Raw genomic sequence first — 144,179 nt, 5'->3', positions numbered from 1 at the left:
TTTAGACTGATTTTATAATTTCAACCCTACATTTGCCCCAGGGTCTTTTTAGTTGACATGATCTTTGTTTTAAAAGCAACAATTCATTAGACAACCAATAGCTTTGATAGCTTTTGTATTGTAGAGTTTTTAGCCTTTCAGTTTACATTGTAATGACATTTATTTAGCATACATGAAAGAATGAATCGTACATCTAAAGAAAATCTTAGACATGCAGTGGATATGTTCTAGATTATTCTTAGGAATAGCCTAGTACTAGTGTTGGCATTTTTTTCCAGCTTTCTATTGATTGGGCTTATATAAGCTATAATGATCAGTACTGGGAATATTAATTAAGCATTATATTATTGCCTGGTCCGTGCAAGTAAGAGCAGCAACCAATTGATTGAAATGACTGCAATTAAAACCTCACGTGACATCAGAAAAGAATGGCTAGTCACAAGTGAGGGGCAATTACTGTGAAGCACAAAACCCAATGAATCCACTAATTCTAAAATGTTTGTCAAGTCTCATATTAGCATCTCTCCTTATGCCTACAGTGTGGTAGAAAACCCCTGCAATTCAACAAAAAAATGTGCATTATATTGCAATGGCAGAGGTACCACTGCTGTTCAAAAGAAAAGTAGGTTCTATCACTTAATTTGCCTACGGTGGAAGCAATCTGGGTAAAACTAGCCACACATGTAAAGGTTTTCCACTGAACTTGTGACTATCATATTTTGTCTGGAATACTCATAACTATCTTATAGAATCCAAATATTCATAAATCTAGACACAGGTGTAAGGGTAAACCTATGAGTGCGGGTTATGAAGATTTCTTTGTCAATATGGCCTGTGCGTGTATTTCAAAATGGCAAATATTTCAGCAAACCTGCTTTTCCCATGAACTAAATCTGATTTTACTGGACGTTCTTAAAAGGAAACATACTTTAAACAAGGTGGTTAATGAGTTTAAATATGTATGGGTAATGTAGCTATTACGTTGAAGTCTAGAAGCTGTTAATGAAGTTCCAAAGAGCTATTGGGTTTGACAGCATTAGATACAGGAAGCTGGGTCTAAATAAACATTTAGGCTTGCATTTTCTGCCAAAACGTTTGCATGGTACAATACTTTTGAGAAAAGTGGATATAATTTGGAGGCCTGGGGGGGTTAACAACATTTTTCTAACTCCAGTGCAACTAACAATGGCTAAAGTGTATATAATGAGGGGTCACTATTAGATCATCAGTACAACCAAAATTGTCGAAAGTGCATGCAATTGTGGTGTTAAACTTAATTTTCAAACTCCTGTCCCACTAACATGGGAAACATGTATATATTTTGAGTGTCAGATTAACAATTCTAGCTCCACTCCTACAAACAGTGGAAAAAGTGATTTTTTTATTGGGAAGAGGTTTAAAATTACTACTTTTACTACAATACAACTAGCAATGTAGAAAGTGAATATATTTGGACGGAAGGGTCCATTCTACCTGCCATCCGACAACCTTGGTGAAAGGGCATATGTATGAGAAGGCCAAATGTACTATTCCATCTTCAGACGTACAAAATTTTGGCAAAGTGCATATGTTTTGAGGAATGCAGATTTACTATTTTAACTCCAGTCCCAGAATCACTGGGAGAACTGCATATTATTGGGGCGAGGAGGCTGGAGTGGGGCCAGTCAAGCTTTACTAATCTAACTCCATTATTAATAGCATAGGGGGAAAGTGGATGTATTTTAGGAGAGGAGTGTCAGAATAACTCTTCAAACTCTTTTCCTCCAAAATTGAGGAACATACATATATTTAGGAGTGATGAGGTCAGATTTACTCTTCTATCTGCAGCCCTGCAAACAATGTAGAAAGTTCATATGTTTAGGGGCGTGAGATTTCTTATTTTAACTCTATTCTCAAAAATATTGGTGATGATGCATAATATTAAACTTGGAGGGAGTCAGATTTGCTACTATTTTAAATGCAGCCTACTAACATTGGGGAAAGTGTTTACATTTGGGGTGGAGGTGCAAGATTACTATTCTAATTTCATTATATCTAATATTGAAGAAAGTGAATAAGGGGTTAGATTTAATATTCTTACCCCAGTCCCATTACCATTAGGGAAAGTGCATATATTTTGCGAGTTAGACTTGGGGCCTCATTACAAATCTGGCGGCTTGCAGCAGTACGGCGATGGCTGTCTTCTGACTGCCCTATTATGACCAGGGCGGTCGGGCCTCCCTGGGATCACCACACTGGTGCAATAGTCTTGAGGCCGCAATAGCTGCTATTAGAAGAGTGGCGCTGGGAAAACAAATGGGCCCCTACAGGGCCCCCCTGTGCCTCTGTGCCATTAGATGCATGCAGTGGGCAGATGTTTTGCCCCCCTCTCTGAATGCACTCCCAGTTCCTGCGGGGCATGGATTTGACAGTCCATGCCCTGCAGGAACTGCCTTTGATGCTCCCATTGCAGTGTCTTTTTCAAAGGCACCACCTTGGGACCACCAAAGAACTGCCCGCCAGAGACTTTAAAAGTCATACACTGGTGGACGGTTCTTTATTGTCTATGGTGGATTCGGGGTGGCAACATGGCGGCCCAGCTCGGAGACCTCCAAAGTCATAATTAGACCCTTAGTGCTCTAACTTGAGATCCCTAACATTGGGCAAAGTGTCTACAACTGAGGTAGTAGAGGTTCAGCTATTCTAACTCCCTCCAGTCCTACTTACACTAGGAAAATTGCATATATATTGGTTAGGTCGCAATGACTATTTTAACTGATGTACAACAAACATTTGGAAAGCACAGTGGGAAGATGAAAATTAATATTCTAACTCTGACACAATATTTTTACATTACATTTACATTTGTTACAAGCATTACAAATTTGAGAAACAATCCTTTACATTAAACTTTTAGGTATTATTGAGTATAAAAATTACAATAAATATATTTAGAAATATACATGACATTAATATATGTAAAATTGCTTTTAAAACCATTTAAAAAAAACTATTATAAGGATACATATATATATATATATTTTTACACTTAAAATAGATAAAAGAATTGTGAAGCACCATAATTTAAATGCATATATATATATATATATATTTTCTTTTTTTATTGATTTTTCGCAACAGTGACATACAATCAAAATCCCAGCGTATACAGCAGATGCTCAATCATATCATAGACAACAAGGCAGGATCGTGAATCAAAAAAGACACCTGGAAAGAGAGGAGAAAAAAGGGACGAGCAACAGCACCCAGTATAGACTAATACACATTGCCATAGGTCGGTACAGAGGCATATGGAAGAGGAGGGGGGAGGGCAGATCGTGGAGTCACCAGGACAGGTGCTAGTATACACTATAGGAGTAGGTATAGGTCACCCGGGGGATAGGGGTGGGCAGAGAAGGCACAACCCATATAAATTGCGTAAGCAAGGGCGTCGGCACACGAACATGGGAACAGGCCCAGGGGTCAGTACGAGTATTTCTCAGGAGTCCTGTACAGTAGTGAGCGGATGTTCTAGTAGGTATGTCTGCAGCGGGCCACAGATATCGCAGGGACGTGAAGAGTGAGGGAGAAATTCAGCATATGTACAGAGTTGGTCCTGCCAAAGGATCAGATCCCCCAGTCAGTCCTTAAACTTAGGTGCCCGGCCCCGGCCCCATCTGCAGGCCACTCGGCGCTTGGCCAGCACCAAGCAAAAGGACACGAATTTCCGATGTGGAGCAGGAATATGTGCAGTGTATCCAAGAAGAGTTATGAGTGGTGATCGGGAGATAGGTGCAGATGTCATAGTATCAAGGGCCGTAAGCACCTGTCTCCAATAGGTGAGTACTTCAGGGCATCCCCAAGTGAGGTGCAAAAAATCAGCGAGTTCCGCCTTGCATCTGTCACATCTGTGCGTATCCCGTAAGCCTAATTTGTGGAGCCTAACTGCGGTGTAATAACTACGATGTAAGAAGCAATAATGGATAATTCGAAGTCTGCTATTGGAGGAGACCTTCTCCATCTGCACGCAACAAAATGCCCACTGTTCGTCAGTGAGGTCTTGACCAAGTTCCGATGCCCACTTGGCACGGGCTGCGCACGGGGGTAGATTGCATCCATGTACAGGGTGTGATAATGTGTGAACACTAAGTGCGAGGCGGAGGAGCCCGCGCGCAATGTCTGGTGTAGTGGGGTCAGTGTTGCTGGCTCATAGGGGTAGACAGGGTAGCTCGCTTGGATGCCATGGCGGAGGCGGGCGTATAAAAAGATTTCCATAGTTGAGGGTGGAGGGTCATGACATAATTATTGCAGGGTACGAAACTTACCACGTACGTATAGATCTCCCCAGGAGTGGAGATTACGGGCACGCGCAGCGATATTTCTGGGTGATAAGTGAGTGGTAAAAGGGGGGAGTAGAGGCAAAAGGCAGGCGTGCGGGCCAAAATGTGAGACCAAGCCCTAACCGTGCAGTCTACCGAAGTGGGGGACCGTCCACGGGGCTCGACTTTGGAAAGAAGGACACCAACCAGTGGGATGGGATCTGCTAGCCAGTGTTCAGTGGCGACATTTGGGGTGTATCGGGGTGGTTTAAATCAAAAATGGGCAAAGTGCGCTTGGGCACTTAAGTAGTATAATTCGAAGTTGGGCACGTCAAAACCTCCGTGCGCGTAGGGCCTTACGAGTATGTCCCATTGGATGCGAGGTTGTGTACCGCCCCATACTAGTCTAATCAATTCGGACCGATGGGTGGTGAAAAAATGCCGCCCGGGGTCGTACGGAATATTAAGGAATAGGTATAAGAATTTGGGGAGTATGACCATCTTAATGAGGGAGATCTGACCGGCCATGGTGAGTGGTAGCGTTATCCAGCGATTAATGCATCCGGTAACATTTTCCATAGCGCATCCATAATTTAGGCGCATCAGCTCCTCTCTGTCAGCCGCAACTCGGATCCCCAAGTATCAAACCTCATCATCGCACCACACGATGGGATAGTCCGGCTCGAAGGGAGTGGCGGAGCTAGTCAGTGGGAATATTTGGGATTTGGACCAATTGATATGGATGCCTGATTGGCCACCAAATTTAACAAATTCGCGCAGCAATGGATTCAGATTTTGACGGGGTTTTTTATGTAGAGGGTGACGTCATCCGCATATAAGGAAATTAAGACCGGACGCAACAGACAACGCAGACCAACATGGCTATAGTGTTGTCGAACCTTGGCTGCCAATGGTTCCATAACCAAGGCGAAGAGGATGGGGGAGGATGGACAGCCCTGGCGGGTGCCGCGAGAAAAAGGGATGGAAGTTGACATATGACCGTTAATCAAAACATTTGCCACAGGCGAAGTGTAAAGAAGTTGAATCCATTGCAAGAAGCTCACAGGGAGGCCCATATTTTGTAAGACGGTGAACAGGTAGTCCCACTCAACCGAGTCGAAAGCCTTAGAGGCATCGAGGTATACGGCTACCAGCGCAAGCTCGGGGTCTACCGCCTGTAAGATAGAGAATAACGTCTGGAGGTTATGCAAAGTTGCTCTGCCGGGAATGAACCCTGCTTGCTCTGGAAGGACCAGCTTGTCCATTAGGAGGCTGAGGCGATTCACGATCAATTTGGTAAGGATTTTGGCGTCCGTGTTTATAAGAGAGAGGGGCCTATAGGATTCACAGCGGTCTGCGGGTTTACCCGGTTTTAATAGGGCCGTAATTAGCGCCTCTCTCATTGAGGATTTGGGCCTCTCAGGCTTTGAGAAATACCTCCTGCAGGACGGGGAGTAGCTGATCTATGTAAGTCTTATAGAACTCTATGGGAAGGCCGTCAGGGCCCGGCACCTTCACCGACCTCATCTGCATGATTGCCTCTCTCAACTTGTCATTTTCAAATGGCCGCACTCAGGAATTCGCGTTGCAAGTCACCCAGCCACCCTAAAGCTATGTCACCGAAGTATGAGGAGAAATCTTGGGGAGACGTGCGCTGTGTACCGTAGAGGTCCATGTAGTATGATGTAAAGGTGTTCAGAATATCTCTGTGGCGGGCCCCCGCGGCGTCAAGCACCTCCAGCACGTAGTTAGAGAAACGCAGTTGTGCAATAGTACTGGCCAGCGCACGACCCGGTCTCTCGCCCTTTCCATAGCGCCGAGTGACATAATATTTGCCCCTGAATTTCACCTCGCGTTCCGCTGTGGTTGTATAGTCCGTGAGCTTTTCACAGAGGGTGACTCGTTGAGTCCCCGAGTCTGCAGACCACATATCCGACTCCAATTGTTTAATTTCCACCTCTAGACGGCACAGTGTTCGCCTAATGTCATGGAGTACACCATATCTTTTGGATATACCCACGCCTCGGACAGTAACCTTGAAGGCCTCCCACAGCATGCCCACATGGTCCACAGAGCCTTTAATACGAGCGAAGAAGTCGGCAATCTCCTCCCCCAACTCAGCTTGGAAAACTGCATCTAATAGCGTCTCAGGAACTAGTCGCCAGCAGCGTCGGGTGTCAATGGAGTTAGGGGGAAGTAGTTCCAGGTAGACCGGGGCATGATCCGAATATGTGCGGGCTAAGTGCTTGACGGGGTGAATCCAGGGGGCCACCCCATACGAGCAGAGCCAATAATCTAATCTAGACCACGTGGCGTGGCCTGCAGTGTCAAACGTACCTTCCCTACCAGCGGGATAGGCGTATCGCCAGGCATCCACCAGTCCCTGCTCTGTGATCAGGCCGAACAAGGCCATTCGAGTGTTAGTGTAATGATGGGGCAGGGGATTGGAGCAGTCAGTGGCAGGGCACAGAGTTGTGTTGAAATCACCCCCCCATATGACATGTATAGAGCCAATTTTTAGTATTTGTCCCCAGAGTGAGGTGAAGTAGTCGGGATTATCTGTGTTGGGACCATAGCTGCAGACAAGCGAAACAGAGTGAGTGCCCAGCATACCCCAGAGTATGCAGCTGCGGCTGGCCGTGTCACTGTATGTGTCACCCATCCCAAAAGGTGTGTTCTTTTTGATTAATATGATTGTGCCTCGTGAGTAGGACGAGTAGGAGGAGAAGGCGCGTGTAGATGTCCATTTACTACAATAGCAGGAGGGGCGGCGAGGGTCAATATGAATTTCCTGTAGCATGGCAATATGGATATGGTGCCTATCTAAATATGCTAGGATTTGCCTCTGTTTTTGCGGGTCCCGGAGACCCCTGACGTTCCATGTCAGCAAGTTGATGCTTGGACGATCAGGTTGTGTGGTCACATCAGTGGGTAACATCGTAGCTAGCAAAGGTGTCTATTTGAGCAAAGGTTGTGTCTTTTCCCTGACAGTGGAACACGGTGAGCAATAGCTGAATTGATACGTCTGGCTGAAATGAACAAATGTGTAACAGAACATTGTAGAACATTCCCCCCCATCTCCTCCCCTCCCAACAAACAAAAAGTAAATGCAACAGTGGTTTAGCATCACAGCATTCATCAAAGACGGACACTACCCCATTCTCCAGTGGCGCCACAAACAGCTGAACAAGCTTGATTATGGAGAAAAGCGACCTGTTCTGCATAAAAGATGATATAGCAATGCTAAGCAATCTTCTAAAAACATTTTTTGCTGTCCTTGCCATCCGAGCACTCCTAATAGTGCAGGCAAAACATCCCCAACCCACCCCCTCCCACAACAGCACCCCAAATGTGCCGGTATTACAAAGCCCACCCAGACCCATCAAACAATATCGACAGTCTAACAGAGCCAGTACGGCCAGGTACAGCAGGGCCAATACATGGCCATAGGAAATGAGGAAAAACAAACTATTCGGGGGATCTCCTATGTGAGGGGGGGCGTCAGTGGGCAGTTAAACTTCCCGCTCCCAGTGCACCCACCAGCCGTATTACCCCAATCGCCACGAAATGACAAGTGGGAGGAGGCGGTAGGGGGGAAGGGTGCTTGGCGATATACAGGTCAAGTCTACCAAAATACTAAAAATATAATAAAGAAAGAAGAGGAAAGAATAAAAAGAGAATGCAGTGGAGGTCAGCAGAAGCGTTCAAAGCCCAGCAGGGCACTTAGCTGTCTAGGAGCGTGTTGCGGAGGAAGAGTCTCAACAGGGGAGCCAGTCCATGGCCACAGCATTATAAACGTCCGGGCGATGCCCCGCACCCCTGCCAGCACCTCCCACAGCAAAGCCCGCGGGGGAGAGAAGGGCCCCCAAGGGCAGCGCTGGCCAGGTCCACGGGCCGTCATTTAGTCAGTGGACGGAGAGGGGGGCCGGGAAGCATCTTCACACCTCGGGGATCGTCTCTGGGGGGTCTTCAGAAAATCCTCCGCCTGGTGCGGGTTCGTGCAGAAGACATGTTTCCCATTGCTCGAGATCCGTAGACGTGCAGGGTACATAAGAGTATATTCTATGTTGGCTTTGCGTATTTTTTGTTTGACTGGAAGGAATTTACGGCATGCCTCTTGCACCTCCACAGTAAAGTCCGGGTAGATACTGAACGTGATGCCGTCAAATTGCAGTGGTTTCTGCTCACAGGCCTTTCGTAACGCTGCATCGCGATCTCGATAGTTCAGTAGTCGGGCCACAATTGGCCTGGGGGTCTCACCTGGCAGCGGTCGAGGGCCAAGGGAGCGACGGGCGCGCTCCACCACTAATTGAGGATTCAGAACCAAAGGCAGTGGTTAGGAGGCGATCAACATAATCTTCCATACGCCCGTGTTGGTGCTCTCCAGGATGCCCGTGATGCGGATGTTGTTCCGGCGGCTGCGCGCTTCTATATCTTCATTCTTAGCCGTGATTACTTTTAGGAGTTTGTCCATTTGCAACATCTGCTGTTGCATCTGTGAGGAGGTGTCTTCAGCCTCAGAAACACGCCGCTCCGCTTCTTTCAGTTGACCTTCGTGTTTATCAACCTTTTGGACAAGGAAGTCTAATCGAGTGTTCATTGTGTCCATCTTTCCGGAGAGATCAGAGAGGCTGTGCTGAACAGCCATGAGCAGTGCCTTGACTCGATCTCCAGAGGATGGCGAGGGGGCCGAAGCCTGATCCATACTGCCCGAGCCAGAGTCCACAGAGGTGGATCTGGTGGAGGCTTTTTTATTTTCAAAGGTGAGTCTGGGTTGCCACCCGTCAGGTTTCCCCATCTTGCAGGAGGATGAATGGCTGGCACGACAGTGGAGATGTACAGGTGACTTGAAAACACTGGCTGATCGGGCAGGGGAAGCGGGGCGCAGACCGAGAACAATCAGGGAGTTCTTGTCGGGAGCGTCGTCAGGTGTTGCCAGGTGAGGATGGCAGCGCACCCGGGATCAACACCGTAGGGGCACAGTCGGCTGTGCAGAAAGAATGAGTGGAGTCGTGCAGTCTGCAGGTGCGCGGGGAGAGGCGTGGGGCCGGCAGGAGCACAAAGCGACCCGGGGCAGCACAGGAAGATCACCCGATGGGCGTATTAGGACCCTAGCCGAAGTAGACAGACAACTCCCTTTGGGCGGCGCCACTAGCAGTATGGTGCATCAGGCGGGGGTGTCAGCAGAGATCCATCCAGGTGAATTGGGGGGTAGTGGTAGTGCACAGGCAACGCTCCGCAGGCCCGGCAGCACCGGTGTCAACAGTACGGCGGTGTATTGCCCCAAGATGTGAGTGGGTGGGCAAGGCGTCCAACCGGCGAAGGAGGGTTGCACTGGTGTTCTGAATGGAGCAACGATCGGCCCTCAGAGTAGTGTCTTCCCAACTGATGTGTGCACTCCTTCCACGCAGTAGGGGCTTTAGTGTCCACGGTGCATGCCAAATCCACCAGCAGGCTTTTCGAGGGTAGGTAGCAGAAAGTCACCCATCAGAGGTTAAGCTTAGCGGAGGGGAGGGGGAGGAAAAATCTGGACGCAGCCCTTCCAGTCTTAACGGCCCCACCGGCCTGTTGCTTAATCCAAACTCGGGCCCCTGGCCCAAACACAACCAGGGATGCATGCAGACTGTGTCCGCATGGAGCCGGCAGAGGCAATACAGGCAGGCCCACAGATTGCAGACGCCCGACGATGGCAGTGGCAGCATCCGTGCAGAGCTGGCGGCGCACACCTCACACAACCAGCCTGCAGCCCGGGTGGGTATCACGGGTGTCTTCAAGTGTGGCGGGGCTCACTCGCATATCACGTCCGCAGGAGGATCTGTGGGCAGTGGTCCCGCGGCGTTGGCGTCCAGCCCAGCCCCAGGAAGGGCATATAGGGCCTCAGGGGCAGCAATGAAAAAGGCGCACTCTCACCGGTAATTAGGTATTGCAGGCTCCAGGTAGGCACCGCATCAGCTGCAAAGGAAGGCTCAGGGCAGAGCAGCAGTGTCAAGACCGGCAGCAGGCAGTGGCTGGCAGAGGAGTAGGCATAGCGCAGATCGGGCCCTTGCCCACGTGGAATACCCGACACTCGGGTGGCAGCAGCGGCCGCTCAGGTCCTCCGGCGCGGTGCCCTCACAGGGCGGCAAAGGGCAGCAATGCGCTCCAGGTGCCCCAAGATGTGAGGAGAGTCACACATTTCACCCCATCTGCTCCGCAGGGGATTGAGGAGCAATCGGCCATCAGCAGAATTCGTGGATATCAGTAAAGGTAAGGATAATTAATTGATAGAGTCGCCAAGCGTCCCGAGCCTCACATATGTGCGGCCATCTTAGACGTGCGCCACCTAGCGCTCCCAATTTGAATGCATATATACTTAAATAATTCATTATTTAATTTAGTATATTTAAAAGAATGATGAATGAACTAAAAAGATATCACTAGAATACAACATTCTATATCCTAATTAATCATGCTATTAGTATCCATGCAGTATCCACCAATAAAACCTCCAATTTTATATTTAAAACAATGAACATTATTCTACTATATTACATTAAATAATACAAATTCAAATCAATGCCATAGTTAAAAATACTGCTTTGTAAAAACTGAATATTGCTTTAAAAGCGCCTACCCAACAAAACCCCCAATAAAGCCCAAAACAAGAAAAACATATATAAACAAAAATTATATATTAAAAAATTATTTAAAATATATTTCTATATTAATTTATAGACAAGCTAAACACAATATAAAACATTAAATACAATGTTATTTTAAGAAACAATATTTTAAACATCAAAATTATTGGAAAAACGAATCCACTTACTCTCAATATTTAAAATCTCAATATTTTTGTACTCCAAATTTAGACCTCAATATTATGGTCAACCAATATTCGAGAGTTGATTGATATTCTGGCTCCATACCATTATTGGAGACTTCTTGGGCGATGATTTTGTTCGGTCCTGTGATCGATGTGAAATGAGTCACACTCGCTCCTGTGCTCAGTCATGACAACTGTTCAATCTACAGACATATGAGCAAAGGTAGGCCTGACAGCAGCAGTGATGTGACTGGCTGCTTCATTCCATGGACTAAAGTCACTAGCACAGAGATCTTGAGCCTGCTGAGGCTCACAGCGTTATTAAGAACACCTGGAAATCTCCAATTCTGCCATCAGAGCACTTCAGGGATAATAGTGTACACAATAGACTTATGGTTTTACATCACAGTCAAGGTTCAAGAAAGTAGTCAAATCACTTGATCACTGTGTGCATTGCCTGTCTCTTCACATGTAGTTGATGTAGGTGTTACTGTACTTCTGTCGTACAGTGTGGTGTATAAATTACCTTTTCTTATGTAAGGTGAAGCACTAGCTAGACAATCAACTTATTAAGAACTATATTGTATTTTACTGAGCTCTTAATCCACACCACTTGCCTAAGTAAGTCCTGGACTGGCTGACCGTCTACTCTGAGAGCCAAGGGGTGTACTTGGTGGTCTATCAGGCCCCATACTAGGACAAACCAAAGATACCGGATATTAACAACTTAATTACCATATTTGAGGCACCAATAACCCCAGTGTAACTGCAGCCCCCCCCACACTGGTTCTGACATTCACATTTCTTCATTCTCTGAAAAGATCATTACCTGTAATGGCAGCAGCACCACAAGAACTGCACATTTTGAGCACATCAATAATATTCCATCTATCCAGCAAAGGTAAACACGTGCAGTTTTGGAATACGAGTGGGTTGAGTAACATGAGAAAGGAGATATATCTCCAGAAAGGAAGAAGAAGCAGGCTACTGGAATGTATGCAGGTAATTTAAAATAGCTTTTTTAATGTTTACTAGTTGAATAAATGTTTAGTTTTATATAAGAATGGTCATATGTACATTGAACATTGGCTAGAACCTAGGGCACCTACATCACAAGCAAAGCTGTTAAAATCCTAGCAAATAAGACAAAAATCCAGGAAATAAATAACAATTTACTGACTTTTCCATCAAATAGTTTTTCTCAATTAAATGCTTATTTTATGAACCACCTTCTTTTTTTAAACATCTTTTTATTGGTATTTGTATGCCTCATTCCTCAAAAGAAAACATTGATATCTTATAATTTCTCTAACATGTACATGTTATATACAGCATTATCTTCTTTACAGCATGTAATTATATCACATTTGGTTATCTCTCAAGTTCTATGTGGTATTTTTCCATGTCATGCTGTCTGTTTATGCCCTAATAGGTTACTTTTTAGGGGACTGTCATATTACAATCACAGAATGTCCATCAAGTCATTCCCTGCATTATCCACATCCTCTCCCTCACAAAGGGTCCAGAGGACACCAGGCTCAATTTCCAGGAAGGAATGAGGTACATCGCGGCATGGATGAAGGACAGCTGCCTGAAGCTCAACACTGAGAGAACCGAGGTCCTCATTCTGGGACCCTCGAACTCCGCCTGGGAACACACGTGGTGGCCCTCCGCCCTCGGGAGTCCTCCCACCCCGACAGACCACACTCTGAACTTCAGCATCATCCTCAACTCCTCTCTCACCATGACACGCCAAATCAACGCCGTCACCTCCACCAGCTTCAACTGCCTCCGCATCCTCCGAAAGATCCCCCCGAACACAGGAAATCCATCACCCATGCACTTATAACCAGCAGACTGGACTACGGAAACGCCCTCTATGCCGGCATCAACAGAACCCTTCTACACAAGCTCCAAACCATCCAGAATGCCGCGGCCAGAATCGTCCTCGGGACCCCTCGGCACAAACGCATGACGCACCACCTTTGAGACCTACACTGACTCCCGGTCGAGAAGAGAATAACCTACAAGCTTCTCACTCACGCCTAAAAATCCCTCCACAACATCGGACACAAATAACTCAATGATAGAGTCTGCTTCCACGCACCCAAAAGACACCCCGCATACACAGAAGCAGAACAGGAGGAAGTGCCTTCTCCAACATCGCAGCCAAAACCTGGAATGAGTTCCCGGTCAGCATCAGACCCTCCCCTAACCTGCACATCTTCAGGAAGGACCTCAAGAACTTGCTCTTCGACTGAGCCTGAGCTGCCCCCCCCCAGCAACTAAAGACCCTCACGAGTGAGTAGCGCGCTTTTTAACCCCTGATTGATTGATTGATTGATTGATTGATTGATATATACGTCTAATAATGCAATAGCTTGCAGCTTTCGCTTATCATTAAAGTGCTACCTCATTTATTCAAACTTTACTTACCTATAGGGGGGGTGGAGGGAGAGAAGGAGGGATGGTGAGAGGGTATGGAGGAGGGGGAGCTGCAATCAAATATTGCGCTCCTAATCGTATATTAAAGGGCAAAGGGGATGTTAAAGGCTTCCAGTATTTTCCAGCATTCAGCTAGTTGTGTAAGCTATGTCTAAAGCAGTCTCTTTAAGGGGGTTAACTTTATCATGTTTGGAGGGTGTTATCTCATGTCTAATTGCTGTGATGGTTGAACAGCATCTACGCTGTTTTGTTCCTCCTCTACTCTTGTAAGAGAGGATCCTTCCTCCTCATCTTCAGTGGTCCTTTCGCTCATATGCAAGTTATCATCGCTACTCTGTTCTGGGTGAATATATACATTTACAACACGGTTTTTACACCGCTATACAATCACAACGCGGTTGTTACAACGACCGCGTTGTGACCACGCAGTGCCATTACAACGCAAGTCGTTACAACAACTTGCACTAGATGGCGCGCTGGACTTAGGAATAGTATGATTTACTATTCCAACTCCAGTGTGTCCAACACTAGGAAAGGTGCTAGAATAATAAATCATACTATTCCTTAGTCTGGAGTTTATTATGTAGTTAGTATAATTCAGTTGTCAGTATCAACAGGCCTCATCGTAATGATGTAATGTAAACAGCATAGACGTTAGTGAGTTTATATCTAACATGCTTAGTTATGACATACAATGGTAGGTAAGCAGTGGTCACAAGTTTGCTGCACATCCAACATCATTGTTTGCTAGTCTTTACATTGCACACTTCTCATAGATGTTATTGGTACCATGATAATTTACACACTGCTACCCAAGGATGTTGCCTGAGCTTTAGGTCAGTATGGTGTCGGCTCTTAATAATAGGACAAATATGTATCAGAGTGCAGTTATTAGCATAACCCTAAACAATTGATAAGTCCAGATTTTGGTAGACTTATAATAACAGTTGATTTGTCCTTTGATAGTAAAGGTTAAACATCCCTACATCCAACACATGGTTTACCCAATGACTTTCTCAAGGCTCAAAGAAGGAAGTAAAGCATCAAAGAGTACAACAACTGTAGTAGATTTTCAAAATTGAATGTAACAGAATTCAGTGAGGAATTTAGTTGTTCATTATTTCCCCAGTTGATTAAGACCAGTAAGATAGACACATGGAGTTGTGCCCAAGAATGTAAGAATGTTTTTTTCTTTCCTCTAACTTCGTGAGTTTCCAGATTAGGTGAACAATAAGGCTATGATAAGCACATGTTGTCTAACAGTTCTAGAACCTTCTGCATGTATGTCATTTTGTGACTGCTAAACTCAAACCTCATTGTTGGACCTGGCCCTCTCAGTAGGGTCTCTCCCAAACCCTTTTCACTTTTTTCCCACACCTTTTGCTGAAGTAGTTTTTGTTGGCCTTAGGACTGCACTTTACCACTGCTGACCATTCCTAAAGTGCACGTGTTCACTCCCATAAACATGGTTTGATTGGCTAACACTTGATGGGGGTATTTAGTTTACTTCTAAATCCTTCCTAGAGTGTGATATCATATACTGAGGGTCTGTAAATTGCATGCTACCAGTGGGCCTGCAGCACGTATTGTGCCACCCACTTAAATAGCATCAGAAAACATGTCCTTGGCCAGCCAATGCAGCCCGAATGCAGTTTTATATTGCCAGTTTGACTTGGCAGTAGAACCTCCTTGCCAAGTCTTAAACTACTCCTTAATTGCATATAAATCGGCCCCAAGATAGTTCTTAGGTAGCTCATAGGGCATAGTGCTTTGTAATTAGAAAGTTGGACATATACTTTTAAGTTTTGCATGTGGAGCCAAAGCTGAGCACAGCCCCACACAAAGGACCTAACACCTCCACATTTTCACTACAGCCAGCTTGGAGCCAGGGCAGGGAAATCAGGATATTCCATGCACTTCAAAGAGCCTTTCTCGAAGTTTCTCCCCCTTCCAGAGGAAAGGCACCAGGCTATAAAAATAGGACCCTCAAACCTACTCTTCAGTTCACTCCTGGACCTGTGGAAGATCTCTCAGAGGACTGCCTTCTGTTGTGGCCTGCTGTGCACTCTGCAAGATTGCTTTTCTGTACCTGGAAGGACTGTTTTGCTGCCTTGAGCCTGCCTTGAACCCTCAGAGGCCAGCCCTGCTGTTGAGCCCTGCCTCTTCACCTAAACCCGGGACTACCAGAGTGACTCCCTCAGCAATTTTTCTGGCCTCCTGTCCAGAGCTACTGGAGCACTAGGCTCCAACCATCTTTAACCCGTGTCTGAACCCAGCCTTCGTGAGTCCATTTTGTTTTTGGAGCTTCGTATTGCGTAAATGCGACCCGAAGGTATCAGAGTGCTAGATATATTTCTTTATTCGATTTTGTTACAAAATTATAAAAGCACAACATTCACAATACATATATAATACATACATTTTCAAACAGTAATGAGGAAGAGAAATGACAGATTACACATCCAATGCTCTTGGGAGGTACACTATTAAGTACATTTTGTCCAGCAGCTTCCCTTGTCTGCTGAACAAAATACATTCATCAATGACTATTTCCTTTTATGAATGCTATAAACCTCACTATGATGTTCAATTTACTAACATAAAGGCACTATTAATTTATAAAGTGACAAGTGCCTACATTTTAAACAGCTATACACCAGACGTAATAAGTTTAAAATACACAATAATAACTATTTATTCCTATCGTCACAAGTACACAAAATATCAATTTACCCTAAAAGTAAAACATGATTGGTTACAAAGAACTTGCTAAAATCATTTCATAAACCTTTACAGTTGATTAATTAAAAGAACATTAAAAATACTCCTAAAATAATAAAATACCCTGGTGTGATCCTTTTGGTATTTCACAGCTCTATCCCATTAAGATCCCCGATGATGGGTCTATTTGTGCTTGTTTGATATTTTTTTAAAGCTCTACAAAGTGTTACCCACGGATGGAGCAAGTACCTGGACAAGCTAAAAACAAGGCATTCTGTACTATCACTTTTCATAATTATGACAATTTCATTTAAACGATTGGCTGCCAGAATTCGGCAAATTGGGATTAACCAGGACTTCCATATTGATTTATACATAGGGCAAAAAAACAAGAAGTGGACTTCCGATTCAAGGGCATCAACACATCCTGGATAACTGGGTGTGATATCAACACCCTTCCAACTCCTAACAAAACTGTTTACAGGGAGGATAACACGCCTAAATTTCAAGTAAAGTGATCTTACTAATGGTGGCTCTATTCGGTTCAAGAAATCTTCTTGCCGAATCTCATCCTGGAAATTTAGGAATAGAGATGTTAACGCCCTGCGTTGCTCCTATTTAACCAGGTGCCCTATACCTGCCGCCAATAATTCTTTTTCAGAAGCTTGACTGAGCTTATTTGGCTTTTTTCTGGGGATAGCCATGAGTCACTCATGCCAACTTTAAAAGGCCATTGCTTAATGTGGTTGAGCCAATGAACACTGCCTTTCATATCCGAAGCTAATATTTCTTGTAATGATTCTTTCATTGGCAGTGGTGACTTATTTACCCATATACATAGCCAGAAAACTAGAGGTCATAGGGAAATTGCATGGGCATCAATCGTCATGCCCAAATCTAGACGCATTTGCAGTAATGGGGCATTTCAGGGAAGTTCCATCACAGATCTAATAAAATAATTTTCAGTTTTTTCGATAGAGGACACATTAATGTGTCATCAAAGTTCTGCTCCATAGAGTGCAGCTCCTGTGCCCTTTGGTTGGTATACTAATATTACAGGGGTAAGTGGTCCATAAACTGACTTCCTTAATTTTTTGATTAAGGCCATCCCCACATGTTGCAATGACAACTGACTTTGCAGCAGTTGTGTGGACCATGAAAATCTGTTCGAAAGTCGCAATCCTAAGTAATCAAATTGTTTCACTTCGGCAAGTATTATTTGACCCAGTTTTATATTACAATTAAAAGACTTGTGACAATTAAAAACCATGACTTTCATTTTTTGGGTGCCGCGAGAAAGAGGGATGGAAGTTGACATATGACCGTTAATCAAAACATTTGCCACAGGCGAAGTGTAAAGACGTTGAATCCATTGCAAGAAGCTCACAGGGAGGCCCATATTTTGTAAGACGGTGAACAGGTAGTCCCACTCAACCGAGTCGAAAGCCTTAGAGGCATCGAGGTATACGGCTATCAGCGCAAGCTCGGGGTCTACCGCCTGTAAGATAGAGAATAACGTCTGGAGGTTATGCAAAGTTGCTCTGCCGGGAATGAACCCTGCTTGCTCTGGAAGGACCAGCTTGTCCATTAGGAGGCTGAGGCGATTCACGATCAATTTGGTAAGGATTTTGGCGTCCGTGTTTATAAGAGAGAGGGGCCTATAGGATTCACAGCGGTCTGTGGGTTTACCCGGTTTTAATAGGGCCGTAATTAGCGCCTCTCTCATTGAGGATTTGGGCCTCTCAGGCTTTGAGAAACACCTCCTGCAGGACGGGGAGTAGCTGATCTATGTAAGTTTTATAGAACTCTATGGGAAGGCCGTCAGGGCCCGGCACCTTCACCGACCTCATCTGCATGATTGCCTCTCTCAACTTGTCATTTTCAAATGGCCGCACTCAGGAATTCGCGTTGCAAGTCACCCAGCCACCCTAAAGCTATGTCACCGAAGTATGAGGAGAAATCTTGGGGAGACGTGCGCTGTGTACCGTAGAGGTCCATGTAGTATGATGTAAAGGTGTTCAGAATATCTCTGTGGCGGGCCCCCGCGGCGTCAAGCACCTCCAGCACGTAGTTAGAGAAACGCGGTTGTGCAATAGTACTGGCCAGCGCACGACCCGGTCTCTCGCCCTTTCCATAGCGCCGAGTGACATAATATTTGCCCCTGAATTTCACCTCGCGTTCCGCTGTGGTTGTATAGTCCGTGAGCTTTTCACTGAGGGTGACTCGTTGAGTCCCCGAGTCTGCAGACCACATATCCGACTCCAATTGTTTAATTTCCACCTCTAGACGGCACAGTGTTCGCCTAATGTCATGGAGTACACCATATCTTTTGGATATACCCACGCCTCGGACAGTAACCTTGAAGGCCTCCCACAGCATGCCCACATGGTCCACAGAGCCTTTAATACGAGCGAAGAAGTCGGCAATCTCCTCCCCCAACTCAGCTTGGAAAACTGCATCTAATAGCGTCTCAGGAACTAGTCGCCAGCAGCGTCGGGTGTCAATGGAGTTAGGGGGAAGTAGTTCCAGGTAGACCGGGGCATGATCCGAGTATGTGCGGGCTAAGTGCTTGACGGGGTGAATCCAGGGGGCCACCCCATACGAGCAGAGCCAATAATCTAATCTAGACCACGTGGCGTGGCCTGCAGTGTCAAACGTACCTTCCCTACCAGCGGGATAGGCGTATCGCCAGGCATCCACCAGTCCCTGCTCTGTGATCAGGCCGAACAAGGCCTCTCGAGTGTTAGTGTAATGATGGGGCAGGGGATTGGAGCAGTCAGTGGCAGGGCACAGAGTTGTGTTGAAATCACCCCCCCATATGACATGTATAGAGCCAATTTTTAGTATTTGTCCCCAGAGTGAGGTGAAGTAGTCGGGATTATCTGTGTTGGGACCATAGCTGCAGACAAGCGAAACAGAGTGAGTGCCCAGCATACCCCAGAGTATGCAGCTGCGGCTGGCCGTGTCACTGTATGTGTCACCCATCCCAAAAGGTGTGTTCTTTTTGATTAATATGATTGTGCCTCGTGAGTAGGACGAGTAGGAGGAGAAGGCGCGTGTAGATGTCCATTTACTACAATAGCAGGAGGGGCGGCGAGGGTCAATATGAATTTCCTGTAGCATGGCAATATGGATATGGTGCCTATCTAAATATGCTAGGATTTGCCTCTGTTTTTGCGGGTCCCGGAGACCCCTGACGTTCCATGTCAGCAAGTTGATGCTTGGACGATCAGGTTGTGTGGTCACATCAGTGGGTAACATCGTAGCTAGCAAAGGTGTCTATTTGAGCAAAGGTTGTGTCTTTTCCCTGACAGTGGGACACGGTGAGCAATAGCTGAATTGATACGTCTGGCTGAAATGAACAAATGTGTAACAGAACATTGTAGAACATTCCCCCCATCTCCTCCCCTCCCAACAAACAAAAAGTAAATGCAACAGTGGTTTAGCATCACAGCATTCATCAAAGACGGACACTACCCCATTCTCCAGTGGCGCCACAAACAGCTGAACAAGCTTGATTATGGAGAAAAGCGACCTGTTCTGCATAAAAGATGATATAGCAATGCTAAGCAATCTTCTAAAAACATTTTTTGCTGTCCTTGCCATCCGAGCACTCCTAATAGTGCAGGCAAAACATCCCCAACCCACCCCCTCCCACAACAGCACCCCAAATGTGCCGGTATTACAAAGCCCACCCAGACCCATCAAACAATATCGACAGTCTAACAGAGCCAGTATGGCCAGGTACAGCAGGGCCAATACATGGCCATAGGAAATGAGGAAAAACAAACTATTCGGGGGATCTCCTATGTGAGGGGGGGCGTCAGTGGGCAGTTAAACTTCCCGCTCCCAGTGCACCCACCAGCCGTATTACCCCAATCGCCACGAAATGACAAGTGGGAGGAGGCGGTAGGGGGGAAGGGTGCTTGGCGATATACAGGTCAAGTCTACCAAAATACTAAAAATATAATAAAGAAAGAAGAGGAAAGAATAAAAAGAGAATGCAGTGGAGGTCAGCAGAAGCGTTCAAAGCCCAGCAGGGCACTTAGCTGTCTAGGAGCGTGTTGCGGAGGAAGAGTCTCAACAGGGGAGCCAGTCCATGGCCACAGCATTATAAACGTCCGGGCGATGCCCCGCACCCCTGCCAGCACCTCCCACAGCAAAGCCCGCGGGGGAGAGAAGGGCCCCCAAGGGCAGCGCTGGCCAGGTCCACGGGCCGTCATTTAGTCAGTGGACGGAGAGGGGGGCCGGGAAGCATCTTCACACCTCGGGGATCGTCTCTGGGGGGTCTTCAGAAAATCCTCCGCCTGGTGCGGGTTCGTGCAGAAGACATGTTTCCCATTGCTCGAGATCCGTAGACGTGCAGGGTACATAAGAGTATATTCTATGTTGGCTTTGCGTATTTTTTGTTTGACTGGAAGGAATTTACGGCATGCCTCTTGCACCTCCACAGTAAAGTCCGGGTAGATACTGAACGTGATGCCGTCAAATTGCAGTGGTTTCTGCTCACGGGCCTTTCGTAACGCTGCATCGCGATCACGATAGTTCAGTAGTCGGGCCACAATTGGCCTGGGGGTCTCACCTGGCAGCGGTCGAGGGCCAAGGGAGCGACGGGCGCGCTCCACCACTAATTGAGGATTCAGAACCAAAGGCAGTGGTTAGGAGGCGATCAACATAATCTTCCATACGCCCGTGTTGGTGCTCTCCAGGATGCCCGTGATGCGGATGTTGTTCCGGCGGCTGCGCGCTTCTATATCTTCATTCTTAGCCGTGATTACTTTTAGGAGTTTGTCCATTTGCAACATCTGCTGTTGCATCTGTGAGGAGGTGTCTTCAGCCTCAGAAATACGCCGCTCCGCTTCTTTCAGTTGACCTTCGTGTTTATCAACCTTTTGGACAAGGAAGTCTAATCGAGTGTTCATTGTGTCCATCTTTCCGGAGAGATCAGAGAGGCTGTGCTGAACAGCCATGAGCAGTGCCTTGACTCGATCTCCAGAGGATGGCGAGGGGGCCGAAGCCTGATCCATACTGCCCGAGCCAGAGTCCACAGAGGTGGATCTGGTGGAGGCTTTTTTATTTTCAAAGGTGAGTCTGGGTTGCCACCCGTCAGGTTTCCCCATCTTGCAGGAGGATGAATGGCTGGCACGACAGTGGAGATGTACAGGTGACTTGAAAACACTGGCTGATCGGGCAGGGGAAGCGGGGCGCAGACCGAGAACAATCAGGGAGTTCTCGTCGGGAGCGTCGTCAGGTGTTGCCAGGTGAGGATGGCAGCGCACCCGGGATCAACACCGTAGGGGCACAGTCGGCTGTGCAGAAAGAGTGAGTGGAGTCGTGCAGTCTGCAGGTGCGCGGGGAGAGGCGTGGGGCCGGCAGGAGCACAAAGCGACCCGGGGCAGCACAGGAAGATCACCCGATGGGCGTATTAGGACCCTAGCCGAAGTAGACAGAAAACTCCCTTTGGGCGGCGCCACTAGCAGTATGGTGCATCAGGCGGGGGTGTCAGCAGAGATCCATCCAGGTGAACTGGGGGGTAGTGGTAGTGCACAGGCAACGCTCCGCAGGCCCGGCAGCACCGGTGTCAACAGTACGGCGGTGTATTGCCCCAAGATGTGAGTGGGTGGGCAAGGCGTCCAACCGGCGAAGGAGGGTTGCACTGGTGTTCTGAATGGAGCAACGATCGGCCCTCAGAGTAGTGTCTTCCCAACTGATGTGTGCACTCCTTCCACGCAGTAGGGGCTTTAGTGTCCACGGTGCATGCCAAATCCACCAGCAGGCTTTTCGAGGGTAGGGAGCAGAAAGTCACCCATCAGAGGTTAAGCTTAGCGGAGGGGAGGGGGAGGAAAAATCTGGACGCAGCCCTTCCAGTCTTAACGGCCCCACCGGCCTGTTGCTTAATCCAAACTCGGGCCCCTGGCCCAAACACAACCAGGGATGCATGCAGACTGTGTCCGCATGGAGCCGGCAGAGGCAATACAGGCAGGCCCACAGATTGCAGACGCCCGACGATGGCAGTGGCAGCATCCGTGCAGAGCTGGCGGCGCACACCTCACACAACCAGCCTGCAGCCCGGGTGGGTATCACGGGTGTCTTCAAGTGTGGCGGGGCTCACTCGCATATCACGTCCGCAGGAGGATCTGTGGGCAGTGGTCCCGCGGCGTTGGCGTCCAGCCCAGCCCCAGGAAGGGCATATAGGGCCTCAGGGGCAGCAATGAAAAAGGCGCACTCTCACCGGTAATTAGGTATTGCAGGCTCCAGGTAGGCACCGCATCAGCTGCAAAGGAAGGCTCAGGGCAGAGCAGCAGTGTCAAGACCGGCAGCAGGCAGTGGCTGGCAGAGGAGTAGGCATAGCGCAGATCGGGCCCTTGCCCACGTGGAATACCCGACACTCGGGTGGCAGCAGCGGCCGCTCAGGTCCTCCGGCGCGGTGCCCTCACAGGGCGGCAAAGGGCAGCAATGCGCTCCAGGTGCCCCAAGATGTGAGGAGAGTCACACATTTCACCCCATCTGCTCCGCAGGGGATTGAGGAGCAATCGGCCATCAGCAGAATTCGTGGATATCAGTAAAGGTAAGGATAATTAATTGATAGAGTCACCAAGCGTCCCGAGCCTCACATATGTGCGGCCATCTTAGACGTGCGCCACCTAGCGCTCCCAATTTGAATGCATATATACTTAAATAATTCATTATTTAATTTAGTATATTTAAAAGAATGATGAATGAACTAAAAAGATATCACTAGAATACAACATTCTATATCCTAATTAATCATGCTATTAGTATCCATGCAGTATCCACCAATAAAACCTCCAATTTTATATTTAAAACAATGAACATTATTCTACTATATTACATTAAATAATACAAATTCAAATCAATGCCATAGTTAAAAATACTGCTTTGTAAAAACTGAATATTGCTTTAAAAGCGCCTACCCAACAAAACCCCCAATAAAGCCCAAAACAAGAAAAACATATATAAACAAAAATTATATATTAAAAAATTATTTAAAATATATTTCTATATTAATTTATAGACAAGCTAAACACAATATAAAACATTAAATACAATGTTATTTTAAGAAACAATATTTTAAACATCAAAATTATTGGAAAAACGAATCCACTTACTCTCAATATTTAAAATCTCAATATTTTTGTACTCCAAATTTAGACCTCAATATTATGGTCAACCAATATTCGAGAGTTGATTGATATTCTGGCTCCATACCATTATTGGAGACTTCTTGGGCGATGATTTTGTTCGGTCCTGTGATCGATGTGAAATGAGTCACACTCGCTCCTGTGCTCAGTCATGACAACTGTTCAATCTACAGACATATGAGCAAAGGTAGGCCTGACAGCAGCAGTGATGTGACTGGCTGCTTCATTCCATGGACTAAAGTCACTAGCACAGAGATCTTGAGCCTGCTGAGGCTCACAGCGTTATTAAGAACACCTGGAAATCTCCAATTCTGCCATCAGAGCACTTCAGGGATAATAGTGTACACAATAGACTTATGGTTTTACATCACAGTCAAGGTTCAAGAAAGTAGTCAAATCACTTGATCACTGTGTGCATTGCCTGTCTCTTCACATGTAGTTGATGTAGGTGTTACTGTACTTCTGTCGTACAGTGTGGTGTATAAATTACCTTTTCTTATGTAAGGTGAAGCACTAGCTAGACAATCAACTTATTAAGAACTATATTGTATTTTACTGAGCTCTGAATCCACACCACTTGCCTAAGTAAGTCCTGGACTGGCTGACCGTCTACTCTGAGAGCCAAGGGGTGTACTTGGTGGTCTATCAGGCCCCATACTAGGACAAACCAAAGATACCGGATATTAACAACTTAATTACCATATTTGAGGCACCAATAACCCCAGTGTAACTGCAGCCCCCCCCACACTGGTTCTGACATTCACATTTCTTCATTCTCTGAAAAGATCATTACCTGTAATGGCAGCAGCACCACAAGAACTGCACATTTTGAGCACATCAATAATATTCCATCTATCCAGCAAAGGTAAACACGTGCAGTTTTGGAATACGAGTGGGTTGAGTAACATGAGAAAGGAGATATATCTCCAGAAAGGAAGAAGAAGCAGGCTACTGGAATGTATGCAGGTAATTTAAAATAGCTTTTTTAATGTTTACTAGTTGAATAAATGTTTAGTTTTATATAAGAATGGTCATATGTACATTGAACATTGGCTAGAACCTAGGGCACCTACATCACAAGCAAAGCTGTTAAAATCCTAGCAAATAAGACAAAAATCCAGGAAATAAATAACAATTTACTGACTTTTCCATCAAATAGTTTTTCTCAATTAAATGCTTATTTTATGAACCACCTTCTTTTTTTAAACATCTTTTTATTGGTATTTGTATGCCTCATTCCTCAAAAGAAAACATTGATATCTTATAATTTCTCTAACATGTACATGTTATATACAGCATTATCTTCTTTACAGCATGTAATTATATCACATTTGGTTATCTCTCAAGTTCTATGTGGTATTTTTCCATGTCATGCTGTCTGTTTATGCCCTAATAGGTTACTTTTTAGGGGACTGTCATATTACAATCACAGAATGTCCATCAAGTCATTCCCTGCATTATCCACATCCTCTCCCTCACAAAGGGTCCAGAGGACACCAGGCTCAATTTCCAGGAAGGAATGAGGTACATCGCGGCATGGATGAAGGACAGCTGCCTGAAGCTCAACACTGAGAGAACCGAGGTCCTCATTCTGGGACCCTCGAACTCCGCCTGGGAACACACGTGGTGGCCCTCCGCCCTCGGGAGTCCTCCCACCCCGACAGACCACACTCTGAACTTCAGCATCATCCTCAACTCCTCTCTCACCATGACACGCCAAATCAACGCCGTCACCTCCACCAGCTTCAACTGCCTCCGCATCCTCCGAAAGATCCCCCCGAACACAGGAAATCCATCACCCATGCACTTATAACCAGCAGACTGGACTACGGAAACGCCCTCTACGCCGGCATCAACAGAACCCTTCTACACAAGCTCCAAACCATCCAGAATGCCGCGGCCAGAATCGTCCTCGGGACCCCTCGGCACAAACGCATGACGCACCACCTTTGAGACCTACACTGACTCCCGGTCGAGAAGAGAATAACCTACAAGCTTCTCACTCACGCCTAAAAATCCCTCCACAACATCGGACACAAATAACTCAATGATAGAGTCTGCTTCCACGCACCCAAAAGACACCCCGCATACACAGAAGCAGAACAGGAGGAAGTGCCTTCTCCAACATCGCAGCCAAAACCTGGAATGAGTTCCCGGTCAGCATCAGACCCTCCCCTAACCTGCACATCTTCAGGAAGGACCTCAAGAACTTGCTCTTCGACTGAGCCTGAGCTGCCCCCCCCCAGCACCTAAAGACCCTCACGAGTGAGTAGCGCGCTTTTTAACCCCTGATTGATTGATTGATTGATTGATTGATTGATTGATATATACGTCTAATAATGCAATAGCTTGCAGCTTTCGCTTATCATTAAAGTGCTACCTCATTTATTCAAACTTTACTTACCTATAGGGGGGGTGGAGGGAGAGAAGGAGGGATGGTGAGAGGGTATGGAGGAGGGGGAGCTGCAATCAAATATTGCGCTCCTAATCGTATATTAAAGGGCAAAGGGGATGTTAAAGGCTTCCAGTATTTTCCAGCATTCAGCTAGTTGTGTAAGCTATGTCTAAAGCAGTCTCTTTAAGGGGGTTAACTTTATCATGTTTGGAGGGTGTTATCTCATGTCTAATTGCTGTGATGGTTGAACAGCATCTACGCTGTTTTGTTCCTCCTCTACTCTTGTAAGAGAGGATCCTTCCTCCTCATCTTCAGTGGTCCTTTCGCTCATATGCAAGTTATCATCGCTACTCTGTTCTGGGTGAATATATACATTTACAACACGGTTTTTACACCGCTATACAATCACAACGCGGTTGTTACAACGACCGCGTTGTGACCACGCAGTGCCATTACAACGCAAGTCGTTACAACAACTTGCACTAGATGGCGCGCTGGACTTAGGAATAGTATGATTTACTATTCCAACTCCAGTGTGTCCAACACTAGGAAAGGTGCTAGAATAATAAATCATACTATTCCTTAGTCTGGAGTTTATTATGTAGTTAGTATAATTCAGTTGTCAGTATCAACAGGCCTCATCGTAATGATGTAATGTAAACAGCATAGACGTTAGTGAGTTTATATCTAACATGCTTAGTTATGACATACAATGGTAGGTAAGCAGTGGTCACAAGTTTGCTGCACATCCAACATCATTGTTTGCTAGTCTTTACATTGCACACTTCTCATAGATGTTATTGGTACCATGATAATTTACACACTGCTACCCAAGGATGTTGCCTGAGCTTTAGGTCAGTATGGTGTCGGCTCTTAATAATAGGACAAATATGTATCAGAGTGCAGTTATTAGCATAACCCTAAACAATTGATAAGTCCAGATTTTGGTAGACTTATAATAACAGTTGATTTGTCCTTTGATAGTAAAGGTTAAACATCCCTACATCCAACACATGGTTTACCCAATGACTTTCTCAAGGCTCAAAGAAGGAAGTAAAGCATCAAAGAGTACAACAACTGTAGTAGATTCTCAAAATTGAATGTAACAGAATTCAGTGAGGAATTTAGTTGTTCATTATTTCCCCAGTTGATTAAGACCAGTAAGATAGACACATGGAGTTGTGCCCAAGAATGTAAGAATGTTTTTTTCTTTCCTCTAACTTCGTGAGTTTCCAGATTAGGTGAACAATAAGGCTATGATAAGCACATGTTGTCTAACAGTTCTAGAACCTTCTGCATGTATGTCATTTTGTGACTGCTAAACTCAAACCTCATTGTTGGACCTGGCCCTCTCAGTAGGGTCTCTCCCAAACCCTTTTCACTTTTTTCCCACACCTTTTGCTGAAGTAGTTTTTGTTGGCCTTAGGACTGCACTTTACCACTGCTGACCATTCCTAAAGTGCACGTGTTCACTCCCATAAACATGGTTTGATTGGCTAACACTTGATGGGGGTATTTAGTTTACTTCTAAATCCTTCCTAGAGTGTGATATCATATACTGAGGGTCTGTAAATTGCATGCTACCAGTGGGCCTGCAGCACGTATCGTGCCACCCACTTAAATAGCATCAGAAAACATGTCCTTGGCCAGCCAATGCAGCCCGAATGCAGTTTTATATTGCCAGTTTGACTTGGCAGTAGAACCTCCTTGCCAAGTCTTAAACTACTCCTTAATTGCATATAAATCGGCCCCAAGATAGTTCTTAGGTAGCTCATAGGGCATAGTGCTTTGTAATTAGAAAGTTGGACATATACTTTTAAGTTTTGCATGTGGAGCCAAAGCTGAGCACAGCCCCACACAAAGGACCTAACACCTCCACATTTTCACTACAGCCAGCTTGGAGCCAGGGCAGGGAAATCAGGATATTCCATGCACTTCAAAGAGCCTTTCTCGAAGTTTCTCCCCCTTCCAGAGGAAAGGCACCAGGCTATAAAAATAGGACCCTCAAACCTACTCTTCAGTTCACTCCTGGACCTGTGGAAGATCTCTCAGAGGACTGCCTTCTGTTGTGGCCTGCTGTGCACTCTGCAAGATTGCTTTTCTGTACCTGGAAGGACTGTTTTGCTGCCTTGAGCCTGCCTTGAACCCTCAGAGGCCAGCCCTGCTGTTGAGCCCTGCCTCTTCACCTAAACCCGGGACTACCAGAGTGACTCCCTCAGCAATTTTTCTGGCCTCCTGTCCAGAGCTACTGGAGCACTAGGCTCCAACCATCTTTAACCCGTGTCTGAACCCAGCCTTCGTGAGTCCATTTTGTTTTTGGAGCTTCGTATTGCGTAAATGCGACCCGAAGGTATCAGAGTGCTAGATATATTTCTTTATTCGATTTTGTTACAAAATTATAAAAGCACAACATTCACAATACATATATAATACATACATTTTCAAACAGTAATGAGGAAGAGAAATGACAGATTCCACATCCAATGCTCTTGGGAGGTACACTATTAAGTACATTTTGTCCAGCAGCTTCCCTTGTCTGCTGAACAAAATACATTCATCAATGACTATTTCCTTTTATGAATGCTATAAACCTCACTATGATGTTCAATTTACTAACATAAAGGCACTATTAATTTATAAAGTGACAAGTGCCTAAATTTTAAACAGCTATACACCAGACGTAATAAGTTTAAAATACACAATAATAACTATATATTCCTATCGTCACAAGTACACAAAATATCAATTTACCCTAAAAGTAAAACATGATTGGTTACAAAGAACTTGCTAAAATCATTTCATAAACCTTTACAGTTGATTAATTAAAAGAACATTAAAAATACTCCTAAAATAATAAAATACCCTGGTGTGATCCTTTTGGTATTTCACAGCTCTATCCCATTAAGATCCCCGATGATGGGTCTATTTGTGCTTGTTTGATATTTTTTTAAAGCTCTACAAAGTGTTACCCACGGATGGAGCAAGTACCTGGACAAGCTAAAAACAAGGCATTCTGTACTATCACTTTTCATAATTATGACAATTTCATTTAAACGATTGGCTGCCAGAATTCGGCAAATTGGGATTAACCAGGACTTCCATATTGATTTATACATAGGGCAAAAAAACAAGAAGTGGACTTCCGATTCAAGGGCATCAACACATCCTGGATAACTGGGTGTGATATCAACACCCTTCCAACTCCTAACAAAACTGTTTACAGGGAGGATAACACGCCTAAATTTCAAGTAAAGTGATCTTACTAATGGTGGCTCTATTCGGTTCAAGAAATCTTCTTGCCGAATCTCATCCTGGAAATTTAGGAATAGAGATGTTAACGCCCTGCGTTGCTCCTATTTAACCAGGTGCCCTATACCTGCCGCCAATAATTCTTTTTCAGAAGCTTGACTGAGCTTATTTGGCTTTTTTCTGGGGATAGCCATGAGTCACTCATGCCAACTTTAAAAGGCCATTGCTTAATGTGGTTGAGCCAATGAACACTGCCTTTCATATCCGAAGCTAATATTTCTTGTAATGATTCTTTCATTGGCAGTGGTGACTTATTTACCCATATACATAGCCAGAAAACTAGAGGTCATAGGGAAATTGCATGGGCATCAATCGTCATGCCCAAATCTAGACGCATTTGCAGTAATGGGGCATTTCAGGGAAGTTCCATCACAGATCTAATAAAATAATTTTCAGTTTTTTCGATAGAGGACACATTAATGTGTCATCAAAGTTCTGCCCCATAGAGTGCAGCTCCTGTGCCCTTTGGTTGGTATACTAATATTACAGGGGTAAGTGGTCCATAAACTGACTTCCTTAATTTTTTGATTAAGGCCATCCCCACATGTTGCAATGACAACTGACTTTGCAGCAGTTGTGTGGACCATGAAAATCTGTTCGAAAGTCGCAATCCTAAGTAATCAAATTGTTTCACTTCGGCAAGTATTATTTGACCCAGTTTTATATTACAATTAAAAGACTTGTGACAATTAAAAACCATGACTTTCATTTTTTGGGTGTTAATTTCTAATCCATGGTCTCTACAGGCATTCTCAAACTTGGAGTCCCATCGGTGAGCGGGAAATGAGCATGGTATCATCTGCAAAGAGTAATGCAGGCACCTCTTGGCCTGCAAGCTTGGGAAGATCACCCCTGCAGCATGATAATGTGGAAATCAATCCATTTATATAAAGACTGAATAGTGTTGGCGTTAAAACGCACCCTTGCCTCACACCCCGATTCCCCCAATCCATTTTGTTAAGCCACCTTCCTTCCCCATCTGATTTGGGCATATTTGTTTGTGTGTAGTCTAATGAGAATTTGTAGGAGATTCATAGGAATCCCTAGTTCATTCAATACTGACCAAAGTTTTTCCCGGGGTACTAAATCGAAGGCAGCACGGAGATCAACAAATACCACATAAAAGGTGCCTTTGCATTGTATGTATAGTTAAGAATGTCACTCCATATTTGGGGTTCTGATAAGTAGAGATCACCCAGTACTATATCTAAACCTGGAGCTTTCTCCCTCTGTATAGTCGTAATTGCTTCCAATGTTTTGTCTGTAGTGAAGGATAAGCAACCATTATCTTTTCCTAATTTTAGGGGTTCTATAGTTACTATGCCATTATCAGCTAACCCTACAAATTATTGAGAGAAGTGATCTTTCCGAGTCTGCGGGAGGATGTGGAAGTCTTCTTCCAGCACCGGGTGTTTTGTCCCTTTCGCTATTAAATGCCAAAATTCCTTACTAGTTTTTAGTATGTGCTGCAGCTAATAAATCTTGCCAATGCTCTAAGTGCCAGGTCCTATGTGCTTCATTTTGTACATTTTTGTAGGCCTTCCTTTCCATAGCTATAATGACTGCATGTCCGGTCTTAATAGCTCTCATCAACAATTGCCGCTCTAATTTACAATTACCGTTGACCCACTCTTTTGTGTTTTTTCCTGGACTCTACCTTCCCAGTATGTGCTTTGTGGAAGAACTTATTTATATTGCTGACTAAGGCTTTGAATATGTTTACCCTTGCTTGCTCCTCCATTTAAGCAGTGTCTAGGGTCTTCAAGGTGTCGCTGACTATAGTATATATTTGTGCCAGGGTTTCTTCGCTATCCACAATTTGTGGCCATTTGATCCTCTTCCTATTATTACTAGTGGTGATACAATTAAGGGATTTACGTCCCATTAGTTGTTGAGATAAACAAGGTACATCTTTTAGTTCCAAAGAGAGGGCATTATGGTCACTATCTTGTCTTTCTATCACCTGCATGTCCACTAAACTTGGTCATAGATGGACATCAATTAAGATATAATCTATTCTGGTTTTACTATCTGCCCTCTTGTATGTGTGATGTAAATTAAGATCAGAGGCAGAACGGCCATTCACGGCCTTCAGCCCATATTTGTAAGTAAAGGATGCTACTTGGAGAGCTACCTTCACGTGCTTTGCTGATTTTCCATGACTGAGCGATGGAATGCCCAGTTCAGAGTATTCTTCATCCGTGATATTTTTAGCAACCTCAAGGGGCTCGAAATGTACATTCAAATCCCCAGCTACAACTAGGTAATGATAAACCTTCTCTACATCAAGGTTTTGATCCAAATGACCGATGTTTGATAAATCCTGGTGTTGAGAGGAAAACCTGTTGTAAACATTTACCAGCAAAAGTGACTGATTGGACCTTGTGTCTTTAATAATCACATCCAATGGATTGGGGCTATCAATATATAACAATTTAATGTGAACCCCCCATTCAATTTTGGCCCAGATTATTAGTCCACGTGCAGGGTGACCTATTCTAGATAGGGTAGCTTCTATACTCTAATTAGTGAACCCTGCTCTGTGTATTTTATTTACTGCCCAAGTCTCTTGAAAGAAGCAGATATCATAGATGTCTATTAATCTCCCCTAGTCCTCACAGGCAATCTTAGGCCTAATTCCTGCTATATTCCAAGAGAGCAGTCTCAATTTCCTGGTGGGTTCATAGAATGATTGATGTTCTCCCTCATTGTAAAATGTCAGTGAGGTTGGTAATTGCATTTGTGTTGGAGTTGAAGCTAGGGACTGTCCCTTCTCAGGGTTAGGTGTGTAAACCCTCTGCAAGTAATTTAATAAGCATTGGTGGTTTCCTTCCTGTTGTGTCTCCAACAGGTCGCTGCTAGAGAACAATCCCGGTGCCTGTCACATAGATCTATTTGCTGGTGCTACCTGTTGAATGGTGTTAATAGTACTATCTGGCGGGCTCAGTTGATTCATATTACAAGGAGAGGGTACATTTGGGGGTGTGAACTTCATCTGGATCTGCGATTTAGTCGAGGGCAGTGTGCGTTGTTCCAAATTAACTAACCCATGTACCAAATCATTTGAGGCCAGTTCTAATATAATATAATCTGAATCTTTGTTTATTGGGCAACGCTTTGCGCTTAATATGTCTGATCTTATGATTGAGCGACACTGTCTCCTCTGCCTTATTCAGTGAATAGCTTTGTTTACCAGGGGGTCCCTGGATTCCCCTTGATCACTTGTTATTTTGGGTACATTTGTCATGAACACCCTCTTACACCCCTCATTGAGGCACCTAATGTTCACACCCAAGCTTGTGCTCCCATCAGACATCTCTTTGCTGTCATTGTACCCCACCCTCCCATGATGGGATGTTATGCCCCCTCGCATGAATATTTGTACGGCGGTTAGTGATATTATGATTAATCATGGCACCATTATTGCCTTCCAGTCTTCCTTTGATTGTTCTTGCCGTAGAGCCCTCATCGCCCATCACCACTCTTTGGTTGTTTACTCTACCCTGGCAAGGACCCTGATTAAATGAATTGTAGTGCATTAACAGTTAGGCAAATCAAACAACCTGCATAGTGCAAGCAGATAGGTGGCGAGAGTAATGCTGTGTAAAATTGCTTAACATAGGGTGCTGGTGATTTACATCGTTCAAACCCCTTTTTGCCCTCTCTCCCCCACCTGTTAACTCTTTATTACTTTGGTGGGTCATATGCATATTGCCAGGTCCCGACCCCGGCCTATAACCTACACCCTGTTCTCTATGTGGACCGGCATTATTCAGCTGGTCTAACAAAGTGCTGAATATTCTCCTGAGAGCCAAGACTTCTGCAATTAGATCTTTCAAATTGGACTTAAGCTCGTTATTTCCCACAATGGTCCTTCTACATTGGATGACGACAGCAGTTTGCTCTGTCGTTGGGCCTGTTGGACCTGTTGTAGTTTGATTGCAACCCTCAGCAGCAGGACCTTCTGCTAAGGCAAGAAGATCGAACCAGTTAGTGCAAATTATGTCCGTGACTACTGCTCTCTCCACCATCGCATTAAAGCAGCCTTGGACAGGCAGTGGAGCCATTGGATTGGGTATTAGCTGATTTGAGTTTGTTGTAATCCTGGGATGTATATTACAGACTACTGGACTTTTGGGGAGTAGATCAGGCTCTATGGCTTTCCTCTTTGATTTACTATTTTTACTTGGTGCAAAAATAGCTGCCATTTTTGGGCCCTCTTTAAGAGGCTTTTTCTGCCCATTTAATAAGCTCTCCACTTCCTTAATCAAAGAGTCTATATCATCTGCCACACAGTTGGCAGCAGCACTCCCAGCTGATCGTTTGGCTTGTTTAAGCACATCGTTAGGGCTTCCTTTGGCCTTCCGTTTCCCCATCTTGTCACACTCATCTTATTATTATTGTAAACCCACTTCAAGTAATAAGCAAGAGTACCTTAGTAGTGCTTGTGATTTGAGTCCCTTGTTTAAATCTGCAGCCAAGCTGGGTAGCCCAGCCCAACCTCATCTGGGTTACGACAGGCGTGGACGGGCCCTCCCTTGGCCTGGGCTTTGCCTGGGCACCTCCCAGGCACGCCGGTGCGCGTCCTGCGCTGATGGAGACCTCCTCGGCTTATCAAGTGCCTCCTGGCGCAGTGAAACTACGGCAGCGGTGGTGCCAGGAAGCCACATGGGTGAACCGGGACTACTGGTCCCCAGCAGCAGCAGCAATCAGCAATGGCAAATTACGGGTGTCCCGGTGGATGAGTGATTTCTCCTCTCATCCACATTCCACTCTGTGTTTACCAGAGTTAACTCTTTGATCAAACAATTCAGCCTCCAGTTGGTTGTAACTTTGACAAGAACTGTTGCCGGAGAGTCTGGAACTCAGGGAAAACTTGAGTGCTTGGAACAGCAGCTGCTGCCTTTTCCTCAGGGGTCCAGTGACGTGCATGTGCTCATACGAGGTGGCGGAGGTGCGCTGATCCAGGTGCGGTAGAGGGTCCGTGGATTCAAGATAGGGATGTGTGACAGCCAAACAGGCTGGAGGCGTGGGATCTGCTGAAGTTCACTCCGTCACACGCTGCTCGAAACCCCCCCCTATCTCGGTCAGTGAGCCAGAGGCTGGCGTCCACGCCGAGCCCAGCCTAAGGCACACTGTGTGCTTCTCTGCCCCGTGGGAGTATCAGAGTGCCATACATGAGCACCAGTTGCGTTACAGGTGGACACATTAATTTTTTGTTTGGCACAGGGGGATTAAGTGATTTGCCCACAATAACAGGATGTTGAGCGTCCCTGCTGAGACTCAAACTTAGTTCCCCAGCTTTGAGTTCGACTGCTCTAACTGTTAGTGCACATCGTCTCACAGTCCTAAACCTCCAAGAGGTGTCCCTCCAATCCTGGACCCTTGGTTGTTGTGCTAAGGGTGCCCAGATTTCTAAAACTGAGGACTTAGAAGAATTTTGGCCATAAACTGCTCTGAGAACCAGCAAGAGAACGGGACCAGCCTGCTCACATGTCTGTCTGAGGTGCATCACTGGTCAAATTGATTTTATGACTTCTCCCGCTAAGTTCTCCGCACGGGCAAATCCCGTTCAGCTGTCCATCACAAAAGGGTTATCCAGCATCATGATTTTGCCCCACTGGAGATTTTCAAATTCCATTTCAGAGAGAGACTAAGGCCAGATTACAACTATGACAGTTGAGGAACCACTGTTGCTTTTCGGCAATCCAACCGCACACCTCCCTGGTGGACTGACCCCAGGATTACAAAGACAGTGGGAAGACTGCTGCAAGACCTCTGCCAACACCGACCTTTGCTGCTACAGTAGCAGGAGAGGCAAAGGCAGTGAATGGAGGCGGTGCAAGCATGTGGACCGCAATCCAAAATACGAATTTCCTTCCCCCAACCTTTTCCTGGCATGGACAACGGCATGTTCTAGTCGGCAGAGGGGCATGTAAATTGCCAAAAATTAGGCCACGATGTGGCCAGTAAAGGCTCTGACCTGCAATCGTAGACTTCAGGGCCGCAAAGTAATGGGCCGGGCGGAATCCTTTCCGACCAGTTCATTATGATGGAGGGGGTCAGAAAGGAAACCGTCCGGTCATTCAGGCTGGCTTCCGACAGGCTCACGGCGCCTGTCCGCCAGTCAGAAGCAGTCCGGTAATCTCAAGGGCGGACTTTTCCGCTCTTGAGATTATGATGCATGGTTTCTAACATGGTTTCCATGCCGACCTGTATGACATGGAAACCATGCCGGAGAAGCGTGTTTGGGGGCCTCCAACAGGGCCCCCTTTGGTGCTCGACCTCCAGTTGGAGGCCGTGTGTCAATCCCTGCACCTTGTGGCGCCTACCACGGGGTGCAGGGATGAACTGCAACTCCTTTTCCTCAATGGGAGCTTGTCTCATGGATGGTTTATGGCCGTAACACGAGCTGCCATTGAGGAAAGGAAGTATGCGACCGAACACTGTTCAGTCGCATTGAAATGAGTAGGTCGGGACCACTGACTGGGTGTCGGTCGGTCCCAGGACCGAGTTGGTGTCAGGCAGAAGCAATTCCAACCAACATCAAACTAAGCCACTTATTGTATGTCACTGGAGTACATACAAAGCGATCCAATACCTTCTGCTTGAATGACGTTCTGGTTGTGTCCAGCAGTCTGCAGTGTAATCCTGCTTGACTCCACCTTCGTGCAACCACAAGCCTTGTGGGAAACTTCTAATACGGCAGGCAGAATGTTGCCTGCTCTGTGGCGTTTTCAGAACCGCCGTCGCACCGGCCTGGTGGTTCAACCACCAAAATCTTAATTGGGTCCTAAGTCCGAAAGTAGAAATCTTCACCACAGCTTCGACCCAAGGCTATGCGATGACAATGCTCCCTCCTCGGACACCTCCTGCAGCCATGCCGTACTGAACCGTACCTTCTCAGACACTTTTTTTCTCCTCAGAATTCCTCCTAAGTAGCAAGGAAAGCTCTCACGCCCAATCCACTTCTTATATCCGAACGGCACTCCTTCTCAGTCAGCCTTATTTTATTTCGACCCGGTCTCGCGCAACTAAATGCCTTCAGTTGGCGCTTTGATCTTTTAGGTTCCAGTTCTCACTAAAAACCTCAGCGATTCATTATTCCGGTTCTACCGATTAGATTTTTGTCATTTTGGTGTCAAATAATGTATTAAAATATACTCTATGGGGTATATTCACAAGAACGTGTGATAACTACCACAAGAGTAGCATAATGTAACTTTCAATATCGCAGCCCATCGCGGGAAAATAACCCTGTGTCAACGTGCAATTCACAACAAGGCGGTACCATGCGATAGACATCAGATAGCGCATCAAATGACAGCGTCAAAATCAACACCATGCCGCAAAAATGCGAAATGCGAACGCGGAAATTCATGCGATGAGGCCAATCGCAGCACAAAAAGTAGTGAAAACCAGCCCTGCAAATCCCACACGTCCTGCGGGAAAATGCACCATAAAAAACACAGAAACAACACACCAGAAACAAGCCTAAGCACGGATCAACATGGATGCACCTTGACCCAGCGCAGAGGATAGCGTGAACCCCACAACCCCCACAGACCACCAGCAAGGAACAACGGGCATGGGGAAGGCCACGGAGAAAAGGGAGAGGAAGACGGGTTGCAGACAGCAGGAAAACAAAACCAGCGTCACGGAGGTGACAAAACACTACAAGCAACTGACCCACAAGCAGACTACCATGTATGCAGCCGGAGGGTCAAGGAGGCCAACGGAGGAGGCCATGAGGCGCCAGCAGGTCGTGACAACCTAAACCAGGTACAAACCCCCTGCCAACAGTAAGGTAGCAACGGTGACAGGTGGTGCCAGTCCAGCGCCACAGGAGGAGCTGGAGAAAACCCAGGCCACAGTCATCAGTGTGGAGACGGTGCAAGGAGTAGAGAATACGGACACAGCTTGAGAGGACCTGACAACATGAACAGGGAAAGTAACGGACAGGGACTGGCTTGCAGGGGGTAGATGGGCACAATGACACACATGCACAAGAGGCGTAGCACACTGCATACCCACAATTACCCAGGATCATGTCCCACATCCCCTTGGCACACTGCAGCACACACACATAGCAAGAACAGCACACCCACATTGACGACAATGTGGTTAAATGCATATAGCCAACACTGCAGGACAGAGGACACAACTGGCTATGCACATTCACAGAAACATGCCTACTACATCTGGCAGAGCAGGAGACTGTCAAATGGAAATGTACGCGCACGACCTCACATCCGTCATGTAGTCCAAATCCACACTCTCCTGCAGAAGAATCCAGCACCTCACAAAAAGTCACAAAGTACATTGCCAAACTGTCTGCATGTAAACCAGAACAATACACCAACATACATGTCAACACAATGTCAACATGCATCTCCCCTTCACATTGCAGAGGGGCACACAACTCCTCCAGTAGAGCACAGAAGACAACACATCTGTGATGCCGTAGAGGACCACCACACCGTCGACTCCAACAGCCCATGGATATCCCACGCAAACCACCACCAGGACCAGGGCAGACAAGCTACTCAGAGGAGAACATAGCCCCTGAAACAGACCACACAGTAGGAAGCACACGCAAGCACAGCTGGCCCACGACACTTCACCCACCCACACATGGCACCCCAATGCCATGTGTCAGCACGCCAAAAGCAGGTGGCCGAACAGGTGTGGGTGGGGTCCCAACCCATGGAAGGCAAACTAGATCACATACGTTGGTGCCTATTACCCTTCAGGGACCACCTACACCCCACAAAGGAGACCCACACTGCCATAGAGACACATGCAGATGCACATTCACAGTACACAACCATGCAATCATTAAAGTCAAATCCATCAACTGGACTACAAAACATCCTCTCAACCTATTGTTCAACAATCTGAAGGCCTTTCGCAGGTAAAATAGTTCAGAAACTTAATGTTGCAACCAACACTAACACAAACATTTGTTTAATCATTAAAAACCTACTTTTCATTTTAGACTTATCAACATCACCCAGAAGGGAAAGATCAAAATCACCCAAAACAGCTGAAGAAACCAAACTACATCAGCAACAGGACAAACAAGCCAACAAAGGAACCTTACTAATTTGAGGCATCCCACTTCAACTATATAAAATGCCTCTTTATCTTTCAAGAGGAATCAACAACAAACCATATTAGAAAATCACAGCTGGGAAAATCTAAATAAAACACAGTAATAAAAAACCCGTTCTTAGAAAACTTAATACACAACTAATTAACTTTTAACCATTTTGTTTGCAGATTGTAATGATCAGACATTTCTAATTAGAAAAGCACATAATAACAGCAAAACATTGTAAAACGTGTACTCTAAAATATACATTGTCAAATATGTAAAATAGTGTCTACTAACAATCCCTTGAATACATGTACATTACACAATCTTTAGTGACCCAATATTATAACATTCACACATTCAAATTAAAAAGCAATTGACATTTATTTTGTATGAAACAAGTGTTACATCATATTTAAAAACAGAATTTGTGATAGTCCCTGTTGCGCGCTAATCTACACAATGGATTTTGTCAAAAAGAATATAACAAATTGACAGTATGCAGAAGAAATCATGAGAGAGGACTTCAATTCTTACACAATCGTAAAAACAGTCAAAAATCAAAATAAAACTGCCCCGTTATGAACCCGCATAACAGAGAAAACACAACATAAAAAGACACTACACTTTGTCATATGTTACACATCCAATTGAACAACTTTGAGAATTGACCACTTATGAAACATTAAACTATTTATCTCACAAGTGGATATCCGTCTTTGGATTGTGTTTGTCCTATGCGTCGACGCGTTTCGATGGGTTTTCTTTTTTTTTCTTTTTTTTTTTTTTTTTTTGTCCTCATTATGCAATACTGGGTTTTGAGATTTCTCAGGGATCTCTTGACGTTTGAGTTACTCTCTTTCGTGGCACCCATTGTAGAGAGTTGTCAAGGGTACTGTATCTCTTTAACCCTTTTTTTTGGAAACTGGGAAGAGATAGCCCCTCAGGCTACTCCAGTCTTCTAGACTTCAGATGTATTGCTAATGCTTAATCATTGGACTCAATTGCAACAGCCTATAGTTTAGCTAGTCAAACCATTTTGTTCTTCCCAAATTTCCCAAAATTTAAATCCTTTATTTACACTCCCACTCCTGTCCAAACGTGAAATTCTATGTACATTGTTTATCCACCCCATATGTGTAGGAGTAACAGATCTTATCCAATTCGCACATATTTCTCTTCTAGCGAGAAGAATTAAGGTGAAGAGCAGGTTTTCTTGCTCTTTCGTTAATTTAGGAAGATTTGCCTCTTCTTCTCTAATCCCAAAAATAACCAAGTGGGTACTTACTTCGATTGGGAGTTTAAATACCTCCTCCAGGGTTTTGGACACTTCTTTCCAGAAGACATCGATCTGAGGGCACTGCCGAAACATATGCAGGTCGTCTACTTCGTCTTCATCGCATTTCGGGCATTTTTTCGGAGTTGAATTTTTAAATTTTGAAAGTTTTTTCGGCGTCCAATACGCTCTATGTAGAGTAAACAAGTGGTTTCTTCTTAGGGCAGCAGATTTTATAACACCCCAGCATTTCCCCATAGATACTTGCCATAGGTTTTCGATGTCATTTGTCGGCAGTGCGTTTCTCCAGATCTTTTCTAGTGTCTTGAGGTTGTCTTCTCCTGATTCTGTAAGTGCCCAGTACCATAGGGAGACTTCTTTCTTTTGGGCTCCGATATTGAGCATTTTGATTTCTATTTCTCTATCTCCTTCATAGGGTTCCTTCAAAGTTTTGATCCAACTGGATAACTGGTAAAACTTGAATTTGGATAAAGTCCCTCCCGTGTTGTCATTCAGGAGTGACCAGCTAATGATGTTACCCTGTTTTATCAGTTGTCCCCATCTAGTAATCCCATTTGTTAAAAGAGGAGTTGAGAGACTATCTCGGAGGCATTCTGGCGTGCCCGGGGACTCCCAGATCGGAGCATAATCACTGTAGTATGGAATTCTAATTGTTTTTCTTACTTGTGTCCACAGTTTGACAGCAGATAGGAGGATCTTTAGTTTTATTTTCTTGTAAAATTTTGGGTGACCAAATGTATATAAATATTTTCCCACAGGACTCGTTAAAGCTTGCAGGTGTGGTGGGTAAAATTTATAATCGTTTAATAAGATTCTTGCGTATTTAAACTGAAAGGCCCAACAGTAGTGCAATAGGTCTGGGCTAGCAATACCCCCTTGATCTTTCTTCTTTCTAAGTTTATTCCATGCAATGCGAGGGGTTTTATTAGCCCAAGTAAACGAATTTAACTCTCCCTGCAGTATCTTTATTGATGTTCTGTTAAATTCCAGCGGGATCGTGCTAAAAATATAAGTGAATTTCGGTAGTATCATCATTTTAATGATATTTGACCTGCCCATAAAAGTTAACTGTAAGCCACTCCAAGTTCTTAGGAGCTTTTTGGTTTCGCTGAGTACCCTCTTAAAGTTTACTTCCGCAATTTTATTTATGTCAGTAATTATGTCTAGCCCTAGGTATCTTATTTTTGTTTTTATCAGGGGATGATTATTAGTGTTAGTACAATTCCATACCATGATTTCAGATTTGGCCTGGTTGACCATATATCCAGAGAGTGCACCAAATTGGTTAATAGAGATCTCAATATCATGAAGGGAAGTTAAAAAGTTGTCAGTGAAAATCATCAAATCGTCTGCAAAAAGGGCAACTTTTTTTGTCCATCCATTATATGAAAATGGGGATATGTTAGAGTTATTCATTAATTTTATTGCTAAAGGCTCTATGTACAGGTTAAAAAGAAGTGGCGACAGAGGACAGCCTTGTCTAGTGCCTCTCATGATTTGTATTTTATTTGAGAGAATGTTGTTAACTAGGACTCTGGCTGAGGGATTTTTATATATTGATTTAATTGAATCTTGAAAATTGTCTCCAAGTTCGTATCTACTCAGAGCCCTGTTCAAATATGCCCAGTTAACCCTATCGAACGCCTTGGCTGCGTCCAAGGTGATGATAGCTAATGGAAGTTTTTCCTCGGTTGCTATGTCAATAGCTGTAATAAGTTCTTGGGTTAATTCTTGAATTTGTCTGCCCTTCATAAAACCCTTCTGGTTGTTTCCAATTAAGGGGTTGACTACTTTGGTTAGTCTTGTTGTCAGAATTTGCGTATAAATGTTATAGTCACAGTTTAAAAGAGAAATGGGCCTATATGATTCGCACTGTTCTGGATTTTTCCGGGTTTCAAGATGATACTGATAGTCGCTTCATTCCATGAAGTAGGAAGATTCTTTTTATTGATAAAAATGTCGTTCATTAATTCAGTTAAGTGAGGAATTAGTGTTTTACTTAGTGACTGGTAAAATTCGTTTGGTAGAGCGTCCGGCCCGGGTGCTTTTCCTCTCTTTAGATTCCTAATAGCTTCTGAGACCTCTTCTTCACCTATTTCTTTGTTTATTTCTTTCCTTTCTTGCTCACTAATAGATGGAAGATCTATAGACTCCAGATAGTTTTGAAGTTGGGTCTCGGTCGGATAGCAGTCTTCTTTATAAAGTTCATTGAAGACATTTTGAAATTCTTCTCTGATTTCTGTGTCTTCTATTGTTAATGTTCCCGATTGGCCCTTTCGTATCTTAGGAATCTTATTTCTAGTTTGTTCAGATTTTAGCTTCCATGCTAGTAGTTTCCCACAGCCTTCGCCATATTCATGGTGTGACAATTTGCTAGTTTCCCATTTCTCCTTTAATTTAATCTCTAAGTGGTCAGCTAGATTTGACTTTTTTTGAGCCCTTTCTGCCATCAATTGCGCTCTGTTTAAGGGTGATGCTTCTTCTGCCAGTTTGGTATCAAGAATGTTTAGTTCATCCTCCATAGATTTAATCATGGATTTACTCTTTTTATTTTTCCAGGCAGCAATGTTTAGGATTTTACCCCTCATAACTGCTTTGTAAGTATCCCAAACAATTTGTGGTGTCATCTCCTTCTTATTTATCTTAAAGAATTCTATTGTTTCAGACGTGAGAAGGTCTATATTCTGATTATCCAGAAAGATCGTACGATCTACTGTCCAGCGCCCTGTAACGTTGTTTTTTTTCACCTGTATGTCCAGGGCTATTGCTGAGTGGTCAGATAAATGTGCAGGGATGTGGTCTGCTCGAGAGGCACATGGCCCAAGACTGGAGTCCAGGAGGAAGAAATCAATTAGAGAAAAATGGCCCAGTCTTTTATTGTGAAAGGTAGATCCCTTTTTTCCGGGGTTTTTTCCTCTCCAAATATCGACCAATCCCAGATCTTTTATGCACAGCGATAACCATTGCCTCATATTTGGTAGATTTAATTCTTTCCTTGAAGGATGCCTGTCGAGTATTGGATCTAAAATGATGTTAAAATCCCCTCCCCAGATTATGGGGGCTGTAGATGATAACAACTGGGTATATAAGTTTTGCAGGGGTTCAGAGTCGTCACAATTGGGTCCATAATAGCCTACTATTGTAAACGCGTTGCTTTGTAGTTTTATATTAGCTATAGCCCATCTCCCTTGTTTATCAACTAGGCTCGTTGTGACAGATACTTTGGCGGGTGATTTAAATATAATAATGACTCCCTTTGTATTGTATTTCTGGTCCGTACAAACATATGAATCTATCCATCTGTGGTTTTTTATAATGTCTGCCCATTCTTCCTTGAGAAGATGAGTCTCTTGGAGAATCAAGATGTTACACTCGGACAGTTTCAAATACTCTAAAATCACCCTCCTACGACTTCTATTTCTAAGGCCGTTGACATTCCAGGATAAAATTTTAACAGTCAAAAAATCATCCATGAGATATTATCTTTTCTTTCGTGTTGAGAAGAATTTTTGTTGCCTTTAGATCCCCTTCCACCTTCCTGTTCGCATTATGAGGACATTTTTTTTTTTCTCCCTAGTTTGCTCCCCACCTTTTTTGTGCATTATTTTATTTGTTAGAATTACAGTGACTCTAGAAACCCACCCCGAGGAAGCCTCCCTTAATTCCATTTGGCAAATTGGATTTGCCCGTTTTGAGCTCTTTGCCCACCAGCCCATTACTTACTTTTTTTTTCTTTTTTATTGTTGTTCCTTCATTTGTGTCAGTAGTCGTTCGACCTCTCTTGGATCTCTAATGTTGTGCATTTTATTTCTCCACATGATCTTTAAGGAAGCCGGGAATTTCATCTGCACCGTCGCTCCAAGAGATTTTAGTTCGGACATAAATTGTCCGAGTTGCCATTGTCTGTCTTGAGTGACCTTAGCAACATCAGATCTGATTCTAAAGGACCAATCATCCTTATTGTAGACCCCCTGTTTTAAAGCTTCGCCCAGTATTCTTTCTTTGAGAGAGTAAGTTTTAAAATTAACAAGGATTTTTCTCGGGGTTTTTTTGAGTTTATCTTTCCCAAAGGGGTCTCGATGTGCTCTTTGTATATCTTCAGCTAGCACTATAGGGTCTGACCAAGGGAAATATTCTTTAAGTAGCCCTGTAACGAAGCCTTTCATATCTCCACCCTCACGACCCTCTGGAATGTTGAGAATTTTTATGTTGTTTCTTCTAGCTTGGTTCTCAAGCGACTCCAACTTATCGCGAAGGGCGGCTTCATTAGATTTCAAAGTGCTGATCTCGCTTTGCGAAGATGCTACCTCCTTGCTCAGAACTTCTACCGTAGTTTCCACTATTTTAACTCTCTCTCCCAGAGCGTTCAGCTTGGTGTCGAAGGCATCGCACGTCTCTTGGATTTTTAGTTGATTCTTCTCTGAGATTGCAAAATTGTTTCTCATTTCTGCCAAGACGGTCTCGAGGAGGCTACTCGAGGGAGCCATTAATGACTGATGGTCAACCATATTTGGGGCAAAAGACCTCCCTTCGGATGAATCGACCTGTGAGGGCTCGTTAGCTGTGGCACCAGAAGGCATGCAAACTGGACTCTTCTCCGCCCTGGTCTTTGGTAGAGAGCTTAGGTCTGAACTAGATTCATTCATGGTCGCTGTTTCTGTCTCACTTGAGCTACTCTCGACATTGGCTCGGTTCCCTGCCGAATTCATATCGGCCATATCTTGGGTTTCTGCTAAGATGTTATCTTGAACGGGTGTAACGTGATCTACACTAGCTTGCAAGGTAACTACAGCGTTTTGGTTACCCAGTTGTTTTTCCTCTTGGGTCTGGATTTTAAAAAAAGATCGAAGAGAGGGTGTAACTTTGGGTTTAAGGTTTGTCTCTAAGAGGGAATTATTTCCTCTGTGCTGTTTACTTTTTGGTTTTGAACAAGAGGTTGATGATAGTGGCTTTGTCACGATACCTCTCTTTCTACCTTTAACTTTCTTGGTACTGATAGGGGTAATCTGCGGGGTATCTGGGTTAGGGCTGGTCGGAGGACAATCTGCTAGGAATTGCTTATTCCTTAGACAATAGTTAATTCCCCTATTTAACTCCCCAAAATCACTATCGACCTCTTCCGTATTCCCCGAAGTTGCACCACTGCCTACTAGTATTGGTACTGTTAGTGTTATTTGCGGGGGCGAATTTAGGACAGGAGTTAGAGCTGGAACTGAACTAACATTTGGGGTTCTAACCTCCGTTTGCTTATTAACTACGGGAGAGGGTTTAGTAATTGCAGCCTTCACAGGGGGAACTCCCTCGAATCTCTTTACCCTCCTCATACAGCCCTCTGCTCTTACCTTGTTCGTTGAATCCCCTCTTATTAGAACAGGGACAGTTTTCTTTCTAATATCGCCGATGATCGGGGTTATTTGGTTCTGAGATCCTGATGAGTCTTCCAAGACCCGTCTCTGCGTCAATTTCAAAGAAGGGGCTGGTTCAGGCTCCGCTGCTCTGCCTTGGCCGACCCGGAAGGAAAACCCCGCTACTGCCCGCCAGAAGCCGGACCTTGCCTCACGAGCCTCCGCCAAGACGCCGAGCGAGGTGTCACAGCTCGAGTGCGGCGCCAGCGGGATCTCCGTAGCTCTCACTGCTGCGTTCACGGATTCCACGCGTGAGTCATATTTCATTTTTTAATCCGAAACGACAGCGTAGTTTAAGCTATTTACAACAGCTTGAGATCGCTATAGAGGGCTATAGTGATGGAACTAACATTCCTTACGGACTGGTGGCTGGTGGCTAAGAGCTCCCGACCGGCAGTGTTAACCGGCCGCCATCTTCCTCCCCGGACGGAGAGAGTATCCGGGGTTGCCTTGGGGCTGTTTTTAATTGGTTCCAGCTTAACAGCCTCAAGTGCAACTCGGATAAATCGGAGGTACTCTTCTTCGGCTGCAGATCGGACCCAGATTGGCAGGAATGGTGGCCTGCTAATATGTTTCCCCCTGCAGGCTCTTCCCAGCTAGCCAAGAACCTGTGGATTAAGATCGATAATGGTCTGACGCTGAGATCCCAGATTCGTGGTCTTACTGGTACCTGTTCCGGCCTCCTCCGGATGCTCCGCAAGTTTCTTCCTATGCTCCCGAAGGATCACAGGAAGATAACGGTTCAGGCTATAATCAGCTCGAGAATGGATTACTCGAATATCCTTTATCTCGGCCTGCCGGAGTATCTGTTGCAACGACTGCAGGTGGTCCAGAATTCGGCAGCAGGGCCATCTTTGGATTACCCGGCCGAGCTAGAACCTCGGGCCTCCTGCAGTCACTCCATTGGATGCCCATCCGGAAGCGGATAGTCTTTAAGGCCTTGACCTTGGCCCATAAAGCTCTACATGCTTCAGGAGCAAAATATCTCCAAAAAAGGCTAGCTTTTTACCATCCTGCAAGGTCCCTGAGGTCGGAGTCTTTGTTTCTCGCCGTGGTCCCTCGCATAAAAAGGGCACGTATAGGAGGTCGATCTTTCAGACTGCTGGCCCCGCAGCTTTGGAATACTTTACCAGTGACACTGCGCAGTACCTCCAATCTGTTGGCGTTTAGGAAGGGCCTAAAAACCTGGCTTTTTATTCTTTAGATATCAGCCTCGATTGTTAGTTTAGGGACTTCTCATTTTTTCTGCTTTCTCTTTTTCGTTATGTTGTGGTACAGGTTTGCAATAAAGCGCCGGGACACTCTTTGAGTAGCCGTGCGCTATACAAGACAAATATAACATAACATAACATAACATAACATAACCCTTCCCTCCCTGTACACAAAAACCGGGCTTCCTAACTTAGAAAAGGACCTCCCAGTGGTAAACAGCGCATAGGCCAGATGTATTGAGGGCCACTTCTAATCTATTGCCCATAAATACAACATTTTCCAGTCCCATCATGTTGAATTATGTGGGGGATTGTCTCTAGACAATCTGCCATGTAAATACATCACAGACTAGGATGTGCAGGTCCGTTGGTGTCAAATACCCCAAAGTTTGAGAGGTTCAAGAGAGATTTCTGAAGCACAACACTTGACATACCCATTACTATTATACTTTCTGTGCCTGGATTAAGTCCGTGGCCATACCTCATATCCATTATCTTGTGATGATACTCATCCAATCTTCCTTGGAATTTAAACCTCTGTCAACTGTGTTCAAATGGCACATGAACCACTGTTCACGTTGTTTTCTTCTGGTGTTCAGGTCACCTCCTCTCCTATTGATTGTAATTTTCTCCAGTATGAACCATTGAAATTGATTGCAATCATGTTTCAGTTGTCCATAGTGGTCTGTAAGTGTAAATAAAAGCCGGCAGAAGGCCATGTGTATAACAGAACCAATAGGATTGAGCTCAGTGAGGCCATCAAATAGGATTGGGAAACAGCAGTATAATTTAAATGAAATACTTCTGTACCAGCGTATCAGCCGGTACATAATACGTAAAGAAAATGAGCCTTATGAGAAACGCAGCAGCATTGGCTCAAAAGGGATCACATGTAAACGTGGACAAATAGGGCAACAATCCACCTAGAACAAATAAGAGATAGGATTAGTGAATAGTGGAAGCAGAACGAAAGAATTATCCCCGCATTGACGATATAGCCTGCACGCCACAGGTAAGAGCAATAAGAGGTTGACAACGGGTTGCGAAAATATTTGTTTCCGCTTAGATTTATTAGGGGAACTGTTGGCTTTAGTAAGACTTAGCCAGTGGTCTATATAACCCAAAAAACTCTTTTAATCCTTCCATTGTAGGACAAGGGGTCCAATAAACCGTGAGGACGTTTTATCCACTTCGGCCCTCGCTAAGCTTTTCCCTTGAGTCCGGCGCCACAGATTTAAACCAAAAGGATAGTATGCGGGCAAAATAACAGTACCAAGCGAAAGGTAGGAAATATTTCAATGTATTCAGGGGGGCAACGAGTGTAGTTGAGAAGGTTTGACATAGAGTGGATATGACCTAATATACATGCCTTACAGATTATGAAATAGCGATAAAAGTAGTTGGGAAGACTGAACCCCACGAAAAGAAGCAGTGCCTACCATTCGACAACAGGCCATATTAAAGAAAAAACCAAGTAAGAGCAAATGAAGGTGAGAACATTTAGAATTTCCATTGAAAGGCAGTAAAGGATTGAAGGTACCCAGGGGGGTAAGGAGTGCAGTCGAGAAAGAGTAACATAGACTGGATATGATCAAACCTACATGCCTTACAGATTATGAAACGGCGATAAACGAGTTGGGACGATTTAACCCAATGAACAAAAAGTAGTGCCTACTCATCTATAGCAGGTTGTATTAGAAAAAATAAGTAAGAACATATAAAAGGGGAGAACATTTAGAATACACAGATCAAAAATTAGAACATTGAGGATAAATAGGAGTGACTTGTAAACATAAATTTTGGCTCCTAGAACAATTGGGGTGTAGTTTCAGATAAAACTTATGGGCACCGAGAAATTTAAGGTAGCAACAAAGATATGAGGATAGTAACCGGGCCATATTGGATAACCTAGAGACTTAAGATAAAATAATAGTAATAAGGTTCATACTGGATAACTGATCCACATATTTTTTCATTGAGTGAGTGAAAGCCCCCATCAATGGTCTTGACAAAGATAGCGGCATATAAGAAAGCCCATCGAAACGCGTCGACGCATAGGACAAACACAATCCAAAGAAACGGATATCCACTTGTTGAGATAAATAGTTTAATGTTTCATAAGTGGTCAATTCTCAAAGTTGTTCAATTGGATGTGTAACATATGACAAAGTGTAGTGTCTTTTTATGTTGTGTTTTGTCTGTTATGCGGGTTCATAACGGGGCAGTTTTATTTAGATTTTTGACTGTTTTTACGATTGTGTAAGAATTGAAGTCCTGTCTCATGATTTCTTCTGCATACTGTCAATTTGTTATATTCTTTTTGACAAAATCCATTGTGTAGATTAGCGCGCAATAGGGACTATCACAAATTCTGTTTTTAAATATGATGTAATACTTGTTTCATACAAAATATATGTCAATTGCTTTTTAATTTGAATGTGTGAATGTTATAATATTGGGTCACTAAAGATTGTGTAATGTATATGTATTCAAGGGATTGTTAGTAGACACTTGGAAAAGTACCCTATTCCCTTGAGTATTACAAGGGGTCCCTCTCTATTTCCCCATACCTACTAAGCACAACCTGTTGGTTGGAGAGGGCCTAGGTTTTACCTAGGCATTTAAATCAATTAAAATTATTTCGATTTCAAAAGGAAAACTTCAACCTAACATGGATAAATTAAAAACTTTTGGATTTTCAGAGGATCAATTCAATAGGCTTATTAGCCTAAATCCTCGTACTGGTAGTACCAATGCCTTGAAAAAACGAGTCATGAACAACTGATAAAAAGTTTGAATTTAAAAAAGAAATTGATCCGCACGGAATTACATGCAGAATTTTTAATTGAATATTTGAAGGCAGGGGTAATTCCTATTGGACTACAAGTGAGGAATGAGCCTGGACTCTTCACGGAGAATCCCAAATTTATAGAAACGTGGACACAGATAGCAAACCGCTGTAGCCGTGACTGGCTCATTCTCATTATTGAGACAGCCCAAGAACTAATAGAAATAGAAAAGAAACAAATAGAAGATTTGGAGATTCAACTTAGACAAAGTTCAGCTTTGGAGGAGGCAAAGAAAAAGATGGAAGGACTAGAGAGTGAAACAAACAGTTATAGAGACTATTTAACAAATAAAAAAATGAAAAAATTAAGAAAGGATATAGAAAGATATAATGAAGAAACAGTATATCCCTATTTGGGGAAAGAATACTATAAAAACAGGCAAGATCAAAGGTGGGAAAACCCCAATACACTAGACCCCTATACTCAAGAGGGGGCAACAAACGGGTAACCTTTTCTGAAACATCAGGCTGCAGCAGCGAGGAGGAACAAGAGGGTGAACATAATAGCAGACCCACACCAGCATTTGGCAGGGAGCCTTTTTTTGGCAGGCGCCAGAATCGGGGACAGAGGGGTTACAGAAATTACAATCGGCAAGAACCCTTGAGGAACCTTCAACCTCAAAATGCGGGGCAGGAATACTTGACGACCAGGAGCAGACAATACTGGAGATAGAGGAATTACACATTATAAATCTGTCAAAAAAAGTATTAACCAAAGATGAAAAAGAGATCTTAAAAAAGGGTTTCAGTTCCGCGCCTACAACCCCCCATAATACATATGAGCTTGAAAGTGATCTAAAGATGATTTTTAGGAAAATAAGGCTTAATAGGTTCTTTGAAGATAAACAATATGCACAACCACTAAATGTTTCAGGTTTCAAACCTAAATCCACGTTTACCCCGAATCTGGGACAGGTAGACAAAAATGTGGAAATTTTTGAAAGGGTTGTGGAAATGGAGATCAAAAATATAAGTAACATAATGCCAAAACATAATAAACATAATTTATCGCTTGCCCAGAAAAAAGCGCTAAAATCATTACAGGAGTGTGATGATATTATCATCAAACCCGCCGATAAAGGCAGGGGAGTCGTTATTTTTGACTCCAGGGATTATGAAATAAGAATGAAGAATCTCCTTGATGTAAGGGAACATTATCAACCCATCCGCCTAACCGCCATAGAAGAACATAAAAAAGAAGTGGCCTCCCTTCTCAAACAGGGACGTGAAGAGGGGTGGATTTGTGAAAACGAATATAAATGTTTGTTAAATGCGCACCCAATAACACCGGCAATTTATGGCCTACCGAAAATTCATAAGAACATAAATAATCCCCCAATGAGGCCTATTGTCAGCAGCATAGGATCAATATTAGAACCCCTGAGCAGATATGCTGATTTTTTTCTAAAACCTATAGTACAGAAACAAAGATCCTATATTAAAGATACAGCCCACGCCATTTCTATATTTGAAGGGCAGAGCTTCAATGGGGTGACCCAATTTTTGGTCACCCTTGATATTGAAGCACTATATACAAATATTCCCCAAAATGACACCATTAGGGTAGTCTCAGACATTCTTGAGAACGAAAACCTGGAGGGGGCAAATAAAAACTTCATAGTGTCATGTATTGAAATGGTTCTTAAAAACAACATCTTATTTAGGGAGGATGCGTATATCCAGGTCAAAGGGACCAGCAGGGGGCTACCTGTGCTCCCAGCCTGGCATGCCTCTATGTTGGGAACTTCGAGCAGAAACACATATTCAACGAAATGGCTCCATATTTTGAGAATATACAGGGGTGGCACCGTTTTATAGATGATATCATCTTCATCTGGAACGGTGCTAGCCAAGAGCTAGAATCCTTTCTGGAATGGATTAACTTGGGTGATCCAAATCTCAAATTTACAGCGCATTACAGTAATTCCTATGTGGAATTTCTGGACATTAAAATATGGCAAATACATTACAGATGGAGCTCTTTACAAAACCAACTGATAAAAACACCTTACTTACGTATGACAGTAATCATCCTCGATCTCAGAAAGACAATATTCCCTTCGGGGAGTTCCTAAGACTGAGACGTAATTGTACCACACTGGATGACTTTCATCGACATGCGGTAGTTCTTACCAATAAATTAAAAGCTAGAGGATATCCTAGAAAATTGATAAAACACTCATTAAAAAGGGCCAGGTTCTACAATCGAGAGTGTCTATTAGAGACCAACAAAAACAAAAAAGACACATTGAGGGGCAGAATTGTTTTTGTCTCACAATTCTCAAATATGAGCAACAAAATAAGGAATATAGTGAATAGAAAATGGAAAAACCTAAATTATGAAGTTGATAACAAATTAGAAAAACCTCTATTCTCTTTTAGGTGAAACAAAACCATTCGTAATTCTTTAGTGAGGACATACAAACAGACATACGATACCCAAGCCACACTGACAGGTGAGAGAGCTAAGGGTAACTACAAATGTGGCACTTGTTCGATTTGCGCACAGTGTATGTAAACAAAAAGTATTACATACAACAATAAGACGATGTGGGCCAAATCTCTAAACAATTGCTGCAGTAAAAATGTTGTCTATCTCCTAATCTGTCCCTGTGGATTGGGATAGGTAGGGGAGACAGGCAGAGAACTTCGTATTCGCCTGTTAGAACACAAGTCTGCAATCAGGAATAAGAAAGAAAAGGCTCCACTTACAGACCACTATGGACAACTGAAACATGATTGCAATCAATTTCAATGGTCCATACTGGAGAAAATTACAATCAATAGGAGAGGAGGTGACCTGAACACCAGAAGAAAACAACGTGAACAGTGGTTCATGTGCCATTTGAACACAGTTGACAGGGGTTTAAATTCCAAGGAAGATTGGATGAGTATCATTACAAGATAATGGATATGAGGTATGGCCACAGACTTAATCCAGGCACAGAAAGTATAATAGTAATGGGTATGTCAAGTGTTGTGCTTCTGAAATCTCCCTTGAACCTCTCAAACTTTGGGGTATTTGACACCAACGGACCCGCACATCCTAGTCTGTGATGTATTTACATGGCAGATTGTCTAGAGACAATCCCCCACATAATTCAACATGATGGGACTGGAAAATGTTGTACTTATGGGCAATAGATTAGAAGTGGCCCTCAATACATCTGGCCTAAGCGCTGTTTACCACTGGGAGGTCCTTTTCTAAGTTAGGAAGCCCGGTTTTTGTGTACAGGGAGGGAAGGGTTTTCCTTCTCTCTTCCCTCTTTCAGATAAATAGAATTATGAAACAGTTTTGTAAATTCTAAAGTGATGAGAGATGTAGTAGTTCTATAGGGGACATGACCAGGGTAACGATCTTAAAGAATAAAACTCCAATCTGTTTAAAAGAATGAGATAGACGGCGAACACATTCTTGAAAAAGTCAGTAGGGTAACAACAAAGATCTACATGTTCCGACCAAGATAATACAACAGTAAGTAGAGGCTATGATGAGAATCAATAAAAAGGGATTAAAAGGCATGCATTTTATGTACTATACATCAAATAAGATGCGTTTGCGTATCCAAGTGACAAAACAATATAAAAATAAATCTTTAGAAGTGGAATACTGCATTAAAAAATAAATCCCGGAATTAATGCGTAAAGATACACATTGAAATACAATATAAAAAAACGTGTAAACAAAAGCCGGCAGAAGGCCATGTGTATAACAGAACCAATAGGATTGAGCTCAGTGAGGCCATCAAATAGGATTGGGAAACAGCAGTATAATTTAAATGCAATACTTCTGTACCAGCGTATCAGCCGGTACATAATACGTAAAGAAAATGAGCCTTATGAGAAACACAGCAGCATTGGCTCAAAAGGGATCACATGTAAACGTGGACCAATAGGGCAACAATCCACCTAGAACAAATAGGAGATAGGATTAGTGAATAGTGGAAGCAGAACAAAAGAATTATCCCTGCATTGACGATATAGCCTGCACGCCGCAGGTAAGAGCAATAAGAGGTTGACAACGGGTTGCGAAAATATTTGTTTCCGCTTAGATTTATTAGGGGAACTGTTGGCTTTAGTAAGACTTAGCCAGTGGTCTATATAACCCAAAAAACTCTTTTAATCCTTCCATTGTAGGACAAGGGGTCCAATAAACAGAGAGGACGTTTTATCCACTTCGGTCTTCGCTAAGCTTTTCCCTCGAGTCCGGCGCCACAGATTTAAACCAAAAGGATAGTAAGCGGGCAAAATAACAGTACCAAGCAAAAGGTAGGAAATATTTCAATGTATTCAGGGGGGCAACGAGTGTAGTTGAGAAGGTTTGACATAGAGTGGATATGACCTAATATACATGCCTTACAGATTATGAAATAGCGATAAAAGTGGTTGGGAAGACTGAACCCCACGAAAAGAAGCAATTCCTACCATTCGACAACAGGCCGTATTAAAGAAAAAAACAAGTAAGAGCAAATGAAGGTGAGAACATTTAGAATATACAATCGAAAGGCAGTAAAGGATTGAAGGTACCCAGGGGGGTAAGGAGTGCAGTCAAGAAAGTGTAACATAGACTGGATATGATCAAACCTACATGCCTTACAGATTATGAAACGGCGATAAACGAGTTGGGACGATTTAACCCCATGAACAAGAAGTAGTGCCTACTCATCTATAGCGGGTTGTATTAGAAAAAATAAGTAGAAACATATAAAAGGGGAGAACATTTAGAATACACAGATCAAAAATTAGAACATTGAGGATAAATAGGAGTGACTTGTAAACATTAATTTTGGCTCCTAGAACAATTGGGGTGTAGTTTCAGATAAAACTTATGGGCACCGAGAAATTTAAGGTAGCAACAAAGATATGAGGATAGTAACCGGGCCATATTGGATAACCTAGAGACTTAAGATAAAATAATAGTAATAAGGTTCATACTGGATAACTGATCCACATATTTTTTCTTGAGACAGGAGTTAATCATTGAACATTGAGTGAGAGAAAACCCCCATCAATGGTCTTGACAAAGATAGCGGCATATAAGAAAGCCCATCGAAACGCGTTGACGCATAGGACAAACACAAGCCAAAGAAACGGATATCCACTTGTTGAGATAAATAGTTTAATGTTTCATAAGTGGTCAATTCTCAAAGTTGTTCAATTGGATGTGTAACATATGACAAAGTGTAGTGTCTTTTTATGTTGTGTTTTCTCTGTTATGCGGGTTCATAACGGGGCAGTTTTATTTAGATTTTTGACTGTTTTTACGATTGTGTAAGAATTGAAGTCCTGTCTCATGATTTCTTCTGCATACTGTCAATTTGTTATATTCTTTTTGACAAAATCCATAGTGTAGATTAGCGCGCAATAGGGACTATCACAAATTCTGTTTTTAAATATGATGTAACACTTGTTTCATACAAAATAAATGTAAATTGCTTTTTAATTTGAATGTGTGAATGTTATAATATTGGGTCACTAAAGATTGTGTAATGTATATGTATTCAAGGGATTGTTAGTAGGCACTTGGAAAAGTACCCTATTCCCTTGAGTATTACAAGGGGTCCCTCTCTATTTCCCCATACCAAATATGTAAAATATACATTTTCTTTGAATATTAAATGCTCATTTAAAACAATAAAAATAATATAAACAAAAACTCTTTTTGTCCCTTCTTCTACAAACATACAAAATGGAATAAGGAAGAAAAGCCATCTACGTGAAATCCCAAAGAGGAAATCGACTCCTAAAGCATGTGGCTACCTTTAATGTAAGGAGAGTATAACTAGCCCAGGAGTCATTGGAGGTGTGTGCAGTATTACTCATCCCATTGCATAGGCAGAGAGGTTACTCTTGGTGACTCTGTTGAAAGGTCCAGAGAGCATACCCATTCTGCCGCTGCAATGGAGATCACTAAATAAATGAAAGAACTCGCATTCACCGCCAATGAACCCGGTGGCACAGCTTTGAGGGAGGTATTCCAACAAATTCCTATACATGAAGTGAGTTGTATGCCCACAATCCCAAACGTATGCATAATTATGCAGAGAAAATAACAGGCAAGTAACCCCCAACATGTAACACCTCAAACATACTCTGATATTAACATTCCTCCTGACTAACTGTTACTGTTACTAATAAAACCTTTGTTTTGTGACAACAAAAACCCTCAGATAAGAATTCTAATCTTTAGCACACCCCGAAACCTTGTAAAATTGGAGGCTAGTGATGTTTAGATGATTGAGGTGATGTTTAAATCCACACCCCATCCATTCATTCAAATATACACTGTTCACGCCTACATTAATAACACTGTAGTTCCCTTAGTGTACAGTTTACGCCCTGATAAGCAAACCTCAACTCACACTGAATTTGCAACAGTGCTAAAATCTAAAACACAAAATAAAAGTCCTAGAATAGTGATCATTGATTTAGAATTATCAATGATTAAAACCATAACTAAAATGTATCCTGATACTTAAATTCAAGGATAATTTTTTCACTTTTCACGGACGTATTGAAGATTTTTTTTTTAAACATTCTTAGTTGAGGATTACATATCAGACAGTAAACTGCAATTTGACTTAAAAAAATCAAGGGCCTGATTATGATGGTTGTCTATCCTATAGAGATGGAACTACCCAACAGGCTGTCGGCGGTCCTGCCATAGACATTAGGATGCAACAGACACCACGGCGGTCTCAATGCCTATATTTTGTATTGTGGCAGGTGCTACAGGTTGTAGCACATGCTGCAGTACAAAAAGGGGACACTACGCACATCCCTGCACTACAAAGCAGGCACCATGCGGTGCCTGCCACATGGTGCAGGGATATGTAGGGGGGCACCATAGGTGCCACCCAAAACCCACAGCAGAGGGCCAGGGAGGAGGGGGCCCCCAATGTCCCTTACTGCCAGCCTTTCCATGGCGGGTAAACCGCCATGAAATGGCCAGCGGAGAGGGACATCATAATTGCTATGGTGGTGCCTGGCAGGCACCGCCTCTATTTTAGGGAATGGAGTTCCCTCTTATGTTCCAATCAGCTTCTTGAGGCCATCGGATCCATGACGGTCAGGTTTCCCCACCGCCATACATCCGCCTGCCATCCTAATGTGGTGAGCGGGAATCCTCATTCCGATGGCATTGGGACCACCACCGACGGGCTGTTGGTGGTGCTTCCATCGTCATCATATTCAGGCCCTAACTTCCTTGTTCTTTGTTCCTCCTGACTGTGGGGATGAATACCACTGAATCTGACTATTTTACTACAAATGAAGACAAATTGGGAACCTTACTAAATCACTTTTAGGATGCATGGACTGGCCATCTAAGCAGGTCAGATTGCAGGAGGAATCCAAGGTTTTCTGTGAAGTGGTGGAACTGTTAAACCACCTGCTAAAAGGGAGGAGCAAAGACCAATAATGCTATAGAGGAATGACACAACTTTTTCAATAAATCAACCGGGAAACCTCACCCAAGCTTTTATCATCTCTGGGAAAATTTGAAGAAGGTGCAAAGTTTCCAAGAGATGAGAATAGCACAATCATTGACTGGTAGTCTGAATCCATGAATTTTCAAAAGAGAAAAAGAAATGTCTGAGAGACTATTGGGACAAATTCAACAGTTTTTGTTGATTGTGCCTTCAGACTACTTAGACAATATTGCACACATACTACATTTCTAACTATAACTAACATCTATTCTATCTAACTTGCCTGTTTTACATTTTCCAAACATTTTTCCAAATCCCCCAGAAAGTTGTGTTTTCTACCTTCAGTTACCTTCCTTCTTTAAATCTTGTTCTTTTGTAAAATTCCAAAGTTCGCCAACAGTCCGCAGCTCGCCAAATATCCAAAGTATCAAATTCATCTTCTACTATCAAATCCAAATCCCGTGCAAAACTATCAAAAGAGACACAGATTGGCATGGCCATATTTTACAGCAAACCCACTGCTGCAAAATATACTGTGTAAACAAAAAAACGCAGCCGCAAAAAAATCCAAAAAAATGAAATATGTTTGGTAAAAAATGCAACAAGAAATCCATCATTGCAATCCACTCTCCATCCATTTTCTTTCAAGAGTTTGACAAAAACCAAAAATGCAAACTTTAACATGCAGAAAAAATCCTTCATTAAGTTAATAAATTGTCCAATTCATCGATTCGGCCAGCCGTGCCATATGTGTTCTCCAAACGTCCACGTGCTTGAACATCCATAAAATACGCTATTCTTTTTTTAAAAAAGTTTCACAACAAAGAGTAACAAAATATTGCTTCCTTCACACATTGGTTTAAAAAAAAATGAATAATTCTTTCCACATTCTTAGTTTTCTTAAACCAAAAGTGTAAAAAATGTAATCGACCCGAAGAGGACCTTCAACCGCTACCTGTATAGAAATGAAAATGTAGTTTAAAAAATCACAAAATTCATCGAAATGCTAGCATCTATCTAACTACCTCCCTCCCCTCACCTTACAATAAACTCTGCCACCCCACAATCTTTATTTGGCAACAAAAATCTGTCTTACCTAACCGCAGCTCTTCCTTGCTTCTGATTTTGACCGAGACACTCCACCAACTGTAGAAACAAACGCACAACCACGTACATCATCTATAAAAGTAAAAAGGAAAAAAGGACAATATCACTCATTCACTTGAATGGAAAACATGGGAAAGATCCAAAAAATATGTATAGAAAAAGTATCAATGTACTCCTTTGGAAAAGTTATTCTTTTAAAAAAAATGCTTATATTAATTAAATGAGAATATCAAATTCACTGTTTTATATTTTTCTAAATAAATAAATCTTTTTAATAAATACATTTATATGTCCTATTTATTTATTTCATTTAAAAATTATTAATAATGTATTTTTATTATTATCTTAGTTACTGTTTTTATAATATTATCTGAGTGTTCCTATAACCATTTTTACCTTAGTTTACATGTTTTACTAATTTATTATATATCAAGTAATATTTATAAATAATGTTTTAAAAATACTACACACCCCTACAAAAAACTATTATTTCTGTATCATCTCATGCCAGATTATAAATGTTAAACTCTCAAAATTTTGTATTTGTATTATTGGAAATAATTTACATGTATTAATATTATCAAATTAAATTAATAAACAAGTATTAAAATAAATACTGCGGTTTGAATACACTCCCTCACCCAAAACCCCTATTTCCCATGTAACCCATTCCAGAGTATTATATTTAATTATTACTATTATTACTATTTTACTGAAAATTCTTATTAAATGTAATATTCATTAAAATGTATACCCGAGTAATAATACACTCCCCACCCAGAAACCCTAATTCCCTTCCATCACATGACAGTCAAAGAGTGGCACACCCTCATAAATATTATTTGAAATCTGTATTAAATTGCTCAAAATTATGGTTACATTTAATAATCATTAATACCCAGGTATTTCAATTAACACTCAAGTATTAATACACTCCACCACCCAAAACTCCTCTTTCCCTTGCATCCCGTTCCAGAGAAAGGGTGTCACGCCCTCATAAGTATTATTTGTAATCATTATTAAATTACGAAAAATTTATAATACAATAGTAATTAATATCCAGGTATTACCATTAATTTCCAGAGTATTAATACACTCCTCCATGTAATCTCCTTAATTCCCTTGCATCTCATGTCAGATAAACTGTGTCACGCCACCCAAAGTATTAATTTTACTTATTATTGAATTGCTAAAAAATAAATGATTAATTTAATATTCATTCATACCTATGTATTAAAATGTATACCTGAGTATGAATACACTCACAAACCCAAAACCCCTAATTCTTTTTGCATCCCGTGCCAGAGAAAGGGTGTTACACCCTCATAACCATTAAATGCAATTATTATTAAATTGCTAAAAAAATATTAAATGTAATATTCATTAATACCCAGGTATTCAAATAATAACAATGTATGAACACACTCCCACCTAAAACCCCTAATTCTGCTGCATCCTTAGTCAGAGAATAATAATTACACCCTCTAAAAATATTAAATGAATCATTTTGGAAACAATCCTAATATTACTATAAAATGCAATACTACTAAAATAAAAGAAAATATTTCATAGTACTTAACTAGGCACTTACCTCAATTCTCAATGTAATAGCATGCGTTGTAATGGTATATGCATTGCAATCGGATTACTTTGTAATAGCATGCGTTGTAATGGCACATTCGTTGTATTGGCTGCGTTGTAAAGGCATTACGATGTAATGCCTGCATTGTAATAGATGTTTCCTATTTTAGTGATGCTATCTTGAATTGTCTTGACATACTGTCCTAATGAAGACCTCACGAGCAACCTGTTTAGTGGTTGAAATGCTGACTGTTTATATATATATATATATTCACTGAAAAAACCATAGGTTTCAGGGGTGTTATAGTTAGCTGGACTTTTCACTTGTACAAAACCATTGAAATTCCCCCGTTATAGTTAGTTCAGCTAACTATAACTCGCGCGCCCGCAATGCACTGCTGATGACGTCACATATTACATCACTCATGACATGGTCAGTGACATCACTCATGACATCACTGATGACATCTCAAATGACATCACTGATGACATCACTGATGACATCATCCAGTGAATGTGTGTGTTTCTGAAAATTAAATATGTTTTATATATGTATATCTCAAGGTCGATGGAAGAATAAATGGGTATATAAGTGTCTAAATGGATGATTTGTTTTTGAAAAATTGATTGTGTAACTGACTGATTAAGTGTTTCATAGTGAATACATGGCTTAGTGAGTAATGTTTAAATATGTAAATATCTGTATCAGTCTCTCACTTTGTGTATAAGTGGCTGCATGGGTTGGTGAGTAGCTACATGGGTGTTTATATAGGTTATTAGTTGGTTTTATGAGTATCAGTCTGAGTGTCTGCATGGTTCAGTGGGGGTATTACGTAGTGCATAGGTGCATGAATGAATGACTCACTCTTTGTATGTGTTGAAGACAGCATGTGTGCAGGACTCTATGGGTGGATGAGTGAGTGTATGGGTGTGTTAGTGAGTGAATGACTGTCTCAATAGTGTCTTTATGAGTAACTACATATGTTTTAAACTAGTATATGTGACTATTGGTGTATATAAGCGAGTATATGTGACAGTGAGAGATTGAAAGAGTTCCTATATGAATAAGTATGTGTTTCTATAAGTGATTGTTTAAAAGACTAAGTATGTGTAAGTTTCCGTAGAAGTAAGTGTGGTGGTGTGTGTATAACTGTATATGCAAGTAAATGTATGTTTGATTCTTTATTAGCATGAGTGACTATGTGTGTGAGTACCTCTATGGATGAGTGGCATTGTGTAACAGGATGTATAGGTGTATGAGTACATATGATGAGTGAGTACATGTATGAGTGACTGTATAGGACTGTTGGTGAATGAGTGGATGTGTATGTGGATCTTAGAATTACTGTATAGGTTGTTGTAACTGGTATTGGTATGTCCATTGTTTTTAAAATTTTAATTTCTATTTTTGAATGTGTGTATCAAAGATTATATTAGGGGAAGAGGAGGTCTGCCACTCTATCACAAGGATGATGTCATCAGTGATGTCATCAGTGATGTCATTTGAGATGTCATCAGTGATGTCATGAGTGATGTCACTGACCATGTCATGAGTGATGTAATATGTGACGTCATCAGCAGTGCATTGCGGGCGCGCGAGTTATAGTTAGCTGAACTAACTATAACGGGGGAATTTCAATGGTTTTGTACAAGTGAAAAGTCCAGCTAACTATAACACCCCTGAAACCTATGGTTTTTTCAGTGAATTTCTGAGGTTTTTTAAATGCTAATTCCTAACTATAACGTGCCTGAAACCTATGGTTTTTTCTGTGAATTTCAAAGGTTTTTTAAATGCTAATTTCTAACTATGCCTACAGAGATAGGACATGTGAAGAAAGAAGAAAAAATGCACAGAAAGAAACAAAAGAAGTGCAGAAAGAAGCAACAGAAGTCCTTAAATACGAAGATAAGTGCAGGAAGAAGGATAACGTGCAGAAAGAACAAAAAGAAGAGCAGAAAGAAGCCTTTTTGCAAAATCATCCTGTACCCTCAACTTTTTCAGACGGATACTGGTGGTAACTGAGTCTGACTAACCAGTCCTAGAGCCAGTGCTATGTTAAAAGACACTTAGAATACAGTGAAAACACCTACATACACTAGGGAACATTATGCGTTGGGGTCCCCCTGTGATTAGCATGACCTCCTCTGTAAGCTCCTAGTGTATAATAGGGCATGGGGATTAAAACTACCTCTTAAAACAGGCCACAGGGCGTTTTTGCACACGTTAACTCAGGCCTCGTCCCCTCCCTTCACCACTGTGTAAACACGCCCTGTGTCCATTTTTAGTTGGGAGATTAAGTTCATTTGAATCCTGAGGGTCCCTAGGGTCCAACTAGCCCACTAGGTACCTCCAGTAAGTGCCACAGAGCTGCGTTGCAGAGAGGTGTAAAAAGTGGCACGGCCTGGACCACCTCTCTGCAATGCAGCTCAGTGGCGCTTACTGGAAGCACTTGGTGGGCTAGTTAGCCCCCAGGGGCCCTCAGTATTGAAGGGAAATTATATCCCCAATTTAAAACGTGCCATAGTGCGTGTTTGCACACGTCACCTCAGGCCCCGTCCCCTCCCTTCACCACTGTGTAAACGCGCCCTGTGGCTGTTCTAAGTGGAGAGATTAAGTCCCCCTGAATCCTAAGGGTCCCTAGGGTCAAACTAGACCACTAGGTACCTCCAGTAAGCGCCACAGAGCTGCGTTGCAGAGAGGTGTAAAAAGGGGCTTGGCCTCAGAACACCTGGCTGCAGCGCAGCTCCCTGGCGCATACTGGAGATGCCTGTTGGGGGCGCGTTTGCAGAGTGCTGCACGGAGGGGGCATGGCCTCCGGCACGATGCCAGTCTTTTATTTATTTTAGTTTTTTAAGAAGGGGGGCTGTTTGGTTCCCCTTCTTATTCTAATTTATTGGCCCTGATGACCCCATCCCCCAGGGCCAGTCTCCTAATTATATTTTTTTGACCCCAATCCCCAGGGCCGGCCACTGTTTTTTATTATTTTTAAAAAATATATATTTATAGACACACCTAGGACATGCTGGACAAACCGTACATACCTATCACCATGACGATTTGCGTGATATTCATTAAAAGGCGACTATGCATGCAATGAATCCACGTGGAATGTATTTACACCACTAGTGAAGCTCTGACATGTCTGATGCCCTACCGTGCCTAATCCTGGTAGACACCCTTGTCGTTTATTTATACAAACATGGGTAGCTATTGACGGGCACATTTAATACACATGCACACCAAGCCATTCAAAGGGGATTCGACAAAAATTCGACCAAAACTATGCAAGAAACCCCCCTCACGGTTAATAAAACACACATCCACTGCCGGATGTGTAATACTTTTTATTTTACTCTCTGGAAAGGGGACGAACATCACTTGAGAGTCACAGCGTGCTCCTGACAGAGCCCAATGCTGTGTTACACCCACCATTGCCTGCCGAGTGCCACACACCTCTGTGTTGTATTCCACTAGCTAGTGCATATGCTATGACACTCTCTAGCCCATGTGCACTGTAACACCACCCCGTGAATATGTCATGCCACACTTGTCTTCGCACGGGTTATATTGCCCCATCTAACGTGCCTTTCTCGATGCCTATGTTATAACGCACAGTGCTATGCCATACATATTACAATCTGGGATCCATATCTTTGTCACAGTGCATATGCAACGTTACACTCCCCAGCACATATTTTATATTACAACTTTAGAGACTAGTTAGGTTACACAACACTGCCCTGTGCATATTACACTCCAAGGCGCATATCGCATAGCACGCGCTAGTGCCTGTGCTATCTCGCGCTCTCCCATGAATCTGTCATTGCGCACAATGTATTGCATATTATATTTCACGCCCGGTTCATCTTATATCACACTTTTTGGTGCATAGTTTATACCATACACTATATCTGCTCTCAGGACTATGTTCTATATAACACTGTGTTCACCTACCCTTTTCACGCGCATTACATTTTGCGATAGGGGGTGGAGGGTCAGGGGGTGTTTCTGCCAAGTGAGCCCGGAGTCACAGTCACAAACGTCCTCTTCTTCCTGAATAAAAGTGAGATTATGCTGCATACTTGTTCATATTTTAAGTAGTTCGCACAGACACAATGTTTTAAAAACAATAAAGTTCCTAATACCCGCCTTCTCTGAACAGTTAGCTTGCTGCCCCATCCCCTTCCTCCCTATCCTCTGTTGTGTGAATCCATGGACTAGCCTCCTGCCATGCATGGTCTGATGTGCTGCCACTGCCCTCAATTTAGTATGATGTACCAGTCCACTCCGCCTGCCCTCCATTGCCCAATTCTATGCCCCATCATTGACCTCCTGCTTAAACTCTGTGCTTAGCTTGCTGCCCCTATTCTCCTTCCCCCTGCCCGCCGATGTCTTTGTGCATGCCCCTGCTCCATCCTTTTTGCCCACCATGTCCCATGGACCTGCCACTCCTATCTACTCTGAGTGTTCTGTTGAGATGCCACTCCCCTCCCACCTGCCTAGCATTGTCAGATGACTGTAACCTGTCCCTGCCACCTCCACCCTGCCTGTCCACATGCCATGCCCCTATCCTCTTCCTCCTGTCCTACATGGTCCATTGTACTGCCACACCCTTCTGCCCTCCCTGGTCTGTTGTGCTGCAACTGCTCCTCCTGCCTGCCCCGTGTGGTCTGTTGTGAGGTCCCTTCCCCTGAACTTTCTTGTCTGTGCACAGGTCCTGACCCTTCCTTCTATCCTCCATCGTCCTTTGTGCATGCCCCTCCACCCTCCTTCTTGCCCATCATAGCCATTGTGCTGCCACTAACCCTCCCACTTGCCATGCATGGTCTTCTGTGCTGCCATGGCCCCTCCCACCTTCCCTGTGTGGTCAGTTAGCTGCCCCTGACCCCCTCCCACCTTCCCTCCATGGTCTGTGTGTATGCCATCACAGTCTCACTGTTGCTCTTCATGGTGTGTCTTGCTTCTAGTGCCCATCCTGCCTGACCTCCATGGCTATCTTGCTGCTCCTGCCCTGCCCCCTTGCCCCCAGCCCTACTCCCTCCCTCCTGGCTTGTCTGTTCCATTGTAATGCCCCTGATCCGTCCCTCCTGCCCTTTATGGTCTGTTATACTGCAGCTTTCTCTCCTGTCTGTCCATTATGGTCAGCTAGCTACCATTGCCTCTTGCCCCTCTGTTCTCTGTTGTCCATGTGCATGGTCCTGTCCCCTCCCTCTTGCTTTCTATGGATTGTTGTGCTGCACTTCCGTCCTGCATGCCCTGTGTGGTGTATTGTGCTGCTGCAAACCCTGATGCCTGCCCTGCAGGGTCAGTTTGGTGCACCTCTCCATGTCCCTCCTGTCCTCTGTTATCCAAGTCCATGTCCCTATCCCATTTCCTTCCATGATCCAATGTACCATACTTGCGAACATTTTGAACTTGGTAAGAGGGAGATTTTGAAAAAAAACTGGGGTATTGATTTTCCCCTTTGAGTTACATTGAAAAAGAGGATATTGTAGACAGGAGACAGATCAAATAAAGCCCATTTGAGCTTAAAAACATTGGACGTTTCCTGGCTGAATCGGGTCTGTTGGCATGTATGGTTGTACTACCATTGCCTCTTCCTTCTGCCCACAATGGTCTATTACATTGCCACAGCCTTGAAGGAGGGTAGATTTTGTATCACAGGGGGCCCCTGGCCCGTTCTGTCCACACCTGAAGTATGAGACCCTTGTCCTTGCCCTGCCAGCTGCATTTGTAGGCCGTATTAAATTGACCAGCGGGTCCTGTGTTGCTATATAATTATCCTGAGACATCCTTACCACTCAGCCAGCATAAAACCCCTGTGTAGGCCCTTCTGTTCAATATGTAGGCCTCTTTGTTAAATTGACCATAGCTCTGCAATTTTAGTGTATAGCAGTCTGAAGGCAGGACTGCGAGGCCTTCTGATCCAAACTAGTAGCCCCCACCCTACCCGAGTGCTCCGTGCTCGGTATCAAAGTTCAACATCCCCCTGAAGCTGTCGACATACAGTAGGCTGCATCCTGGACTGGTACTTGCTTCCTGGGCAGGTTTCCCGCTTTTAAGGAAGTGGCAACCGCAGAGCGTCAAGTTAGGAGAACTGAGGAGATTTTATACATGAATATATTGAATTCCCGTACAATACCCATTATTTTCTGCTTGCTCTATGGAACTTACGATAAGCGATTGGCCTGAGAGACTGACCTTTTCACCCAGTCCATTGTCAGCATTAAGTGGGTAAATGACGAAATGTCTGGTAAAATCTGCAGACGAAGCTTTTGGGTAGCATACGTAGGTAGATGTAGCGTGCAAAGGAGCCCACAAAATGATATAAAAAGGGAGCACCCACAGATATCGACGGACTACCTCGCCGTCTGTATGTAGGTTAACAGGCAGTGCAGGTTTTCCCCAAGAGCTGGGAGCTCTTGTCTTCCTTTGCTTAAAATGTCTTGCTCTGCTTTGCTTGAAGTATCTTATTCTATTTTACCTATATGAAATGTCATGTTATGTTTAACCATTGTTCTCTTTACTTTTGCATTTAAAAGATTTTGTATTGTAATTGCAGGAATGCTTGCTCTAAGAGTAAACGTGAGTGTTCCTAGGTAACATTTTCCTTGGTGTAACTTGTTTCTCATGATGCATTTATAGATGTGTTTTCTCTCTCTCTCTGTCAGTACATTAATTGAGATACAGAGGATATTATGACAGCTGTATGATTATCTGGATTCTGTATTTTGTACTTTATGTCTCTATTCTGCGGTTTCTTTGAAGTTGCATCTTCTCATTAAACTGCCATTGTATTCTGCCTCCAATTCCATGTCTCATATGTCTGTTTTCTTCATTTTTGGAGCAAGCGTTCCTAGGCACCCCGGCTCAAATTAAGGTGCCCCTTTTGTCCCTGACTCACTCTCCTGCTCAGTTCTGTGGTGGCTCCCGGGGATCTGGGGACCGCCCCTAGCTTCCTTGACCCGTAATAGATCTTCCCTCCAACAGCCTCTCTTGCAAGTCCTGTATTGTTGGTTTGTTGCCCTTGCCCCCCTTTCCACTGCCCTCCATAGTCTGTTGTGCTTCCACGGCCCTTCCTGCCTGCTCAGTGTGGTTAAATTGTTGCCTTTGCACCCTCCAACCTGCCTTCAATTTTCAGAGTCCGTGCCCCTGGCCTCTGCCTCTCAACAGTATCCTAATGAACAACTAGATTGCTAACATTCTATATTTATTACAAAAGTGTGGAACGCCTGACATCATCTTGATGTAATCAAAACTGTAATACCTAGAGCATTTCCTTTAGAAATTACATATATGAGAGGGTCTTATTGGCATCAAAATTATGGTTAGTGCTCTAAAAGACTAAAATAAGGACATATTTTCTGAGTTTTCAAATAGCGACAAAGCACTTTTAAATTATTTGTTATCTTTATGTTTTTTTATCCAGTTGACCACTTGATTAAATGTTGCACTTAGGGGAGAGGATGTGGTGTTACTTCCAGAACTGCAGACTTTGCAACTGGGGAACCAGGTTGAAGTTTCTGCTTCAGCTCGACCTTCTGTGATTCTGGTCAAATCACTTAGTCTCCCCATGTCTACAACCAAAATGAATTTGTTCTTGTGTGATGTAACCAATGCTCGTGTAAAGCACTCCAATACCTGACAAGTCTGCACTATATAACACTGCAAAAACACAAAATAATAAGTGTTTTGCACACTTCTGTCATTGGGCTATATTTGGGCTACATCTGGGTGATTTTGGGCTACATTTGGGCTCTTTTGTCTCCGGTGGCCATCTTGGGAGATTTATTTGTTATGAAGTTTCCTAATTTCCTCATGTACTGCAGTCTCCTCAGTAGGAAATGCTTTCAGTTTTTTACTTTGATTCCATCATGAAGGTATTCAGATATGTCACACATTTGCCATAAATTCTGAATGTTAGCACTCTAGTTGCTCATTAGATCACTGTAGTAAAACTACTGCACCATGGAAGTCTGCTCCTGGTATTAAAAGTGCATGTTTCAGTCTGCATGTCAGAATTTTTTAATGAAATAGAAGAGGATTTGAGAAGTCACTCAAAATGTGCCCTCATTTTCTTTCTTCAGCATTAATCATAATTTCTATGGCAAAATGAACCTCCTCATTGTGTTCCTTTTTAAATTAAATGTTTTAAGTGTTACCAGTTTATTCCAATCAAGATGGCTTCAGGTGTGCCTTACTTTTGTCATAATGAAGACAGTAAGCGCTCTAGTTGTTTTTAAGAACATTCTGGGACATTCTGTCATTGGGCTATACTTGGGCTACATCTGGGTGATATTTGGGCTACATTTGGGCTCTTTTGTCTCTGGTGGCCATCTTGGGAGACTTATTTGTTATGAAGTTTCCTAATTTCCTCATTTACTGCAGTCTCCTCAGTAGGAAATACTTTCAGTTTTTTACTTTGATTCCATCAAGAAGGCATTCAGATGTGTCACACATTTGCCATAAATTCAGAATGTTAGCACTCTTTTTGCTCATTAGATCACTGTAGTAAAGCTACTGCTCACCAGGGAAAACTGCTGCTGGTATTGAAAGTGCATGTTTCAGTCTGCATGTCAGAATTTTTTAATGAAATAGAAGAGGATTTGAGAAGTCACTCAAAATGTGCCCTAATTTTTCTTTCTGCAGCACTAATCATACTTTTTATGGAAAAATGACCCCCCTCATTTTGTTCCTTTTTAAATTAAATGTTTTAAGAGTTACCACTTTAATCCAAGCAAGATGGCTTCAGGTGTGCCATACGTTTATCATAAGTAGGACTGTTAGCGCTCTAGTAGTTCTTTGGAACACTCTGGGAAGCTGCAGTAGAACACAAAGGAATCAACTGACAGTCTCTGCCCTTGTTGGATGTACATGTTTTACTGAGAATGTCAGACTTCATTCTCACATGACTGAGAAAGATAATGTGAATTTACAGAAAATAAGCTCTCAGTTTAGCCTATAGATCACCTTCCAAACCTCTGTGGTAAAAGCATGAGAAAATATTTTTCTCTCAATCATGATATCCCAGCAGAAGGCTTTTTCACATGGTGAAATCACCTTAGAACATACCACAATTCCTAAAATGAGTATGGTACCATCAACAAATGATTTATAATGTAACTAAAGTCTTAAAACCTTCTATTAACTGCAATGCTTTTTAATGAGGTGCTATCATGTATATTGGTCCCAAGATGGCTGCCAACACTTCTTGGATGAAGTGCTGACAGCCAATCAGATCTCAGGATGAGATGTGTGGTTAGGCTCCGCCCACATATATATATGCTTTTAAATGCTATTTTCTCAGGAAATACTGAACAGATTTACACCAGACCTGCAAAAGGCACTTCCTTGACCTTATGGCTACCTCTCTGCCAAATTTCAAGTAATTCTGTTCAGCCGTTCGGGCTGTAGCTGTGTCTAAAGGTCCTATGGAAAAATGCATGGGGAAAACGCATTTTGGGACCCCGCTTTTTTCTCGGCCCCTGCTTGACGAATCCCCCCGAGACTTTCAGGGTAGGAGCGGAGCGTAGCGCCCCACCTATTTTGAAAATTTCGCGAGGATTCGTCAACCGGCGCCAAAGTTATTCCAAATAGAATGTTGCGGATTTCCTATGGAAACAGGGTCCTAACTATATCTACCTACTGGCGACCGCCAGTAGGTAATATATATATATATATATATATATATATATATATATATATTCACTGAAAAAACCATAGGTTTCACACATGTTATAGTTAGCTGGAAATTTTACTGATAAAAAACCAATGAAATTCCCCCGTTATAGTTACTGTAGGCAACTATAACTCACGCGACCGCAATCCTCTGCTGATGCTAATACTGTATTTAGACACTTATTTGCCCATGTCTTCTTCCATTAAATTTTAGCTATACATATATTACAAATATTTTTTTTTCATAAAGACACATATGTCATCAGCAGAGGATTACGGTCGCGTGAGTTATAGTTGCCTACAGTAACTATAACGGGGGAATTTCATTGGTTTTTTATCAGTAAAATTTCCAGCTAACTATAACATGTGTGAAACCTATGGTTTTTTCAGTGAATTTGTACGGTTTTTTAAATGCTAAGTTACTTTACGCCATTTGTGGCGTGCGCGCCCACTTAACGCAGTTCGTTCCATGCGCGCACGGTGCGCTTCGCGCACCGTGCGCGCACAGTGAGCACGCGGTGCGCTTCGCGCACCGCGTGCCCACATTACGCTAGATGGGCCATGAACGCACGATGCGCTTCGCGCACCGTGCGCACAAAGTGAGCACGCGGTGCGCTTCGCGCACCGCGTGCCCACATTACGCTAGATGGGCCATGAACGCACGATGCGCTTCGCGCACCGTGCGCACATGGAGGACATATGATGAGCAAACTCTTAAATCTGCTTTTCATTTATTTTTTTTTATTTTTTTTACCGTACGCTTACCGTAAGCTTACGGTACGCGTACCCCGTGATTTTTTTTAAAATCAATAAATGTTTTTTTTGTACTTTTCTGTCCTTCTTTGACCCCCTTACAAATGTTAGGGGGTCTGTAACTCTCCTCATTGCCCCCTTTCCTTGTTTTCTCTGGTTTTTTTCTGAGTGAAACACACAAAATGGCGGCTGCCGCTTCCTGGTTTCGGCCGATTCGAATGTTTACTAAGATCTAAGAGCCAATCAGAATCGCGCTCGCGCACGCCATGTTTCTTCCGTACGCTTACCGTAAGCTTACCGTACGCGTACCCCGTGATTTTTTTTAAAAATCAATAAATGTTTGTTTTGTACTTTACACTCCTTCTTTGACCCCCTCACAAATGTAAGGGGGTCTGTAACTCTCCTCATTGCCCCCTTTTCTTGTTTTCACTCTTTTTTTTTCAGAGTGAAACACAGAAAATGGCGGCCGCTGCTTCCTGGTTTCGGCCGATTCGAATGTTTACTAAGATCTAAGAGCCAATCAGAATCGCGCTCGCGCATGCCACCGTACGCTTACCGTAAGCGTACGGTAAGCGTACCGTAAGCGGGCTCAGATATATATATTGATTTAAAGGCTATTTTCTCAGAATCTACTGAACAGATTTACACCAAACCTACAAAAGGCACTTCCTTGACCTAGGGACTACCTCTCTGCCAAATTTTGAGTAATTCTGTTCAGCCGTTCGGGCTGTAGCTCGTTCTAAAGGTCCTATGGAAAAATGCATGGGAAAAACGCGTTTTGGGACCCCCCTTTTATCTCAGCCCCCGCTTGACGGATCCCCCCGAGACTTTCAGGGTAGGAGCGGAGCGTAGCGCCCCACCTATTTTGAGAAATTCGCGAGGATTCGTCGACCGGCGCCAAAGTTATTCAAAATAGAATGTTGAGGTTTTCCTATGGAAACGTGGTCCTAACTATAACTACCTACTGGCGACCGCCAGTAGGTAATATATATATATATATATATATATATATATATATTGGGCCGCATATTCATGGGTGGATACTACCCCTGTTTCAGGCAATATTCAGGAATTTGCCCCATGGCCAAAAAAATCAGTTTGCATCAAACATTGTCTGGTTCTTTCTGTGCCTCTGTGCTTCAATTGTGTCTAGTTTTCGAACATTCACTATCACTACTGACTGATCCATGGGTTGTAAGGTAGCACTGAGGTGAAAATAACATAAGAAGGCATGCCTACCTCATTCAACTTACTGACTGTTATTAAGTCGATCACAGGAGATGCCATGAAACATATCTAGGTTATGATGGGGACCGTTATTGAGTAGATACATATACCCTTGTTTTATGTACTCCAATGATCATGGAATTCGTGATAGAGGATTGAACATGAATAAGAGAACATTATCCAACTAACATAACTATACTAAAAAATACTAAAAGCAGCATTCATATATGTATATTTATTACACAATGTTCGATGTAGTATAGGCACAGAAGGCATCACACAGAGCACTTAGGTTTCTAAGGTGGAGGGGTGAAGGCTCGATGTACCATATTGTGAGCTGGTGGTTGATATTTCTATTTATTTTGTAGCCCTGATGAAGTCAAAGGTGTATGTACCTAATAGCCGAAACAAATGTTGGCTACAGAAGTTACCAGAATGACTATGAAGTGTATTAAGAACATTGAATGAAATGTGAAGACGAAAGAAAATAAAAAAACAAAGAACAAAGATACTGTTTGTACTTATATATCACACTTTTGAATATTGGCTGCTCGGAGTGTCGGTGGCTGCTCTTTTCCCTTGGAGCACAGTGATTTCTGAGATTACGATGGGAATACTCTGGGTTTGCGCTAGCAGTGAACCTTACCACGGCAAAGTATTAAGAATACAAAACAACACTTGAGAACTCTAATTAATTTTTCTGCCAGAATATAGCACCTGGGGGCCAATTCCGATCGTGGTCGGAAGGGCACCGAACGTGATCCGGCCGGAATAACTACGAGCCGTACGCGTGTTTTCCGGACGATTCGTACAGCTGTACAAGCGAGCAAGTACGATGCGAGCTACATGGAATTCACAGACCGAGGTGCCGATTACGATCCTGGAGAAACCGGGTACGAACCGTTGGTCGGAGCGTATTCTCCGTCCGACTCGTACCCGGTTGCAAAACTTTACAAACATGAAAGTACGATTCGCACGGAAACACTATTTCCGTACGAATCGTACAAAACACCAACCGAGGAAAATATACACACAAATGACATCAGGAAAAGCGGCGACGTGACGTCGGGACGCATGCAGCCTGCGTTCCACGAACCAGGAAGTACGATTCGCACGATGTCATCCCGCGCGGAGAATATTTTCCGGCAGCCAAAAACTGCCGGGAAATCAGGACGACGCGCACAAGGAGCACCTGTACGCGACAGACAGACATGGACCCGAACCTACGTGTCATCCCGGCCCTCATAGCAGTCGACCTCCTCTACAGGTACCGACGCAGACGCCGCAGAAGGTCAGAACAACACCCAGGGGCAAAGGGGGGGGGGCAGGGGCAGGACACAAAACCTCCACCCAAGTCACACAGCACACATGCCCTGGACATACCTGACCTCCAGGCCCTGGTCACTTCGAGGGGGTGGGGGCGTGTCCAGCAACGCCAGCATCCGCCACAACAGAAGTGGGCGACGACGCGAACCGGCAACACAACAATACAGGTACGTGCCTTAAGAGCGTGGGTACGAGTCGTACCACGCCCACACCCACATCACCCCAACAATGGCGGTACGGCCCGTACCCATGTGCCAAAGGCCTGGGTATGGGCCGCATAAGCACTCCACAGCGTGGGCACGGGTACGTACGGACCGTACCCCCACCCGCATATGTATGGAGCGTACCCCCACCCCAATAGTGTATGTACGGACTGTACCCCCACCCGCGTATGTATGGAGCATACCCCCACCCGTGTATGAATGGACCGTACCCACACCCGCGTATGTATGGAGCATAACCCCACACCAACAGTGTATGTACGGACCGTACCCCCACCCGTGTATGAATGGACCGTACCCACACCCGCGTATGTATGGAGCGTACCCCCACCCCAACAGTGTATGTACGGACCGTACCCCCACCCGTGTATGAATGGACCGTACCCCCACCCGTGTATAAATGGACCGTACTCCCACCCGTGTATGAATGGACCGTACCCACACCCGTGTATGAATGGACCGTACCCACACCCGCGTATGTATGAAGCGTACCCCCACCCCAACAGTGTATGTACGGACCGTACCCCCACCCGTGTATGAATGGACCGTACCCCCACCCGTGTATAAATGGACCGTACCCCCACCCGTGTATGAATGGACCGTACCCACACCCGCGTATGTATGGAGCGTACCCCCACCCCAACAGTGTATGTACGGACCGTACCCCCACCCGTGTATGAATGGACCGTACCCACACCCGTGTATGAATGGACCGTACCCACACCCGCGTATGTATGGAGCGTACCCTCACCCCAACAGTGTATGTACGGACCGTACACCCACCCGTGTATGAATGGACCGTACCCCCACCTGTGTATGAATGGACCGTACCCCCACCCGTGTATGAATGGACCGTACCCACACCCGCGTATGTATGGAGCGTACCCCCACCCCAACAGTGTATGTACGGACCATACCCCCACCCGTGTATGAATGGACCGTACCCACACCCGTGTATGAATGGACCGTACCCACACCCGCGTATGTATGGAGCGTACCCCCACCCCAACAGTGTATGTACGGACCGTACCCCCACCCGTGTATGAATGGACCGTACCCACACCCGCGTATGTATGGAGCGTACCCCCACCCCAACAGTGTATGTACGGACCGTACCCCCATCTGTGTATGAATGGACCGTACCCACACCTGCGTATGTATGGAGCGTACCCCCACCCCAACAGTGTATGTACAGACCGTACCCCCACCCATGTATGAATGGACCGTACCCCCACCCGTGTATGAATGGACCATACCCACACCCACGTATGTATGGAGCGTACCCCCACCCGTGTATGTACGGACCGTACCCACACCCGCGTATGTATGGAGCGCACCCCCACCCCAAGAGTGTATGTATGGAGCGCACATGGCCACATGCCGGAGGGGTGGGTGCAGAGTCCTCCCAGCAGTGCCCAGACGCAGGAGGGGTGGGTGCAGAGTCCTCCCAGCAGTGCCCAGACACAGGAGGGGTGTGTGCAGAGTCCTCCCAGCAGTGCCCAGACACAGGAGGGGTGTGTGCAGAGTCCTCCCAGCAGTGCCCAGACACAGGAGGGGTGGGTGCCTATCACTGCCAGCACCTCCCAGCAGTGCCCAGACACAGGAGGGGTGTGTGCAGAGTCCTCCCAGCAGTGCCCAGACACAGGAGGGGTGTGTGTAGAGTCCTCCCAGCAGTGCCCAGACACAGGAGGGGTGTGTGCAGAGTCCTCCCAGCAGTGCCCAGACACAGGAGGGGTGTGTGCAGAGTCCTCCCAGCAGTGCCCAGACACAGGAGTGGTGTGTGCAGAGTCCTCCCAGCAGTGCCCAGACACAGGAGGGGTGGGTGCCTATCACTACCAGCAGTGCCCAGACACAGGAGGGGTGTGTGCAGAGTCCTCCCAGCAGTGCCCAGACACAGGAGGGGTGTGTGCAGAGTCCTCCCAGCAGTGCCAAGACACAGGAGGGGTGGGTGCCTATCACTACCAGCAGTGCCCAGACACAGGAGGGGTGTGTGCAGAGTCCTCCCAGCAGTGCCCAGACACAGGAGGGGTGTGTGCAGAGTCCTCCCAGCAGTGCCCAGACACAGGAGGGGTGGGTGCCTATCACTGCCAGCACCTCCCAGCAGTGCCCAGACACAGGAGTGGTGTGTGTAGAGTCCTCCCAGCAGTGCCCAGACACAGGAGGGGTGGGTGCCTATCACTACCAGCAGTGCCCAGACACAGGAGGGGTGTGTGCAGAGTCCTCCCAGCAGTGCCCAGACACAGGAGGGGTGTGTGCAGAGTCCTCCCAGCAGAGCCAAGACACAGGAGGGGTGGGTGCCTATCACTACCAGCAGTGCCCAGACACAGGAGGGGTGTGTGCAGAGTCCTCCCAGCAGTGCCCAGACACAGGAGGGGTGGGTGCCTATCACTGCCAGCACCTCCCAGCAGTGCCCAGACACAGGAGGGGTGTGTGCAGAGTCCTCCCAGCAGTGCCCAGACACAGGAGGGGTGTGTGCAGAGTCCTTCCAGCAGTGCCCAGACACAGGAGGGGTGTGTGCAGAGTCCTCCCAGCAGTGCCCAGACACAGGAGGGGTGTGTGCAGAGTCCTCCCAGCAGTGCCCAGACACAGGAGTGGTGTGTGCAGAGTCCTCCCAGCAGTGCCCAGACACAGGAGGGGTGGGTGCCTATCACTACCAGCAGTGCCCAGACACAGGAGGGGTGTGTGCAGAGTCCTCCCAGCAGTGCCCAGACACAGGAGGGGTGTGTGCAGAGTCCTCCCAGCAGTGCCAAGACACAGGAGGGGTGGGTGCCTATCACTACCAGCAGTGCCCAGACACAGGAGGGGTGTGTGCAGAGTCCTCCCAGCAGTGCCCAGACACAGGAGGGGTGTGTGCAGAGTCCTCCCAGCAGTGCCCAGACACAGGAGGGGTGGGTGCCTATCACTGCCAGCACCTCCCAGCAGTGCCCAGACACAGGAGTGGTGTGTGTAGAGTCCTCCCAGCAGTGCCCAGACACAGGAGGGGTGGGTGCCTATCACTACCAGCAGTGCCCAGACACAGGAGGGGTGTGTGCAGAGTCCTCCCAGCAGTGCCCAGACACAGGAGGGGTGTGTGCAGAGTCCTCCCAGCAGAGCCAAGACACAGGAGGGGTGGGTGCCTATCACTACCAGCAGTGCCCAGACACAGGAGGGGTGTGTGCAGAGTCCTCCCAGCAGTGCCCAGACACAGGAGGGGTGGGTGCCTATCACTGCCAGCACCTCCCAGCAGTGCCCAGACACAGGAGGGGTGTGTGCAGAGTCCTCCCAGCAGTGCCCAGACACAGGAGGGGTGTGTGCAGAGTCCTTCCAGCAGTGCCCAGACACAGGAGGGGTGTGTGCAGAGTCCTCCCAGCAGTGCCCAGACACAGGAGGGGTGTGTGCAGAGTCCTCCCAGCAGTGCCCAGACACAGGAGTGGTGTGTGCAGAGTCCTCCCAGCAGTGCCCAGACACAGGAGGGGTGGGTGCCTATCACTACCAGCAGTGCCCAGACACAGGAGGGGTGTGTGCAGAGTCCTCCCAGCAGTGCCCAGACACAGGAGGGGTGTGTGCAGAGTCCTCCCAGCAGTGCCCAGACACAGGAGGGGTGTGTGCAGAGTCCTCACAGCAGTGCCCAGACACAGGAGGGGTGGGTGTAGAGACCCCCAGCAGTGCCCAGACACAGGAGGGGTGTGTGCAGAGTCCTCCCAGCAGTGCCCAGACACAGGAGGGGTGTGTGCAGAGTCCTCCCAGCAGTGCCCAGACACAGGAGGGGTGGGTGTAGAGTCCCCCCAGCAGTGCCCAGACACAGGAGGGGTGGGTGCCTATCACTACCAGCAGTGCCCAGACACAGGAGGGGTGTGTGCAGAGTCCTCCCAGCAGTGCCCATGGAACGCAAAGGGTGGAGTACCCACAGATACGATGCCCACAAATGTCAGTCAGGTGCACAAAGACCCTGCAGTACATGTACCACATGTGTGCGAGGCTGGGAGTACACACATGCATAGCGCCTAAAAGAGAACATGTCTACATGAAGTCTTCTCAACAGTCTACACACTCAAGTACAGTGACCACCAAGGATGCCACAAACGATGCAGGTGGAGACATCGCACAGCATGCATGTGCAAAGTTGAAGGAGTCCGTCACACCCCCAGCTGATGTAGACACAGCTCAGCACCACATAGTGGAAACACCCTGCAGGGAAGATGTCAGGTTACACAGAGGAAGGAACACACCTTGGGACGATGTCACCATGCAGTAACTGCTTACATGAACAAAGTAATTTAGCCAACAGCTTGTGATGGCACAGAGATACCAGGGTCCACCCTATGACCAGCACAAGACTACATTTCCCACACACCCAACACATTATCACCACCCAAAATCATGGAGCTGGTCCACCAACAGCAACACCAGATAAACAGTAGTGTTCAAAGGAAAAAACAAATTGCTTTATTCAGCATGATGTAAGTAAAAGGCAACATAAATGTCAATATATACAAGGCCCATAGGGCAGTCCATAACTCCAATCCGGATGGGGGACACAGTGGTACGTGTGTCCCCTAGCTTGCCTGCACAGTCAGACTCCTTTGTCTTCCACGGGGGAGGGGGCATCATGTTGGGGGGAAGGACCAGGCACCGCAGGGACAGGAGGGGCAAGGGGAGGTGTTGTGGGTGCAGGGACGGACGACTCCAACACAGGGGGTGGGGCAGCGCCAAAGGTGGATTCGAGCACGGCGCTGCACACTACTGCCAGGTCGCTTAGCGTCTCCCCTGCACCCGAAGGAACCACAGGTCCCAATGAGAGGGGGGGGTCACAGGGATGGGTCGCAGCGCTACTGGGGGGGGTGTGGACAGGCGGGGGGACTCAACTCCCCTGCCGGTGTCCTGCCTCCACCGCTTGCGGGGTGGTGCCACACTGGGGCTGATGGACAGACTGGGCAGGACTGACCCTGTGCCCGACCCTTGGCCTCTTGGCCAGGAGAGCTGAGGGGAGTGGATTTGGAGGGTGGTGGTTGTGAGGAATGTGGACTCCCACTCTGGCTGCGTGTCTTCCGTTTCCCCCCCGACCCAGTGGGTGTGCCTACTTCACCCTGTGTGTGCGTGCCAGGAGGTGTGCGCTTTGCCTTCCCTGCTGGAGTGGTGCCTGTGTCTGGTGGGGTGTGTGCATGCTGACGTCTGGGTGTACGTGGGACAGGCATGGGAGTGGGAAGTGTGGATGGGGCATGGGTAGGGGGTGGGACGAAGTGCTGCAGGAGACCCACTGCTGCAGACAGTGTCGAGTCAATAGACCGCAGCAAGTTGCGTTGGTCAGCCTGCAATGCTGAAATGCCCTCCAAGTATGCCTCCATGTTGGTGAGCACTTGGCCGTGGCCATGGAGGACATTAAGCATCGCAGCCTGACCAACCTGCAACTGCCGCAGGATGTCCACAGACTCGGCATTGGCGGCAGCAGTGGATACAGGGGCAGGGGGTGCGGTGCCTGGCAGGAAGGAGACACGTGGTGACCTAGCACGCCAGGAAGGGACACGAGCAAGTGGGAGGCCGGTGATGGCAATGGAGGGGGCGGGCTGAGATGTTGTGCTGCTGTCAGCTGTTGGAGCATCCTCCGCCCCCTCGGAGTGGTCAGCCTCGGACCCGTCAGCTTCATAATCTGTGGTGGCAGTGGACAGGTCCTCCGGCTCACTCCCCTCGGCCTCAGTTACACTCGATGTGCCAGCTAAGGTGTCACTGCTGGCACTGGTGCCCGATCCCTCCGCACGGCCGGTGTCTCCATCCGTGTCCCCCGACGATGCTGTGGGCAAGGTGAATGAACAGGAATTAATCAGACACCTGTATACATATGTCACATGAGTCAAATCAACATAGGTTACAGTGCATAGCCTGAAATGAAAGATGAGTAACATCTACAATACAAGGTACATATATAGGCCCTGCAACACACAGTTGGTTCACCCACCATGCCACTGAGAAACTATGGAGAACATGACACATTTGCAAATGACATGATATGGAATTGGACAGAGGAGCCAGGCTCTGGGGCCAATCCAGCACTGCATCTGCACCACACAGTGTTGCCCTAACTAGGGATGAGCAGGGACCATCTCCATGAACTTGAGGCACATGCTGCAAAGGTAATACTTAAAGACATGCCCAACATGAATGGGACACTGCACCTTGAGTGTATGTCCAGACAAACAGCACACACTGGCCAGACCGAGCAATGAGATTTCAGGTGTCGACATGTAGGCCTTGCCCGCACCAACCACCCCCTACATGAGACAATTTGATGAGACACAGGAAGCACTTGCATCTCTTAGTCTGGGAGAAATACACATGGGCTGCCAGAAACCCATATTGGACCCAAAATACCCCATGTGCGCCTGTACAACGATCTCATTTACAAATGGCCATCATCAGTAATTGTAACAAGACACACAGGCACTGGCCACCGTGAGTATGAACGAGGAAAATTAGGTCAGGCTGTACAGTGGACACTTGTAGAACACGTTACGTAAATATACATGGTGCCAGGGGACAATGGCACAGAGCACATCCTATGCTGGAGACACTGAGAGTGTCCACATATTGTGATGACACACATGATACCTAGCAAAATACGCCCCAGGGGACAGTAGTGGCCACAATATTCCATGGTCCTGAATGGTAATGACTGCAACACAGGCCACCATCCCGGCACTCTGCGTATCGCACACTCATGCACATCATGTCACAGGCCACAACATAGGACATGCTTGCTGTAAGGCATTACACTTCAGAGACATACTCCTATGTCTGGACTCAGCATCAGTGCCAATTGACATGGACCCCACATTGACTGAACTGGCCAAGGCACAGGCAAGGTCCCAAAACCTGTTCCACACCACCCCCACACATGATGCTGCAAGCATTGGTCACATGGATAAACTGCCAGCCCAGATGATCTTGTGAAAGAGTGACTACACACAGACCAGGGAACACATGGCAAGGAGGGGAAGGGAGGAAGGACAGCACCGCTATACTGTGGGTGACAGGACCTGCACCGCACATTTAAACACTGGCAGTGTATCCATGCAACTGCGCACTTACAAATGCTGGTGACACACAACAAACACACATGTACCTACCCCCTTCCTGCTGCTGCTTCTCCCGTAAGCACCTGTCCATGTCTGGAAAGACCACCGCCAGCACACGCTTGTGGATGTGGGTCAGACGGCGACGCCCATGGTTCTTAGGGCCCACAGGTGAGTCCCCCAGCAGGGCCCGTGCGATCCTCCGCGTCCAGCACCGGATATCCTGCCAGCGTTTTCTCACCTGGGCCAGGCGCCGCTTGCGACCCTCCGTCCTCCTCACAGCACTGACGGCGTCCCTCCAGATCTGCTCCTTGGCAGCGGCGCCTACCTGTGGGGTTGTAAAAGTGAGACTACATCAATACACCTGCCACATGTCACAGAGACACACATTAGTACAATTTTGCTGGTTTCAACAAGGCATAGTATGCAGCCAAAGCATTGCACCTTTGTCATAGGGACATTTTTCTCTGTGTAATGGCAAATGCACCACGTGCCATTGAAAGTACACAGGTGGCATGAGGGGTACGACACAATAAATGATCCAGACTCACACTGTGCATCAGAAGGTACACCAGGATTATGTGCAGCACCTCAAAGCAGTCACATGCCACAGGCCACTGACGCTACCTCAGCAGAGTACACAGACACACACAGGCACAGGACATTCACCTGCCATTGCCAAATGCAGCTACAAACCTCACTCTGCACATGTGCCACTAGACTGGGGGGGCTCACAGGTGTGGGGCTGGCTCTGCACGTCAGACACACAGCACTGCTCCCTGCTCGCATCAGATGGGCAGGGTATATCCATCCCTCATGCAGCTTGGGCGCTACACTCCACATATGCACCCACCCACATGACAGGGGACTTAGACACACACCGATGTCCAGGGTACGAACACATCATGTGGACACTCTCAGCACAGGTACACTGAACTAACACACATCTGTGGGTACAGTCACCTGTCACACTGGGCTGACTACATAATCACATGAGGACTGTAGAAGCAACATTCCCAGGAGGCTTAGACAGGCAGAATGTGGCATGCACCATGCAGTAATTGTCACAGTAAACACAATGCAAGTGAGGACGGCAGACATGCACCACAGCATGCTCTGGCTGGGAGACATCAGGCATTCCCCCCCCCCCGGGACCCACTCCACAGTACAATGCATGTGTGTCACACCTGGACACAATGCCAGAAGTCCCAGTCACAAAAAAGGGACACAGTCTGTGCTAGTGGACTCTGCACTCACCTGAAACCCTGGTCGCCCATTCAGCATGGGGTACTGTGGGAGGATCACATCCAGCAATGCCAGATTCTCCTCCAGGGTGAATGGCTGGGCCCTCTCCACAGACCTTGACTTGGTGCCAGGGAATCACGAGCAGCAGCAGTCTTGTAGAATCAAAAGATGTGCAGGCAAGTGCATACGCGAGCAAACCCATAGTGATACGGACCATACACACGCGCATACGCTCACTATCACTATGGGTGTGCTCGCATATGCGTCCCCATAGTGATACAGACCGTACACACGCGCGTACGCTCATTATCACTATGGGTGTGCTCGCGTATGCGTCCCCATAGTGGTACGGACCGTACACATGCGCGTACGCTCACTATCACTATGGGTGTGCTCGCGTATGCGCCCCCATAGTGATACGGACCGTACACACGCGCGTACGCTCACTATTACTATGGGTAGGCCTACGGCAGCACTCCCATAGTGATAGGGAACGTACACACGCCCTCAGAGCGAATGTACGGTGCCTTACACGCATAACAGTGGTGACAGGCAGCACACAGAAAGGAATAGAGCTGACATACTTGTCCATGGATGGACATCAAGGCATTTTCTGGCCAGTACTACATGTGTGGGGCACAGGTGTGAAAGGCTGTGAGGTGGCACATTACTCCTGAGTTGTGAAGGCAATAGATGTATGATGAGATGTGTACAGATGTAATGTGTGACGGTGCTATATGTGCCAGACATGCCCGGCACTCGTTTGACATGTGTGCATGTCATACAGCACACTTGAGATGTGCGTCACTGGCATTGCACAGTCAACAACACACGCAAGTGTCCCCTGATGCCCGCTACAGGGGTTACCACACCAGACATGTGACTACCCACGGTGCACGATGTGACTATGTCATGTATGTGTGGTGTGTTCACATTAGCTTGATGTTGGTGTTCCCTCATAAGCATCTGCTGTTGCTGCAACCAACATGTGTCTGTGTGTAGATGGACATGGCACACTGTTACGCACACCAGGCCACATGTGGTATCGGATGTAATGTGTGTATGTATGCATGGGACACGGAGTAGCGTAACAAGGACCTGTCTGCATCCTCTCAATGTATGTGTGGTCAGTCATGACATGTACACCTTCATGGCAAGGTGTGTGGGCTGTCCTAGTGTAATGTCATGTGACCTGTGGCTCTAGTGTTCCGCTACCTGTCTCTGCAATCAACATCCTAGTTCTGCTGATATGTTGATGTATGTCACTCCTGTATTGCGTCTGGCTGTTCATTTACACTGGGACACAGCTAGTCCCATGCCATGGGATGTGGAGGATCACAATCTCCGTGTTGTAGCTGGGTCTTGGTAGGAGTGTCACCTGGCAGCCATACGAGTCCAGGGCATGTAGCACATACCTGACTCCCTATGTAGCATATGTGTATTGACAGATTAACATGTGCTCAGTACATATAAATTGTTGTTGTAGTGCACTCACTCTTCCTTGTCACTTCCAAATTACTGCAGAGCGCCGCCTCTTCCCCGACCTATTCCGGACTTGGCTGACATGCTACCGCTTCCCCCAACCGTTGATTGAGGAGTTGACGGCAAGGCTGGCACCACACCTGTAACCGCTGCACAGGTATCCTACGGCACTGACACCCAAGCTGAAGGTAATGGCAGCCCTACATTTTCTTGCCACGGGTACCTTTCAAAATACCATAGCTCATGTTGGTGGCATGTCCCAGAGCATGTTCAGCTGTGTGCTGCATGATTTTTTAGAGGCCATGTTGCTTCACCTGGATGAGTTCATCCATTTCCCATCTCCTGAACAGTTGACTGTTGTCAAGCGTGGATTCTATGCCCTGGGAGGGATGCCCCATGTCATTGGGTCCATAGATGGGACACATGTGGCTTTGGTACCACCATAGGCACAGGAGGTAGCATACAGGAATCGCAAGCACTACCACTCCATCAATGCCCTTGTGGTGTGTCTGTCCAACATGGTGATTTCACATGTCTGTGCTCGTTTTCCAGGATCAGCACACGAGGCCTACATCATGAGGCGTAGCAGGGTGCCTGAAATGATGACGCAGCTGCGCAACGAACGGGCATGTGTTGTTGGTGGGTACACTCTGTCTGTCCTGTATTTTGCGTAGACTTCCAGCCCGACCGCTTCTCCTGTCCTACTTATGTCCATGTGGTTTCCATGTAGGGGACGCTGGCTATCCCAACATGCCATGGCTGATCACACCTCTCCGCAACCCCAGCATGCCGGCCCAGCTCCGCTACAACCTCGCCATTGGCCGGACAAGGCGAGTGATAGAGAGGACATTTGGCCTCCTGAAGAGCCGATTCAGGTGCCTACACAAGACCGGCGGCGCCCTCCTATATGCCCCGTTGAAGGTCTGCAAAATCTTCATGGTCTGCTGCATGCTGCACAGCATGGCAGTTGAGAAAGCTGTGCCACTCATCCTGGATCAAGATGATCAGGACCATCCACCCGTGGAGGACGAAGGGCTTGGCAATGGGGCTAGTGATGTGGAGGATGTGGTTCCGCAAGAGGACATCCGGAGTCGGCTCATACGCGACTTCTTTGCTTAGTGGTGAGTACCAGTGTCTGAGTGTGCACGCATTGGTCCCCGTGTGGCATATGTTGCGATGTGTGTGTCCATCTGCATGTATGACACGTGAGTCAGAGGTGTGTGTGGATGTGTCACTCGAGTGATGGTGCCAGTGATGAGTGTATTTCCACAGTCATAATTGTGACCTAGCATGTTGTCATCCTTACATGTGTCGAGTACATGCACATGCAAGTGGCTGTGCTTTTTGTGGCTGACTTCTTGTGTGTCTCTCATCCCCAGGTACTTGCGCATGCCGTCTGCTGGTTGTATTGTTGTGGCACTGCCATTCCTCATGGACACGTCATCGTGTGCTGACTCAGCGTTACACGCACGGACAAGTTTGGAAGTCTCCTTAGGGTAAGGGATGCATCAGGGGTGTATTGGGTGTGGCAGTTGTTTACGATGTGTGCACACTGCCCCTGTCGATGTTTGGTTCCTTTGCAGACATGTCGCATCACCATGGGACACATTACATGTAGCTGGATACACCTGAATAGATGGTCAGACTTGTTGACAGTCATCTGTAATGGGATAGTGGATTGTGATGATGGCATCAATGTGTGTAACACTGCCCTCGGACACATACGGTTTGCATTGGCTTGACATGGTGTGGGACTTCCACATCAGAGGATCAATGGTGTATGGCAGGCTCTCCGTGAGCAGCAGGGGGTGTTTAGCTGTTACCCGACACTTGTGTGCCAGTTCCATGGATATCACGCATTTGTGGTGCAGAAGGGGGGTGCCAGTGTTGGACCCACATGTTAATCCACATGACCTGTGTATGTGTACTCCGAGTTGCCTCTGCATTCCGGAATACATGACTAATAAAGGTGTCCCTATGCCTCCAAGGTGCCTCTTCTCAGTCAATGCTGGTGTGTTGCCACGGTGCCATCCCCATGCATCCAACGTTGGCCAGGCCACCATTCTCTGCATCCACCTGACTCAAGCTTGCAGTACATGGTTCTGCCACCTGTCTACACTTACCTGGGTGCCCCCAGGACACTCCACATGATCCCTGACCTCTGCGCATGACTGTTGCTGTACTCAATATGTCTGTCGGCACGGTTGTGCGGCCACCCCCTCAGCTGGTTGGGCCCATCACGGGTGTGTATGGTGCTCCATGTGTGTCTTGCCTAATACATTGTGACCCATGTGTGTCCTGTGCTAGACTCAGGCCCCAGGGTATGGATGGTTGAAGTCATATGAGAACTCAGGCATGGTTAGACTTTACAAGACACATGTAAGGTAATAATGCAAAATGTAGGCATCATCTCTTTATCGTGTAAGTTTTTATTTGTGTTGGGGTACGTGTTGGGGGGGGGGTATGACAAGAGGGGCTTTCCGGGTGTGTGGAATCCAAAGTTCACTGGGGGAGTTGGTGTCCTTGCCATTGGAAATCATCAGAGTCCATGCCACAGTCTTTGTCAACATTGGTCAGACAGTGACCAGCAAGTCCATGTGGCAGAGAATGTCATTTGCTGATGTGCTGCTGTTGGTCCAGTGGGCCAGGTGCCAGGCCAGGTGTCCTGGGAGATGGTGCTGTTGCGCCGACCCTCACGGTCTTTTCCGTGGACGACCCGCGCTCCTGCGGGAACCCTCAGAAGCAGGCCGTGACGATGTTTGGGATGCTCCGTCGGATGTATCCTCCTCCTCCTGATCCCTCCCTGTGGGTGGTGATGTTGTTCGCCTGGTGGCACAGGGAGGGTTGCCCATGTTGTCGGCTATCCGACGGAGTGAACGGTTAATTCCCGTAAGCACCATCACAAGCTCAGCCTGTCTGTCCTCCATCCGCCCTTGGTGTCGCAGTTGACAGGCATGTTGCTCCGCATGTTGCTGGGCCTGCTGGGTCTTGATCTCCTCGAGGGTCCCCTTCATCTCGTTGAGGGTGGACACAACCTGGCTCATGCCCGTGGTGTCCTGCCGGTATGTGTCCAGGATGTTTCTTACATGGGAATATACCGGTTCCGCAGCCAACTGGTCAGGCTCGCGCCTCCGCCGTCCTCCACTCCCACCACCCCTGCCCACTTGCACCTGGCCTGCCCTTGTCGGCACATCGGGTCTCCGGGACCCCTGAGGGGTGGCATTTGCGTTGTCGCCTGCCTCCTCCTGGGTGCCCGGTACCCCGTGTTCCTCCTGGTCAGCCTGGCTGCGTTGTGGTGGTGGGGCAGGGATCCTGGGTGTCTCCTGGGATGTGGCAGGAGTGGGGGTGGTGGTTGGCCCAGTTGTACCTGACGCAGGTGCTGCAGGTGGTTGGACACCAGAGGGGCCAGGTTGGTCGGGGTCGTCCACAGAGTGGTGAGAGTCGTCGCTGCCGGTGGGATCGTCATCCCGCAGAGCCGGGTCCTGTGAGTCTTCCCCCCCAGTGTTGGGGGGTGATCCACGACGTTGACCTGTGTGTGTGAGAGACAATGTTATTTTTGTTCCATGCAACATCCATGTTTCATTCGTTTCAAAGTTGGCACATTTCCTCTGGGTATTTGGATATGTCTTGCATTCCACTCACAGTGCACTTGTGCATGGGTATGTCCCTTGGCCACAGCATTTGAGACTTTACCTATGTGTGACACAGTCTTACTTGCTGCGTCAATTGTGACTGCAGTCAGCAGTGGAGTGAGCAGGTGTGGCGAGCCATGCATTGGCGCCTTCCATGTTGCACTGTACGTGGGCACATGGAGTTGTTCCACACACTTATATAATGCAGGTAGCTGTCGTTGTGCTCGTGCACAGGTTGAGACATGGCCCAGTGTTTTGCCATGGAGAAGAGAGGGGGATTCAGGCACTGGCCACACTTGTCTACATGCACGCAGTCCACCTGCTGATGAGCAGACATTCCCACACCACCCAGGGCTGAATTGGTCTCCCTGTGTATCCCTTTCTCACTCCCTCTCTGTCCCCCTCTCCCTCCCTCCCTGTGTCAGCCTCCTCCCTCTGTCCGTCTCCCTGTGCCTCCCTCCCTCTCTCTCCCCCTCTCCCTCCCTCTGTGTGTCACCCTCTGTCACCTCAGCCCAGCTTCCTAGGCACACACTTTTTGCAGATCTTTGAATGGGCCTTGGCTTGTTCATGGGAGTTTGTTTATGATCTCCAGGCACCCATTGGGTGTAGTGTCTGTGTCTGCGCTGCTGCTGTGGTGGTGTGTGCTGCCACTCTTTCACAGTGTTGGCTGTTCATTGGCTGCTGTCATGTGCAAAAAGGTGCCTTCACCCCCATGTCTTCATGCAAGGCGTCCGCCATTTGCAGGCAAGTCTTTCCTGTGTGGGGACACACTGTTTGTCTGGCTGTGACCTAGGCCATATGTGCAGAGGGCATTGTTGTCTGCTTTTGAGTTGCACTATGTGATTTTTGAGGCCCACACTCCCGCCATCCGGGTTACCGTGTCTTGTGTTGGTGTTTTCTTTGGCCTGTGACTTGGCATTGTCCAGCTGGGTGCATGGGGCATGGTGGCGCTAGTGGCATGTGCGTGTTTATGGAGTGTGGTTGAGTCATACGATAGCTTGGGGTGGTTGCGTGCATGATTGTGAGTTTGGTTGTGGATGACGTTCCCCCCATGTGAGGTGAGTTGTTTGTGTACTCACCAGGCTCTCGGAGTCCTTCTACTTCGTCCACTGCCACCACCGGCAGTATGGCCATCACCTTCTCCTCCCAGGGATGGTATTGTACGCGTCTGCGGGGCGGCCCTCCTCCAGTGATGTTGGCCTGGTTGTGGTCGTCGGTCATTTTGCGGCGGACCGTCCTCCGCAGATCGTACCACCTGGCTTGGCATTCATGCCTGGTCCTTCTGGTGGACGCAACAGCATTCACAGCATCGACAATCGTCTGCCACATGGCTGTTTTCTCGGACATGCTGGTCTGTCTGACCAATGTTCCAAAGAGGTGTGGCTCGACTCTGAGGATTTCGTCGACAAGGACCTCCAACTCTTGGCTAGTGAACTTTGGATTCTTGTTAGTGGGCACGGTGAGGGGTGTGGGTGTGGATGGTTGTGGGGGGTGTGGGTGTGGATGGTTGTGGGTGTGTGGGTGTGGTTGTGCAGGTGTGTGAATGTGATGAGGGGGTGTTTGTGAAGGTGGTTGTGTGAAGGTGTGCAGGTGTAAGGTGTAGTGGAGGTTGTAGTATGGTGCAGTTGTTTCTCGGTGTGGTCTGGCAGCAGTGGGTCTGTTGCAAAGGATCATGGTTTGTGTGTGTTGGGCCTTTTTATTGGTCCATTGGTGGGTGTGGCTGTGTTTGAACTTTGGGTGGGTGTGTTATAAGGAGTGGTTGTGTTTTGGGCCTCTGTTTGGGAGTTTGGCAGTTGCAGGTCAGTGAATGTGTTGTATTTGTGCTTGTTGGACATGTTTTGTGGCTTTGTGCGATTCGAATGGAGTCTTCTTGTGTTGTTTTGCTTTGTCCTGGTTGTGTACGTGTGTTTTTAGCGTCTGTACGGTGTGTACATCGGCCATTTTGTTGTACAGTGCTGTCCTTGTCTCTGGCTTGGTACGACTCGTACATGCTCGATGTTGGGTGAGGGTGCTGGTGTTGGGGCCTGGGGTGCGCTCCGTACTTAGACTCTTGGGGTGGGGGTACACTCCATACATACGCGGGTGAGGGTACGGGCCGTACATACACTGTTGGGGTGGGGGTACGCTCCATACATACGCGGGTGAGGGTACGGTCCGTACATACACTGTTGGGGTGGGGGTACGTTCCATACATACGTGGGTGGGGGTACGGGCCGTACGTACGGGGGTGTACATACACGGGTGGGGGTTCGACTCGTACGTACACGGGTGTACATACACGGGTGGGGGTACGGTCCGTACATACACTGGTGGGGTGGGGGTATGCTCCATACATACGCGGGTGAGGGTACGGGCTGTACATACACTGTTGGGGTGGGGTACGCTCCATACATACGCGGGTGAGGGTACGGTCCGTACATACACGGTTGGGGTGGGGGTACGCTCCATACATACGCGGGTGAGGGTACGGTCCGTACATACACAGTTGGGGTGGGGGTACGCTCCATACATACGCGGGTGGGGGTATGGGCCGTTCGTACGGGGGTGTACATACACGGATGGGGGTTCGACTCGTACATACACGGGTGTACATACACGGGTGGGGGTTTGACTCGTACGTACACGGGTGTACATACATGGGTGGGGGTTCGACTTGTACGTACACGGGTGTACATACACGGGTGGGGGTTTGACTCATACATACGAGGGCTGGGAGGGTGATTGGGCGCGTACATACGGGGGCTGGGGGGGTGTTGGTCGCGTATGCGGGCACATGTCTCCATGGTTGCTATAGGAGTTCGGTGCGGACGGTGTTTTTTCCATCCGGTTGTAACATCAGACGCACGGGATGGATCGTACTTGCGCGGTCGGACTTCACTTTTCACATTTGTACGGTAAATCGTCCGGGGACGTGTCGGACACATTTTCCGACCCGAGGACGTGTGGGGAATTATTCCCAATGCGATTCGTATGGACTTTTTCCCATGCGAATCGTAGTTGGCAGTTTGTACGGCACTTGTACGATTCGTACTGTAAAAAGACCGGATACGAGTCGTACGGGGAATTTTTTTCCAGGATCGTAATCGGCACCCGAGTCGTTTCTGGGTCCGAACTGCTCCATACGTGCAATGGATGTGATTCACGACCGAGCCAGTACGATGCACGCATCGGACAGCCTGTGCGAACCGGAGTGTCCGGCTCGCAAATTGTCCGGGTTGTTGCCTTTGGGGGTCCGCGTTGGACCCCCTGTCACCCGCAGCCCTACGACTTGGACACAGGGGGAGACCCATGGGTCTCCCCAACACAGGCATGTACGGTGTGGATGGCACCAATGTGTACCCACTGTAGGGGGCACCCTTGTCCACGACGTACCCATTCAGGCAATGGGAGCCCATGTACACGTCGTATGACCGGCTCCCATTGACTTCAATGGGAGTCCGACCGAACCGAGCCCGGCAACATACGGCCGCATCGTACTCGCTCGGTCGGACTTCAGGACTCCGGCTCGGTCGGAAAACACTCCGGATCCAGCTCGGTCGGAGTGCTTCCCATCCCGGATCGGAATCGGCCCCCTGGAAGCAAACATCTGACCGCATTTTCAGCGCTAAGCTATCAACCGTAATTCTGTTGATTTCCCAAGGGGTATAAGAATAGCCTCGAGCTGTTTTCAGCCAGAGTCACAGAACTACTACAAACTTTTGATGACCAGGCATTGTCCTATGTTGATGATATATATCTGATGGATGATGACCCCATGGAATACTTGGCAAGAGTAGATCACGTAATTGTAAGATTTGCTCACATGGGCTATAAATTCATTCTTAAAAAATCTAAAATTGCCCACCTCAACGTCCTTTTTCTGGAATATGAGCAGTCGAGTAAAGGCAAAAGCCCGCAACAAACTTCAAAAGTAATGTGCGCAGCTACAACCTCTAGCAACTTTGAAAAAGACTACAATCCATATTGGGATTCCTAAACTTATGCAGAGCATACATTACAGATTACTCAGAACAGGTTAAACCATTCCATGACTTAATATGTCCAAACTTCTCAAGCACAGATTGGAACACACAAATATTTTACATTCTGTACAAGCTTGCATGATAGCTTTAGAAAATATGCACACATGCGTAAACACAACAGACCTGGTGACCCGCGTCATTGCGGGGGCATCAGAATAAACTTTCAATCAATGAAGGTGACACAGTATCAATTGCATAGAAATCACATGAATACACTAATGCCAAAATGTTTTTTTCACCTACTGAAAAAATCCTGACAGCAGTGCAGACTGCTGTGGTGAGAGAGTGAGCCAAAGCTCAGGGTAAACTCATAATTTTGTGACCCCGGTGCCGACCGCAAAGGCCATCACAAGAGCAAGCATTCCAAATGCTAAAGCTTTACATCCATGATGGATTCAATAGACTAACTCACTCACCACAACAGATGTAGACTCCTGATTTTATTCTACGCTATAAACACAAGCCTTTCCATAGTTCATTTGCTTCCCATTTCTTAGAATAGGGAGACTTTCCTTTATGGGACACAGTAAATGCAATGTTTTAATTTGATCTGCAGTAACCGTGTTTTTATATTAGTAATTCTATAACCTGATTGATACTTGACTAATAAATAAAGAATCCAAAAAATCTAAAACTTTCATTAGAAAATAAGAACCTTTAAAAATTACTCACAAACCTCATGCAATGAGTAAACATTCAAATACTGATAGTTTATGATTTCATTTGAGATGCATTCGCTTTTAGCTTCATTCTAAAATGGTGGAAAAGATCCATTTGCCTTGAGACAAAGGGACAGCAAAAATAAAAGGCCTTTGTTGGAAGTGCTTTGGGTTTGCACTGGTCATCAATTGCCCCCAAATTTTGGGCGTTGACAGCTCTAATTCTGGCACTTGGAGATACAGATATCATATTCCCCTCACTTATAGTGTGTGATTCGTATTATTGCATCCAGTCCTTTAAGGAATACCTACACTATTAGAGCCAGAATGGGTTCAGGGATTCAAAGGGTTGCACAATAAAACATGAAGGGGCCGATTCACAGAACTAATCTGAGATAAAATCCTAAACTTACTACTTTTGGTATTCACAGAAGGCATTTAGTAGTAGTAGTAAAGTTAGCACTCCTAACTTTACTACTTCTAAACTGAGATAAAACCCTAAACTTACTATTTTTAGTATTCACAGAAGGAATTTAGTAGTAGTAAAGTTAGGACTCCTAACTTTACTACTACTAAATGCCTTTTGTGAATACCGAAAGTCATGAAGTTAGGATTTTGTCTCAGTTTAGTAGTAGTAAAGTTAGGAGTCCTAACTTTACTACTACTAAATTCCTTCTATGCATACCAAAAGTAGTAAGTTTAGGATTTTATCTCAGAGTAGTTCTGTGAATCGGCTCCAAGAACTTTTGGGAACAGGTGGCAAAGCAAAAAGATTGCTTACCACAGACTAATGTAATCCTCATATTGAGTCATCAACCGGTAGGCGTTCACATTGCAGGGAATTCCATGGCTGATACAGTCGCAAAAGCAACAGTTTGCACTGCTGCGGTTGCTGCAATTACTCGTTCTAGAACGAGGATAGACAGAGACATCATGGTGGTTGTCAACGCTGAAGATGACACACCCACCTGCTGAAAGTCTTTCCACTTAAGTACTCCTACAAGTTAGATGCATAGAACATACCATAGGCTCACATTCCTGGGGTGGAGGATAAAGTAATACCAAACACTGATGGCAGGATGGGTTAGATCCTAGCAGCGCATGCCGGTCTGGCAACTTAAATATGACATAGGCCAGGAGATGAAGGGTTCCACCATAGAGCATCCATCACAGACACCTCTGATTTCAACCAAGCCTCTGGCATATGTCCATTTGGACCATTGCGGCCCTCTGTCATCAGATGGGGCTTGTAAGTACAGCAAACGATTCCTGTGGGTATGGCCACAGTGGACGGCTTATGCTCAAACTGTTAAAAGGGATCTTCAAGTCTGTATCGGGACTTACGCAGTTGGCACATTACATTCTGACCAGAGTCTTACTTTTAGCTCTAAGGCTTACCAAGAGGCCAATGGAAGTTTAGGTGTGACCCTGCGTTTCTCATCTACATACCATCCCAAGGAAAATGAGGTTGTAGAGAGGAAAAACCTGACTTAAAGCAGTCTTTGACAACGAGGGTATTAGGCTCAGGTTGCAGTTTGGTCCATCACCTATATGGGCCGTACTCTCCGGCTAGGCCGGATGAAGTATAATCAATGGGCCAAAGTGCAATTTTTACAAAAGGAAACATTAGGAACGTGTGATAAATGGTAGAGGAGGTCACAAAAATCAGTTTGGCCAGGTAAAAGTGTGTAGCCAGACACTACATCATGTTCCAGAAAAGTTTGCTCCTTTGCATCATGGTACATGCAGTCCACAATTTGTGTTCCCCTAAGTGTTGACTGTAGTGTTAATACTACAGTCAACAATGAGGGGAACACCCTTAGTGTTGACTGTAGTGTTAACGCTACAGTCAACACTGAAGGGAGCACAAATTGTACCATGACGCAACGGAGCAAACTTTTCTGGGATATGATATAGGTTCTGGCCACACGCTTTTCCATGCCCAAATGTTAGGAGAAGGGTTTGTACATGAATCTTGTGATCTTCCTTTTGAGTTTTGGTGCAAGATAAGTGAACTGAAGTGTTTCTCAGTGATTCAGACAGCGAGAATACTTTAAGTAGATCCTTAGTTTGCAAGGACCTTTCGTTGTACGGGGCTTCTAATCCTGGTGTGGCTAACTCATCCTGCTAGTCAAAGGGCTCCTTGGCCTGCGTGATACGTTCAACATTCGGATTGCTCTCTAATGGGAGTTACTTGATATTGAACGGTAACGGTTGCTGCAGAATGAAGCTGGGGGTTGCCTATCTGGTAACGGTTCTTCCGTTGTTACTTGTTCACAAGTACTGTTTCTTCCTGCCCGTACAATTAGGAAGGCAAAGGCGACGCTTTGGCCTACAATAAATCTGACCACCATGCAATTAGATGCCCTGAATAAACTGAATACATAATTAACTAAAGAGGGTTTGGCCCATAATCAGTAAAGCTAAGCTAATATTATAAGCACACAACACACATGCCAGTACTGATATCAGTTACTCATCATTTCATTTGATCACACATGACACTTGATGTGTCTAAAAAACATAGTTTTTATTTCTTTTCAATTAATTTGAGAATTGATTTCTCATAAAAAATAAAAAAATTTAGAAATGTATCATCGGTTATCACAAGGACAACATATAGAAACAAATTTTCAACAGACCACACACTTGATTATACACATAATACATGGTTTTAACAACACAAATTATATAATTAGACATAACACAGACATGACATAGACAACAAATTCCACATAACAAATGCAATGAGCTTGAGTTCAATAATTACGAAAAAAATAGAAACAATAAAAAAACTGAATAAATAAATTAAACGAAAGAATATCGCCCAAAATTTTGACATTTTTTCGCTGAGGTTTGTTGTTCTGCCCTGAATAAGGTTGTAACAAAACTCAGCTAAAAAAGTAAGTAATTCCATCTTTTATTCACTCAGTCCTCAGGAGCATTTTTGGAGTTCTTCTGCTAGTCCTGATTCTTGGGTCAGGTTTTTAAATATTTTGCTCCGCAATGGATGTCCCATTTTGAGATTATTGATTTATGCATTTTATATGGTGCTAGCTGGGCGCAATGGTATCAGAGCGCTTTACAGGTTATGAGAATACATTAAGAAGGTTACAAAAAGGTACATGAGGGAATTCGTAATGTGAAAGTCACAAAAACAGTACAGCACTAAGTGGTTATACAGTCGCAAAGTACAGCACAGGGCACATGGAAGAGAAATGAATCAGAGACAAAGAGGAGATTGAGAAAGTTGTGTGATCATCTAGAAGGCATTAATCAACAAGGGAAATGAAGAACAGTTTGTGTACATGTTAAGTTAGCTGTTGAGGAGAAGAGATTTGAGGTCCAGTTTGAAGGAGGGTAGATCTTTGGGTAGCAAATTCCAAGCCTTCAGAGCATTACCTGAGAAGGAAACGACTGAGATGATTTCTTCTTGAAGTTGGGAGGAATGGCAAGAAGAGCATTTGAGTTTCTCAGTGTTCGGGCTCTTCCAGATTTTGAAATTTTGGTTTCTAAGTATTCTGGGTTACATGTATGAAGCACTTTGTGGGTAATGAAGGCTGTTTTGAAAAAACATCTTCCTTCGATGGGAAGCCATTTAGGACTACTGAGAGCAGGAGAGATGTGCTCACATTTTTTAGTGCCTGTGAGTAATCTGTCAGCCGCATTGAGAGCAGCTTTCAGGGGTGCCAGGTGACAATTAGGAGTTCCTGTAAGGAGGGTATTACCGTAATCAAGTTTTGAGATCACAAGATATTGCACTACATCTGGGGGGGATTAACGGCTTTACTTTCTTGAGATGTCTGTGTGCAAAGTACTCCTTTGGCACAGTTGTTGATGTGCTTCTCCATGGACTAACGGAGTTAGAGAGGGAGAAGGAGAAGGAGAAGGAGCAGTTAAGAGTGGCCAGATTCTTGATCCAATCTAGGATAGGTAAATTATTATTTCTGGGGAGAAGAGAAGTAGTTCTGTCTTTTTAGGGTTCAGTTTAGTTGTCTAAGGTCATCGGGTGATTTGATTTTGCAGTAGAGTTGTATTTAGTTGGCTTATAGGTAGGATTTGACTATTGCTTGTTTCAAAATGGTGGTGAGGGAGTCCATGAAGAGATTAAATTGGGCTGGGGAGAGGATAGAGCCTTGGGGTATGCCTTGCATCAGAGGAGCTGGGTTGGAGAGACAGCTATGGATTTTTATTTGTTGACAGCGATGTTGCAGATAGGACGTAACCCATTTCAGGAGTGTGCCACTGACACCCATGCAATATCTGAGAGCTTCAAGTAAAGCTGGCTGATTTACTCTAGCAAATGGCGCTGATCATTTCAGTAGGATTAGGAGAGATGCATCACCTTCATCCAAGTTTCTGCGAATGTCATCTGAAATATTACGCATAGGTGCAACAACCTTTCCTGAATCCTAATTGGAAAGTGTCGTGGAGGTTGAATTCGTCAATGTGTCATTTTTGTAGAAGGAGGACACATTTCTCCAGCGTTTTGGCAAGGAAGGGAAGGTTTGTAGTAGGTCTGAGGTTGTTGAAGTCAATAAAGTCCATTCCTGGTTTTTTGTGAATGTGAGTGACTTGACATATTTGGAGGGAGTCATGAACACAGCCTGATTATGTTGAAGGCCTCTCTGGGTCTGTTTTTCTCAGGATCCAGTAGATTGCAAAAGAAAGTGGCTATTTCTCTAAAGATGTTTCTTGGACGTGAGTCATTCAGATCTTAAGAGTGAGAGATGAGCAGCTGAGGGGTTTTATCTCCAGCATCATTCCGTTTGTCTTGATTGTCTCCTGACGATGTTGAGGTCAGAGTTGAACCAGTATCCGGATTAAATTTTTACGGATCACTTAAATTTAAGCGGTGCGACTTGGTCGAGCACAGCGGTCATGGCTGAGTTATAGTGGGCAGTAAGGTCATCAAGAGCGTGAAGGAGAGGTTTTGAGTGTAGCTGTGTGTGGACCATGGATTGCTGGTGGGCTGGATGAAGTCTGGTAGGGGCAATGAGATTGAACAGTATGAGATGGTGGTTGGACCAGTTGACGAGCGTGATGCATTGGAGGGAGACAAGCTCTTTTCTGGAGATCATAGAATCGAGAGTAGAGCTTTTCTTGTGAATCTGGTCATTGCTCAGTTGTTTGAGGATTTTGATATCAAGAAGGTTGGTTAAGTTTGGTATCTCTCTTGCGGAGCTACCGGGTATCTAAGCTCCACGGGAAAGTGCAAGGAAAATGGCAGTTCAAAGAAAATCTTCAGATATCTTTGTCAGCTTGGGACTATATTAACGAGTTTAACTTCTTATTGTTAAAAAATGCTAATCTGCGACACATGCAATTTTATACCAAGTGGCTGCTATATAGAACTCCCTAACTCCTGCATAAAATCAACCTGAAGATCTCAAAAAATTGCTTCACATGTAATGCAGAGGGAGGAGCAGTTGGACGCATATTATATGGGCCTATCCAAGGTTATGCAAATTTTGGGGCGGATCAACCAGTTTTGCATACACACATTATAATTGCAGCGACCATTAGATAGCCAGACAGCTATTTTAGGATATTCACCTGACCTGAAAGCCGATTTGTTACTAAAAAACGATTATATATTGTGACTTTATTAACCAGATCCTTAATTTTCCAAAAATGGTGGTCAGTGAAAACTCCAACATTTCAACATTTAAGGTCTAATGTAAATAAGATTAAGGTCTCAGAAAAGAGGTATGCATTAAGATCCGGGTCATATAAGAAATATCTTAAATTGCGGCAAATATTTGGTTAGGTGGGTTTGTTGTAGTGCATAGATGAATTTAAAACTTTAAAAGTAACTGTTTGATTGAAATGATCATATTCTGTAGGTAGGTGTTGAATTTTTAAGAGGATGGTAAGGATGAAATTTCGCAAAAAGAATTCTGACTGCGCTTGTTACATGTCAATTGACTTTGTACACAGATGAACTCTTCTAATAAAAATATATATATAAAAGAAGGTTGGTTAAGGTACAGACTGTGGTATCAGTGTTAACCTTCCAGTACAGGTTAAAGTCACCAAGAAAAATGTGATTGGAGTCAGTAAGGGAGTGCCGTGTGATTAAGTCAGTTAATTCTTCAGTGAAGATTGTGCGATCACCAGGGAGTGGTAGATGGCATGGAGTTTGATGGGAGTGGGGGCTTTAGTTGTGAGTACAGTCCCAAGGTATTCGAAGGTCCGGATGTTCTTGTGTTGTAGTGTGATGAGATGAATTTCTTCTTTGTAAAAGATTGCTAAGCTGCCCACCATTTATTTTGGTCTGTCCCGTCTGTGGATACAAATGCCAGGCGGAATTAGCAGATCTAGCAGAGGAGTAGAGTGTTCATTGAGCCAGATTTCAGTCAGAAATGCAATGTCAATGTCATCCTCAAGAATCATTTGGGCAAGTTCAGTGGCGTGGCTAACTCTGATCTGCAGTTGAGGAGCATGCAGGATAGTGAGCTAGGACTAGTATTCAAGGAGTGTGAAGTCTGGGGAGTGGTGTATTGAGTGGGAGATCTGGGTGATGTGATGGCTTGGTGGAATCGGTTCATGCCCAAGATTAATGGCATTCTAGTGGGAGGTTTGAGATCTACAGGTGAAGTATTTGTGCTGTAAGATGTGCTGAGTGATTCTGCTTTATGGAGGATATGGGGTTAAGGGCTTGGGTGCCTGTGGGATTGTCGGCTCAGATGTATAGTGGACAGAATTAAGTGCTGGTCGTCATTTGGAGATCTGTTTTGCAGCAACCAAGTTTATTATTCGCAGGGCGGAGTAGTGTAGTGATTTGACCAGGCTCGCAAAACAAGATTTTACATGCGAGAGTTCTGGAGTTAAGGAGTCAAGTTTTTGTTCTATTCAACTTAAGCACCAGTTAAGAGTATCGAGAAGCCTATCTGTTTTGGGGGTACATGGCGAGGCGGAGGGGCTTGAGTCAGAGGTGAGCAGGGGGTCCACAAAAGAGGGAGAATGGACAGAGTCATCAAGTTGGGGAGGAAAGGGTGGTTCAGTCGGGTTGGGAGGATTGCATATGGAGAAATGTTTCCAAGGAAGGGACAGTAGTGTAAGGACTAGAAGTTGAGCTGACGTTCACACGTCCAGTGAGCATATCAAGGGGCAGCATGGCCCTGTGATCAAGTGTATGGGTGTGTGTGGTGCTGGTTGTACTGACATTCATAGGACTAAGGTGTGTGAATGAGGAGGCGGAAGCAGTGGATTGAGTGGTTAAGAAGTCCTGGGGAGAAATGAATTGAGGACTGACTGTCAAGAGAGAAAGGAATGGGGAGTGTTGGTAGTGGAACCACCTTGTGTCAGTGAGGCAAGAAGTGACGGGATGTGTTGATCAAAGATGGCGAGGTGTTGTCTGACGCTTGGATTATTATGTTCCCTGTTCTGTACATAGCAATGGAGACCTCCCCTCTAAAGTTTTGGGAGGGGGCAGTTATGAGTTTCATTCCATAAGAAATGTTTGTTTTTTTTGTTTTATGAATTTGCGGTAGGAAAGTGTTTCTCCAATTTGCAAGGAGTTTAATGTAAAAGTATAGGTCAGTTTTCATGTCACCATTGTTAGCTCTGTAGTAAATGTCGTCTATCAGTCTTTCTGGAAGTTATTTAAGAAGGTTGTGTTTTAATTTTTGGGGGGAATTGTTAGATAGAGTTTTGGGATACTTCATGCTCTAAGAGTTGGGGCCAAATGGAGCTGGCACTACCTCATGTGCTACTGTGCTGTGAACACATGGTGCATTGCTTTGGCACACCCTTACTTTCGAAAACTGAATGAGCATTGGTTCCTATTATTTTGGTGTGTGTGGCTTCACTGCTTGCAGCCTGTGTTCACTATGCACTTTCAAGTGTGCCTTGGATTTGTGCCTTGGATTGCAACTGGTTGACCCTTCTGACATAAATGTACTGATGGGCCCCGTACAATGAGAGCAGCCATGGGATTGGCCTGAGAAGACTGGTTTGACACTCAGGCACAGGGAGTATGTGCCATTTCTCAAATGCGCATGTCTGTTTGGCCGGCTTAAGATGGCTGGCCAAACAGACATGCACAGTGGGGCGACACTCCTTCGCCACTGCGGAGAGGCAGCCGCTGCTGGCACCATCCTAACGGTTATGCTGTCCACAAACGTGCAGTTCCTACCATAGAGTGGAAACGTCACAACATCAAAATTAAACATAACACTATGGCGAGCTTCCAAGTAAGCATTTTGAAGGTTAGGTACATATTACCTGGCCAATTCTGAAAAAGCTTTAATACCAAATTCACATTCCAAACTGTTTCATGCCGATAAACTGGATGTCGCCTTAACTGTGTACCTTTCATGACCCCACATATCACAGGGCTTCTACCAATAGAAACTCCATTCACTAATGCCCTGCTGCAATCGTCAATCTATAGCAATTTACTGTTCTGTACGACAATCCCCTTTGAAATAGTTCTGCCAGAAAATCTGCAACCTTCACTTCATCAACTTCCAAGAGATCCAGATCCCTTGCCATGCATCAACACAACCAGACATTCCAAGCAGTCTTTTATCTCTTATTTGTTCCTGGTGCCCAAGATTAATTGAGTAATGATCTTTGAGTTTTCCAGATCCCCTGATACTCTCCAAACTGAAAAGCGAATTCTCCTTTATTAATGGATGCTCCACTCCTTTCAGCAATCCCTTGCAACATATCATCAAATATGGAATCTCCACAACCATTTCCATAACCGTAGGGAACAAAGCAATATCAGTGTCACTAACACTAACTGACATCTCTGCCTTTTTACCTGAACTAAAACTCCCTTGATCATCAGAAATGGAGCGAATGCAAGGCAGCGCCTTGGGACCCTCACGGATGAGTAGTGCGCTCTATAAATCCCTTATTGATTGATTGATTGATTGAACCACTCATTTCCGACCAATCCTGAGTAAATGCATCCAATGCTAAAGTGCCTGGATCTGACCTCTGACTGTAGTAATTTCTGGATGCAGTCAGGTATATGTCCAAAAGACCCAGACATTTCCAAATCTTCATAAAAACCTCCTTGCCTAACTTCCAATTGCTGTAAGCTAATAAATTACCCAGTTCTCTTTCTCTTTTAAATACTGAGCCATCAACCCAATATTCTGCTCTAGACAAAACTCCTACATTTCTTTTGCTAGATCTGCTAATTTCTTTGAACGGCTTCCTCCTAATCTGTTAATCTATTTTACCGCTGTTATATTGGCTACATTTATCTTTGAGATCTGAAACTCTGCAAAGCAAAAAAGAATCCACCTTTATCTCTCAAACTCCAATACCACCTGTTTCCTGATCTAAACACAAGGCTCCCTATCCTAGATTGCTCGCATCTTAGTTTCCAGAACAAAATCTGACTTCATTCCAAATATTGCTCTTCTGTTTTAAACTTGTAAGTTCCAACTCCTTCTCAGCCTCTATTGAAAACCTCACCATATCTCCATTCCAAAGCCCTTTCGACAGCTCCAACCTCTTCATTCTCCAAAAGTCCCTGTAATGCAATGGACCTGGCAACACTGCTTAAATTAATGAAAATAAAAGACCTATTACCCTGATTATGTCTCTCAATTTGACTGTCCCCTTCCTGAAGACCAATCTCACGTCCTTCATGATCTTCAAAATCGACTTCTCTGGTAACATAAGTTGAGCAAACAGAAGTTGAGCCTTGACAGTGTCTACCACAAAGCCAAAAAAAACAAAGAATCTAAAAGCTCTTTCATCATGTTCAATGTTGACTTTCAGACTATTGAATATTGATTCATGATCAAAATGGCGTCTAGATAGACGGACTTCTCTCACTCTCAAAAAGTTTACAACCGCTCTCATTACCTTGGTAAAACACCACAGGGCTGAAGCTAACCCAAATAGGATGATATAGTTGCTCTTTCCAATGGAACTGTAAACATTTTTGGTTGTGCTATAGGAACAGTGAAATAAGCATCTTTTAGGTCCATTTTCAATAACCAGTCTCCTTCCAACAACACATCCCTGAGTAGATGGATTTCCTCCATCTTGAAATGTCTGTATGTCACAAATAAATTCAGATCCCTTAGGTTTATTACAGGATGCCATCCCTTGTCTGTCTTCTCTACTGCCAACAAAGCACTTACAAACCCCACTTCTTCGCTGCACACCTTTTTTATGCACGTTTATCTTACATAGAAGCAATCTCGCAACCCAGCACTCCTTGTTATTTTGTGGTGTAGCAGAGTTCCCTTAGTTCTCAAACCTGTAAAGGTGTTGAATTAAACTCTATCTGATATCCTGCAACATGGATAAAACCCATGCATCGTTTGTTATTAATCTCCATTTTTCTACATGCAATCTCAATCTTATTTCCACTTTTTGATGGCTAAAACCAGTGATATTGCTAATACTCACCTGCTCCTGATGAGGTATGCTGGCCTTTTTCTCGTGATGCCCTCGCTCTGGTAGAATCCTCCACAACTTGCTCCTTGGTCTCCTCTAAATAAATGTCTTCCTGCATATTGGGACTTATAATAGGCATGGCGGAGAGGCTGCACTCTCCTCCCAGCCCTACGATATAAATTATGCATTTGGCTTGGTATATACTGGAATGGCGTGGCGTGCAAACAAACAATGGATTTACCCAGATCTTTGACAGGGGGTGAATGTTTGATTGGTTCAGCATTCCTTCCATCATCTGTTCCTTTTGCATTTGTCACCCTGATTGGGAAGGGTATGCCCAGACAGAGGTCCCGTGCTCGCTGTGCCACCAGATTCAAGCTAGTCTGGCTGATGAGGAGTGAAACCTCAAAACCGTTCACAGGATGCTTGTTTCTGGTCTAGGGAGGATCTGGCCTGGCAGTTCGGGCTGGACTGTACACATGGGGAGCATGGTCAAGACTGATTTGCATATGGCTTGGTCTAAACTACAAATGGAGTGACAAGCAAAAATAAGTTGGATTTGACCCAGATCAGTGACTGGGGTGAATTTCTGATTGGTTCAGCATTCCATCCATCATCTGTACTCTCCTCATAGAGTAATGAGCCTTATCCAAGGTAGTAAAAGTTTGTACATACTCTCCCAAAGTTTTAACCATTCCTTCTATGCAGAGGACCCATTTGTTTCCTCTCTAGGGGCTTCATTATGATGGCGGTTGGACAGCCATCATATTGGGGATAGGACCGACCGTCGGCGACCCCACCATAGGAATTACAATGTGACGGCCTTCAAGGCAGTTGCAAATGTGTGTAATTTGTATTGCGACGGGTGCTGCAGGCTGCAGCACATGCCGCAGTACAAATAATACACATCAGACATATCTGCGCACTATGTGGCAGGCACCATGTGATACCTGCCACATGGTGCATGGATATGTAGGGCAAACACCAAAGCTAAGGACCAGGGGTGAAGTTGAGACCGCTACCGGCCCCCAATGTCCCATTCCACCAGCTTTTCCATGGCTGGTTCACCACCATGAATCAATCAATCAATCAATCAGGGGTTTGTATAGCCCGCTACTCACCCGTGAGGGTCTCAAGGCACTGGGGGGGTGGCTTGGGATCAGTCGAAGAGCCAGGTCCTTCCTGAACGTGTGCAGGGTCTGGGAGCATCTGATTTTCACAGGGAGCTCATTCCAGGTTTTGGCTGCGATGTAGGAGAAAGCTCTCCCGCCGGTTCTGTTTCTGCGGATGCGGGGGACCTCTGCCAGGGCAAGGCCGGCGGAGCGGAGGTTCCTCTTGAGTATGTGGAAGGATACTCTCTCGTTTAGGTATTTGGGTCCGATGTTGTGGAGGGATTTGTAGGCGTGGGTGAGGAGTTTGAAGGTGACCCTCTTCTCAACGGGGAGCAAGTGGAGACCTGGTAGGTGTTGGGTCATGTGCTCATGGCGCTGTGTCCCGAGGACGAGTCTGGCTGCGGCGTTCTGGATGGTCTGGAGCCTGTGCAGAAGAGTCTTGTTGATTGCGGGCATAGAGGGCATTGCTGTAGTCCAGTCTGCTGGTAATGAGTACGTGGGTGACGGTCCTTCTGCAGTCGGGGAGATCCACTTTAAGGTCGTACGGAGGATGCGAAGGCAGTTGAAACTAGTGGAGGTGACGGCCTTGATCTGGCGATTCATGGAGAAGGAGGAGTCAAGGATGATGCCGAGGTTCAGAGCGTGGTTTGTAGGGGTGGGTGGGCTCTGAATGGGTCGGCGGAAAGGAACATTGTAAGACCTACAGCAGTGCCTGGTAGGTACCACCAACATTGTAGGTATTACAGCACCTCCAACTGTCCGACGGACTCCTTGAGCCCATTGGATCCGTGGCAATCGGTCTCTCCGACCACCAAAGAACTGCCACCCATCATGATGAGGCAGGCAGGAACGAAGTCACTAATGGCGGTGGTGGTCCTACTGCCATCATAATGAGGCCCTTAATTCTTTCCTGGCCAAATCCCCTAATTTAGGATTCATCCGCAAAAGCACTGCCTCTCTCCTTTCTGAGATCAGTCCAGCATTTGCATTTCCTAAGAAGCAGGCACCAATCCCTTAATAAATTATTATCTAATTCAGATCCTTTAATGTAAGATTCTACCACTAAATAAATAATTCCGGCCAAAGGACCCAGCACATCTAACAGTTTATCTTCACACAGTTTCAATGAGTGTTCTAATCCATTCCTAGGGTGACAACCCAATTTAAATAGATATTTGAACAGCTCGTGATCCAGATTAGGTGTAAGAGTCTCTTTTTCACCTATCACTCTCATACGTCTACATTTCCTCCTTATCCAAAGGATTCAAATATATTTTCATATATTTAGCCACATGTGGCAGGGGACACCATTCACATCCAAGAGGAGGTTTAATCTCCCTTGGATCAAATGACTTCTCGCCTAGAAGGCCTATTACAGTTCTTTTTGAAGCCTCCTTACTCCATTCCTCATCAAGTGAATCTTTATAGTCATGACCCAAGATGTATTAATCTACATCATCATTATCATATGCAGGGCTTACCTGCCCGCCTGATATGTCACTATAGACACCCATTCTATGTGAGCTTTTTGAGACTTCTCTCGGTTCATATTGCTCTTCTAAATTTTTCTTTTTCTCGTACATTTACCATTGGGCCCCTTACAGCTCTATCACCTCCTTCTGATATACTCCTCATAATGGTTGCTTTTCTCTTTTCTGTTAATGCTACTCGCTTTGACTCCTGTACTAACTCCCTTGAATAATTTGTAAATATACTTGTCACATTGCCAGACTGTCTTATTTCATCTGATGCCTGCTCTGCCATTCCTAACCTAACAACCTGTTCTCTAGTTTACTTTTTTTGTTATTAATACCGTAACCTATGGCACTAAAACCTAAAACTACCAAACGTCAACCTAAATCTATTCATCCTACCACAAAATTCTTCGATAAACCTTTCTAAACCACCTCTTTGTATTGTAACTAGAATAAACTATCACCACAGCTGTGCCGGTTAACACCATATCCTAGCGACTGATTATCTTCTATTCCCTTTAGAAATAAAAACAAAGCGACTTTCAACAAATCTTTCCATATGCCTTATTTTATTTTCACTTCCTGATATGGACCCATCAGTCTTTTTGTTTTAACATTTTGTGAGCATAAAAACACACTTTTGTTTAACTTTGTTTAAATTTCTTTTATTTATGGAGACTCGCTTTCCGCGTCTTGCATTTGATGTGTGATTGTGTCCATCTCCTTCTGAAGCAGAAGTAATATATGGTGCTTGCCCTTTTGCAAAGATGGCAGCCCGCTGTAAGACTCCTCTGAAGTCTTTAAGGGCAAACAATGTCCACACTACATGCATAACTTTTGTAGTACCTTAGTTTATATGTTTAACACTCTTAAACATTTAAGAAACTCTCACAATCACTGGTTGATGTCTCAGTGCTGTCACTGACTATGTCTCAGTGATATAATATGTGAGGTCAAAAGCAGTGCACTGTGGGCCGTTAGTTCTAGTTAGGTCAGGTAACTATACGTGCTGAATTTCACTGGCTTTGTACAAGTAAATTCTCAATCTAACTATAACGTTACTGTAACCTTTGTAGTGAATTTATATATTTTTTTAACTAGTAGTCCTGTTTGCAGAGTGGTGGAGAAAGGGGGCGAAGCCTCCAACCTACTCTTAGGAATTCTGCTATTTTGGACTTACTGGAGGTAACAGGAGGGCTTCTCGAACCCCAAGAACCCTCAGCATCCAAGATGACTTCATCCACCATGGGACCTCAAGACCTGACTCTTCAAATAACTAACAGAGCTGCTCGCAGTCCCCCCCCCAAATGCCTTGAGACCCTCATGGGTGAGTAGTGCGCTCTAAAACCCCTGATTGATTGATTGAGTAGTGCACCAGGAGGGGCATTTGCAGAGTGGTGGAGAAGGGATGCATGGCCTTCGAAGACCTCTTAGCAATTCTGCTGTGTGGGACTTACTACAGTTAACAGGTGGGCTTGTTGGCCCCCAAGGATACTCTAGAGCCAAGGGGACTTCATCTCCCAACCACCAGTGCGCCAGGAGGCACATTTGCTGAGTGGTAGAGAAAGGGGCCTTGGCCTCTAAAGTCCTCTCAGCAATCGCGGTCTGTGGGACTTAGTGGAGGTAACAGGAGGGCTTACTGGCCCCCAGGGACTCCCAGCATTCAAAGGGACTTCATCCCCCAACCAGCAGTGCGCTAGGAGGAGAGTTTCATAGTGGTGGAGAAAGGGGGCATGGCGTCCCAAGACCTCTCAGCAATCACACTGTGTGGGACTTACTAGAGGTAACAGGGGGGTTTCTTGGCCCCCTAGGATCCTTGGCAGCCAACGGGACTTCATTTTCCAGCCAGAAATGTGCCAGGAGGAGCATTTACAGAGTGGTGGAGAAAGGGGGCGGGCCTCTGGGGACTTGCCGGTCCTTTGTTTTTTAAATTATTAATTTATATGGGGAGGGGGCTGCATGGCCCCCCTTCCCTGGGCTGATTTGGGCCCCAGGGAACCCATACCCTGAGGCCTTTTTTGAATGAGGGAGGGGAGCCGCCCAGCCTACCTCACCAGGACGATTTCGGCCCTGGGGACCCCATGTGTCAAGTAACTGAATTCTCCACAGGAGCCGAAGAGACATAATCTCCTAATGCCCTCCTGCTGGTATCACCAACTAGGATTCAGTTGGGTTTTACCAGCAAGGGGGAAAGGGGAATTGGGAAGAGAGAAGAGACTACTTCTACGGCTGTGATACTCTTGGATTTGACTCCTTTTACCTTATGGATTTCCTGGTAGTAAGATGTCTTCCTCTATGAAGGAGGAATACCTAATGCTCAGAGAGATAGAGATAAGGAATGTTTAAAATCCTAACTACCACATTCAATTAACACACTAAGCTAGTCCATATACTGTTCGCCTACCCAATGCCTTAGGAGTAATAGCTCCTCTTATGTACAGTAGTAGGTATTTACAGTTGAGGAATCAGGAAGTTTATAACATGACTTTTGACAGTTCTCTTCACAGGTTCTTACTGTTCCTGAGTGCTTCATGAAAAGTGGTATTTCCTCAGCAGATTAGATTATGTGCATCAAATTGGAGAGTTCCTTTTGAATCTTTTGTCACTAGTTCAGTACATTATCGATTCCAAAATGAGCGCGCAAAAAGGGTGCTGGGAAGGTATGATAGGTAAGGAAAGAAAAGGATCAACACCTTGAAAGGAAGCTTTACTCTGGGGAGGTTATGCAGATCAACAGCACTAATAGCAAGTGCACTTACTATCATACAGGAGATTCTCCGAACAGATGGAGTCGAATGCTGACAGACTGCTATGCAGAGTTGAAGGAGAGACGCCACTCTCCGAACAAGGACTGCCTGCCAAAAACTGGATGCGCTGAGATGAGATGCCGCTCTCTCAACAAGGACTGACTGCTGAAACCTGGTTGCGCTGAGGAGAGCCAGCACTCTCTCAACACGGACAGATTGCCAGAAACTGGATGCGCTGAGGAGAGACGCCACTCTCTCAACTCAAACAGACCGCTGGAAACTGGATGTGCTGAGGAGAGATGCCACTCTCTCAATGAGGGCTGACTGCTGAAACTTGGCTGCGCTGAGGAGAAATGCCGCTCTCTATACACGGAGAGACTGACGGAAACTAGATGCGCTTAGGAGAGACGCCGCTCTCCGGAAGGCTTAGTTCTCTCATACAAGTCCTCGACTCAGAGGGTTAAGGTAATTTGGGAAAATAACTTAACTTCACCAGAAAAGGTATTCTAGTGGAGATGAGAGAACTAGAACTCTGGTCCTCACAAACGTTCAAATTGAAGTGTGTGAAAACTAGCATGTGCAGCCGTCTTAACCCTATAACTCTTGCGAGAGTTCTTAACAAAATAATGCTAAATCCTTCTACTAACACTGCAGCCATATTGTAATGTGGACAACTCTGAACCTGAATGCCTGCCTACTCCTCCTGGAACCCTGCATAATTGTTGCCACCAGGGCCGGCTTTAGGGCGGTGCGAGCGGTGCCACCGCACCGGGTGCTGGCTTCCTGGGGGCGCCTTGTTTGAAAGTTTAGTATGCTTTTGAAGCACCTGCTGCAGTGTTTCTTTCCGCTGCAATTACCAGGCCTCACATAAATGTCAAGATAACTCGTGTGATTAATCATCTTCCTGGAGAGAGATCAGCGTTTTGTATAGTTGAGGTTTTGACTTAGGTGAAGTTAGTGCAGAGGGTTAACATGCCTGCTGCAAAGAACGTGTACCAAGTAGATTAGAGTGCTTATGATGTAAACAGATCAGCAGGTTACTGCTTTCAAAAGAGACATCCTTTTGTTACTTGCAATTTATAACTTAAAGTCCTAATATAGATTAGTGAGCTATTAACTTTCATCCTAGAACTGCATACACACTGCAAAGTATACATTATTAGAGCATTGATTAATGTTGCAAAAAGGGATAATTTGGCTAGAAATCGATTCATATTATTAAAGAAAGCTCCCAACTATGCTGTTTCTTTTTCGACTCTGAGTTTGTGCTTCTCCACACCAAGCAATCTTAAACTATACTGCCTACCAGTATGGATGACATGTGACTCCTACATTTTTAGTCCTTTGGCTTATGTAACATTTCCTATACACTGATTTACACACGTATGATTGATTGTCTCTGTGTAATGTGTGTGTGATGCAAAGTGCTCGGACACCCCACACTGGTATGAGTGGCGCCATTCAATGCATCTGAGAGAGCGTGGTTATGGAGACTTGGTCACTGTTAAAGGGTGCTAGTGAGAGAATCCGTGGTGGAGGTGGTCATTGGGGGGGCGCCAACAAAGATTGTCGCACAGGGCGCCACCAGCACTAAAGCCAGCACTGGTTGCCACCCTAATCAAATTCCAGAGACCATGCCTCTTGGCCCAGCCTTTATAGAAATATTTTAAAAAATGGGAGGGTCCTAGTTTTGTAAATCTTGGCATTTTTTTACAAAACCTACAAGGAGGGGGCAGATTTTGGCCCCAGGGGCCCCATACCCCTGGGCCAGGCCTTTTTTGAATGAGGGAGGTGAGAGGCGCAGCCCCCTTCCATGCCTATTTTGGCCCATAGAACCCCATGCCCTGGTGCCCAGCCTTTATTTTTAAATAAAAAAAGGAGTAGGGGGCTGTTTAGCCCCCCACCACGGGCCAATTTTCGCCCTGCGGACCCTATTCCCCGGGGCTTGGCCTCTCCGTTGGGGACTGCGGGGGTAGCCTCAAAGCCCTTAAATTCACAGCCAGCTCCGCGTGTCCTGCGGGTGCTGGCAGTGGTTTGAGAACCAGGGAACTGCTAAACATGCAGCTTTCTGGATCTCAAAGCAATATGTCTGTTTCCCCGCTCGCTTGGCAGCAGGCAGGGAAACTGACAAATGCTCTGCTTTCACAAAGCAAGATCATTTGGGAGCTCTCTCTTGCTGAAAGCGGATCATTTGCTGTGTCTTGGAGGGAAGCTCCCACTATGCAACAGCAAAAAGCGATGTCCTGGGGCTGGGCACCCCGGGACATTGCAGGAGCCAGCCCTGGGGGGTGGCGCTCCCAAGGGCCATGTATGGCTTCAGCAGATGTGCCGGGCGGCCCTCCCTTCTTCAATTTTGCCATGGGGAGGTGGCAGTACCTGGGGCTGCTGGGGTGCCGCACGGCCACCCACATTACATTTTGGTGAAGCCCTGGGGAAATGGCTCTTCCCAGGGTAGTGGAGAGTCCTAGCAGCCCTCCTGCATTACTTAGAATTAAAGTCGCAGGGAGTTAGCATCTCCCGGGACTGTGAGGTGGGGTCCACACAGCACCCTGCATTGTTTAAACTTTATGCCCTGGTTATGTGGCTTCCCCAGGGCTGGGGGGCCAAAGAGGCCACCTAAAATAATAAATAAATAAGCCCTGGGGAAGTGGTAGTTCCTGAGGCATCACTGTGGGATTGCTGAGAGGTCTTTGTGGCCCTGCCCTATTTTTCTACCACTCTGAAAAACACGCCTCCTGGTACACTACTTGTTGGGGGATGAAGTCCCCTTGGCTGCTGAGGAATCTTGGGGGTGAACAACGCCTCCTGTTACCTACAGTAAGTCCCACACAGCATGGGTTGGTGAGAGGTCTTCATGACCCGCCCCTTTCTCTACCACTCTGCAAACACACCTCCTGGCACACTACTAGTTGGTGAATGAAGTCCCCTTGGCTGCTGAGGGTCCTTGGGGATAAACAACCCCTCCTGTTACCTCCAATAAGTCCTACACAGCGGGATTGGAACAAAACCAGTGATAGTTAGCTGAGCTAAGTATAACTTGTGCCCCCAATACACTGCTTATGACCTCACATATTACATCACTCATGACATGGTCAGCAGATCGGTCATACTTAAACAGTGGCTTTCCTTTACTATTGACCCAAGTCAATACTGCCCAAGTGGACTTTGCCAAACACTGTTGCTCTTGTAAAACTGTCAAATCTATAGGTCAGTCCAAAACAACTTTCATTCTTCCAATCCAAGATTGCATTATCTTCATGTTTTACTCATATCAGGTAGATATATTTAGCTCCAACGCCTTCCACTTGTCACCCTATTCTGAAGAAATTCGAATGGGGTCAATAGTAAAGGAGATCCACTGTTTAAGTGTGACTGATCTGCTTTTGGAACAAGGGTTCCATGAATATGGTGAGTTGTTGGATCACCATGCCCACAGGGATGGTTTATCTTTTTCGGCACAACCAAAGTTGATAGTGGGGTCTGATGTGGTTTAGAAAGTATGCAAGAGGGCTTCCATGTTAATTTCGGGTCTCCTGATACCCATTTTCAGAAATGAAGAACTCGTATTTATGAGCATACTGTGTTGTTTGTCTTCATGACAATTTAATCATGTGTAAACTGGAATTATCTATATCGTTAGCCTTATCAGTGCACGCTAATTGTGCATATTTTCCCATTTGTAACCCTAATAGGTGATGAAAAATTCTAAGCGTCCGAGGACCGGTTTCGGGATTTCACCCCTCTTCAGCCAGGATAGCTTGATTCCAGTGGCATGGAGAGCATGGGACCCACATCTGAGAATACCCGTCCCACTCGGGGTGACAATTGCAAAAACAACAGTTGATGGACAGAATGCAGAACAATGTCATACATTCACCCCAGTACAGACATCTGGGCCTAAATCCATAATTTTTTTGCTCACCATGCCATTCCAGTTTGAACCTAGCCATATGCAAATCAGTCTTGACCCTGTGCCTCATGGGAACAGTCCAGCCCGAACTGCCAAGCCAGATCCTCCCTGGACTGGAAACAAGCCTCCTAGGACCGGTTTCGGGGTTTCACCCCTCTTCAGCCAGGATAGCTTGATTCCAGTGGCATGAGGAGCACGGGACCCACGTCTGAGCATACCCGTCCCACTCGGGTGACAATTGCAAAAACAACTGTTGATGGACAGAATAAAGAACAATATCATACATTCACCCCAGTACAGAGATCTGGGCCTAAATCCATCCAGCGCTCCGTCCATCATCTCCTTGTGTTTGCTTTACTATGGAAAGGTCACATATTTTATTTAAACTTCTTTGTCACTGCAACTAATTTACTTGTGAACAAGGAGTGTTGGCTCCAAAATGCGTTGAGTTATTGCAACACCATTTAATCCCCGCTTTGCAAAAACTGGTAGTCCACAGGATGCTGTTTTTTGGATGATTGATTTAGCGTTTGTTTGGATTCATTGGGACTTGCCACCCCACCGCGTGAACACTGTCGCTGGAGGCTCAGTTAAGAGCAAACTTTTGCTGTGGGAGTTTATGAATATACCCTTGCCCGCCTCGCTATTGGATAGCATTCAGCTTCACCGTGTCATCTCAATGAGCAGCTTTTATGAGGGTCGCTCCACAAAAAAGAAATGAAAGCATGCACTGTTACAGCACAGGAATCAAAGTTAGAATGTAATGTTTCCTGGTTTGTTGAACATGAGGCAGATGGTTTTCCTTTGGACCAACCGATCCGAGTTGGCTGAAGGATTTGCAAGCGGAGACGCGTCATTAGCATTGTAAAAAGCAATATACAACATCATAGCCATGGCACGGAATTTAAAATGATGTGATGCAGCAGTAAAGATGTTTCATAATAGCAACTCATCTGGGGATACTGAAATAGTGGAATCGACAAGAAGTACAACTCTCCCCCCCAATAAAAAACAACTTTCGGATAAATTGTGAAAAGCTCTCAAACAAGAACAGACCAAATGGTGGGAAGCAATAACTTTACAAAAGTACATTGATGTAAGCCAGGTGCCATGCAGACTCAGGATTTTTATCACCCCTACATTTTGTGATCCCGACCCAGAATTGGTGAATGAATGGGCTGCGAAGAATCATAAATGCTCCACCATAATGCTGGGATTATTGATGAAGTATGCACACAAAGATTGTGAGAGTTACTGAAGAGATTGAAAATCTAATGAAGAAACTAAGAACAATATGCGGACAGGAAGAATTCCAAACAGATATGGATAAAATGGATTTGAGACTTGACAAAATAGAGAAAAAATCAAAGCAAAAAAACAAAGAAAATTTCATTGGGATCAGGTGGACTGTGAAAAAGGTCAAATACTAACATTTGCTAAAAGGTATGATCACCTTAGAAGCATTTCCTCAGAAAGAAAAACAACATTAAAAACAATAAGTACCACTGTAGAGGGATGAGGCGCCAGTGGACAGGTGACAAGTAACCTGCAGAGAGATGCTGCAGAAAGTGACAATAGTGAGAGTGACATCTCCAATATATCTGAACAAAATGGAGTAAAAAACTAAATTTTAGCAGCATTCAACCTGATGGCTCAAAGGAGGCTCTCAGCACACAACAAACAAAGAGCAGCAGGACACAGAGGTCGCGGACAAAGAGGAAGAGGAGGCACAAGAGGAAACGCGAAATCAAGAGACGACTCGGGAAGCCCTGTGGAGAGCCGAACAAGGGGGCAGAAGAAGGTGGAATAATGGATCATAGGACAGTTATCAACTTGTCAGGTCTTAACCTGAGCAATGCAGAGGTAGAAGTGTTGTTGTTGAGTCTATCCTTTTGCCCTACTACCTAGCTCAATTACACACAGAGTAGAATTGATGTATTCCATTTCACTAGAAAACTTAGATTAAGAAAGTGATATGCCACTGGAGTTTCAGAAAGACCTGAGAATAGGAGAGAGATGCCCAGCAACATCAACATTGGGGGCATTGAGCTGTTGCATTTGATGAATGAACTAGAGAGAGAACTGGGATTCATTCACGATCCATTTATTAATCTGATAAATTATGACATTAGACTTGACCTTAGTGTTGAAAGTGAGATCAGACTTAAATCTATCTTTTTACCACAGATAAGTAATGATGACATTGATGTGTTTGAGATAGGCATGATGCATGAGTTCTTGGGTCTATCTAAGAAGAGATGGTTTGTCAAAAAAAATCACTAAAGCACAAACAGAGGTTATAGAGAGTCTGAGAAAGGATCAATCAATTGTAGTTAAAAAATCCGACAAAGGGGAGAACATCATGGTACTCTCAAGGGAAATATACATTGATGAAGGCAACAAACAACTTAGCGATATTGCCAGATATGAGTTGAGTACCAGAGCGAAATATGAGGCATCTAGTAAATTGTAGCAAATGCAATTGAGTGAGTGGAGGGAAAGAGGCCTGCTCGAATGGGAGGAACATGATTTTTTGGCCTGTAAATTCCCTAAACTCCCTGCCCTATACTTAATACCGAAGATTCATAAAAACAGTTCTAAACCCCTGGGAGACCGGTTGTCTCCTCAAGAGGAAGCTGGTTAGAGAATACGTCTAGGTATGTAGACTTTTTCCTGCAGCCTCTGGTACAAAGTCTCCCATCTTTCATTAAAGATATGGGTGATTTTCTTAGATACATGGCATTGAATGAAAAGATGAGTACCTTCTCTTATGCCTGGACGTAATTAGTCTATATACATGCATCCGACACGGCCTAGGATTGAGAGCGTTCCATCATTTTTTGAGAAATTAGATCACTGTCATATCTGTTTCATACGGAGATGCTCATGAACATGATATATACCGGTCTCACCCAAAATTTCTTCACATTTAATAGTAAGATCTACAGGCAGACACTCGGCACAGCAATGGGGACCTGCTTCACCCCCAGTTTTGCAGGTCTTTACCTCGGCTGGTGGGAGGAGCAGGTGGTGAACAATTTTGATCAATTTACCCAAAAGGTCGTAATGTGGGTCAGAGACATAGATTATATTTTTTGTATCTGGAGTGTTAATGAGAATGAGGCCAACCAGTTTGGTAATACATTGAATATCAATACATTAAACCTCAAATTTACAAGCCAAAGAAAAAAAAATGACATTCTTAGTCCTTCTGTTAACTGTGAATGGGAATAAGTTGGACAGCTTCCTGTATCGCAACGAGATAGCGGGAAATAGCCTGCTTCATGTCCGTAGTTGTCACCCAAATATTTTGATACGAAGTATCCATCTGGGTGAATTACTTTAAGAAAAACGTAATTGTAGTTTGGGACAGGGCTTTAACAGTAAAGAAATACGAAAAAATAAAGGATTCTTGCAGAGAGGCTATACACGTCCCATGATTAGAAAAGACAGTTAAGAAGTTGAGAAATGGAACAGAATAGAGTTACAGACACCTAAAAGTATGTTAAATGATGAGTCAGAACAGAACATGAGGTTAATCACTACATTTCATGGCCAAGCTAAACAAGTGAGAAAGGGTTTATAAATTGTGGCACGTGCTAAAGACAGACAAGGATCTGGCTGGCTGTATTGAAACCCAGAAATCACATTTAGAAAGGCAAAATCTTTAAAATACATCCTTTGTAGAGCGCTTACCACACCTGAGGTGAATGGTACGGGTGTACAAGGATTCTAAATTTGCGGTTGTTGCATAGCTTGTAAATTCAGTAATAATTGCAAAGAGATAGGACTATCATCAGATTGTAAACCTTATAGAATCACTAAACATGCGTCTTACACCACTTATCATGCGGTGTATGCTTTGAAATGTCAATGCAACAAATACTATATTGGCAGCACGATCCACAAAGCGAAGAAACGCATTCTAGAGCATCTTTGTGATATCAAGAATGGTGATAAACAGTACCCTATACCCTATGGCGCCTGGAATCCAAATTGATAACTCAATATCACACCTTGGCCCCGACAGGTCACAATGGGGATGAAGAATTGTCGGTCCACTTAGGATGAGTCAGTTCGCCAAACAATATGATGTCTAGGCACTGCTGAGCAACACAGTTTTTAATGTTTTATGACACCCTGTTACTAAATCAGTTATCATGTTTTAACCTCACTATTGTTTTTCATTAATGCACTTTAGTTGTATGAACAAATATTTGAAATGTGACTATTAATTAGACTGTTCATGTTTTTTACTGATTTCCTCTGAATCGGGTGACAAGTGGAAGGCATTGAAGCCAAATATATCTAGCTGATATGCGTAAAACATGAAGATAGTGCAATCTTGGATTGGAAGAATGAAAGTTGTTTTGGACTGGCCCATAGATTTGAAAGTTTTACAAGAGCAACAGTATTTGGCAAAGCCCACTTGGGCAGTATTGACTTGGGTCAATAGTAAAGGAGATCCACTGTTTATGTATGACTGATCTGCTTTTGGAACAAGGGTTCCGTGACTATGGTGAGTTGTTGGATCACCATGCCCACTGGGACGGTTTATCTTTTTTTGGCATGACCAATGTTGATAGTGGGGTCTGATCTGGTTTAGAAATTATGGAAGAGGGCACCCATGTTAATATTGGGTCTCCCAATACCCATTTTCAGAAATGAAGAACTCGTATTTACGAGCATACTGTGTTGTTTGTCTACACGACAATTGGCCAATAAAGTAGGTCAAAAACCTCAATTAATCATGGGTAAACTGGCATTATCTAAATTATTAGCCATATCAGTGCACGCTAATTGTGCATATTTTCCTACTTGTAACCCTAATAGGTGCCGAAAAATTAACCTGTTGTAAATAGGAAGCCTGTATGCCATGTTTACTATGTAAAGGTCACATATTTAAACTTCTTTATCACTGCACCTAAGTTACTCGTGAACAAGAAGCATTGGCTCCAGAACACATTGAGTTGTTCCCACACCATTAAATCACTGCTTTGTAAAAACTGAGAATCCGTGGCATGATGTTTTTTGGATGATTGATACAGCGTATATATATATATATATATATATATATATATATATATATATATATATATATATATATATATATATATATATATATATATATATACATATATATATATATTTATTTTTATATATAGAAAAATATAAATTGCTCCGATCGCTACTATCGCAGTTCTCCCTCCAACTGAGTCGGTGCCTGCTACGGTGGCAGCCGCCATTATTATTTACTCCAACCACCTCCCCTCCGGTATTCCGGGGAAAAAGACAAGCGGCACACCAGGGATTTTTGCACAATTTTTTAATGGGCACCAAGACGACGCGTTTCGGCGTTAGCCTTAATCGAATAATTTACTGTTGCCAAAGTCCCTTAGAAAGACATCTCTAAGTTAATGGAAAACAACCACATACTACATTAGTCATTCTTTTGCGAGATTTCAAAAACTAAAGTTAATTCAATGCCTTAATTCAAATGAACTTGAAATAACAGAATATCGCCACTTTAGATGTAAAACTGTACATAATAAATTAATTATTTGAAATAGATCGTTATACACATATATACAATGTTTTTTACACCGCGTGATTCGTGTCTGTTGATGCGACTCGCATTGTCAATAAAGTTTCGACTAGTATGTGTTTTGAGGCAATTTATGCAAAAAAACGATTTCTACATCCCAAAATGAAACACAGCACAAGACATCTAATGCTTATATCTGATAGATGTCTCCCATTGCAGTCCACAATGTCGTAAGTTGTATGTTTGCGATGATTGTTCAATAATTGTCTGGTTAATTATACACTTCCAATATTGCGAAAGCATGGACATGTGACTACTCAATTCACTGCACATATGAACGTTTGAAAATTATCATATATTCGTAAAGATTGATAATTCTTTATTTTAAATTTCTTCAATTCATTGTCTCCCTATAGAGTCCTGGATACAACTTTATCCATTCAAAGTGCCATTTGATTACAGGTGATGTACCTATCATCACATTGTTATTGAGTATTATTATACTTCCCTGCTTTCTTACATTTTACCATTTCAGATGTCATAATGACAATAAAATGACATCTGAAATGTCCTACGCAGCGGAATTCCTGAGTGCTCTTGGTTCAGAAAGCACTCTTTTTGTGGTATGATGGTATAAATCCATTCAGTAGTTCCTGAGAAATTTTAACATTTCTCAGATATACAAATATGGCCGTGGAGGATCCGCGAACCCTCCCGATCTCGTACCTGAGATCTGATTGGCTGCCAACACTTCAAACCAGGAAGTAAAAAATGTGAGTAATTAAGCAAAGGGGGCAGGGTTGAAACACCCTCAGCCCCTAGGCCTGCTCAGGGGATCTCACAAGGACCCCCAGGGCCAAAAAAAGCATTTTTGTTTTTTAAATTATTGGCGGGAGTCGCGAATCCTTACAAAATCTTCTTTTAAAAAATGAAGCGCGGTCTCTGGCACTTAGTTTATTAGGGCCCGGGGTGGGCCAGTTCTGGTGGGCAATTGTGTAAATAGATGCAGGGACCTGAGCGGGCCCCTGCAGCCCCATGGACTGCAACCTCTCCAAGGTATGTCTATTAAATGCAGGGGGCCACGCGGACACCCGCAGCCCTGGGGACTGCCACGTCCCCGGGTTTAAAAAAAAGAAAAAAATGTGTCGGGGAGGCTCCTGCCCCCCATGCAGCTCTGGGGATTGCCACCTCCCTGGGGCTAATTTTGTTAAAAAGCAGGGGGCCAGCAGCCTCCCTGCAGCCCGGTAGCGCCACCTTCCCAGAGCTATATTTAAAAGATCTGTGGGGGGCTCCAGCTCCAAGGAGGACATCCATGGAGTCCAACTATCCCTCCTGTAACCTCCAGTAAGTTCCACACAGTGGGATTGCTAAGAGGTCTTCGGAGGCCATGCCCCCTTTCTCCACCACTCTGCAAACGCACCTCATGGTGCACTACTAGTTAGGGGATGAAGTCCACTTTACTCCTGAGGGGTCTCGGGGGCCAAGAAGCCCTCCTGGTCACTCCTGTAAGTCCTACGCAGCGGAATTCCTGAGTGATGGGTGGAGGCCCAGCCCCCTTTCTCCACCAGTCTGCAAACGTGACTGCTAGTAAAAAAAAACTTAGAAATGCACTGAAAAAAACACAGGTTTCAAGGACATTATATTTAGAAATTAGCATTTAAAAACCCTTAAAAAATCACTGAAAAAAACACAGATTTCAGGGACGTTATAGGTAGGTATTAGCATTTAAAAAACCTTCGAAATTCACTAAAAAAAAAGTTACAGGGACTTTATAGTTAGGCTGGCATTTCACTTGAATAAAACCTGAGATATTCAGCCGTTATAGTTGGCTGACCTAACTATAACTCGCGACCCCGCAATGCACTGCTGATGATGTCACATATTACATCACTCATGACATGGTCAGTGACATCATTGATGACATCTCAATTTACATCACTGATGACATCATCTGCAGAATCTCTGTTTCACCCCATTAAACCTTTCATACACCCACTGCAACTTCCACCCTACTATTCTTGAAATCATTGAAACGCCATTACCAGTACTCACACATCCACTTATTGATTAATAGGTCTACACACACATCCACTCAGTCACTTATACAGCCACTGATATATCCACTTATACAGCCAGTCACTCATAGAGCTACTCATATACCTACTTAGTCAATCAGACAGCCATTTACTCACCTACAAAGTTATACACACATCCACTCACTTACTCATACAGATGCTAACATATAAGCAGTGACCCATACAGACCCTCACACATGCACTCACTAACCCATACAGCTACTATCACAATCCATCACTCACTCATACAGTCACTGATATACACCAACACTTACCTATACTGCCTTTCAGATATCCACTTACTCACTCATATACCACTGACACATCCCTTCACTCACCGACACAGCCGTAGACACACTCAGTCACTTCTGCAACCTTTCTCTTATACTCACTAACCCATATATTCACTGACTCACGCACTGACTCATCCATGGAGGCAGTCACACACCATCTCACCCAACCACACAGACACTTATACACCCAAACAGGTACTCACACAACAAATCAATCACCCATACAGAACCTCACATACCTACTCACCAACCCATACAGTCACTTCAACACCAACTGACAGACTGATACAGGCAGTCAGACTACATAGTCAGTGACCCATAGATTCACTGAGACACCTCATCACTCTATTATGCAGTCAGTCACATACCTACTGAAGCATTGATACAGGCACTCATACACCCACTGATTCATCAAAACAACCTGGTATATATAGTTAACACTCATAAACATTTTTTTTAAACTCAGTCCCTGGATGATATCATCAGCGTTGTCATTTGAGATGCTAGTGATGTCATCAGTGATGTCACTAACCATGTCATGACTTTTGTAATATGTGATGTCATCAGCAGTGCATTTCAGGGGCACGAGTTATAGTTAGCTCAGCTAACTATAACAGCTTAATTTATCAGGTTTTGTACAAGTGAAATATAAGCCTAACTATAATGACCCTGTAACCTTTGTTTTTTTCAGTGAAAATATATATATAAATATATAAATATAAATATATATATATATATATATAAATATATATTCCAAAAGTCAGGTAACGTGCGCTCTCAGGAACAAAGTAGATCAACACAGATAGCGGAGAAACGGGTGTTTATTCACAACGCGTTTCGACTTTACAAGCCTTGATCACGTGTATATATATATATATATATTCACTGAAAAAACCATAGGTTTCAGGGGCGTTATAGTTAGGAATTGGCATTTAAAAAACCTTAGAAATTCACTAAAAAAAACATAGGTTTCAGGGGCGTTATAGTTAGCTGGACATTTCCCTCATACAAAACCCTAGAAATTCCGCTGTTATAGTTAGTTCAGCTAACTATAATTCGCGCCCCCACAATGCACTGCTGATGACGTCACATATTACATCACTCATGACATGGTCAGTGACATCACTGATGACATCACTGATGACATCTGAAATGACATCACTGATGACATCACTGATGACGTCATCCAGTGAGTGTGTGTTTCTGCAAATTTTAAATATGTTTAATATATATATAGGGAAAAACCTATGGAAGAATGAGTGGGTGTATAAGTGTGTGAATGGATGATTTAGTAGGTGCGTGACTGACTGTATAAGTGAGTCATTAAACATATCTTACTGCTGACTAGTGACTAAACTGTGTGAATGTTTGTATCTGTCTGTCTGTTGGTGTATAAGCGGCTGCATGGTTTTGTGAATAGCTATATGAGTGTCTCTATGGGTTATTGATTGGTTGTCTGAGTATCTGTTTGGGTGCCTGAGTGTTTGTGTGGGTGGGGTGTGTGTGACTCTGTGCATACATGTGTGAGTGGGTGATTCTATGGGTGCATGGTTTTAAGAGTGCATCTGTGATGGACTGTATGGTTGGGTGAGTGTATGTATGGGTGTGTTAGTGATTGAATGTATATCTCAGTGGTACATGTGTGAGTAACTACATATGTGAAAGGCAGTATATATGTGTGTAAGAATATATAAGTGGGTATATGTGAGAGTGTGTGCTTGTGAGAGTGGCTGTATGGATGAGTGTGTGCTTGTATCAGTGATTGTATAAGAGCATAAGAATGTGGTACTATTTTTATGAGTAAGTGAACTTGTGTGTATATAACTGCATAGGCAAGTAAATGGGAGTGTGATTAATTATTTGCATGACTGACTAGGTGTGAGAGTACCTTTATGGATAATTGGTGGTGTGTGAGTGTCTATGTAGGTGTATAAATGCATATGATAGTCCTGAACTGAGTGACTGTAAGTATGAGTGACTGTACAGGTGAGTGAGTGGATGTGTGTGTAGATCTAAGAGTCAATTAGTGGGTATGTAGTTATTGGTATTGGAGTATCTATGGTTTTGAGAATGGACGTCTGAAATTTTGATTGAGTATATCAAAGGGTGTGAGAAGATGCACTAATTTATCACATGGATGACGTCATCAGTGATGTCATCAGTGATGTCCTTTCAGATGTCATCAGTGATGTCATCAGTGATGTCACTGACCATGTCATGAGTGATGTAATATGTGACATCATCAGCAGTGCATTGCGGGGGCGTGAGTTATAGTTAGCTGAACTAACTATAACAGGGGAATTTCTAGGGTTTTGTATTAGGGAAATGTCCAGCTAACTATAACGCCCCTGAAACCTATGGTTTTTTCAGTGAATTTCTAAGGTTTTTTAAATGCCAATTCCTAACTATAACGCCCCTGAAACCTATGGTTTTTTCAGTGAATTTCAAAGGTTTTTTAAATGCTAATTCCTAACTATATCAGGCCTGAAACCTATGGTTTTTTCAGTGAATTTCAAAGGTTTTCTAAATGAAAATTTTGAATGTATTAATTGTTATACTGATTTTTTTGATACTGATTTACTACATTTTTTAAACTTTTTTTTAGATATATTTTTTTTAATTACATTATAATTACATTATACATTACAATACAAAATATACTTTCTTAGAATGAATTACTTTACTTTAAATACTTGGCAAATAGGCAACAGACTTATAAGTACAGTAGTTACAGTTGTTGCAATGGGCAACACAATTTCAAACACAAAGCAACATTGAGCTCAATGTGAATTTCTAGTTAAATGCAATTAGTTACTTTATGGATTACTTTTCTAACCACAAGACTGGATCATAGATTCAGTCCTTGGACATCTCCTGTAAACAGTTGAGTAAAAGCACTTTGGTTACAGTAGTGATTTTTAAGGAATATTATTGTATTTTAAAAGTTGACACTTAGAAACTTTTTCCCATAGAATCACCAATGTTATCCTATGGCAGAAAATTCACTTAGCAGGTAAGTAGTGTTATCGTTACTTTTTCTTACTCAGTGGTGGATCCTGGATCCAGCACTGGCCAACCTCCTGTAAACAGTTGAAAGAATGTGTTTAAGTCATACAGATGATTTTTTAGGAATATTTTTAGTTTATGGAAATAGACACTTAGAAACTTTTCTGGTGAAAACCACACAATGGATTCCTATGGAAGGAAATACAAGTTACTGGTAAGTACGCTTAGAATTACTTTGCAGGGTCAGTGCTGAGCTAAATGATGCAGCCCTGAGTTCTCTCCTGATAACAGGTGAGTAAATCGGAATTCGTAGTTCGGCTGATTTTAGAGGAATATTTGTACGTTTCAAAAATGGACACTTTGAAAATTTTCTGGTGAAAACCACACAATGGATTCCTATGGAAGGAAGTACAAGTTACTGGTAAGTACGCATAGAATTACTTTTCAGGGTCAGTGCTGGGCTAAAAGATGCAGCACTGGGTTCTCTCCTGATTACAGGTGAGTAAATCGGAATTTGTAGTTCGGCTGATTTTAGAGGAATATTTGTACAATGGTGAAGGAAGGGGGAGGTGCCTGAGGTGACGTGTGCAAATACGCCCTGTGGCGCGTTTTAAGTTGGGGAATTAATTCCTCTTCAATCCTGAGGTCCCCTGGGGGCCAACAAGCCCACCAGGTACCTCCAGTATGAGCCGGCATTGCTTTTCCACATGGGCACCTGGGACACTGCAGGAGCCGGCCCTGGGGGGTAGCGGTCCCAGGGCCATCATTGGCTCCAGGGGGGCCACATCCCCACTTAAGTTAAAGCCCCGGTTGGTGGTGGTCCCCGGGGCTTGGGGGTCCGTAACGGACCCCCTATTTTACATATTCAGTGCCCCGGCGAGGTGGCGGTCCCCGGGGCGTGTGGGGGGGCTCGAGCCCCCCCACACAGGGTTTTTTTTTTAAATAAAGCTCCGGGGGTGGTGGTCCCCGGGGCTGCGGGGGCACCATGAGCCCCCCCGCATACATTAACATAAGCCCCGGGGGTGGTGGTCCCCGGGGCTGGGGGGCTCTTCTGGGCCCCCATTATAAAACCATATTGCCCCTGGGATTTGGCCCCCCCGGGGGCTAAATCTAAACGAAGCACGGGAGCCCATGCTTCATTTTTTTTTTCGTTAGCGGGATGCACGGACACTACGCGCATCCCGTGATTTTAAAAAAAAATATTTTTTTTTTTGGGCCTTGGGGTCCTTGTGGGACCCCCTGAGCAGGCCTAGGGGGTCAGGGTGTTTCTACCCTGTCCCCTTGTTGCGTTTTGCATCTTTGCCAAGGCACAAGATGGCTGCCAACACTTCCTGATTCAGAGTGTTGGCAGCCAATTAGCAATCAGCTCGTGCTCGGGAGGGTTCGGGGAGGGTGCGTGGAGGATCCGCGGATCCTCCGTGGCTATAGATATCACTAACTTTTTTACCTTAATTTTCTCAGGAACTACTGAACAGATTCACACCATTTATGCAAAAGGCACAAGTCTGAACTGAGGACTACCTCTTTGCCAAATTTGGTGTGATTGCGTTCAGCGGTTCGGGCTGTAGCTGCGACAACAGATACTATGGGAAATTGCATGGGGAAAACGTGTTTTGGGACCCCCTTTTTTCTCGGCCCCGCTTGACGAATCAACGCGAGACTTTCAGGGTAGGAGTGAAGCGGAGCTGGCCAAAAGTTTGGAAAATTTTGCAAAGATTCGTCAATCGGCGCCAAAGATATTCCCAATAGAATGTTGCGGATTTCCAATGGAAAATAGGTCCTAACTATAACTACCTACTGGCAGCTGCCAGTAGGTAGTTATAGTTAGGACCAAGTTTCCATAGGAAGAACATTTTTTGTTTTGCTTATAACTTTGGCATCCTTTGATGAATCTTCATAAAATTTTCCAGACTAATTCTTTGTTCATATCAGCTCCTATGTGGGAAGTCTGGGGGTGATTCATCAAGGGGGGACCAAGAAAAAAGGGGGGTCCCAAAACGTGTTTTCTCCATGTTAATTTCCATGGGAAACTTTAGACAAGGCTACAGGTCGAACTGGTGAACGGAATTGCCCCATATTAGGCAGGGAGACGGGTCTTGGTCTAGAAAGCACGCTTTTGTTTATTTGGTGTAAATCCGTTCAGTAGTTTTAGAGAAATATCTAAATTTACAGATATCGATATTTGGGAATTCTGCCATCTGATTGGCTGAGGCGTTACGAGCACAAGCTTGCTGCTTATTGGTTGTGAGCGCTGCGAGCGGTTGCAGCTAGGAAGTGTTGGATGCCATTTTGTGATTCCATTGAAGCGAGTAACGGGGAAAAAGGGCGAAAAGAGTAGGAAACAGGAGGATAGGAGCACTGTAACCTCTGTGGGGGAGTGCGAAGCGAAGTAGTCACACCTACCGGTCTGAAAGTACGGTGCTGCTCAGAGTGACATGGTGCTGAGATGAGATGCTGCTACAGTCGGGTATGAAACCTAGAGCCTAAACCGGGAGGTCATTGCTGTAAAGTGATGTGCTGTGGTGTTTGTAGGATACCTGTGGAAGTAGTGTTAGTGTGTGTTTATACCGGGAGTGGGAAGCAAACTACTGAGCTCTACCGTGCGTTTATACCGTAAGTGGGAAACCAAGTACTACGCCTACCGGTGTGAAGACTCGGGGCTCAAACCAAGCTGATTGTTGTAAAGTGATGGGCTGTGGGCACTGTAGCATACTGGCCGCTGTAGTATAACTGTAAGTAGTGTTAGTATGCGTTTATACTATACAGGGAGTGGGAAGCAAATTACTCACCCCTACTGGTCTGAAGACTTGGGGATTAAACCATGAGTTCATTGCTGTAAAGTGATGTGCTCTGTGTACTATTTCAATGTAAGTCATAGTACAATGTTAGCATGTAATGATACTATACTGTAAGTATGTAATGTTAGAATATAGGGCTGTCATGAGGGGAATCTTGGGGAGTTTGTACACGCTGCTGGAAAAGACAGATGCCTTGGTGTCTGGTCCTGTTGGTGGCTGTTTAAGCTGTCTTCTTTTCCTGCAATAAATCTACTTATCAGATCCACTGCTGTCTTCCTGTCCACTACATAAATTTGGCGATGAGCGGAAGAAGGTGAAAAGAAGGCAGCACTCACCAAGATTTTGCGCTTGCTTGCATTGTGCTGAAGACTCATTTTCTTGGTGAATCTCTTTCTACTTATCCCAGGGTCGTGTGCTGAAGACCCCTTTTGTGGGTGAATCTGTTTTTTCTCATCCCAGGGTCGTCGGCTGATCGAACTATGTGATCCTACCTCTGGTAGGATTTATATTTTTTGATTTTGGGCTTTCTCTGCCTCTTCACTACACTCTGGTTGCTGTACCACACGTGTGCAAGTAGTGTTATTTATTTATTATTTATTTATTTGAAAGTTTTATAGAGCGCGAACAAGATCCTAAACGGATATCAGAGCGCTATACAGTCAATAAAGTTACTATACAACAAATAGATGTCAAACAAAGCACATTTACAAAGCATCTTGTAGAAGCAAAGCAATCAGGAGAAATGCAAAAACAATCCTGTTGTGTTCGACAGCGGGTAGAAAAAATGTCTAGGTTGCTTAGATGGTCCATTAACACAATATAGATAGGGGCACAGATGTGATTGGACTCCAGATATCTATAGCCCATATTCAAGTGAATTTGGCCATGAGGATCGATTTCACCTCCTTTTTGAAAGAAGCAGTGGAGGGGTTAAGTCTGGTTTCAGGAGGTAAGGCATTCCAGATTCTGGGAGCCATCACAGAGAAGGATCTGTTATATGTTTTCTTCTTATGGAACCTTTGTGGTTTCAGTAGTAGGTTATCTGCACTTCTTGAAGATCTGATCCCACCAGAGATCGTCAGTTTCTGTGCCAGATAGGTGGGTGCATTGTGGTGCATGGCTTTGTGCGTCATACACGCTATTTTCAGATGAATTCTGGCTTCCAGAGGTAGCCAGTTCAAGGATTGTAGATCCGGGGAGATGTGGGAACTTCTTTTAGAGCCAGTGATGAGTCTCGCTGCAGAATTGATAGAAGCTCTTAACGGTGCAGTTGATACTTTGGGTAGGTGACAAAGATAGATAATACCGTATTCCAGTCTAGGTATAACTAGAGCTTGTACTGCCTGCTTGAAGTCGTTGAGTGGTAGGAAAGGTTTAAGTTTCCTTAGTGTGTTTATCTGGAAGTTTGCTCCCTGTGTAGCATTGCTGATGTGTTTTTGCATATTGAGGTTACTGACAAGAGTAATTCCAAGTGATTTCGCTGAGTCCACGATGGTAGGTTGAACTTTGAGTGCCGTAAGGTGTTTAATCCAAACTTGCATTATGGGGACTTGGGCGGGTGGAGCTATAAGAAGGAATTCTGTTTTTAGGGCATTCAATTTGAGATGGTTTTCTGCTAGCCAAGTTTGTGTGTTCCTAAGCGTTATATTGAGCAATTTGATGTCTTCTAAGGTGTGGAACTTAAGGTATAGTTGTGTGTCGTCAGCGTACATGGGATATTGTACGTTAGATGCGTGTAGAATTTTGGTGAGTGGTATCATGAAGAGATTAAACAATGTCGGGGAAAGTGAAGACCCTTGTGGGACTCCTAGAGTTACTGGGACGGGTTTGGACAAGGAGTTATTGTCCTTGAATTGTTGTGTCCTTTTATAGAGAAATAAGGTAAACCAGTTTATCACTGCTCCTGACAATCCCATTCTATGTTCCAGGAGGTCTAACAGGTTCTCGTGTTTGATCGTATCAAAGGCTGAGGAGAGGTCTAGTAAGATGAGTAAGCAGGATCCATTTTGATCAAGCATCGTCAATTATGTGTGTCATGGCCGATTCAGTGCTATGACCTGCTCGGAAGCCTGATTGGTGTTTGTTAAGGAGGTCAAAGTGATTAATATGCCTCGTCAATTGGAGGTGAACACATTTTTCCAATAATTTGGCCAAGGTAGGAATGTTGGAAATAGGGTGATAGTTGTTTAAGTCCGTAGGGTCGGCCGTGGGCTTCTTTAGAATGGGTGATACCTGGCCAACTTTGAGGGTGTCTGGGATGCAGCCTTGTTGAAGTGAGCTGTTTATGATCTTGGTCCAGAGAGGCAGAAGCAGAGGAGTAAAGTCTTTGACGGCATTAGCGGGGAGAGGATCGGTGAAGTGGTTGGCAGGGTTCAGGGCACTGAGTATTTTGCCTATGGTTTCTTCAGAATAGGTGGTAAAGGAAGACCAGGATGCGTAATTTTTTAGGTCAAGCTTTGAAGGGATTTGGTATGAAGCAATTGGAAATGCTGGGGTATTTGTGTGCGGTCCCGCGTGTAGGGTTAGATCAGTTAGGAGGTCCTTTTTGATGGTGTCAGTCTTGTGGGTGAAAAAGACGGAGAATTCCTCACAGTTTGGTTGCGGGCATGATGAGTCTTGTGGACGTTGTGGTGCATCCTTGGATTGGGTTTTGATTATTTCAAAAAGTTTTTGGGGGCGGTTTCTTGCTTGGTCTAGTTGGAGGCTGAAGAAGTCAGCCTTGGCGCGCTTGATCTTTCGGTAATATGCATTTCTCTTTGCCCTAAGGATCTTGAGGTGGTTGGCGGATGGAACAGATCTCCAGATGCGCTCAGATGTTCTGAGCGAACGTCTGTCCTCATTAAGTATTCCATTGTACCAGGGCTTAGAGTCTTTTATGGAGACTCTCTTTAGTTGAAGAGATGCAACCTCATTTATTATCGAGGGCGTAGAGGTAATGATTGGTGTGAGCATGTACTTCGGAAGACCCTGCAGGGGGCCGAAGTAGGTTGTAACTGGGGGATGGCAAAGTGTTAGGGTTGAGTTTTTTTCAGGTCTCTATTCCATATTTTAGGTCTTGTAGATTGCACCAAGTTAAATTTCACCATTTCCTTGATGTAGAAGGTAATAATATGATGGTCTGACCAGTCACAGGGTTGGATCGACTGAATCTGAATGGAATCGGTTTTAGAGATTATTAAATCCAAGATTGAACCTTTATCGTGTGTAGGGCTGTTACATATTTGGGTTAGATCTAGGTCATCTAGGAAGTTTTTGAGACTATTAACCACTGTGTCATTGTGATCGTTCCAATGTAGATTGAAATCTCCAAGGAATATTTGGGTGTTTTGGCGCTCCATATTTGTTGATACCATATCCATGAAGTGTTCGGTGAAGGCTAGGTCCTCACCAGGTGGATGATAGATGGTGTGTATAGAACATAATGGTTTGCCATTGCTGGTGATGTTGAGGCATAAGTATTCGCAAGAGGGGAATACAGGGGATATGGCTCTGTTTACTGAAATATTGCTACGATGTATACAGGCGATACCTCCCCCTGTTTTATCAGTTCTATCTAATCTAATGATGTCGTAGTTTGGGGGTACTAATATGTCCATGATTGGTGTGGAGGAATCTTTTAGCCAGGTTTCAGTTAGCAGTAACAGGTCTGGTTTCTGTGTGAGAATGAGGTCAGCTTTGTCAGCTGCGTGTCTAGATGCCGATCTACAGTTTAAGAGTATGCATTTTAGCCGGGGCGTGATGAGGGATGAGGTAGGTTCCTGAGTGATGGGGATTCTTCTTAGTTTGTTGTTAATAATGCCTCTAATGATGGGTTTAGTAGTCCTGTGAGGGTTGGAGGGGATAGGAGGGATCATCATTGAGGCGGGAGTGAGCTTGTTCAAGGGAGCGGGTTCATATGAGTTTAACAGAGAGAGTAGGTTGCTCTCTGACAGCGGATTAGTGCTTCTGATTGGTCGGGTTGAATTATTACAGGAGGGGACTGAATTCCATCTGGGCGGATTGAGTTTCGAAGAGACTGTTAGATGGTTCAGAGGCCAGCTAAGTTTGGACTGTCTTGTAGCTCTAGTAAACCACGGGTTTCTCGATATCCGATCATTGAGTGCTTGTAGTTCTGCTTTGATTTGAATTAATGAGATCATGATCTCATCAAGTCTGGGGTTAGGTACGGATACGAGTTGGGTCAAGGGTTGTGTGATGGTGTGGATGCCTGCGATGTAGTTTGGTCAGGTTTGTGGTCTGGGGCAGGTGTGGGTGGAGTTGGGAGGGGTATTACGGGCGTGGGTGGGCATGTTGTAGATATGGATGAGAGGGCTGTGGTGGCGGATGGTTGGGATGTGGCTGTAGGAAGTGTTCTAGATGTGGGTGGGTGGGCTGTGGGGGTGGATGGCTGGGCTGTGGGTCTAGGCAGTGTGATTGGGTGCAGAGTGTTAATGGAGGGTAACATGTCTTCTGTGTGGTAATGGGGTGTCCTATTGTGTCCTAGCACCTGAAGTGGGGGTGGTCTAGAGAGTTGGATGTGCATGTTAGTAGTGTCGGTGTTTAACAAGGATGAGGTAGCGTGAGTGTTAGTGTGGGGGGGATGGTATCTGCCGAGGGGGCATCTGTGAATGTAGTTAAGGAGTGTGCATTATCTATTGGATCTGTGTAGGTGATTGCCATTGTGTCGGGTAGGTGGAGTATGTGTGTGTCAAGCGGCGTGGTAGTGGTATGTGTCTCCAGTGCGAATAGTGGTCAGTGTAGTGGAGGAACAGGATTGGTGGGGGGATTTGGTAGAGTGATTTGCCGTGTGTTGGTGTAGGGGGAGGTCCAGGCGGGAGTAACGTTTGACTCGGATGCAGGTGACGTTCGTGCAAGTAGTGGGGAGTGGTTGTCCGATGGGATAGACAAAGGGGTATGTTGTGTACTGGTGGAGGGAATATCCTGAGTGGTAGTTTGGAGTTTACACAGTTGTTCTTTGATGACTGGGAAGATTTTATCCAGGAGTTCCATTATTGTAGATGGTGATGGTTGCAGTCGCTTGGAAAAGCTGTGAGGGGGAGATGTAAATAACTATACCATGAGCAGTTTTCCTAGTGGACGAGATAGTGAATAAGGTTAGGAATGCGTTTCTCCATTGAGCTCTTAGTTTAGTTTTGAAGATGAAGTCATTGGTTATATGTGTTGAGAAGAAGGGGTCGGCGATGGGTATTTCAGGGTGACGTTTTATAAAATTGTGTTTGAATCGTTTGGCTGAGTTTCTTGAGAGGTTCGGGGGTAGATGATGGTGTAGGTGTAGGTGTATGTGCCTGTGAGTTCCATAATGTGAACAGTATATTTGGTGAGATGTTAAGGGGCATGAAATGTATCTATGGCTCGGTTGGAGGTCCGTGCAATAGGATGTGGTGGGGTGGCTTAATGGGGTGGATGGGAGTGTGGGGGGAGGAGTGGGGGGAGGTATTAGTATGTTAGTGTTAGTATGCATTTATACTAATTCTGTAGTTATGCATTAACAAAGCATCATGGTCCCATGGAGCACCACCTCCCAGGCACAGGTCATACAATGTCCCGGGGTGTGCAAGCGTGGGACATTTATGTTTGCTATTACAGGGTGGGAGCATTGCTTGCACCCTGTGATAGTAAATTCTTGCTTGCCTCGTTGAAGCGAGAGGAGGAAAACCTCGTCTCATTTCAATAAAGCGGAACCGGCTGGTAAAAACGGGTCTCACCCGTTCATTTAAATGAGCCCACTGGTGGGTAATGTTCCGGGGCCAATCCTATTATTATATTGCGGGGTCTCTGCAGCACTGGGGATCTTAATCTCACATGTAAATTAAGCGCGGGAGGGCACAGAGACGTTTCACAGACTAGGGGATCGACACCTCCCCGGGTATTGTTTACTAATTGTTCGGGGGGCTTCGAGGCCAACTCAATACCTGGGATCGGCAACCTCCGGGGCTTTATTTAAATATGCAGGGTGGGCCTCACCAGTCCTTGAAGCCTCAGTGGCCCTAGGCAGTGCCTTATTGGTTCTGAAATCACACGGGCAGTACTCATGGAGTTATAAAGTGATACACTCATAGAACTCTTGCCGTTGTGCAATTACCCAGGCTTCATTTATGTAATTGTCTTTTGGTTTATATTTGGTAGGTGCCCTAGAAAATGTAACAAAATTTCCCTTATAACCTACTAGCAACCGCCGATTTTCACAATAAACTACAGACAAGTGTTGTCAGAAAAAAAGACCCATGCACTCAGTTATTTACTGGTAAAAAAAAAAAACTTTTATGAACACAACACAAATAAATGGAAATGTAACTTTATTCGAACGACAGTAAAACATGAAAGAAGTGGGTGGGACTCTTCCGGAAGCAGCGTACAAAGCCTGCAAGACAAAAAAGAAACATAAGTATGTGTGCCATGTCTAAGAGAAAAAGAAAGGTAGTGAGAATGAACGGAGGAAAGTGAGAATGGGACAGAGAGCGAGTGGGTGGAAGGGAGAAGGGGAGGGAGAGTGAAAAGAACAGAGGAAGGAGGAGACAGAGCGCCGGCCTACTGCACCCAGCCCTCACGGTTCACCTCCCGTCACCCGTGTGTCTGGGACGCTGGGGTCCGTGAGAAAGAGTGCGGTCCAGCAAGTCCTTAAAATGAAACAGAGATATGAATGAGCCAGAGATTACATTATTATCTATGGCAACATCACTTCCTGTACCTGTGCACCCAGGCTGCTGCACCCCAGCCCCTTTCTCTGCTCTGTGCTCAATTGCAGCTCCGGCGTGCCGAGGCTTGACTGCTCACCTGCCACAACCGGTATGTCCAAGGACGTGCCGGTGCGAGCTCCAACTCCGGGGTGCCGCTATCAGGGTGTCCCAGCAGGTCTCTGGTCGGGGACGGTGTCTTGATACCACAGTGGAAGGCGTCAGAATGCCAAGGGCATCAATCACGGGGTGAGCACCCGCTCCGCCCATTTTGGCTCTACTAACCCAGTGTCTGAAAAGGGAGAAAAAATATAATGTTGGAAACGTCTTGAGGTAAATGAAGGTTTCTTTCAACATTAATAGAAAACACCAGTTGAGTGCTTCCTTCCTTCTTGAAGTACAATCTTTGTACAGTTAGTGGTAATCGTGGTTCAAAGAGGAGTTGGAGTGCACGACAATACACAAGGTTAAATAATAATATGTTATGCCAACGTTCACATACAAAGGAACAGAGCGCATGGTAGAAGCATAATGTACAGGTGTAATGCAGTGGCGCAAGCCTGTGTGCATGTACACTTAGTAATCATCTCACTACAGTGCCCCAAAAGCCAAAGCCACGTGTCTGTAGGGCAGCGCTGCCCGCTGGCTCAGGCCTACAGTACATTCCAGCAGGTCCTTAAAATGAGACAGAGATGTGACTGAATGAGGTCCGAGACCACATCAGTATGCAGGGTAACATCGGTTGTTCGCACCTTTGCACACAGGCTGATGTACCCCACCCCTCCCGCAGCACTGCGCTCAACACGTGTCTGTAGGGCAGCGCTGCCCGCTGGCTCAGGCCTACAGTACGGTCCAGCAGGTCCTTAAAATGAGACAGACATGTGACTGAATGAGGTCAGAGAACACATTAATAAGCAGGGCAATATTGCTTGTTTGTACCTGCACACCCAGGCTGATCACCCCACCCCTCCCGCAGCATCACGCTCAATTGCAGCCCCTGTGCACCCAGGCACCACTGCTTACCTGCTGTCATTGTTGTGTGTCCAAACACGACGGGCAGCAGTGTTCACAATACAGGTGCAGTGTTGATTGCGACGATGGTGTACGCCTTATGGATCCCTTTTTTTATTGCGCATTGGAACATTGGAATGTTGGAAGCTCCATTGAAGACAATGGAGTGCTCCGGGCTTATAATAGCTGGTATAAGCCCGGAGCACCAACATTCCAATGCTTCTTTGTTCACAGCTCTGGCTGTGAACAAAGGCTTCAGGGAGCCTGAGGGAATTTCAATCCCCTCGCGCTCCATGAAAGCTTTGTTTTGTTAGAACATTCTGCCCTCTAGTGGCAGAATGTTCTAATAGCCTTATAGCCCTTCGTAGCAGGGCTATACCGGCTTTTAAAGTCCCGCTGCTTTGTTAAAGTCCCTCGCCTTCGGCTCGGGCCTTTAACGCTGCAGCGGGCCTTTAACAGCCGGTATAGCCCGCTACGGCGGGCTATAAGGCTATATTGTGAAATGCGAGGTGAATGCGGCCATATCACCTGAGGCAGTGTAGAAGAACTGGGACATGTGGCGTCGTCGTTATCCTATTTATACGTACGCAAAGTGGGCTGGGCTTGCGTACGCCAGGTGAGTGTAGGGGTGTGAATAATAGTTCCGGGGACCTGGGCATTGTTCAGTTCCTGCCTGGCCAGGAAGTGTACTTATGTGTGTTTCTGTTGCAGTTTTGACATCGCAGAATGCGCAATTTACATTAATGTAGCATGTACCGGGAGGGCGGCAACTATCGCTGATGAGATGTTGTTCGAAAACATTGAATGGCCAACCTCACATGTTGTTGTCAAGGTTGTGTATATACATAGACACTCATGTCAATGGTGTGCGGTATTATTGAAAGTGTTGCTATCGCGATGCGCACACATGTGAATGTGCTCAGATGAAGGGAGGATCAGGAGTGAGACTACGTCATAAATAGTGATAACGTTCATTATAGTCAAGCAATGCATGCCAAACGTGAATATTAAAGTCTCACATATGACACACTACTATACTGGTAAAGCCTGACAACAGAGAATACAGCAATTCAAATGTACACATTACTGTTCACTGTTTGTCACATGTGATCTAGGTTGTGCACTCTACCCGTGGCTGATGATACCCCTTTGGGCCAGCAATACCCAGGCCGAAAGGCAGCACAATAATGTGCACACACACACACACCAAGGGCATCGTGTAACACACACACATTTAATTTTTGATGTAACGTTTGAGATGCACGGCCATCACACGTGGAAGGCTAATGTACAGAACATGAATATTGATCAAGATGATCGTTGCATGTTGTGTGTAGTAGAAGATATGTGTACACAGCAAAAACACTTTTCAAAAAAGCTCTCTAAGCAGAAGGGGTGTGTCTCATCAAACGCTGTAGAGAGAATGACTAAAATGAGTGGGGTCCTCCAACTGTTACAATGGGAAATGTTATGAACTAATCAAATGCTTTTTTTAAGGTCACATGGCAATCGCGCATCAAGATTTTGAGAAAATATATTTATCATAATGTGAGTTTATTACAGTTAGAAATATATAAATGTTTAAAATATTTTAGATTATTGCTTTCTCTCATATACAGTTTAAAGTTATTTAGATATAATTTTGAGACATAAAAAAAAATGAGGGAATTGCGTACCCGGCGTGACACCATACGTCTATGATGTAACACAGGGCCTGGCAGCGTGCACTCGTCGCATACGCAATGTGCAGGGGGCGCAACCCCATACGTACATGACGTTATGTTATGTTATGTTAACTGGGTTTATAAAGCGCACAGCTGCCTCACCAAAAAGGCGTCCCGGCGCTAACAGTAGAGGAGCAGAAACAAAAAGAAGGGCTCACGTAATGCGTGGCTTGGTACTGCGTACCCGTTGGATAACTATGCAGCAGCTGGCATGAACTCATACGTATATGTTGTTACGCGGGACACCGTGCCACGAATCCGTCGGATACGAAATGCACATCCTTTACGAGTTTAGCAATATGGCGGATAGGATTCGCGTGGTGATGGAGCTTGGTACACTACCAGTATGGGAGTGCAGTTTTCTCAAACAAAAAAAAAGATATACATATTTTTGGGGGAAGATATAAAACATTACTTAATTTTTAAAGTAAAAAAAAGAAGTATAATAGAGTTCCAAAATATTACAAACAAAATAGAAAAAATATAGGTTTTATAAACATTAAAATATGAAATTAACATTTAAAAAACCTTCGAAATTCACTGTAAAAACATAGGTTTTACAGACGTTATAGTTAGGAATTAGCATTTAAAAAACCTTTGAAATTCACAAAAAAAACAGAGGTTTCAGGGACGTTATAGTTAGTTGGACATTTGACTCATATAAAACCAGAGAAATTTGCCTGTTATAGTTAGTTGAGCTAACTATTACTCGTGCGCCGGAATGCACTGCTGATGATGTCACATATTACATCACTCATGACATGGTCAGTGACATCGCAAATGACATCACTGATGACATAAAATGATGACATCATCCAGTGAATGTCACCAATACTACTGTACAAATACAGATATGCTGTCTACATACTAAAACAGGGGCATGTGAGCTGGATTTCCCTGAGAAAAGACAGCTTACTGACAGGCCTTGGGCCTTGCTAGTAGCCCTCATCATGGACAAAAAATAAAACAATCTGGCTATGTAGTTTTTCTCTGAACTATCATAGTTTCAGTAGTTTTACATCCTGTATCTACTGGTACCTATTGTTGAACTATTCTGCATCTTCTTCGACTCTTATTAAACTCGAACTAGCTAGTATGGTTACCTGTTTGGAGCACTCAAACACATTTGTGATTGGCCTTCACTCAAAACCTCTGGAAAAGGCTAAAATAAAATGAGTAAACCACAATTCCACTTTTTGCAGTCTTGCTTAGAAAAGGAGATGTTGGCAAGGTGCCACACTCATTATTGTACTCTCACTTAATAACATATCTATCCATAGATATACTGAGCTTAATAACTGAAAATATTTATTTTTTGAGGGTTTAAATATGTCTCGTGAGTTTGAACTTGTCCCAGGAGTTTTCAATCTCTTAATTATTTTTTTCCCATCTTCCAGTTATCGTTCACTGTGTGTACACAGAATATTGTTAAAGTATTGCTGCAGCTGTGGAATGGAAATACAGATGAAAAAGTGCTTGTTCCAAGCTAAACAGAGCAATTGTCATTTATCAAGACTACTGGAAATTCAGCCAGCATTCTATCCTGTTCTGCTCAACAGAAATCCACTTAGGCTCTCAAAAAGACCATTCCACAGTGATATGTAATAAACTATTTACTGTACTTCATCTTCCTATCCAGGGTCACATTTGTAAAGTTAAAATTGTTGTAGACTTGGAAAAGAAGCTCGCATGTCTTGATACTATAACTTGACATCTATGTTACAACTTTTGCGGTAGTGTTTGGGTAGCTTTTCAAATCTTTGCTTTGATGTTTTTTCTTCGATTTCAATTAACTCTTCTAGGTTCTTGTTCCGGTTGCCAACTCTTGTGCCTTGTAGAAATGGGAATACAGGTTTTGCCACAGATAGGGTTACCAGGTGCAGTAAAACCTAGGCAGAGTTCCCACTTCCAAAATAAGGTGGATCCAGTGAAGGGTAAAAGGCAAAAAAGATACGTGCAGTGCTTTTGCGCCCTGTATGCTAATCTTCATAACCACTTCCTTGTCCTGAGCAGTCCCCTCCTCATAAGAAAGCAACCTATTCCATAAGGAATCTAACTCCCATTGAGGTGCCTGGTTCAGTGGTACCCATTCTCCTTTCATGATGTAATGATGTTGGTGGTCTCATCTATAGTATGTGTTCCACATTCCACAGTTGAATGTGTTTGACTTGTGTTTCACTTCCAGAGTGGAGTCTCATGTTCTGAATGGTTGCTGTTGATCATTCAGGTTGCTGGATGCTGACATGGTCTTGGGATCATTACTACAAATAAACATAATCTTGGACACTACTTTCTAGTCTCCTTGTATCTTTATCACATGTGACGATGAGGAGCTTGAGCCCACAGACTTCTCTGCTGAACCCACGGACCTTGGGAAATATTTACAAGTGGCAGAGAGAGGCGTTAGCCTTCCTAGCTTAATTCCTCTATCCACCACTTCTGGAACACAAGGCTGCACCATATTTACAATGATATGGTGCAGCTTTCTTTTTTCCCCTGTGATGGCTCTACACTTAGCAGTGTGCGCCAATGCAGGCACCCTTGCCCCTTGCACCATAGTGCAAGGGTGTCTGCGTGCAGGGGAGGACTGTTATGTGTAGGAAGGTGTCCCTTCCTGCAAATAAACAATCCTGAAATGCCATGTTGTCACTTTCATGAGTGCTGTTTAATGCAGCACATATGAAAGTCACAAAATTGCATTTTTAAAACAAATTGTTTTTGTACAGAAAGGGGGAACTTCCTGTAGATAAACAATCCATGTCATTTTGCTTTTTCCATGTGTGCTGCACAAGGCACACATAGAAAAAGCAAAAACAAGGAGAAATAATGCATTTCTCCTCGTTTCGCCAACTTAAGACCAGGTTTTCCGTGGTCTTAATTTTGGCGCTGTCTCCTATGTACGCCACTCTTGTACATAGGGGACAGTGTCAATATCAATGGGTGTTGCGGTGAACCATAGCATAAAAGAGGGCCTTTTTTATAAGACTTAGCCCCTATCGCCACCACAACGTCGGTAAAAGTGACGCTGTGGTCGTGATAGGGACCTGTACATATGCCCCCTTGTTTCTACAGTTGTCTATGGGAGCCATTCGACAAGGGTAACTATGTGTGCAGCATGCAGACAATGTTTTGCGTCAAATTTTCTCTGTCTTCATCCCCGCTTCTCTATTTAAGCTCTGGAAGCAGTGTGTTACGTTTTGAGGATACACCGTTGTTTGACACTCTCACTGTGTCAATTGGAAGTTGAACACCTGTAATATCAGGTCCAGCTTCATGGTGGGTGCTATGTGAAGCCACGTGGATCGGTTCCACATCTCCAGTGCCCCACCTCACACGAGGCTGTTTAGTGCAAGGCTGCGCATCAATACGGTGGCCGTTTGTTTGCACTTCTGTGTGCTTGAAGCCACTGTGCACACAATATTTATGTGTCACCGACTTGTTTTTTTTTAAAATCTGGTTATTAACGATGATCTGGTCGGAGAAGGCACTGCTGACTTCGAAATCCGAGGATATTGATTTACGATTGTTAGGGTATCCTTTCTATGGTGTTGGAATTGGAAAGGTAAAATTAAGGATTTGCTGGCACATGCATCAACCAAAAATCAACTCGCAAAAATACCGCATCGCAAAAATCATCCGGTAGCGAGTGGCAAAAAACGAATCCCAATGCATCAACACAAATCGGGAAAAAATAAAGAATCGCTAAATAATTCCCCGCTAAAATACCGAAAATCCCAAAAATCGCAATTTTGCATGAGCAGATTAAGGGGAATCAGAACCAGGAGGTAAAGTTGCATTAAAAAATAAATTCTACATGTGCCACAGATGCTAACAATCAGTAAGCCATACAAATAGGGCCAGGAGACCCTGTTTCCTTGCACAAAATGTCAGCCCTCTACATGCTTGCAAGGAGGATGCGAATTAATGCAGCAGGACAGCGCAGGAGAAGGGTCCAGGAGAGAGTCTTCAGCGTGCGCATCACATTGCTTGGCCAAAATGAGGATGAGGTTTACAACAAGTATCATCTCAATCGTGCCATGATCATGCGCCTAATTGCAGACCTTGAACCACTACTGCAGCACCAGACACGTCGGACCAATGCTATTCCTGCGCACGTCCAGGTCCTATGCAGCCTGCACCTACTGGCCTCTGGAAGTTTTCAGGGGGTCATCGCCGTAGCGGAAGGCGTATCACAAAGTGCACTATCACGCTTCTTCCACAAATTCGTTGATGCCATGCTGACAATGATACATAACCACATCAGCTTCCCCACAACCCCACAGCAGTTGGACCACACCAAAAAGGCATTCTACCAGGTGGCCCAATTCCCCCATGTCATAGGATGCATTGACTGCACGCATGTCCCCATCTGTCCACCCTCAGCCAATGAGTACATTTTCCGTAACCGCAAGTCCTACCACTCCATCAACGTGCAGGTTGTGTGCGATGCCAAGCACATCATCACGGACCTAGTGGCACAATTTCCAGGGAGCACACGCGACTTCTACATATTCCGACACAGTGGCATCCACAGGCGCCTACTCAATGGAGAATTTGGAGAGGGACTCCTGCTTGGTACGTACACATACCTCTTCATAACATGAGCATCACACATGTATATTCATCACTGTCGCTAAGCCTTTGCTTCCATCCTGTAGGTGACAGTGCATACGCCCTGCGTGAATATATCCTCACCCCCTACATCAACCCAGCAGCACCACAGGAGCAACGCTACAACGTGGGCCACATAAGCACCAGAAATGTAATTGAGAGGACCTTTGGGATTCTGAAGAGTCGCTTCCGAAGCTTACATAAGACTGGTGGTGCCTTGCAATATAAACCAGACACCTGCTGCAGGATTGTAGCAGTATGTGCCATGCTGCACAACATCACAACCAGAAGGGGGATACCCATTGAGGTGGACAGGAATGACGACTGGTGGTTAGTCAAAATATCGAATTTTTAATATCGACCTACATTAATATCGAGTTTTTAATATCGTAGGGACAGAATATCGAAGTCAAGAATATCGTTGACCAGAATATCGACCCCAAGGTAAGTAATATTGTTTTTTTAATATCGAAGTAAGTAATATCGAAGTAAGTAATATCGTAAGCAAAAATATCGTTGTCAATAATATCGATTTTTATATGTATTTTATATGTATGTTAAACATTTTTGTAATGTATTTTAATAAATTTAAAAATAAATGTTTAGAAATTAGTAATTTTGTTAAAGTAAATTTAGCGTTTTAGTATCAGAGCGGGTTGTGGGTTTATAGGGAAATAGGGTGGGAAGTAATTTAATTATAATTAATGAATTAATATGTTTTCTTTAATTGGTATTTATCATTAATTAATTGTTAATTAATTATGAATTTTCAATTATTTTTATTAATTAGTTAATTATATTAGTTATAATTATTTTATTAATAATTTTTATTTATTGCCATTGTTAATTACTTTATTGTTAATTGATATTTAATTGGTGATTTATTTTTATTAAGTGATTAATTGATAATTAAATTAATTATGTGATTTTTTATGTGTAGTGGGTTGTGGGTTTATAGGGGAATAGGGTGGGATGTAATTAAATTAAATTAATTAATGATATTGTTTTTTTATTGGTATTTATTATTAATTAATTGTTAATTAATTATTAATTGGTAATTAATTGTTATTACTTAGTTAAATATATTAAATATAATTACTTTATTAATTCTTTTTAATTGTTGTTATTGCTAATTAATGTATTGTTCATTAATAATTAATTGGTGAATAATTGTTATTTGGTAGTTAATATGTATTAACTAGTTAATTTATAACTATATTAATAATAAATAATGTATTATTAATTGTTATTAATTGATTAATTGATAGGTAAATTAATTGTGTTTTTTGTATGTGTAGTGTGTTGAGTGTTAAAGGGGGAATAGTGTGGAATGTCATTTAATGTTATTTATTTAAATATTTATTTTAATTTATTGGTATTTATTAATAATTATTTTGTAAATTAATTATTAATATGCTATTTTTTAATAACAAAATATGTAATTGATTATTATGTTCATTTAACCCCTACGCTATCCAGCGCTTTCCCAACTGTTGCACTCTCTGGAGTTGGAATAGCAATTTTTACCCCTACGCTATTGAACGCTTTGCCTACTGTTTCACTTACTGGAGTGGGAATAGTAATTTTTACCCCTACGCTATCCAGCGCTTTCCCTACTGTTGCACTGTCTGGAGTGGGAATAGTAATTTTTACCCCTATGCTATCCAGCGCTTTCCGTACTGTTTCACTTACTGGAATGGGAATAGTCATTTTTACCCCTACGCTATCCAGCGCTTTCCCTACTGTTGCACTCTCTGGAGTGGGAATAGTAATTTTTACCCCTACGCTATGCAATGCTTTCCCTACTGTTGCACTCTCTGGAGTGGGAATAGTAATTTGTACCCCTACGCTATCCAGCGCTTTCCCTACTGTTGCACTCACTGGAGTGGGAATAGTAATTTTTAACCCTATGCGATCCAGCGTTTTTCCTAATGTTGCACTCTCTGGAGTGGGAATAGTAATTTTTACCACTACGCTATCCAGCGTTTTCCCTACTCTTGCATTCACTGGAGTGGGAATAGTAATTTTTACCCCTACGCTATCCAACGCTTTCCCTACTGTTGGTGTCACTGGAGTGGGAATAGTAATTTTTACCCCTACGCTATCCAGCGCTTTCCCTACTGTTGCATTCTCTGGAGTTGGAATAGTAATTTTTTCCCCTACGCTATCCAACGCTTTCCCTACTGTTGCACTCTCTGGAGTGGGAATAGTAATTTTTACCCTTACGCTATCCAACACTTTCTCTACTGTTGCACTCTCTGGAGTTGGAATAATGATTTTTACCCCTACGCTATCCAACACTTTCTTACTATTGCAGTCTTTGGAGTTGGAATAGTAATTTTTACCCCTATGCTATCCAACACTTTCCCTACTGTTGCACTCTCTGGAGTTGGAATAGTCATTTTTACCCCTACGCTATCCAACGCTTTCCCTACTGTTGCACTCCCTGGAGTGGAAATAATTAAAAATATTCAAATTAAATGTAATTTTTTTAATTTGTTATACGCAATTATTAAATTTTCATTCATGTTATTGTTTTATGTGTATAGATGTATTGGTAATTGATAAAAAAATAAAATAATTTATAAGATACTAAAATAATTATTAAAACTAATTATTAAGTAAGTATATATCCTATATATTATATGTATATGTTTAATTAATGTTTTATTAAATTATATATATTAATTATTAATTTTAAACATTATAAAATATATTTAATTATGTTTATTTTATTTATAAGTATTATTTGGTTTATTTTACATATTTTTTTAAACTAAAGAAAAAACGATATTAGTTAATAACGATATTTTTGACATCGATATTTTATTTCCGATATTTTTGTACTTACCATGTTGTAGATAGGATGTCGATAATCTTGACATCGATATTTTTGTTCCGATATTTTTGTAGGTCGATTTTTTGACCTTCGATATTTTGTCAGTGATCCATGACGACTACCAGGATGACCAACCACCCGCACAACACCGACAGGCACACGTTCCTAACACAGCTGAGGGCCAAAGGAGGCGGACATACATCACGCAACATCATTTCTGACCCAGGTAAGAATGAGCCATGACGGTATAATGCACAGGAGCACTGATGTATGTGCGGTCACACATAAATGTGAATGAGGACCAAAACATGTCCGTTGTAGTCACGGGTGTGCAATAGTACAATTGGACAGGGCCATGGTTACCCCACCATGGTCAGGGATGCCGTACTGTATGACCAGTGGCGCTTGCCACGAACGCCCAGCCTCCTATCACCTGTCTCCTCCACCTCACCACGGCCTGTCCCTGTGGCTGTGGAGCAGCGCGAACTGCGCCTCCTGGTGTTGGTCTCCGCCACGGATACGCTGCTGACACTTGAGGCAGCCTCACTGCCGTCCTCCCCTCCCAAGTTGCTGCCACTGAATGTTCCGCTCTGCAAGTGTTCCACTGCAGTGGTCACCTGGCCTAAGGCCTTTGCCACGTCACCACAGTAATGGCCGAGGTCCACCTGCAGTGACACGGAGCGTCGGGACAATACAGCAGTGCTGTTGCAGAGCCTAGTGACGGCCCTGGTTGATGCAATGGAACGGAGCAAGTTCTGTCTGTGCCTCCGTCGCTCACTGTGATGTCCTGCTCTGATGGCACGGGTGAGTTCCTGGAGGTCCTCACTCAGTTTTTCATTCCCCTCTGCCACAACTGTGGTCATGTTCCGCACTGCGTCTGTCAGGGTGCACATTTGCTTAGCAAGACGCGACATGTGTAGGTTAATGGTCCCCATGTGTCTCCCCTGCAGGCGCTGGACACGCAGCATCTGCGCCTCGATGCCACCATATGGGGAGCTTGCCTGGTCGGCGACATCAGAAGTACTGCGCAGGGACCTGCGCCGCTGCGTGACTCGGCCACGTGGTAGTGGTGGTGCTGGCGGTGTGACAACTGTCGGACTTGGCCCAGTTGGGGTTGCAGGACTCGGGCATGCATCCATCACCTGCATGGGGGGGACTTGTACCCTGCGTCTTGGTGGTTTGGTTGCAGTTGGCGCAGCAGGTGGTGGTGGTGGTGGTATAGTTGCTGGTGGAGGTGGGGATTGACCCTTCTGCGGAGTGTCGCCATCTGAATCAGCTGGTGTTTCCGAGATGATGAGGCGCCCGCTATCATCAGAATCGCCAGGAGATGCATCTGTGTGTGAAACAGTGCATGGTTAGTTGGATTATTACTACATCTGTTTGTAGATTTTCATACATGTCCTCCTATTAATTACATTATTGGAGTCTATGTTTTGCTTGTACTGCTGATCTAATTTTTTGGGCATTTATGACTATACTTGCACACCTGGCTGACATGACTACGACTCCCATGATGCACTACTGATATGAGGGAATCTGTGTGGTGCACTTCTGGCTGCACACTGTGATCGATCTGGGGGGATGGGAATGGGTATACGATATGCAGAGTATGGGCGAAGGCATCCATCTTACCTTGTTCAGTTGTGGCTGCACCGGAGGTGTCCATCTGCGTGACTCTCACGACCGCCTCTGGCTCGATGGTCCCCTCGACTAGCTCCTCAAGGGCAGTGTTTGCAGGCACTGTGGATGGCCCCCCTCCTGTGCCAGCTGCCTCCTTGACCCTTTCTGCGATCCTCTCATTGGCCCTCTTCCTGAGGTCATACCACCTCTTCTTTAGTTCATCGATGCTGCGGGCGTCACTCCCACGGCATTCACCCTCTCCCTGATGCGCAGCCAAATGCGTCTTTTCTCCGCCTCTGGCATCTTGAGAGACAGCTTTCCGAACAGCCTATCATGCTTGCTGCTCACGCCCTCAATCAGGTGCTCCAGTTCCCGGTCAGAGAACTTTCTCTTCCTCTTCCTGGCAGTTTCAGCGGTGCCTGGTGCATCCTTGTCCATCCTGGTGAGGGTAGGGTGGATGGGTTGTCAGTGGGGATTCTGTAGCCTCAGCCTGTGTCCTGTGCCTCCTCCTGTGAGCTCCTCAGGCGAGGGAATGAGGGTGGGGCAGCTTTACTTCCTGGTAGTGATGTCATAAGACCGCTCCCAGAGCGACCCGTTTTTACCGATTTCGCTATTACCGATTTCGCTATTACCGATTTTGCTATTACAGATTTCGCTAATACCGATTTCGCTAATACCAATTTCGCTTTTTGCTATTCGGTGTTTGCTCTACTCGCTATTGTGGATTCTGTAAATATTAGCGATTTTTATGAAATCGCTTTTTTTCCCTGAATCTGTTGATGCATTCCGAAATGCGATTCCTTAATAACGATTCCTTATTTCTCGCTAATAAGGAATCGCTTTTCCGAATGTTGATGCATGTGCACCTTGGTCTCCAGTTAATTTTGCCATTTTGGTGGTATTGCTCGAAGACAGCTGCAGACATTTATAGTACTGCAGGCCTAGTCGGTAATTTTTCTTCATAGTCATACTCGTCTACTTTGACCTATTTCTTTTTAAGTACCTTAGTTTCGTCTCTGTTTTGGTACTTATTATTTATTGGTTACTCATGGCTTCTTTTAAATAAGCACTTCAATTACCAAATAAACCAAAAATAAGATGGGTAGAATGGTTACGTATTTTTGTAACCATTTAGGGGCTGTTAATGTGACTAAATTTGATGGACCAAGGAAAACTGTGCTGTTGTTTGGTCATTTAGGACAAACAGGTCCAAGAGTTTTTGACAATCTTCCACCAGCTCAAGTGCCCCAAAGTGAGTCAGGAGATTACAATCTTTATCTTGAAGCTAAAGAAAGACTTAAAGCATTTTTCAGAGAAACCAAGTGTGCTTTAAGAGCAACACAAATTCTTAAAGGCAGTGATGAGATTGCAGAGGAATATATAGCAGCATTGTTCATTCTAGCATCTACATGCAAATTCATACACTCTGTTAACATTTATATTAGAGATAACTTATTTTCAATTGCTTTTCTAAAAAAAAAAACAGGGGTTTACTTTCTTGCAGGAATCCCACTTTGACTGAAACGGTGGAGTTAAACACATACATTGACAGGTCAATAGTCTCAACCAAAATGTTGTCTGTTGCAGAAGGACACACACCGGTTAGTCTTGTGATTGAGTCGGTGTTGGTAAGTATGGTGTCAACCAAAGGGACATTTTCCAAAAACATTTAGCAAAAGAAAACTATGTGTCGTTCGAGAAAACACTTAGGGGAATAGCCCAGAATGTCCAGCAGCAGCAATGCCTACAAGAAAATTGTTCACCTTCAGTCAGTATGCAAAATACCATGAACATTTGCAATGTGCATGTCAATCTGTGTGACAACAGGATGAATGATCTTGAAACAGATTTGAAGAAAAGCAAGAGTCCTATTTGTGATGTTATGATTACAGGTGTTACCATACACGTAATGGCAGACTCAGGTGCATCCATAACAATTATAGTGGACACACCATTTTATA

Source organism: Triturus cristatus, chromosome 6 (genome assembly GCF_964204655.1).
Source record: "Triturus cristatus chromosome 6, aTriCri1.1, whole genome shotgun sequence".
NCBI classification, from domain to species: domain Eukaryota; kingdom Metazoa; phylum Chordata; class Amphibia; order Caudata; family Salamandridae; genus Triturus; species Triturus cristatus.
Note: the sequence above shows the minus strand (reverse complement) of the source record.